The sequence below is a fragment of the Melozone crissalis genome, unplaced genomic scaffold (assembly GCF_028551555.1).
Source record: "Melozone crissalis strain CALT ecotype California unplaced genomic scaffold, PUWL_Pcris_2 ptg000057l_1, whole genome shotgun sequence".
NCBI classification, from domain to species: Eukaryota; Metazoa; Chordata; class Aves; order Passeriformes; family Passerellidae; genus Melozone; species Melozone crissalis.
Window position 1 is genome coordinate 10490894 of NW_026535835.1, and position 138631 is coordinate 10629524.

The 138631-nt window shown below is 49.4% G+C and overlaps 7 protein-coding genes across 9 annotated transcripts; 6 read left to right on the forward strand and 1 right to left on the reverse strand.

The window, feature by feature from the left end:
- Positions 1-1279: 1279 nt before the first annotated feature.
- Positions 1280-2488, forward strand: LOC128943959 (lysophosphatidic acid receptor 1-like). The gene has a single exon (XM_054286968.1). It carries the CDS (start codon positions 1280-1282, stop codon positions 2486-2488), a length of 1209 nt encoding a protein of 402 aa, XP_054142943.1.
- A 2077-nt stretch (positions 2489-4565) lies between these two features.
- Positions 4566-6114, forward strand: ZNHIT3 (zinc finger HIT-type containing 3). Its single transcript, XM_054287348.1, has 4 exons — positions 4566-4645; positions 4801-4832; positions 4909-5058; positions 5841-6114. The coding sequence occupies exons 1-4, from the start codon at positions 4566-4568 to the stop codon at positions 6041-6043; spliced, it is 465 nt and encodes a 154-aa protein (XP_054143323.1). The 3' UTR covers positions 6044-6114.
- Positions 6115-6419: 305 nt separating this feature from the next.
- On the reverse strand, positions 6420-23931 carry MYO19 (myosin XIX). 2 transcript variants are annotated; one of them, XM_054287111.1, is made up of 25 exons: positions 23893-23931; positions 22810-22899; positions 21105-21249; positions 20671-20819; positions 20326-20439; positions 19487-19619; positions 19204-19273; positions 18742-18844; positions 18433-18529; positions 17910-17986; positions 17470-17560; positions 15985-16156; positions 15716-15789; positions 15501-15622; positions 13793-13906; positions 13257-13433; positions 12270-12416; positions 11959-12066; positions 11418-11488; positions 10952-11061; positions 9008-9171; positions 8352-8481; positions 8132-8217; positions 7544-7831; positions 6420-7150 (listed from the first exon to the last, which is right to left on the reverse strand). In XM_054287111.1, exons 2-25 carry the CDS (start codon positions 22819-22821, stop codon positions 7022-7024), a joined length of 2883 nt encoding a protein of 960 aa, XP_054143086.1. In that variant the 5' UTR covers positions 22822-22899; positions 23893-23931; the 3' UTR covers positions 6420-7021. The 2 variants fall into 2 exon arrangements, with proteins under 2 accessions (XP_054143086.1, XP_054143087.1); XM_054287112.1 differs by lacking the exons at positions 6420-7150; positions 7544-7831; positions 8132-8217; positions 8352-8481; positions 9008-9171 and adding an exon at positions 9605-10587.
- A 207-nt stretch (positions 23932-24138) lies between these two features.
- Positions 24139-26205, forward strand: PIGW (phosphatidylinositol glycan anchor biosynthesis class W). Its single transcript, XM_054287320.1, has 2 exons — positions 24139-24191; positions 24671-26205. Exon 2 carries the CDS (start codon positions 24685-24687, stop codon positions 26203-26205), a length of 1521 nt encoding a protein of 506 aa, XP_054143295.1. The 5' UTR covers positions 24139-24191; positions 24671-24684.
- A 4058-nt stretch (positions 26206-30263) lies between these two features.
- GGNBP2 (gametogenetin binding protein 2) lies at positions 30264-47285 on the forward strand. Of its 2 annotated transcripts, none has more exons than XM_054287334.1 (14): positions 30264-30327; positions 31001-31128; positions 34860-34940; positions 36619-36872; positions 37478-37576; positions 40059-40172; positions 41696-41905; positions 42841-43015; positions 43915-44109; positions 44591-44741; positions 44983-45108; positions 45190-45341; positions 45725-45973; positions 46635-47285. In XM_054287334.1, exons 2-14 carry the CDS (start codon positions 31036-31038, stop codon positions 46836-46838), a joined length of 2103 nt encoding a protein of 700 aa, XP_054143309.1. In that variant the 5' UTR covers positions 30264-30327; positions 31001-31035; the 3' UTR covers positions 46839-47285. The 2 variants fall into 2 exon arrangements, with proteins under 2 accessions (XP_054143309.1, XP_054143310.1); XM_054287335.1 differs by having other exon boundaries at positions 41696-41899.
- Positions 47286-48125: 840 nt separating this feature from the next.
- DHRS11 (dehydrogenase/reductase 11) lies at positions 48126-67207 on the forward strand. The gene is made up of 7 exons (XM_054287208.1): positions 48126-48263; positions 57051-57260; positions 63010-63104; positions 63582-63711; positions 64133-64225; positions 64802-64867; positions 65393-67207. Exons 1-7 carry the CDS (start codon positions 48132-48134, stop codon positions 65432-65434), a joined length of 768 nt encoding a protein of 255 aa, XP_054143183.1. The 5' UTR covers positions 48126-48131; the 3' UTR covers positions 65435-67207.
- Positions 67208-68720: 1513 nt separating this feature from the next.
- Positions 68721-75519, forward strand: MRM1 (mitochondrial rRNA methyltransferase 1). Its single transcript, XM_054287174.1, has 5 exons — positions 68721-69376; positions 70035-70128; positions 70621-70741; positions 75007-75126; positions 75332-75519. Exons 1-5 carry the CDS (start codon positions 68721-68723, stop codon positions 75379-75381), a joined length of 1041 nt encoding a protein of 346 aa, XP_054143149.1. The 3' UTR covers positions 75382-75519.
- The last annotated feature ends 63112 nt before the right edge of the window (positions 75520-138631 follow it).

Here is a 138631-nt window from a genome sequence, read left to right on the forward strand (position 1 = left end):
GCTGTGCTGCCACCTCTGCTGGGAGGGAAAGGATTTGCTGGGCTGGCTCAGGGGTGGCAGAAATAGTGGGGCCCTTGTTCAGCAGCAACCTCACACCCGAGGTGTGGCTGCCAGGGCTGAGATTACAAAGGGAGTTTTATCTGGGACACTGGGAGAGGAATATTTTATAGGGTGTTAAAACAGCCCCGGGCTTGACTGGTCAATTCTCAGCCTTTATTCCTATGTTATCATTCCCTTGTGATCATCTGAAATGCTTATTGCTTACTTAGAATTGTATAAAATATAATAATCACAATTAAAAAGTGTATTAATTAATTATAAAGTATTCCTGATACACAAAAATTGTGGATGCTGGCTGCAGGTTAAACTGAATATACTTTCATACACTACAATAGAAAAGAAAAAAACCCTAAAGGTCCCCTTTTTAAACTCAAAATTATAGCCTAAATTTCTTACATTTTAACTTTTGGCAGAGCTATCAGAGTTCACAGATTCCCACCTGTGGGGCTGGAATTGCTGCTGTAAGATCAGTGCTGAATGTGGGAGCCCATCAATTCAACTGAGCTGCTTGGCAAGGCCGTGGTAGAAAATTGTGAACAACGAAGGTGAATCCTTTGTTAAGGCAACAATAAAATACGAGGTGAATCAGAATAAATAATGTGGATAAATGGACAATTTACCTGGTAATTGTCCTGCTCACCTGGACTGCTCAGCTGGTCCAGCCCTGCTGCCTCTGTACACTGTATTTTATTCCAGCAGTGCCCTCTGCTGAGAGCATGGAATGTGTGTTCTGTGAGCTTTTTTCTCTCCCAGCTCTCAGGTATTTTCAGTCTAAGTTCTCAGAAATAATTTGCATTTAAAAAGTTGGAGAAAGAGAAGCTACACTGGTGTTGGTACTGGTTTATTAATGACCAAGCCACATGAAATAAACAGAAAATATCCTGTGGCAAAGGCAGGGGTAGTGGTGTTGGCTGTTTCAGCTGTGTTATCATGAAAGGATTAAGTGGGAAAAGGCATTTTTGGGCTGTTGTGGTCCAGGCTGGAGACACAGCACTGATGTTTTATTTCAGCTCACTCAACTCTCCAAACCCACAGAACTCTGCTCCTCCTTTCCTGCCTCTCTAATCCTTTATGATGTAATTAATTTGTGAGTAACAGCTGGGTTCAATTCACTCCATTTGAGAACATCCCTGAAGAATTTTTGACTGCAGGCGTCACCACCCATCTCCCCAAGCCCTGGGCAGGCTTTGCCCTTGTCAAAGGTTGCTTCCAGCAGCTCATGCGTGTGGGAAATGTGCTCTGCAGTTTGGGCTATCCTAGCAACTCCCAGGGATCGGCACAGCCCCCAGCTGGCAACCCAAATATTAAAAAACACAGCTGGTTAAAGTTTAACCCCCGTGCCGACGATGATGTGGCAGCAGGAGCTGTGTGTCAGGAGAGGATCCGCGCCCGGGGATCGGGGTGGGAGCTCCTGGGAGAATGGGATGAGCAGAGCCGGCCCAAAGGAGCATTCCCCACCATGAATGGGTTCCTGAACTGCTCTGCCAACCACACCAAGATCTGGAGTCACTACTTGGTGCTGGCCCTGGGCATCCCCCAGCTGACCATCAACGTCGTCTCCATCATCTTCAACTGCACCGTCATCTTCACCCGCCTGGCCACCAGGGACCTGCACAAGCCCATCTCCATCCTCTTCTGCAACCTGGCTGTCTCTGACCTCTTCACCAGCTTCTCTGGCTTCTGGATTTCCATGCTGTTCATCACCAACCCTGACATCACCATCTTCGGCTCCCGGGACATGCTGGCTCCCTACTCCCTGTACACCACCTCCATCCTGTCCACCATCTACAACCTGGTGAGCATCGGCATCGAGCGCTACCTGGCCGTGGCCGAGAGCATGAGGACGAGGTTCAGGGTGGCCAGGAACCACTCCGTTGCCGTGGTCTTCATCAACTGGGTCCTGGCCTTCTTCCTGGGCTGCCTGCCCCTGATGGGCTGGAACTGCCTGCACGCGCAGAGCAACATCTCGGTGCTCTACAGCCCCTTCTGCGTCAACTACCTCGTCTTCATCGCCATGCCCAACGTGGCCATGGCCTTCCTCGTGCCCCTCTTCACCTACCTGAGGATCATCATCATCCTGAGGAAGAGGAAGCTGAGGATGCAGGCGTGCGGCCAAGCCACGGGCACCTACAGGTCGGCAGAGACACAGGTGGCCAGGACCAGCATCTCCATCTGGCTGCTGGCCCTGGTGTCCTACGCGCCATTCCTGGCCGGCGTCGTCTTCGACGCGGCCAACCGGCGCTGCCACGGCGAGCTGTACCCGGGGGTGTACATCTTCAGGAACTGCACGGCCATGCTGATCACCCTCACCTGCCTGGGCAACCCCCTGCTCTACACGCTGCGGCTCCGGGCGCTGGGGGCCCGGCTGAAGGCGCTGCGCGGCCTCTGGGCCTCGCGCGTGAGGGCCTGCGCCGTCGGCCATGTCTGAGCAAACCCACCCACCCCATCCCAGGGTGGTGTAGTGGGATAAATGAGTGATGCCATGATTGACTCTCACAATTAACAGACAAATATCATGTGCATAGGTTGAGAAAAGGTGTAGAGATTTATAGTTGTGTTGTGTGCAGCCTCTGGGCCTCACCTGTGAGGGCCTGTGCCACCATTGGCCATGTCTGAGCAAACCCACCCACCCCATCTCTGTGTGGTGTATTGTGATAAATGAGGAATGCCATGGTGGACTCTCACAATTAACAGACAAATAGCATGTGATAAGTTGAGAAAAGTTGTATGGTTTATGGTTGTGTTGTACCCCCTTGCGTGGGTACAATTTAACAAGGGACAGCTGTCGAGGGAGGGCTGGGAGGGCTGGCTTGTCACTGTGGTGACACCTGAGCTCCAGTCAGGATTTGAGGAGGAGATCTCCACCACTGGGCAGTGAAGAAGGGGTTGATGGACAGAACTTTGGGAGGGGTTAAAGGGTTAAAAAGGAAAAACCTCCATTGTGAGGGGGCTGAGCACATGGTGGGGAAAATCTTTTGTTCCCAGCGCCCTAACCTTTTTTCCTTCTTCAGCCTTCTGCTGCATTTTTGGTAAGGTTTAATAGACCTTCTAAGCTATGAAAAGTGAGTAGCTATTTCTCACATTATGATGCTTGTATCCCAGCTGTGTGCTCTGTTAATGCTGGATATTGTATTCTGTGCCTGCAGTGCTGGTTCTGAGAGCACAGGTGGGGAGAAGCAGCAGCATGGAGTTTGTTATCAGAGGCTGCACTCCCTGCTCTAAAAGCAGCACTGCTCCACATTCTGAGCTGCACTGTGCTGTCTGGGCACTGACAGAGCAGAACAGAGCACTCCTTTGCTGTCCAGTTGCTTTAGCTGGCTGAGGCAGAGTTTTCCCTGGACTGTTCATTTTTATTTCCCTTTTCTTGGCACAGTTCAAACCTGCTCTGGTCTGGGACCTGGGGTGCACTGAGAGCTTGCACTTGGTGGCCTCAGGGCTCCTCTGGGCAGCAGCCTTTCCCAGAGCCACAGAGACTGATAACAGAGTGTGAACCGTGCATATGCTGTGGCTCCACGCAGATATTTACTGTATGTATTTTGTTGTAGTGATTAGCAGTGCTGTGTTAACATTTTAGTAGGATGGAAAATGTAGTTTTGTAGGGAAATGGTAACTTTTGTAGTTAAAATAGGAACTATGTAAGTGGGATATTTTTTGAAGAAATGAATGAGGCATTTGCACCAGACAGCAGCCACAGGACACCTCAATCTTTCAGAGAAAAATAATTTATTGCTCCATTATCAGAAGAAGCTGACTTGTTCCCGAAAGACGTACCCAGACCGTCTGTAACTCTTTGTTTCTATTGTCTCATATTTTCCTAATCCCAATTATCCAAATTATTATTACTCTAATTATATTACTATTTTTATAACCATTTTATTGCTATTAAACTTTGGAAATTTTAAAACCAAGTGATTGGTGTTTTTCACATGACATCAGCTCATGCTTCTGGCTCTGCTGCTGCTCTGTGGTATTTCATCAACACACAGCAACAAAATCCCATGGAAACCCACAAGTGAAGATGTTCTCACATTGATCACACACAATCCCAGCCACTTGGGGTTTTCAGGGACTTCTTTCCAGTTTCTTTGCTTTGTTGTTTCCTCATCTTTATATCTATCTATATTCCTCTCTATATTTCTCTATATTTCTCTATATTTCTCTATTATGTATATGTATATGTATATGTATATGTATATATAATTTACTTCAATTAATATGTCATATATATGCCCATATCTATACCTCTACCCCTATCTCGATATATACATCTCTCTCTCCACTCCTCCTTCTTCCCCCATACACAGCGCTCTCTCTGTATATATCCATATCCGTATATCTCTTTATGTTTATCTATTTATAGAAATATCTCTAAATATCTCGATAAAACGGCCGGGCTACGGCTGCGCTCGACGGTGGATTAACCAGGCTTGGCTGGCGGCGCTCGATTGGCAGCCCTGGCCGGTGGAGCGGAAGCGGAAGTGGGAGCGGAAGCGGCGGGAGCGGCCATGAGGGCACCGGTGCCGTGCGCGGAGTGCGGGGCGGGGGCCGCGGCCCGGTACCGCTGTCCGCGCTGCGGCAGCGCCTAGTGAGCGAGGGACGGGCTGAGGGGAGCGGGGGCACGGCCCGGTACCGCTCAGTGAGCGAGGGACGGGCTGGGGGAGCGGGGGGCATGGCCGGTACCGCGGGCTGAGGGCGCGGCCGGCGGTCCCGGGCTCGTTTCTCACGCCGTTCTCCCCGCAGCTGCTCCGTGCCCTGCTGCCGGACCCACCGCGGTGAGTGCGGGCCGGGCTGACCGGGGATAACCGGGGCTCACCGGGGCTGACCGGCGCTAACCGGCTGTGTCCGCAGAGCGCTGCGCGCCCGGTGCCCGGCGGGAGGAGGAGGCGGCCGGGCCCGGATCCCCCCCTGCCCCCGCCGGCAGTCCCGGGGGCCCGGAGGAAATCGTGGGCGAGGAGGAGGAGCAGGACCGCGTCCCGCCGCAGAAACTGCAGCTGCTGGGTAACAAACCCCGTCCTGGCCAGTGCTGAGATAAACACGGGGTGTGGGAGAGTGATGCTGTGCTCACCTCCTGTTGTATTAATCCCCTTTAAGTGGTGTGGTAAATGCAGTGTTTAGGCTGTAGCATAATATTAAAATAGAAGCGATGTGATGTGAGATGCTTTTTGTAACTAGCCCAAAGAATGGAAAAGATAATCAAGAATCTCCACACATTATCCTCTCTGGATGGAGAGAACAACAGACAGACACCATGATCCCAAGAGAAGAATTATTGCCTCCTTATCAGGAAAGCTCATTCTTGGAGGAACCAAGAAAATTGATTTACAAGATCAAGGGGGGAAGCTGAAATTGAGCAGAAACACTCTGGTTGGAAAAGAATGTTTGAATCATGTTTAAGATATATAATTATACAATAAGATATTGCATTTAAGTGGTAATCCTTTGTTAGCAGGGGGTGCTTTGGGGCAGAGTGAGAGTCTGTAATTGTTTATTTTTTATAGTCCATGTTCAGATTGTCTAAATTCTTATTGTCCTTGTTTTCCTGCCTGTTTTCCACACTCTTTTCCAACTTCCAACACTTCCATACCAGTGCCTGGTGTTTTCCAGGGAGCCGAGCTTTCCCTGAGAGCACTGTTACATTTCCCTGGCAGTTGCTGTGTCCCCGGGAGGGTTTGCTGGCCCAGGGCTCGGCTGTAACTCGGCTGTAGCTCTGTTTTTTCCCCTCCCTAGCTTTGCTGGCCCCAGGCTCGGCTGTAACTGTGTTTTTTCCCCTCCCTGCGCAGGGGAATCGGCGGAGCTGCGGGAGCTGCTGCGGAACCCGCACCTGCGGCAGCTGCTGCTGGCCCTGGAGCAGGCTCGGGACAAGAGCTCCCTCCTGAGGCGGCTGATGCAGGAGCCGCTGTTCCTGGAGTTCGCCGACTGCTGCCTGGGCATCGTGGAGCCTCCCGAGGAGAAGGAGAACGTGCTCCCCGTCCTCCCCGAGTGAGCTTTGCTGCTGGGGCAGTGGGGATCGTGTCATTCGGCCCGGGGATTTGTGTTGGGTGAGGTTTGGGTGCGCTCTGCCGTGTGCCTTGGCCGCTGTGCCCGTGGGTGTCACTGAGCTCAGGCTGGAGCTGACAAACAGGGGCAGAGCTGTGCTGGGACTTCATTTTTTACATCCTGGGGCTTGACCTTGGTCCTCTGTGGAATTCTTGGGCAGCCACAGGAAATGTTGCTTCACAGTGACAATATTAAATATATTTACATTCATTTTAATCCATGAGCACTCTGAAATGTTTTGTTTTGTACCCTGAAATGTTTTTGTTCAACCTAAAGGTTGTTGGGACGGGTCAGACACCTTGAGAAGGCATTGAGCAGTTTATTTTAAATGACATACACAGAGCAGCTGAACATTTTCAAGATCCATGAGCAACAAAGGAGGGTTCAGAGCACTCCTGGGCAGGGTGGTGCTGTCTGGGAGCTCTGCACTCACCTGGCAACTGTGAGAGCTCTCTGATTTTGGTCCTGTAGATAAAAGCAAGAGCCCAGCCCTGCTTTTCCCTGAGACATCTGCCCCAGCTGGCTGCTCCTCACCCCCCTGGGACACTGGTGCTCACTCAGGACGGTTGCAGGAATCAGGAATGTTTATTGGCATTATTATTATTTGCTCACTCCGCCTGCTGCAGGCAGCTCAGTTCAAGTATTCATTGCTTCAAGCACCTGATCTGTTGGCATTGATTTGTTCCCATAGTGTTGATATTTCCTGTGACGTGGGGGGGAGCAGGAGCTGCCCCAGCCACAGCAAATGCAATTTAATGTTATTTAAGGTTATTATAATGTGCATTATGAGGTGCGTCCCTGTCCCTCACGTTGGACGTACAAGGCAGCGCTGGGGAAGCTCTGAGGTAGCAGCAGAAGGGGACATTGAGTGATTTGGAAGCAGCAGCTTGCAGGGAGCCCCCCTGGAGGCCAGGCCAGGCCAGGGCTATGTGGGCAGGAGCTCCTGTCTGTCCAGCAGGATCTGGTTCAGTCCCGTGATGGAAAACGCCTCCATGTGGGGGCTGACGGTGGCAAAGTGCAGGGGGGACCTCTTGCAGTGGAACCTGACAGGGCCCTGCAGGGACAAGAGAGGAGAGTTCAGGCAGATGGGCATCTGGTTTTGTTACTCACATTTAGCTCTGGAACCACTGGGGGATGAGGACTGAGGAGCTCCTCCAGAGGAGTGCCCACAAATGGACTGAAGAGGAATGGTCACTACAGAGATGCCAGCACTGAACTGGACTGAGATCAGCTCACACTCTGGAGGTTGGGGTGCTCAGCACTGCCCTTGCAGCAGCTCTGGCAGTTCCTGCACACCGAATTTGATGCCAACACAAAAATGTCCCCCCCCCTAGACCCGAGGGTGATTTGTAAGTGCAGTTTCTGAGGGCAGGCAGTGCCAGGCAGTGGGAGATGCCAGCCCAGCCTGCTCCCAAGCTGCAGACAGGAGGGAGGGGTGGGTGGGTACCTGTGGGAGGGCTCTGATGGAGGCGATGCCACAGCCCAGGTGTCCCCTGGGGCTCTCCTGCAGCGCCCTGAGGCAGCCCAGCAGCGCCAGCGCCCGCCGGGGCCCCGTGGCACTGCCAGGGGCTGCAGCCAGCACCAGCCCCAGGGGCCAGAGCTGCACAGCTGCCTGCAGGGCCCACGCTGTGCCCAGGGGACAGGCAGCCCCAGGGGCCAGGGCAGCTCCAGGGGCTGCCAGCTCCTCTCCTTCCCCCTCGTCCAGCTCCGCTGCTGCCAGCGCGGCCGCTTTTGCCTGAAAGACACAACAACAGCAACAGCAATTCTCAAATGTCCTGGGCACAACTCAGGACTGCAAAGCTGAGTCTGTAAAGAGGGAGTCTGCAAGGACAGCACACCCCAGCTTCCGTGCAGGTAAGGAGTGAGTTTATGCTGCAGGATGAGCCAGAAGCAGCTCTACTGGACTGGCATCTGCTCTTCAGCTGGAGAAGAGTTTTCTGGAGCACTGGGTTTGCAGTTCTCAGAGTTGTGACTCTTTCTCAGACCCCAAGAAGCCTCAGGCTCCTTGCAGTGCTGTCCTGTGCCCCAGCCTCACCTGGCACCTCCTCCAGCCCCGCTGGATGGCGCGGGCAGCCCTGCGCAGCCTCTGGAAGCGACTCTTGGCCAGCCAGGAACGAACAGCTGGGGATGCAATGGGAGAAACAAATGTGAGTGCTCAGAACCTCAGGAGATGGCACTTGGCCATTTGTGCCACTGTGATCCCCCAGAGTGACTGGAAATGTGCCTTGCTCTGTTATCTCAGCCCCACGAGTCACCTGCTTGGATGAGAGTTGCAGAGCGTTTCTCCTTTGCTGTTTTCTTCTCTTTAAATCTTCTCCAGCAGCACTGGATGCAAAATGCCTTCTCATTTAACACCTCTGCTCTCCTGGCTTCCAGGAGCTCCAGCTGCAGTGGGGAACAGGAGCCTGGAGTTAGGGATGGGATTGTGCTCACAGCTCTTCCCTCTCTAACATCCTCTTGGTGTTTGCCAGGGGATCGCAACCTCATTCCTGTGACTGCTGGATTGGGTTTGGGAAGTGACAGCACTTCATTGGTGCTTTTCAGGTAATATGGAAATGAAAATGGAAGTTTTTGGGGAGGAAAGTGGAGCCAGCAGCAGCAGGTTCATACCCAGCTCCACCGAAGGGGCTGCTTCCAGGCAGCAAGCCTGGCAGAAGTGCCTTTGACTCCCTCCTCTCTTTCCCAGCCAAACCTGTCCTGTGGAGCTGAGGAAAGCTGCCATCCTTACTGGAATTCTGACACAAGTGCAGCTCCTTTCCAACACAGAGCCCATTACACAAAGTGCTCTGCAGAGCTGGGTTCTGATGGCTGCTTGATTGAGTTTAATAATTGGATGGAAAATGCCCAGTTCTGGTCACACTGGCTTGGCAGGAGTTTGGCCCTGAGGCAGGAGCCAAGGAACAGCACTTACCAGGGAATTGGCCAGGAACACTTTGGTTTTGCCACAGAAGACTGAGGGGATCCCTGCTCCATCCCCTGCTGCCTGAGCAGGGCTTTGTCCCCTGAGAGCATCCTGGAGGATCTCCAGCACAGCAGCACGTGGTGCTCCGTCATCACCCATCGCTGCAGTCTCGCCTGGAAGGGAAACACTGAGGAGAAGGCACCACAACATTTGGAACTGGGGCCAGGGCATTGTCTTTGCTCTGAGATTTGTCTTGTCTTTGCTCTGAGATTTCTTGGCCACTTAGAGGGGAAACCCCTGCAGCAAGGGGGGATGGCTGAGAGCACTTGATCCTGCTGTGGTTAAGGCTGAAATGTGACAGCACAGATGGCAGCAGGTTTCCAGCAAGCAGCAAACCAGTGTGGGGTGTTTGAACTGGGCTGTGCCTGGGTGCTGCCCTCTCATCTGTCACCACTTCTGTTCTCCACAGGTAAAACTCATCTGGGGCAGATTTAGGCTGAACCAGGGAGGCTCAGGTGTTTTCCCACCCCAAACCTCCCACATGGAAGCAGGAGAAAGCAGCAGCAATGCCATTAAGAATAGACCGAGCAGCTCAGTGCTAAGAAAATCCCATTAAATATTCAAAACTCAAAGCTGTGGAAGCAAAGAACAAAAGGCAGGGAATTGTAGCCTTAATGTACTGAAAAGTGCAGGAAGGGGAAGCAAATTCTACACAATTGTACAGCTGTGACAGGGCACTGGGAGCAGCTCTGGGGTCCTGGACTGAGCAGGAATTTATGGCAGCAATTACAGGTTATTAAAGCCATTTTTGGGACACAGTGCACAATTTTTTACATCACAAACAGCTCAGCCAGATGAATCTCTTTGGAAATGGAGACAGACTTAATTCAGACCTGGAACAAGAGATTGTTGCAGGAGTTCCTGCATGCACAGAGCTGGATGCGTTTTGCATCATTCCATCCTGGATACTGTTTGCTTTTCTGCTATAAATATTTCTAAGGAGATGAGAGCATTTTAAGGTCCTGAAAACAAATAGAAGCAATTCTTGCTTACAGGAAGACATCTGGTGGCTCTGATGGTGTTCATGGGGCTGGGCTGATAAGGGAACCCAAAGCTTATGCCTGTGTTTGGGCAGTTGTTTTGCTTTGTTTGCAGCTTATTACCCCTCAAGATAAAAAGGACTAAAAACCCATCACAAAGAGGCTTTGCAGTTAATGGGTTTGTAATTGAGGGGGAAAGATCCACTGTGTGAGTAATTTTCCAGCCTGCACTTCCTTGCTTCACCCCATTTCCACAGGGTGAACAGATTTCCACCAGTTTTACTCATCTGAACAGGCTGGACCTGCTTCCCACAGCTGCTGCTCATTGAACTGACCCAGTGGGTGAAAAGGGGAATCATTTGGGGCACAGAAAGGGGCTGCAATAACCTTTAATATTAAATGTAACCACCTGATGAGCTCCTCCTTTCAGCAGCTCATAGCAAAAGCATTACCTGTGGGCTGGGTTGTGTTTGTTAAAGTCCATCCTCACTCTTGCTTAGAAAAAGAGAAGAGTGCAAAAGGTGCAAGAAGCAGCAGAGTCCAGGTAAGCTGGAAGGTCAGTGATTCAGCAAGGAAACAAGGAGGGGGGAAAGAAAGGAAGGAAAAGGAAAATAAAGCAAAAGGTAAGTGGTTTTCAAGTCTACTAGAGAATCAACTCTAAATCAAATTATATTGGGTGAGGGGAACCCCAGACACCTCTGAAACTGTGATTGTTCCACCCAGGAGGAGCACAGAAAACCAGCAGTGAGGGGTAAGATTTTAAGGGTTAAGCAAATTAGAAACTCAGGTTGGTGATGGGTTAAAGAAATATTTTAGAATAGTGGTGAATATAGAATTACCTGATCTGTATGATACCAAATGGCTGCAGTGACAATTTTACTTGATGGCAGAGGGATTACCTGAAGAAACTTACCTGTTTTCTCAGCAGGATGAGAGCTGCTTTTATCCCACACTCTTTTTTTGCTGGAGCCCCAGGATTTCCTCAGCAGTTCGTAGCGCTCAGTGAAACTTTGGAAAGGGATCCTGGGAGACAAAATGTGCAGTGAATTCCAGGCAAGAACCGTTACTGTAAATATCTGATCCTTTTTGCTGAATGGTAATAACTCATCCTCTGAGGAGGGAAAATTCCAGAATGGATTTGTGGATCCGGTGCATGGGATGCAAACAGACTGATGCCTGAATGGTCAAACAGGCCAGAAAGTTCAGAACTTGTGAAGAAATTCAGATTTCCCAGTAACAGCAGTAAAGCCAGGGCGGGGATTGTGCTTGGATATGCTGATGGTGCAAAATATTTGGGTTTCCTGCTCATAAGCTCTTCTGAATAACTAAATGCCACTAATTGCTATGGAAATGGATTATGCTGAAGAGGCTGGACTTACCTGACTGGGAAACCTGCTGCACTGATGCTGATGGCTTCCACTATGCCACAGGCCTGGAGCTGGCTGAGAACCTGAGGCACAAATTGAGATGGTTTAGGCAAAGCTGACTTTGGTGGAAGCTGCTCCTTGTGTGCCCAGTCCTGGGCATCCCCAGCCAGTGTTGGCGTTTCCAGGCTCAGTGTTGGCATTCCCAGGCTCAGCAGATTCCAGGGGTGTTTAAAGCCTCACTGCCCACCAGATGAGGCTCTCTAGTTACAGCTTTAGCATCTGCTGCTCTGCTCCCAAAGCTGCTCAGCTTCCTGGAGCGAGCACAGTTTTGTTTTGAAGGTGTTTGTGTGCCCAGGGCTGGGAGGGCAGCACCCAAATCACCCCAGGCACAAGGAAGGTGCAGCTGGAAGAGCTGCTGTGCTTGGGAGCTGTGTTGGACAAGCACCTCAGTGACTCTGGAAGGGATTTATCTGTTCCAAAATGTGCTTTGCAAGTGACTCAAGGTGCTAAGAAACTCAGTGCAGAGCCCTGGGGAAGGCTCTGGAGGAGTTACCTCTTCTCTCCTGAAGGTCATGGCCCTGCAGTCAGCGTTGGGCTTGATGCAGCGGATGTAGTGGGGTGTGGTTCTGCTCAGAATCTCCATCAGGTGCTCCAGGGAGCTCTGCAGGAACAAACAGAGCTCAGCAGGGCTCCTCCTCCTCCTCAGGGATCTGCCACCCACCCCATGGAGCTGCTCTGGGCAAGGATGGCTTTACAGACTCAGTGTTGGAGCACAAAATCCACTCTGTGGATGCATTTAATCAAATTGTTGATGGTAATCCAGGAAGTTCCCAAAATTACAGCAGAGACCTGAATAGGATGTACCTTGAACTTGGACACCACTGTAACAACAGCTGCTCTGTTCTGGGTTTTGCTGTTATTTTGGTTGTTTTCTGTCACAGGGAATAATTTTTGAAGCAAAGGATCCTTTGAGTTCTGCAAAACGTGGATCAGCTCTGGAGGAACAGCATCCTGCAAACAGACATGACCTGTCAGTACCTGGCAGGCAGCTGCACCTCTGAAAATAACTAAGAATTGCACATTTAGAGATAGAACAGAATTGCTGGTGCCAGATTTGATGTGACCACAGCTGCAGTCTCAAATCTGATGATGTGCATTCATTCACAGTCAGATTTAGGAACAGAAAACAATGTTTGGCTGAACATTCAGCAAATCCAGGCAAATGTACAACTGCTCCCATCACTGCTCTTGTTACACAGCCTGAGTGAGCTCCAGCTCTCAGGAGTGGTTTAATCCCTGAAGGACAGACTGCAGCAGGCATTAGAAATATTCCTTTGAATTAAGAGATGGAGTTTTATTGCTAAATAAATAACAGCACTTGCCATAATTGCTGGGGGTGTCAGAGCTGAGAAGGGACCAGACTATTTCACATTTCACTTATTCCCTGATGGCCAAAATTTGAGTACTTTGAGCATTTTCAGCAGTTAAGCCCAGCTCTTGTTTCTCATAAATTTATCTGATTTTTTTTGGGAATTAAGTGCTGTATTTGCAGTTATAAAAATGCCCTGATGCCATTAACAATTCTGCATCCCCCAGGAGTGGAAGAAGCCCTGATTTGGTGATGGTTCACTTCCACCCCAGCTCAAAGCTGTAACAAACCATCTGCTCGTGCCAGTGGTGGTTCAGAGAATCCCACCAAGGACATCACCCAGTTTCACATGGCCTGAAGGATTTATTTGCAGCAAGGTATGTCCAGTACCCACCAATGAATATATTTGTTTGATTTAAATCACTTTAGGCCTGTCAGATAATTTTAAGATTTTTTAAACAGCTCTTTCTGCAAACACTTACCTTATTTTTCTCCACCATTGCTGCCAGCTGATAGCAGACTTTGCCAGCATAATGTGAGATGATAAAGTTGGGCTTCTTACTGAATTTATCTCGACTTAAACACTGATTACTGGACAAGGCTTTCTCAATCCTGGTCTGGAACAGGTGAGTGTTGGAGGCTCTGTTCAGGCGACACTCCTGCAAGGACACACAACTGCAGCATCTCTTGTTTGGCACAAAGACCTGACTCTAAAAGCTACAACATTTAACATTCAAATTGTGGCAATTTTACCTTCAGAGCTGCTTTGAGTATGCAAGGCCTGAAATATTGGGGAGGAAAGAAGTAATTGAGGCTTCATATTTGAGTCAGAACATCCAGGATCAGAGGGAAAAACACAGCTCAGAACAGGAGGAAGCAGATTTTGTGAAACTGAAACCCTGCAGAAATGTTATAGCTGACAGGTTTTCTATTAATTTACTGTTTGTGTTTTCTTTGGTGGTGTGGGACAAAGGCAGGAACCTGGGCCCAAAAAATGAAAGGTTTGGATCACACTTACCTCATTCAGCAAGGAAAAAATACTGAGAGGATTTCCCTCTATCAGGTCAAGGCAGTTCTGGTTATCCTGGTAGTTTATGAATGACCACTGCAGGCCCTCAGCTGCATATTCCTCCTGCAGGGAGAGGGAAGGGGTTAGTCTGCAGCAGAGGGCACCAGAGCTCAGAGCTCTGTGCCTTGGGCAGCTGATCCAGGTCCTGTTTGAGGAGTTAATCCCAGCTCAGCTCCAGGTCAACACCAAGCTTGAGAAAAGAAAACAACCCACATGAGGATATCCTACCCCAGGTAGCTTTTGGGTGTGGATCAGAACCTGCTGGAACAATTTATCTGAGGATTTGGGAACCCCGTGGATTTATCAGAGTGAGCTGCAAGGCTGCTCTAGCGAGCAAACAAAGGCCACAGTCAAACAAAGCCTCTCCTGGCTGTGCTGAGATTTTCCCTGAAGGACAAGGAACAAGCAGAACTCCTTCCCTGGACTGGGACACAGCCCCAGCCCAAGCTTTGTGTGCCAGCCTTTACTGCCTGAGCTCCATTTAGAGCAAAGCATGATCTGAAAGGAAGTGCAGGGAGATACTGGCTGGAATAATTGGTACAATATTTATGCTGAATTACAGGACAAACTGTCAGCAGTGTTTAACAAGCACAAGCTCTGGGCAGTTATTTGAAAAGCCTCCTGCCAAAAGCTTGCTCAGCACAGCCACTAATGGCATTTAAGTGGTTTGGGGGACAGCCAGATCCAGAGGTAAGAGGGCAGGCAGTGAGTGGGAGGGGTGCTATAAACAGAGGTCATGGAGCCATTTCAAGCAAAGCAATTGTGTGCCTGAACTTGCTTTCCATCTTCCCTGACCATTAACCCCTGACATGCTGACCAGGGCAGCCAGGGAAAGCAGTCTGGCAACAGCAAAGCACAAATGGCAGTCAAAGAAATACTTAACTCCTGAATAAATTGACAAAACCCCGCTGTGAGGCAGGAGGTGCCAGCACACTGCTGCCATAAAGAAAATAATTTCCCTGATTCCAGTTAATGGCAAAGAGCATTTTGGTAATGGATCTGCAGTGGGGAGGGGCAGAGCAGCAGCCCTGGCAGGGACTCTGCACCTTGCAGGGCACTCAGATGAGAGCTGGAATGAGCAGCGTGTGACCACTGAGGGACTGCACAGTGCAGAAAAACCTTCTCTGCTGTGAAACAACAGCATTTGTGTCCCTCCTCACCCAAGGATAAAGCCGCAGCACACTGGGGGTTGTTTTAAAGGCACCAGCATGGCTGGGGTCAGGGAGCTGTGGCCCTGGGGCAGGAGGGCTCAGGTGTGGGTGACAGGGCTCTGGTGGGCTCTGCCTTCACACCAAGCTCAGCCCAGAACTCCACTCCTTAGGGGCTTTATGCTTCATGGCTGTGAGCAGAAACTCCCCAGAGAATCTCAGTTCAGGCTGCTCTTAGCCCAAGAATTTAGTCTCAAGTGTTCAGCTCTCTGAGGAGAAGCAAGCAGAGATCCAGTGGGGCTGGGAACAGAATTCCAGTGCTCAGGAGACAAAGCTGGGCCATTCCCACTGCCCCACACTCCCCTCTTTACAAAGGCACTGCTCCCTCCCACTGCTTTCTGTGCCATTACTGACTGAAGGTTCCATCTGACCATGGGCACAGCAATGCAATCAAAGCAATGCTGGTTTAAATCAGATATTGAAGATTTGATCTTCAGTTTGGCTATTACCTGCTGTGCCTTCAGGTAGTGAGCTACAAAGTGCTGCTGCAGTTTCTCATTGGCATAATTAATGCAGAGCTGCTCCAAGTTGTTTTCAGGGAAGGCTTCAAACCCATAAACATCCAACAAACCTGGAAGCAGTGTGGGAGGACAGGGAGCTTTAGTTTAGGAGCAGCCTGGAGGGCTGCTGGCCCCTGAGTTAAAGCAGGGTGGGATATCCATACCTATGAAGCTGGTCCACACTGAGGGATCTGTGTAGATGTTTTCATTTATGACCAACACCAGCCACTCAAACAACCTGCAGACAGCAACAGAGGGATTAGCTGGAAGCTGCTTGCTTGCAATAATCAGAATTGGTTCTTTTACTGCTGTTTCCATCAGTGTCACTTGGAAGGAAGAGCAATTTCTGATGTGCTGCCACGAAACAGCAGCAAGGGAATCCCTGTGGCCTCCCCATTCCCTCCAAAAATCACCTGGATGAGGCCACCCTTACCTGGCATAGATGACTTTGGCCAGGCAGTCCCTCCTGGTCTCACACTCAGCTCTGGAGCATGGCTTCTTGAACACCTGCTGCTGTTTCCCAGCAGTGATTGTTCTGATCCTCAAACATTCCAGGAGTTCCTCAGTGGGAATCTGGAGCAGCTCCCCCGTGGTCCTCACAAACTCTTGTTCAGGAGAACAAACAGTGCGAGGTTACCTGCTGTGCTCACACCTCTGAAGGTAAGGAAGGTCTGGAGACTGTGTGTGAAAATGCCACTTCCATCAGCTCTCCAAATTAAATGTGGATTTTGGATCTTTCTACCCAAACTCGGGATTAAGTTTTGCCAAACCAGACTCTTAATTTGGATGCAGAGTGCCCCTAGAATTCTGGGTCCTCTCTTTAAAATGAATACCAGAAAAAGCTGAAGTGTGCCAGACTGAAGTAGATTTTCTCTCTAGGTGTGTCTTTGTTACTTTATCACCTTTTTGAGCAGGGACCTCAAAATCCAGACAGACAAATCAAACAGGCATGCCCAGGAAAAAACCAGGGATTTGGGGATAGAAAGGAAGTGTAGAAGAATGTGTATTTGCTGACAAAGCATTTAAGATCTTTCTCAGCTGAGCTGCATTCAAAATTATTTGAATATTAAGTGGTTTGATTTCAGAGCATGCCCTGAAATTGTAGCAGGACCCTTCACTGTTCAGTGATTTCCTTTCTGAAGGAAATCCAGATCCACAAGCCTCCTGAAGACAGGCAGAACAACCTCTGTTTCTGCTGCAATTTAACAGATTTGTTGTCACTGCCTTTTGGTCTTTACCATGAAAACTTCCAAGCTTTCCTGTGAAAAGCCCTGCTCTGCCTCTGGGTCAGATTTCTGCCAGCCCTGTGATGGCAGAGTAAGATTACAGACAAGAGGCACAGTTCTGCCAATAATCCTCCTGAAATCACTGGGTAGTGCTGCAGTTGCCTTGACCTGTCAGGGAGGGATATTATCTCTCAGGGCAGGGGAGCATTAGGTTTTTGTTTGTTCACAAAAACACACCCAAATTTTGGGTTGCTCACGGCCTTGATTGTCTCCTATCAGCAGGAGAGTTATTGTTCAAATTCTTTAATTCTTTCTGAATTAAATGAAGAAATTAAATGAATTAAATTAAACAAATCCAATTTAATAATTTAAAATGCAGTCAATTCAATACAGTTTAAACAAATTTATTAATTTTCAAAATTAAGTTATTAATGAAGTAATTAGACTTATTAGTAGTTAAAAGGAATTAATAATTAAAATGAATAATAGTTAAAATTACTCAAGTGAAAATTTGGTAGATTTAATAATTTTTAAGAAATGTTAATAATGAAATAAATGTAATAAGTAAATCTAAATTAACTAACTAAATAAAGGAAAGAATTCTCTCCGTTCTTTCCTTTCTCTAATCCTTTCCCTTGGACATCTGCACTGAACTAACAAGGCTCTGGAGCATGGCATGGTTGTTACCTCACCTTTGGTTTTGTCTTCCAGTTCACAAGGCTGAGATTCATCCAGTGGATTGGAGAACTGAACATTCCCGAGGTGCAGGAGGCCTGATAACACCTGCAATGCAATCAGGGAGTTTTTCAGGACAGCTCCCCCCAAGGCAGGCTCCCCTGAGCTCTCCTTTAGCCTGGAACAGGGCAGCTCCTGCACATTCCTGCACAGAAGGCAGGAGCAGGAATTCTGCAAGAAGCAAACAGACCCCAGACTTCTGTGTGTTCTGCGGTTCCTGAAGGCAGACTGAAATTCAGAGGTGCACACTTTTAGCTCAGATCTAACCTCTGTGCAGCCTGATGTGGGGCTGAGAGCTGTCCAGTGAGGAGCAGCAGCTCTGCCCAGGGACAGGGATTTATCCCAGCAGCAATCCCACCCTGGGAACACATTCCCAACACCCTCCTGGGTGCCTGACCTTGAAAATATTGCTCTGCGTGGCACGGCCGATGCCCAGGTGGAACATTGCCCCTCTGGTCACCTCGAAGCAGTCCTCTGGAAAGCCAAACAGTGCTCTTGAACAAGCCAAGCACACAAACAGGGGCAAGCAGAACATCTCAGCACGTCCCATCCAGCTGGAATGGGCAGTGCAGGGCAGGGGAGCTGTCTGGGTAAATCCCACACACAGGCTGCAGAACCAACCCACTGGGTTTTTCTGTCAGCTGAAGCACAAGCAAAGACAAGAGAGTTTCTAAACAAAGCCACAAAGATGCAAATTTGCCAGGCCAGAACCAGCTGGTTTAAGGCAGGTGACTGATTTTAAGCTTTAAGATTTAATAGTGCCAAGTGAAACTTAGAAAGAATCCCATTAATGCAGGTGGCTTTGCAAAACATCTGCTGTTGGCTGAGCAGGGCATTGAACAGGATCTATTTCTGCCTGCCTCCCTTTAAGGTTCCAGCCATTATTAATGGATTGATTAATTAGTGAAGCTAGTCTTTACCATCTAAGTTTCTTTCAGAATTTGGCAGCCAGCGGTACTCAGCCCCTTCTGGAAGGTTCCACTCCAGCCTCTCCTCTGCTGTAGCACCTTTTGTGATCTGGAGGCAGAAAACAAGGTAAAAATTGAATTCTGCCTTTGGTGTTTACAGCTCCCAGACAGTGAGGAATAACATACTGGGGGGATGATTTAATTTGGAAGCCTGGGAGACAGGGAAACTGGTAATTATTAAAAGTTGCAACTGTGCTAAATCTGGTGATTCCATCCCTGCTGTGTGTTAGAAATACTCAGCAAAATTAACTGCAGGCAAACCTGATAAAAAATATGGAAGTTTCTTTCATTGGGGGCCTGATAGGCAACTCTTGTTTTCTCCAGAAGGAAAGTCTGGATGGAAGCACCAGTCAGATGATGGAATCTGGAGAGGGAAAAAGAGCAAAGATTTCAACAAAACCTCTTCACAGAATCTGAGGGGTTGTGTTATTCTGAGACCAACTGACTGTGAATGCTTTGCAGTTCACCTTCTGTTTTGTTCTTATTTTATTCACAGTTCTTAACTACATCTCTGTTTTTCTATTGCACTCTTTTAGAGACCTTTAGGGTGAAAGCTTGTAGGAAAAAAAAAGGAAAATAGTAACAGTTTAAGCTGCCAGCAAACGAAAATATGCTCTAAAGACATACAATATTCTATGGCAGATTTCAGAGATAAGCTTTAAAGGAACAAGATGATAAAGATTTAAAGGGCCAAGAGGTAAGGTTTTAGCCAGTGATCCTTACCTGTCCAGCTGGAGCTGGATGTATTTCCCAAACCTGCTGCTGTTGCTGTTCCTCAGGGTGCAGGCGTTCCCTGTAAATTGCCAGAGGCAGACACAGAACATCAGAGTGGTCCCACTCTGCCAGGCAGCACACACAGGTATTGGGGTGCTCTGTAAGCAGCTCCAGTATTTGAGGAGTTTGTTTGTAAGGAGAGGACCAAGAGACAGCTGAGACTCGTGTGGGAGCAAAGGAAATTCCCACAGTGAGCATTACTTTAGTTTGCTGCTAAAAAAGCCACATTTACCAAATGCTTCCATGACAGGGTTGGAATCCAGCACTCTCCTCTCTATCCTCTCCACAGTTTCATTGCCCTTTGGGGAGATAACTGCGGCAGCCACAGAGGCATAGAACTTCATAAGGCAGCGAGAGGTCCAGGTCTGCAAGGGAGAGATGTGACAGCAGCTCTTTAACATCTTATCAGTTATGGCAGTGGAGCAGTGTTGCCTTCTGGAAACGCAGGTGGAGGGGAGGCTACAGAGGGGAACTGTGTCAGGTTTGCAGCTCTGGTTCAGTGGGAGCTCTGTGCCACAGACACACATTTCAGTGCTGCTGCAGTGGGAGTGCTCCATGGAGGTGTCACCGTCTGGAGGCTCAGCCAGGATGAACAGCCACTGCCTTGGGATGGAGTGAATGTGAATGGATTTGAGTCATTTACATTCAGCAAAGCATCTTGTTCTTGGGCTTTAAAATACCCTCAGCATGGTCCTAGCAGGGATGGACCTTCACAGGAGGGCCGGGGCAGGAGCTGCACCCACTGCTCCAAGTCTGCACAGAGGGTTTGCTGAGCTCCCTGACAGACCAGGCTGAACTCAGGTGCAATTCCTGCTGAATGATTCAAAGCCAGCCCTCCAGAAATGACAGATGTCACCTGAAGAGCTGCTATATTAAGCAGAGTGTGTTTAACTGCAGCAATCACTTAATGCTCCACACACATTTCAAGAGAGTCGTGCTGGGCAGATTGGCTACGTGCTGTGTCAGAGGGGTTTTAATTCATCTTTGCTCATTCACTGCACTACTCTGCACTACAAATCACTGGCAGAGCTCAAAATTTGAGAGCAATGTCACAGAAAAACATTTCCTTACCTTCCCAGCACCACTTTCTCCACTCACAATGATGGACTGGTTCACAGGGTCCATCTGCTTTTGGACATTCCTGTAGGTTTGCTCAGCCACTGCAAAGATGTGAGGTTTTAAATCCTGGCAGTGAAAGAGAATATTCATATTTAAGAGTACATTAACCACACAGTTCAACAGCAATGGACAGCAAGGGTCATCTCACATTCACCTGAAAACAGCACTGCTCTTTTAACAGAACTGACATTTCACAAGAAATGGGGTTTATCCTGTGGGAGTATTTTCTCAGATAAATTTGGAGCAGTTTGACACCTGGGCTCTGCAGAAGGACAGTGATCTCACACACAGGGTTACCTGAGGACAAAGTGCAACGTGGTACTCCCTCATGAGCTCAGGTGAGTAGAGGCAGGAGAAAGGCTGGAAAGGATTTAAAGCCACCAGGCTGCAGCCAGCATTTGTGTAGAACAGGTTGACTCTGTATCTTGCTTGAAGACATTTCAGAACTGAAAAGCAACAGCTTCTGTCAGCATCTTTTGCAAAGTGTGTTTGACCCTTGCTGTGCCTGTTGGTAACAAGAGTCTCAGGTGTGTTACCTGTCAGGTTTAACAGGGAATGAGGTGACCAAGAGAGTGCTGCAGGTGTAATGTACACAACTGCAGGTGTCATGTACACAACTGCAGGTGTAATGTACACAACTCCTGTGCTGATGGTGTTAATGCAGTGAGAGCAGGAGCTGTCAGAGCCCAGCAGGGAGGGGATCCCTCAGCAGACACTCCCTGGCTGCTCACCTGTCCTGGTTGTCACCGGGTTCACCTTGGTGAGGTCATCAAAAAGATGCAGCTTCTCTTCATCACCGAGGAAGGCTCTGACTTCTTCTTCAAATGATTCACTGAGATCGTTCTGGATGAGAGAATCTTCCCTTTGGCCATTTTCCTGGAGGGGATGGCAGATCAGCACCAGTGAAAGGTGAAGAGCTGGACTTTCACCTCATTCCCTGCTCCAGCTCTTCTGCTGCTTCCATGTCACTGAATTTCAGTCCCAGCAGGAGCCAGACCCCGGGGTGTGAGAGCCGCTCCTCCTCCTGCTCTGATCTTAGAAAAGGGTTCTTCCACGTTCTCTGAGAGCAGAGGCACTCAGAGAACGTGGCCTTGGGCTCACACTGCAGCTCTGCACACACACACACCCCATGCTCTTTAAACTGGCTCATTTCTAAGCTCTGCATGTCATGCATTCACTCCAAGCAGTGCCCTGGGCTCAGGGAGGCAGGAAGGGCTGCAGGTACAGCTGGGAGCCCCTGCAGGCTAAAACAAATGCAGCTTTCCTAGCAGACACTCTTATTTACAGGGTGAAAGCTGCAGAGTGCACACATCACAGCCAGGGCACAGGAATGGTGCTGGGAGAGGAGCTGCCCTGCCTTAGCTGAAGTTTTGTCCCCTCTGAATCACTTAAAATATTCAAATCTCAGCCTCTGGGCTCCCATGTCCTTGACAACATTATTTGGAAGGGCACACTTGTTGTGTGTAATGGAAAACCAGCCAGAAGAGAGATTCCAGGACCTGTTTGCCATTGCTGGGGAAAGGAGAGGCTAGAAGAGAAAATGAAGAGTGGAAAAGGTGCCAGTCCTGATTTCTGCATTCTGTACACTCCTCTTGTTATCTCCTTGACAGAAAGTTCTCCAAACTATCCCTGCTCACCTGTACCACACGGGCAGCATCACCTTGTTTATACAGAAAATGCTAAATTTAGTCAGCAGCATTCCCACTATGTGAGCTGAGCTCATTAATACAGGGGAAATGCACTGCAAACCCCACTTAGCATGTTCCTAAAAAAAAAGAAAAGCTGCTCATTTAGGAGCATTTTTATCTTTTGCAGACAGCACAAATACTTCATTTCCAGTGATACAGAATTTTACACAGTAAGGGGGAAAAAAAGCTTAGCAACGCAGTAAAGCCCTGCCATCCAAGTGATTTCTGTTCTTCTCCTCTGAATGAGCATCAAGCAGCTTGCTGCTGTCAGAGAACAGAGAACAGAGAACAGACACCACAATTAGGAAACCCTGCATGGGCTGAGGAGTTCCTGCCATTCCCCTTTCCCCCCATGCCCCTGTGTCACACCAGGCAAGCCAAACCCACTGTGAGACTGCAAGGCCTGAGGAAGGGCTTGGCTCTGCTGCCCTGCTCAGCCAAAAGCAAAAGAATATTTGACAATAAAATCCCAACTCTTGTGCCCATTCACCTTCCTGCACAAACACCCTTAGGATGTGCGTGCTGCCTGCATGAACCCTGCCCTGTTACAGCCCAGGGCACCACAAAAATCACTGTCTGGTGTCTCTAATTCAGCTCAAACCCACAGTAAATGGGTCCAGTCAATTCGTGAAGCAGGGGTGAATATTCATTAGTAGTTACCTAATCCTGACTGCGTGGAAACAAGCCAAGAATTCTCTCCTGGCAGTTACATTTAATTAGCACACACAATTCCTGCTTTTCTTTTTACCTGCTTTGGCATCTTGTCCAGGCCTGTGGACGGGAACACCGGAGAGGGCCTTTACTTTGGGGTACTTCATTCAAATCACACTGGAGAATGCTTAAATAAAGAAAATAAAAACAAATTTTGATAAAAATAACTCTGAGCATGTCATTCTCCAGTGGGTTCCACAAGCAAATCCCAAAGATTTCAGACAGAGTTACTGATCCCGGTGGAGCACAAGTAACACCGGAGCTGGAAATCCTACCCAGAGTGATGGCCAAGTGCTGCTGCCCTGCAAATACAGATTTTTTGGAGGGAATTGTCCATGTTCCCTTCCATCAGGGATAAAATGCTTTGCTTTTCTTTAATAAATCAAGTTTATTGGCAATAAACTGCAACTACTTGTTAAATTCCTCCTGTTTGGAGCAACAGGGCAGATCTGAGGGTCTGACAGCGCCAGAGAAGCCAGAGCTTTGGGAAGGGGAGTGACTCGGAGAAGTTTGTGTTGTTCCCTTCCTGTTTCCTCTGAAAATCCCTGGGAGCCAACCCAAGGTGAGTCAGGCCCTTTGAATTTCTGTGATAAACGCTGAGGTTCCAGTCACACCAGCCAGCAAGAATTCCGTCCTTCCTGCAGCTCAGCCTGCCATTACTTCCACTCCTTTTCTATTCTAATTCTATTCTATTCCATTCTAATTCTATTCTAATTTTGTTCTATTACACTCCAACTGTTTTAATTCCATTCTAATTCCGCTCTATTCAGTTCCCTTTCCTGTTGCATTGTTATTCCTATTCCATCCCTAATTTCCTTCCTAGCGCGGCATCAGTTCGGAGCGCGGGGCGCGATCGCATCCCCAGAGCCCGGTCAGACCCATCCCTGCAGAGCCTTTTGTGCCGGCAGATCCCGGGGACACAGAGGCACAGAGGACACGCCGGTGACACAGAGGACACACCGGGGACACGAGCGACACACCGGGGACACGCGGGGACCCGGGAGGGCCGCGGCAGCTCCCGGCCGGGCGGGACCCCGGGGTGGCGGGCGCGGTGTCCCCTCAGGGCCGGGCTGAGGCGGCACCGGGCAGGACGGGCGGGCAGGGCCGGCTCGGGACTTACCGCGGGCGGCAGCGGGGCCGGAGCGGGAACGGGAGCGGGGCGGGCGGGCCGGGGAGGCGGAACCGGGGAGGGGCTCGGGCGCTGCGGAAGCGGCGAAAGTGCGGGCGGGGAACGCGGCCCGGCTTTACTGAGCCCGGCTCCACCCCGGCCCCGCTTTACCCGGCCCCGATTTCCCCGGGCCTCGCTTTACCGGGTCCCGCTTTAGCGCGGCCGCCCGTCCCGCCCTCACGGCCCCGGCCCGGTCCGGCCGCGGGCCCCGCCGGCTCCGGCCCCTCAGCGCCATCCGTGCCCCGCTCCCGGTAAGCGGAACCCCGGGTTAATTCACGCTTTTTCCACCCCGCAGGGTTCTCCTGCTGTAAAAAAGGCACCTGGGGGCTGCAGCTGCTGCTGGTACTGACCAGGCAGCACAAAGTTGTGTAGGATCACGTTTTTACATATCTGTGCACCATAGAGGATGTGGCAATGTGTGTTCTACAGAGCAGTAAGATTATTCACCATGTGAATGTTCAGTGGAGGATTTGATGTTTTAGAGATCTCCCTCAGAAATGTACGAAGCATCTTGTTGGAACGCAGCAGGATGAAAAATGCTGGAGCTTCCTCAAGCCTGTGCCTGTCCTTGGCTTCCCAGGCCAGCTCCAGTGCTGCTCTGTGTTCTTTCAATTGAAAAGCAACTCAATAACTGCTGAAATCAATATTGTTTTAATGAAGTGATTCATTTATAACGAGTTCAGAGACCCGTTTTACAAAGCTACCTCAAGTTCACGTTTTGTGTTTTCAGAGGAAGGAAAAAGAATGTCCCAAAAACAGCTGAAAGAAGCTTTTATCAGCAACCTGAACGGAACGAGTTTGCTGGAAATTTCCGCAGGCTTATCCCTTCCTCCGCTGTGCCTGCTGTGCAGAGGGCTCCTCCTGATCCTGTACTACCTGCACCATGGAAAACATGTAAGCTCAAGGACGTACAGCCTGCTGCTGGACTTCCTGGTGCTGGTGTCTCCTCTCGTGTTCTCCTGCACTGTCTTGTCCCCAATCATCTTTTTCATTCCAGTTATCCTTGCTGCCTTCTGTGCCGCAATATTTTCCAAAATATACAGGCAGACAAAACGGGAGGCCAGAGCGCCCTTGGGGCAAATTGTAAAAGAATTCCAGAAGGCACGCTTGGACCCCGAGTGCATTCCAGCAATAACTGTGTTCCGTGTTTATGTCAACGTGCTGACATCCATCAGCATTTTGGCCGTGGATTTCCCGCAGTACCCCCGGCGATACGCCAAGGCCGAGACCTACGGCACCGGGGCCATGGATTTGGGGGTGGGAGCCTTCATCTTTGGAAATGCTCTCGTCTGCCCTGAGGTTCGGCAGAAGCCTCACAGGACTCAGCCCAGGTTCTGCAGCCTGGCCAGGCAGGTGTTCTCCGTGTGGCCGCTGATTGCCCTCGGCGTCGGGCGGCTGCTGAGCGTTAAATCCGTCGAGTACCACGAGCACACCTCGGAGTACGGCGTGCACTGGAACTTCTTCTTCACCCTGGCGCTGGTGAGACTTGCAGCCTCTCTGCTTTTAGCCATATTCCCCAAACACAAGGCTTGGCTCGTGGCTCTGGCTGTGGCTGTGCTCTACCAGCTGCTCCTCAGCACGACCTCTCTGAAGATGTTCATCCTGCACGGCAGCGACGGCCGGGGCTCCCGGCTCGGCTTCCTCGACGCCAACCGGGAAGGGCTCTTCTCCCTCTTTGGCTACCTGGCCATCTACCTGGCCAGCGTGCAGGTGGGGCTGTGGCTGCTGCAGCGCAGGAGCTCGGTCAGGGGCTGGCTGGAGGCCCTCGGGGGGCTGGCCCTGGCCGTGCTGGCGCTGTGGGCGCTGCTGCAGCTGTGCCAGGCGGGCACGGAGCCCGTGTCCCGCCGCATGGCCAACCTGCCCTTCTGCACCTGGGTGCTCGCCCAGTGCCTGCTGCTGCTGGCCTTCTTCGTGCTCACTGACCTCAGCCTGGTGTTCACAAAGCTGCTGGTCAAGGGCTGCAGCGTGCCCTGCTGCTGGAACGTTGTGCAGCCCCCTGATTGCAGGAAAAAGCAAGGAATGGAGGCCGTGTCGGTGGGAAGGCCGGACAAGCTGTCACAGCCATGCCTGATTAGTGCTATTAACAAAAATCAATTACTGTTTTTCTTGCTAGCGAATGTTATGACTGGTGCTGTGAACATCCTGATAGACACAATCCACAGCAAGGCTGCCTTTACGTTATGCATACTGCACGTGTACATGTTTTTTAATTGTTTAATTATGTATATATTGCACGCCAGAAATATAGTATTGAAGTTTTGGTGATTCCACTTTGGCTGAGTGGACTAGCTGGACTTTGTTTGCTGTAGTTGGATGATAGCATTTAATGGAAAAAATAGTATTTTTCCTGGATGCGTTGCAATAATTTATAATTTAGCAGAGCTTTTTATTATTTAGTGTTGATTACTCTTTAATGGTTCATTTCACCAGATTATACAGTTGATGATCTTACTTGTTGGGAGTTGTTGCACATTATCCTGAAAACTTAGATTTGGAGATTGCTGAATATTCCTGCTGCTCCTGAGAGTAAATTGTTTTACAGTTAGTGAACTGTGCTCATACCCAAGGAATTAGATAACAGGGTAGAGCAGAAACCAGATGAAAAGTAAGATGAGGAGTAATTAAATGGAGAGAGAGGCCTAGCTGTGTCAAGATTTACCTAGTTAAGGCCCGTGCATAAATAATAGATAAGAATAATTCTTTATATAAAATGTATTGAATAAGTGGATACTTGAAAATGTTTTGGCCCCAGTCCTGCAGAGATTTATGCATATGCTTGACTTTGATGGTAGTAATTGTGGAATGTTAATCATATACTGAAACCTAAATTAGCCTTTGAATTAAAGCTAAATTTCACTTCCGTCCCCACTGATGAATATAAATGAAGACCTGAGATAAAATGTGATGCTCTGAAGGATAAACTCAACTGCAGATGAATTCATAAAGCAGTTGTTGGAGGTTGTGGTGCAGATAAGAGCAGCATGTTATAAGAAAATACAAAGATACCAAATGAATTCAGCTCCAACCTGCAGACCAGCACATTGAATGCTGTATTTTGCCAGCTGAGATGTCTCAAAGGGAGGACGTTTGGTATCAGTTTTTATTAGCAAACAAACAGGTTGCAGATGGAAAGAAGTGCAGTGCACTGGGTCAGGGTTCTGGCAATGGCTTGAGAAGGGAACTGCTCAGTTTGTCACTCTTCCTTGCCAGGCCAGAGCAGAACACCCTCTGTGTTCCCTTTCCTGACTGTGACAGTTCTTCCTGACCTCATCAGGTCAGTGGGAAGAGAAATACACTTAAAGACTGTGAGGAATTCAATAATGGGATATAAATACTTTAGGAGTAGAATACCAATGGTAGTTGGTGATAGATGCCCAGTGTCAGTGGAGTTACAGCAGTACACATGGGCCATATTCCATATTTCTCCTTGTCTATCACAAGTGATGAATCATCAAACCTTTGGAGAATAAGCCTCTAAATCAGATTCCTTAAGACAGACATGCTGTGGAAGAGTCATAAATTTATGAAGTTCTCCAAGCCCCTGCTCAGCAGAAAGGTGAAGCCTGAGGATTGCAGGCTGTGGCCACGCTCAGTTCATGCTTGTTTGCTTCCAACTTAAAGCCAAGTAGTCTTGAGAATGAAAGCAACGCAGCCTGTATTATCCTGGGGACAGATGCAAGAACTGGCAACAACCTCTTAGAAACAGTTGTCAGTTTATAGCAGAGTTTTCTGGTAACTGGTGGATGTGTTTATTTTAAAACACTTCCTAGACTTGCCTAGGGAAGAAAGGTCTCCCTCGTGAACCAACTGGCACTACTCATTTATGCAGAATTACTCATGGATATTTATTTTTGAAATATTTAAAGCGCGGGACCTGCAGCGGGCTGTGCCTGTGAGCACAAGCCTGTGGTGTGATTCAGAAGGGGCTGGGTGTGACAGGCAGAGCTGTGTCTGGGCAAGCACGGGGCACCCAGGTGCCAGCTGCTCTGGCTGGAGCAGGGAGGACGTGGGAGGCCGGGTGGGTGAGCTCCACACGGGCTGGTGCTGCCAGTTCAGGGTGCAGCTGTGCTTGGCACAACAGCAGCGAGAACAAACCTCTCACCAAGGCCAGCTTCTCATCCTGACACTTCTCCTGCTTCTAATGCCCTGAGGAGTAAGTTGGAGGTTGTAGCCCGGTGGTTTTGGTCCCTTCTCCCAGGCAGCAAGTGACACAAACACGGGACATGGCCTCAAGCTGCACCAGAGGAGGTCCAGGTTGGACATCAGGAGGAATTTCTCCATGGGAAGCGTGGTCAGGCACTGGAAGGTATCCAAGGAATGACTGGATGTGGCACTCAGTGCTCTGGGCTGGCTCACAAAGTGTGGATCAAAGGTTTGGCTTGATGGTCTCAGAGGTCTTTTCCCACCTAAATGATTCTGGGTTTCTGTGGGCTGCTCACCAGTGAGTTAATGAGATACAATTCTCATTGCCTGTTGTGGATAACAAATGCAGGGAGCTCTGCCCTGAAGCCACTGGTGCAGCTCTGAATGCTGAGTGTTCAGCCTGTGAACACAAGAGAATTGCCCAGGGCTCTGAAGGAACCCAGAGATGCAATTGGGCACCCTCGATCACAGGAGGAGCAAACAGCTCTGTCTGGGTTTGAAAAGAAGTGGAAAGTGAACTCCAGGACACTGCTGCTCTCCACACACCTCCACAGCTGAAGGAATGGGAACTCTGCATTTCACTTACTCTGGGCAGTTCTAGACAAAGATCCCTTTGTACACATCAAAGGTATAATTTTTAAAATCGGAAACTTTTATTTAGTTGTTACAGAATGAGTAAAAATTTAAGATGTTTCAAGCAGGAAGACTAATGCTTCAACCATCATGTGTCACCTACTTCAGCAATAGTAAAGCAGAGGAAAACAGAAATTGTTTTGCCTTTGCTGCCATAATTCCACCAAATGACCTTTCTGTAGGGCTGCAGGGTAGAAAAATGCTGGGATATGGTGGGAGAGTGGAGCTGATTACATTTATCCTTAACTTTTTATGAAACATCATTAACTCCTTAACACATCTCGTTATTTTTAAGGATCAGCTCCAGCAAGCCTCCTCTCCCGGCTGCAGTGGTGTCTCTTTTGAAGTCAGAAGTTGCCCCGAAGATTCCAGGCAGTATCGTATTTCAAAGCCCTGTCCCAGAGAACAGGTATTTCTTCCAGGCAAAGAGGCCCATGCAAATGAGCACAGGAAGGGGCTGGCTGCCTTTCCACCGCCTTGGAGATAACAAAACAAGCCACGTGTTCCAGTGACTTAAAAAAACATTAAAAATCCATGGATAAAAAGGGTATTAATGTAATGGTGCTTTTTGTATCAATGTGCACTTCAAGAATATAGAACCTGGGACAATGCTGCTGTTGGGAGTGAGGGGTGACACAGGACAGCATATCCCTGCAAAGACCTAAATTCATCGTGGTTCAGAGTGCTCTGGTGTGAGAAACTCTCTCTAGTAACAAACCCCCAGCTTTCCTGCTGCAGAAAACCATGAACACACCGACTGCTGTTCCCGTTACAGCTCGAGTAAACGAGCTCCTGCACTAAACATCCTTTTTGTGCAGACACAAGAAAGAATCCTGCTCCTTTATTACCTCCCCTGCATTTTCCTGTGAGGGTTTTACTGCCTATATCCATACACAACAAGAATGAACAGGTCAGCTGTATTATTCCGTAGTTCAAGAAAGACTTTGGGTTCGTTGTTCTTTTTGTGATTTAATTTGTTTTTTGGGGGGGCTGGTTAATTTAGGCAGCCACAGGATTTCGGGCAGGCTGCATTGGGGCTGCAGGCGCCAAACAGAGCTGTTCGATCCTGCCCGGCCAGGCTCGGCACCAGCCGCGTTTGATGCCGGGGCAGCGTCTGAGGCGGGGAATTCAGCGAGCCCCAAGGACAGCGAGTCCAGCGCTAATCCCTGCACAGGACACCCCAAAACCCGCCCCTGGCCGTGCCTCAGAGCGTTGATCTCGGCGCGGTTTTATCAGCCCGCGCTGCCGGCGGGGCCGTTCGCACTCGCGGTAACGCCCGGCCCGGCCCCGCTCGTTGTAACCCCCAACGCCCCGGGGCCGGCACCCGCTCCCGGCCCAACCGCCGGCCCGGGGGCCGTTCCTGGCACCGCCGGGAGCCGTTCCCGACGCCCCCGGGCAGAGCCCCGCGTCCCTCAGGGCCGCCCGGAGCGGCCGCAGCGCCCCACGGCCTCGAGGCCAGGCCGGTGCCCGGGGCGGGCCCGGGCGGTGCCCGCGGCTCTCGCGAGAGCGGGGCGGGGCGGCCCCGGGGCGGGCAGGGAGGAGGCGGCTCCGGGACCCGCGGTGCCGCCCGCCTGTCACAGCGCCCGGGCCGCCCAGCGCCGCCAGCAGCCGGTAAGGGCCCGCCGGCCGCGGGCATCGCTCCCGGGGGGGGGCGAGGGTACGGGCGGCACCATGGGGCTCTCCCCGCCGCGCCGGGCGGCTCCCCGCCAGCGCAGCCCCGCGTGGGGAGCCGGGCGAGGCCGCGCAGCAACGGGAGGAAGGGGTGGGTCTGCCGGGGCAGCCGGGCTGCAGCCCGCGGGGAGGCGGCGGGGCGGGCGCTGGGGCCGCTCCGCGGGGCGCCCGGGGCAGCGCCGGGCTGGGCTGGGCTCCCCCCGCGCGGGCCGGGGGCGGCGGAGGAGCCGCAGAGCCGCGCCGGGCTGGGCGGGTCCCGGCGGCCGCGCTGGGCCGGTGGCGGGCGGGGGGTGGCGGCTCCATCTCCCCGTGGCGGCTCCATTTTCTCCCGCGGGCTCCATCTCCATCCCCGCCCGGGGCTCCGTCTCCCCGTTGTGATCTCCACCTCCCCCTCTCCCCGGGGCTCTGCCCGCGCTCCCCCCGCGCCGTGCCCGTGTGCTGCCGCATTCCCGGCCCGTTGCCGGCCCGCGCGGGTCCCCTCCCGGCGGGGTGGGTGGGCCGGGCTCGGCGTGGTGAATCAGGCGATGGGGAGCGCAGGCTGGGCGCCGGCTGCTGGTGAAAGTGTGGCGGGGAAGCGCGGCGGGTGTTTACCTCCGGCCGGGGCCGCCCGCAGGCTGGAGCGGGGAGGAAGCGGCAGCAGCAGCAGCGATGGCGCGGCTGGTGGCGGTGTGCCGGGACGGCGAGGAGGAGTTCCCCTTCGAGAAGAGGCAGATCCCCCTCTACATCGATGACACCCTCACGGTGAGTCCCCGCCGCCCGTCCCGCTGCGCCCGCGCCTCCCGCGTGTTGCAATTCCCCGGGCCGGGCCTTTCCTCCTCGCCGGGCCTCGCTGGCTCCTCCTCGGGCTCCCGCGGCGTTAATCTTTGGGACTTTGCAACACTTGGGGTTAGCAGGGCTCAATGTGGCAACTTTTTTTATCTGATGGCCGGCTCTGAGAGCGGGCGAGCCGCATAATGAGGGAGTTACCGCCGTGCCGGGGCCTGTGCACAAGTTGTGCCGGAGCCACGAGCGTGGCTCGGTGCTCAAGGGTGGAGCAAAGCCATTTTTCTGCTGGGAAGGAAGGGAGCCATGTTAACGTTAAACCCGGCTTAAAACCGCCCGATTGTTCTGCTCTCACACAGGCAAGAAAAAGGCTAAAGGCGTTTTCCAGAGCTTCGGCGTGAAGTCGGGCTTATCGAGCCTGCAGAAATGTAACAAATCTGAGAGTTCCCGTTTCAGGGTGGTGCTGGGAGCTGGAAAACGTGGTTTGGCCGTTTCCAGAAGATTCAGTGGAAAAAATCAGCTAAACGCAGCTCGGAGGTTCTCTGGTCCTTCTCCTCGTGAGTTTAGAGGAAGGTTCAGAAATTGCATTTTAGGAGAACACAAAAATTGCATCGTAGGAGAACACGGAGCAAATGGAAAAAAAAAATCTCTAACTAGCCAGTTGCTCTTTGTTTTAATTCTTAAACCAGGAAAATGTGTTGAAAATAATATTGCACTTAGTAAATTTGGTATCTTAATGATTAGAATTTGATTTCTCATGATAGTGGAAGAGTAACTGTTGTTACTTTAAGTGATTTAAATTCCTAATCTAATGTTTAGGATGGAAGAATCCCTGAGTTTTATCAGCCAAGAAAGGTGTCCTTGCACATGGCAGGACTGTGGAACTGGATGATCTTCAAGGTCCCTTCCAACCCAAACCATTCATCCACCTTCCAGAACAAAAGTGTTGAATGTCCTCAGACAGGCCCCGTCTGGTTTTGCAGCATTTGAAGGAAGTCCTGCTGCTGTATTTTAGTTTTGATCAATGTGAATGGTTGCATATTATTAATTTAACAAATATAATCCCTGGTTTTGGCTTCTCTCTGGTTAGCTGTGTTCAGAGTTTCCTCTCAAGCTGTCCAAAGCAGGATCTGCCTCTCCTGTGGGGCTGATGACCTGGAAAACCCAGACTGTGCAGCAATAGTGAAAGTCTGAGTTTTTTGGTGTCTTGGCCACACCTTGAAAGTTGTTTTGCCCATTCATTTTCCATGTGGTTTTAAGCTCTTGGATTTCTCTCCTTTTTTTTATTTTATTATTTTTTTAATTTATTTTTTTTAATCCTTCCTGGACTCCTTATAAACATTACCCATTCGTTTGTGTCATGTAGACTTGCCATGCTTTTGTTATTTTTGTTGTGTGTAATAGGTTGAGAGTGAAAATTCAGCTCTACCAGGTGGATGACTTCAGCAAACCTAGAATGCCATTTGTGGTTTAGTGCCAGAATTTAATACCAGGCCCAAACTTTGTGTAATTGCACTGTGTTGTTGCTGCCCTGCTGCTTTTTACACCATCCTCACGATTGAAAGGGTCCTCTAGCTGCAAATCAGTTTTATATCCACCTGGAGAGAAGGCATTTATGCAAGTGCAAGTCATCCTCACCATGAAGAAATCTTACCTTATATCCATTTTTTTTTGTCATTCTCTTACTGTTGTTACAGTGTTTGGATTTCTAGGTGGTTTCTGGAGGCTTTTATTAAAAAAATTCTGCAGCAGCAAGTGAATGAACTCTGAGCTTCCTTGTCTGTCATCTATAATTTATTTTTTAAATACCTAATGAGAGCTATTACAAGACATGCAGCTGCCTTTGAAACAGAATTTTACATCTGCAGCACTATCTTTAAAAACTAATGGTGGTTATTGATAGTGACTGGCTTCTGTTACCTCTTTGAAAACTCAAATTTTAAAAATAGTGGGAGCAGTCGGCCGAAAGAGTTAATCTGTGCCTTCAGTGTGGAATCAGTGATTAGTGACTGCAAATGAGGAGTGAATGGCCCATGTGCTCCTCATCTGGAATTTGCTTTGTAGTAGCCGGGAAGCAGCTCAGGTGCAGGGAGATGCTGCTGCCCTGGGTGGATTCTTCACCTCCTCACTTCCCTGTTCCTCCTGGCTCAGCCAGAAATTAAAGGAGGTTTCACTATTGAACCCTTTTCATTTCTTAAGCGGCTTTTATGGTTTCTAGAAGGCATTCCATTTGATGTGGTATTACAGGATTTTTTTTTCCCCTTTCCAGTTCAGGGTGTGATGGTGGTTGATGTTTAACCACTTAATTAAATTAATTCATGTGTCTGATGAGATTTTGTCTTTGATTCTTTTGCTCTGTCGTAAAAAATACCTCAGGGTGTTGTCTGATAGTGGGAGATGAAGGTGAGGGGGGAGAAATGGGCAGGTTTATCTCTTGTCTTTGTTATTAGCAGATAAAACTTTTGCTTTTGCTTGTAGCTCCTGGCCCACAGAAACACCACATTAGTGGTGTGGGGAAACCTGCAAATCTGCAGCAGAAACTGGTGGGGATGGCTCAGGGGTGAGGGAGCTGGGGTCAGGATTGGCTCTGCTCTGCCCACAGATGAGGCAGCTGCGCCAGCCTCACATTGGGGCACACGGGGCAGCAGAACGGTGCCTTGTTCTCTAGAAATGCTGTTTATTTTGGAGAGGTGCTCGGTGCCTGCAGCAGTGAGTGTGGGGTGCTCTGGAGGCAGGCAGCAGGGAATTGTGCCTTCCCCAGACAGCTCAGGGAGGTGCAAGGAGGAGAAGGGCTGAATCAGACAGTTTTATTTGGTGCTCATTTGCATCGGGGTTATTAACCAAAGTTGTTGTTTTGCCTTTCAGATTTTAAAGTGAACTTTCAGTGTTCATATTGACAAATTCCCTTTTTCTCAGTTTGGGCAGGGAAGAGAACTCAGCCAGGCTTCACACATTTTTCTAGTTGCTTTCATTTTATTCCATGGTTGCACAGTTGGATTTTTGACTGAAAGTTACTTTCCTGATTTCTGCCTCCTCTCAAGAAATTGCCCTCTTTGTTTTTCAGTAATTTGATAAGAAATGTTATTAATTACTTACAAGTAATCACATTGTTCTGTAGGCTTAACATTTTGCTTTGAGCCTCTTGAGAGTTGCAGCTGCAATCACACAAAGCAAACTATGCCTTGGAGTACCTTGTTGGGTTAATATGGTTTGAAATTAGCCTTTGGAGGAGTCGACTCTGTCATTAAACTGTTGTGGCTGTTTCCTCAGAGCTTTATAAATTGAGTTAAGCAGTTGGGTCCATTTGGTTCTCAGTGTGTTGAAGTTTTTTTGGGGTTTTTTTTTTGTTTTTTTTTTTTTTTTTAAACTGAAGCAGGGTCTCAAGTCATGCAGATGATGATATAAACAATGATGGTCCATTTAGCAACTTTTGCTTTCTAACAGCTATTTAAGAGTTGTCATTTATAAACTGCCTCTAGAACATTATATTAATGCAGCATTTATTGCTTTGCTGAGACATTCACTATCTGAAATAGTTTTTCAAGCTTTCCCAAGCTCCAGTAATTATGTGAAAAGAATGAGCATTTAACATAATTTCAGTCTTATTTCCCCCAAGAAAGTAAAGCAACTAATCCTCTGTTTGTTTTTTTTTTCATTTGTTTGTTTTGTCTGAAAGTTCCTCTTTAAAATGTTTTTCCTCTCTTGTATAGATGGTGATGGAATTTCCTGATAATGTGCTGAACCTCGATGGACATCAGAATAACAGCACACAGCTGAAGCAGTTCATCCAGGTAAATCGTGTTTCCTGAGAAGTGAGATTTTTGCTTTCCTCAGGTTTGTGTATTTTGCTTCTCCAGGAGGTTGTGACTCCTGGAATGCCTCAGACACGTCAGCACCTGGGAGCAATCACACCTTGGTACCAAAGTGCACTGGGCTCAGTTGTGCTCTGGATTCCTCAGCATTTATTGCACGTTGTCTTGTCAGGAGGCAATTGCTGCAAGTCTGAGAGCTCAGCACTTACAGTGGGAGCTGCAGCTTCTAAATACATCCTGATTTTTGTTTTTCTGAGCAGTTTTGAACCACCCTTTCAAGTGGAAGTGTGGATTGCTTGAGGTTGGGTTCTTATGATTAGTGCCCATACCAGGGTAGAATTTTTGTGCCAATTTGTGGATTTTATAGAGATCAGTAGTGAGAATTGGTTTTGTGGTACCCCAGAAACTTTAATCCTGGAAACTGATGTGCCAAATTCTGGCAAATACTGTAGCACCTTGGCACCTGTAGCAGCTGCAGGGTGGTGCCACTTGATGGGCAGAGGTTGCAGCTCTGCAGTTGCATGGCTGCCTCTGTCAGGGCTGACAGCAGCAGTGCAGACATGTGCTGCATGCCAAGTGCAGCTGGGTTGTGAAAATAGCTCGTTCCTGCTTTGCTGTGGCTCCTGAAATTAATTACAGGAAACAGAGTTATTGCACAGTGATAGTGCTTGGCAGTGATTTAATGGGCCTTTCTCTAGGAGCACAAACCTTCAATGTTACCTGATGGTACCTCTGCTCTCCATATTGCATGGAAGGAGCTGAGAGCACTTGCTCTTTTCAGTGGATGGGAGTTCTGCTGTATTGTGTGGTCTTTTATTCCTTTCCCAGGAGTTGTGACAAGTCCTTTGTGCGTGGGGAGTGTTTAAATGGTGTGATGTGACAATAAACCAGAGAATTCTCTGGTGCTGTGACAATCCCTGTGAAAATACAACTCAAGTGTATGTTTGTGTGTTGGGGTGTGAGGAAGGGACTCTCTGCTCTGCACAGCTCTGCTGGTGGCACTCCAGTGCTGCTGAAAGCCAAGGCAGTAATTCAGCAGTGAGGACTAGAAGGGTATGTGCTTTTTGTGAGGACGTGTGCCTGGATGTGTTTGACACAGGGGCCAGGAGACACATCTCCAATTGTTTATTGACGTCAGCAATATTAGAAGGTGTTCTCATTAATGTTCTATTCATAGCACACATTGGGTGTTCACTACTGAAGGCAAAGGCTTCACCCTGAGTAGTAATGTGTGCTTTCTTTAATTCCAGCTAGTAGGATTGTTATGGGAAATGGCTTTTAGCCTTCCAGGAAAAATACTGCTAAATTGTCATGGTCTGAGCAGAATGAGCTGGTTGTAAATGAGATTTCCATAAAAGCCAATGAGAGTTTATGAATTTCTGTGTGCCAAAGACAAAAGGAGTGTGAGTAGAAGGTGAAAACTTGGAGTTGGTGTGCGTGAGACCTTTTCCTGCAACATCTGTGCTGAGGTGGAGACAAAGAATTTCCCACTTGGGACAGGATGGTTATTGTGGGACCATCCCATTCTTGGGACGGTTATTCTGAAGCAGCGTTTGCGGTGAAAGGAAGCAACAAAGAGGTGAAAAAAACCAGAGAGTAAGCATATGGGAATGAGAATAAGGAATGATTTGATGTTGGTGGTGGTTTTTTTTTGCAGAGACACAGCATGCTGAAGCAGCAGGACCTGAACATTGCCATGATGGTGACGTCGCGGGAGGTGCTGAGCGCGCTGTCGCAGCTGGTGCCGTGCGTGGGCTGCCGGCGCAGCGTGGAGCGCCTCTTCTCGCAGCTGGTGGAGTCAGGGAACCCTGCCCTGGAGCCCCTCACCGTGGGGCCCAAGGGGGTGCTCTCGGTCACCCGCAGCTGCATGACTGATGCCAAGAAGCTCTACACGCTCTTCTACGTGCATGGGTCAGTGTCTGCTCGGGCCATCCCCGCTCTCTGCGTCGCCTTCGTGGTGAAGCTGAGTTGTCACAGCACATTCTCCTCTTCAACATCCATAATTACAGCTGCATGTTGCCTAAACTGGGGGAAAAACAAACCTAATCTTTGGTAGCACCACTTGCAGTGCCATGATTGCAGTTGGAAGATGGCAATGTTTAATGTTTGGTCCTTAATCTGGTGCAGATGCTGCGGGGGTTTTTGTGGTCTCTGGAAGAAGAGTGTGTGCCTCACTAGCTGGCCTGTAAAAAAATAAGTGTGTTAATTTTTTCCACCAAAGTTTGCTGCACTTGGGTGGAAAGGTAACACTGAGAAAGTGAAACCTTCTGGGCTTGGTGAGCACAATAAATGCCCCAGTGCCATTAGTTCCTGAGCTGTCAGCAGAGCAAACAGGGGGTGCTCAGCACAGTGTGTCTTGGCCTTCCAGTTGGCTTCAGTTTGTTCTTCTTGCTCCAGTTAGCAGGAAAAGTAGGGTAGGTTAGTGCAGAGTTGAGATTGAGATGGGGAGAGTGAGGTAGTGTAACCTGATCCAGTGGTTTTCAGAATACCAAGTTCCTCACTTTTTTTTTCCATAGGTCCAAACTGAATGACATGATTGATGCAATTCCCAAAAGTAAGAAGAACAAAAGGTGTCAGCTACACTCCCTGGACACACACAAACCAAAACCTTTGGGGTAAGTCTGTTTATCATCCACAAGTGAAATATTTTAAGGAAGCAAAGTATTGAGACTAATTTATTTTTAAGCATTGAGAACAATTTTTATGCTCTGATCTGCTTGCCAGAGTAGCAGTTGGATTGTAGCAGACCTGAATAGTTGCTGGGGAGAGGAAGAGAAGCACCAGGAGTTTTGGGCATGGATGGCTTCTGCACTGTGATATAAACAATGCTATTAGAAAGACAAACTGGTTTCTGTGCTCTAGACCAAAATGGTTGCTCAGCAGATTTTCTCACATTTAGGTCAAAGGGTACATGCTAAATAAATATACATCATTTTGCTTAGGATTATTAAAAATGCCTTGCACAACTGTTAACCAAGGGCTTTATTGTGGTTGGATGCAGGGTTAAAACTGGAACTCCATAAAATGTATTTTCTCAAAAGTGACAGCATGTTTCGAATACACCACTGAACAATATGCATATATGCCTCTGTCTTGAAGCTGAAATGATTTATTCCAGCTGGTTAAGCAGAAAACACTCCCTGTAAATCTATTGTGGATTTTAGGGAGGTTTCTTGTTTGTGGGGTGGCTCCTTTTATTTTTTTTTTTTTTTTCATATGATGACCAATAAATTAGTCTCTTGGGCTTAATTGGAGTGTCTGGACCATTTTTATTCATCTGTGTTCTGCTGCTGCTTAAGCCTCCAACCTGTGAAAGCTTGTTCATGGTTTCCAGTTACAGGACATGTATTTTTCTATGCAGATTGGAGTCTCCTGGGTTTAGTTAAAGCCCCTGGGATAGCAGGCATGTGGAATTTGACACTTGATTTTTGCTTGTGCTGCTTGAGGAGGATACTGGGAACTAATCATTACCTTCTATTATATTTTGGTTACAGGCCTTTCACAAAATTAGTTTAAAGCTTGTGTTACACAAGATCGTGAGAGTTTAGAGGTGTAGATACATACATTTATTTTTTAAATAAAGCAAATTCATAGCATCATGAAAGTGGGTTTGGGGTTTTTTATATTTAGTAAGCTTAATCTTTTCTGTGTGAGAACAGATGCTGTGGAACCTGCAGTTAGCACTTGGGCAAGGTAGAACAATTCTGAAGCTGAATGAATAGAGAGGGAAATGCTGCTTTCATTTCCCCAATTCATGCTGGAATAAACCCCCTTTGGAGGCTGGCAGGTTAATAGGGGATATGAGGAGGAGCAATATTTTACACTCTGCAGGTAAAACCTGGGGGTTATCAGAGAACATGGCCTGTGGACAAGCAGAGCAGTTTGCTGAAGAGGCAGGACTTGCACTCCCCTCTTCAGCTGAAACCCAGAGTGTATCAGCATTTATATAAATTCAAATAAATCTGCCTGCAGTGGGCACAGGCTGTGGCTGGGCTGTGGAGGCACCCAGTTGTCACAGAACAAATTTCATTTACCAACACGGAGCTCCTGCTCCACATCTTCACAAGAAACTCTTGAGATGAGTTGCATCTGTTGGGCATTTCCTCCACACAAAAAGGCTTTGAGCTGGAGCAGTGTGTTTAATTAAAGGAGTTATGTAAGCAGCTAATGCCACTCCAGGGTTACTTGATGTCCTCACTCTGTGCCTGGCTTTTGGCTCCTCAGCTCCGTTTGGGGCTCAGGAGCATTTGAAACTCTCCTAAATGCAAGCCCTATGACCTGGCAAAGTGGGAAATGGCACACAGAGCTCCTCTAATGAGGAAACAGGGCTGCTGCTTCCCATTTTCCTGCTCTGTTGTGTCCATAAGACAGAAATGACCATTCTGATAAAGTGTCAAGTGTGCACAGGCCTGTAGGTTACCATAACTTGTTATTTAAAGTCCATTTTTTGTCGCTTTTAGCACATCCAAATGTGAATTGTAAAGTTATTTGGTATTCTAACAGATTTTTGAAATTTGAGGTAGGATGTTTTATGGTGAAAGTTGTTTGGTTTTTTTGTTTTGCTTTTTTCTTTCATTATTTTACCAAATCATCTTCACCTGATTCAAACTTGTATCTATTTATATTTAAAGTAATATTCTGAAAATCACAACTGGTTTGCAGCTGTAACATTAGAAAGTCATGCTGAGTCTGGGTTATAAACACGGACAGCGAAATTTGCATCTCAGTTCTGACCCAAACTTTCATAGATATTAAGGCTTAACCTATAAAGAATTCAAATTTAATTAAGGAACAGAGCAGCATTTTCCATAGGACTTGTTTAGGAGGAATAACTAGCTGATAATATATATGTTATAGGTCTGAAAAATGTTTGGTAATACTATGTGACAGTGAAAGGAGCAGTAGCAGACTCAGTTCAAAGAAATTAAGAGCAGTTAAGAAAAGTAGAGAAGACAGGAAGAGGAAAGAGAACAAGTGTAGCATCATTTTCTGCTATGGACCTTCCCAGGGAGCAGTCAGGTAAAGAATGAGGCTCTGCTGGGCTTCCTTGCTGCCTCCCAGCAGGGTGAGGAAGAGTTTGGTGTCATTTCCACGCAGGGGTTGCTGGATGGATGTGTGGGAGCTGATGTCCCAGGAGTGCAGGGATGAAGTGGTTCTGATCGACTCCAGCTGCCTCCTAGAAACCTTGGAAACCTACCTACGGAAACACAGGTGTGTGAGGGGAGCAGGCACCTTCCTGGGGGGAATACGTGGCTTTGTGAGGCCAGAATGCTCAAAATGTGGAGGGATTTTTCTTGTGAAACTGTAGATTTCAGCTTGGTGGTGATGGGGGACTTAATCCAAAGATGGTGGAATGTTCTTTCTGTTTAATGAAAGGGAAGATGTGGAGACCTCTGATGAAATCATAGCTGCTTGTCTTAATCTTTTTTACTAGGATTAAATTATGATTTACAGTTCAATGTTTAGAAATTGTGTGTTCTCATTCACTTTTCACTGCTCTTGGGCTGTGCCTGTTTTCAGGCTTTCAGGGAGTGTGTGCCATTTCAGAATTCTGTAAGCTGCACTAGTGCAAGCAGATTTTAGGCTTGGTGTTGCCTGTAAAGCACTGTTCTAAACCACTTGTTTGTGCCTGGTGCTGTTCAATCTCTCTTGCAGGGCAGAAATAAACCATTAAATTATAGTTGCATGTGCACAGGACCTGCCGTGCTGATTGAAAAGTTTTAATTTCCAGCAGTCTCAAGGTTCTGATATCAACTGTGGGGGCACAGATGGGCGCGGGGGTGGCGGTGCTGTGGAAATAACACTTTGGAAACAAAATAACTTTAATCTCCTGTGACATTAAACACTGCCTTGGCTGCCTTCCTGGTGCTAACCTGCAATAATACTGCTGTTTTCTCTCCTTCCACCACAGAAAGCAGACAGGTATCGTAGGTCCAACAGCAAAATATGTTTGATTTAATGCTGTCAAATGGCTGGAGACACTAGGAAAGGGAAAAACACCATCCAGAGCTGGCATGGGGAGGCAGCTTTGAGCTGAAATGTGAGCAGCTTGTCTGACTTGCATTTTTAGAGTCATCCAGCAAGAGATCTGGTAGCCTCTTGAAGGTTACTCCTCTTATGACACAGAATGAGCTTAATTTGCCTGTATTTTAATTATAAGTATACTCCTGTCACACATGAGCTGTCACATGTTTAAAATGAGTATGTTGTGTTATAAATAACCCTCGTTTGGCCATCAGCACAGCAATCTAATAATTCAAAATATGTTTGTAGTGGAAACAAGGATCATTCTTGTACTGTAAGCACCAGAGGATACTTTGCCTTGTTTGTTATCACTCACTTGAGTGCACTTGAAAGAACTGCTAGAAGGTGATGTGGTATGTGTTACTTGAGAGAGGGATTTTGCCCTGGTTTGCAGTACTTGCTCACTGCTGAGATTTCTGATCTTTGAGTTGAATTCCATATGGGAATTTCTTCAAATCAAGGACTCACTGGGTGGGCTCTGCTCCATGGGTCGGAGGACAGAAGTGTGATATCCAGGTTAGTAATGGGATAATTCATGGTTAATTTAGGTGGATCATAGCCAGAAGATACTATACTAATTACTATAATAAGAATACTATTATAATTACATTTTTGAAGCAGCACAGCCCTCCCACACCCCAGCTCAGACGCATCACCGCTCACCCAGCGCGTTTGGGCGCACCGAGCCTGATCCTGTTCTTTCCCCCCAGATTTTGCACCGACTGCAAGAACAAAGTGCTGCGTGCCTACAACATCCTGATTGGGGAGCTGGACTGCAGCAAGGAGAAGGGTTACTGTGCTGCCCTGTACGAGGGGCTGCGCTGCTGCCCCCACGAGCGCCACATCCACGTGTGCTGCGAGACCGACTTCATCGCGCACCTCTTGGGCCGGGCCGAGCCCGAGTTCGCAGGAGGGTATGAGTATGTAATTGGCTAGAGTGGGCTATCTAGCGCTTTGCTTCTTTATTTGACTCTCCAATGTCTTTGCCCAAAGTGGCTTTTTGCCTCTTTGCTGTGTGATGAACTCGTGGTTGTGGATATCTGTACTGGTGTAGGAGAGAGCGCTTGGAAGGTGCCGGCTGTGCTTTGGAAGGAAGGAGTGACCTTGTTCACTCCCTGAGCTGCCTGCTTGTCCACTGAGGTGTTCAAATATGCGAAATAGAAAGAGAGCCTTCGTTGAGTTTTGTCAAATGCCAAGTATTTGAGTTAGTTTTGTTGCCATTTGTGTAGTTTTGAGCCTTTTTTAAAGCGTCTTAAAACCATCCAGTGAAAAGTTCTGAGCTCAGTATTGGAGAATGATAGAATGAGTTGGAAGTGACATTAAAGATCATCTAGTTCCAACCTCAGTACCTTTAAAGCTCAGTCATAACTGTTTAATGAGGAGGGTAAATCCTTTCATAGTAGTTTTACCTTTACAGATTGGCCAGATTGATAGATAATAGATGAATAATGAACAGATTAATACTGAAATGTTTTTACTCTGCACGGTAAGTAATGTACAAAATGCCCTTTGTGTTTGTTCAGCTTGAGCTAACTGATGGTGAAATAATTGCTGTGAACTCCAGCAAATTTTAGGACACAAAAGAATGCATCTCTGGCATTTAAACAAAAGGGAAGAGCAGGTTATGGCACCTGAAGCCAGAGGTGGCATAGTGAGAAGGCACAGTGCTACTTCACTTTGGTGGCTTTGACCCGTTCCTTTCTATTTTGCATCTGCATGCAGCACAGCAGAGCCCTGCCAGGCTGCTCCTGCAAACACAGCTGCAGCTGTGCCTCAGAGAACACATGAGCCCTGCTTTGATCCCTTGGTTGGCTCCTAGCTGCTCTAACAGAGCTTTGGTTCCCCTTTCCCCCAGACGGAGAGAGAGGCACGCCAAGACAATAGACATAGCCCAGGAGGAGGTTCTCACCTGCCTGGGCATCCACCTCTACGAGAGGCTGCACCGCATCTGGCAGAAGCTGCGCGCTGAGGAGCAGACGTGGCAGATGCTCTTTTACCTGGGGGTGGATGCTTTACGCAAGAGCTTTGAGGTAAAAACATCCAGATTTGTCCAACCTGTGTCTGAGCTGCTGGGCCTGTTGTCATTTTCTAGTTCATTTTCTGCTTTTCAGCACTGGGCTGGAAGGAGTGTCAAGGGTGTTGCAGTCAATCCCTTGTTGAGTTGTGTGGCATCCATGCACAGCACTACTGGACTGTGTTTCCATGTGGAATAAACAGGAATAGAAAAGATTGAGGCTTGCTTTTACTTTCAAGCTGCCCATTCCACTACACTGAACCTTCTGTGTTATTAATTCTGTTTTTCTACCTGATTGCATTTAAAGCAGCTCAGGCTGCAACAGTTTTTGGTTGGTTTATGAGTAAAAATGGAGGATGTGGTTTTGAATTACAAAAGTGATTGCAAACTCTTGTGTTCAGCTTGTTCTGAATGCACTCTGATCCTGTGGGATCCTGAGCTTCATACAGAACTCCTTTAACATATACCAATATTAATCACCAGTTTATATGACATGGATATCTTTTTTTGTTATGTTCATCTTCCATTGATAATAACTGTTCTCTCTAAAATCTCTAAAACACTAGAGAAGGAGGAGAAAAATAATTTTGGGAAAGATCATAGTGTAACCTTGAGCTGGTTAGTTCTTGTTTACTCTCACAGGCTCAGAGATCACAGATCTAACAATGCATTAAAATCTGCAACTCTTCACTGAAAAATGTGAATCTGGACCATAGGTGCAAGCTAGAGCTCCCCCACCCAAGAGTTTTCAGCCATCTAAACCAAGTGGCTGCATCTTGGTGGGCATTTTTCTCCTGTAGTCAATAGTGGTGCTACTGGGATTTCATTCCTGGCTGTTTTCCTTCTCTTGTTTTATAAATGAAAAAGCTTGAACAGTGATGACTTCTGTAACTGGATCTAACCTCTTGTAAACAGATGGCTGTGGAAAAAGTGCAGGGCATTAGTCGATTGGAGCAGCTCTGTGAAGAGTTTTCAGAAGAAGAGAGAGTGAGAGAGCTTAAACAAGAGAAGAAGCGCCAAAAGCGGAAGAACAGAAGGAAAAATAAATGTGTGTGTGAGATCCCTGCTCCTCTGCAGGCAGCAGAAGAGAAGGAAATCAATCAGGCAAAGGTAAACATGGCTAGCTGGGGCTTTTTGGGGCTTCATCCATCAGCTCACTGTTCCATGGTAGAATTTGTGAGGGATTTTCTTGTATTTTGGTCCTTGGTGGAATTTAATGCTCTTTCAGATGAGCAGGGTCTTTGTAAAGTCAGCTTCTGGGTTTTTTTAAATCATAAATCTGAGGTTCAGGTTGTGCCAGGACCTGGGGATTCAAATGCTGCTTGTAGGCAATTGCCATTGGATTTTGGAGAGGAGGGGGAACCTTTAAGTGCATTTTTATTCAGGATCTCTTGGCTGGTCTTAATGGGCTGTGACTGGGTCGAGGTAAATTGGTTGGGGTTTTGTTTAGTTGTGTTGTACTCGTGAAGAATTCTAAGCAATGCTGTTATCAGTCAGTGTCAGCTGGTGTTTCTCATGGAAAGAGTATCCTTTACAAAGTGCTGGCTGAGCTGCTTCCAGTGCCTGCAATGTTTTTTGTTTCTGTTTGAAGGAGAACTCAAACTTCACGGAAAGCAGCTGCAAAGCCTGTGGTAGCACCGAAGAAGCCAACAACTGTGTAGAAGTAATTGTTACTAATGAAAGCACTTCTTGCACTTGTCCTAGTAGTGGTACCCTATTAGGCTCACCTAAAATCAAGAAAGGTATGTTTAATGTCAGTATTTTTCACTTTTAAAAAGCATTTCCCATTTATGGGGTGAACAGTGGTCACCTGTTTTTATAAAGGAGTCTCTGCCCGTGGCAGGGAGGTGGAACGAGATGATTTTTAGGGACCCTCCCTACCCAAACCTGTCTGGGGTTCTCTGGATTCTCTCTTGTTAGAGGCATAACTAAAGAATGTGCAGCAGTTCCTACAGATGGCAGTAATTTTGGCCTCTGTCTCAGGTTTATCTCCACACTGTACTGGCAGCGACTGTGGCTATTCCTCGAGCATGGAGGGCAGCGAAACGGGGTCCCGGGAGGGCTCGGACGTGGCCTGCACTGAGGGCATCTGCAACCATGATGAAAATGGTAGGTTTGGGAAGAAGATAATGATGCTTTGATGCCCCCAGAGCTGCAGCATCTCAAAGGGAACTTGGCTGTGTTTTGCAGGGGACGATGCCTGCGTCCATCGCTGCGACGACAAGGAGGAGGATGGAGACAGCTGTGTGGAGTGCTGGGCTAATGCAGAGGAGAGCAACACAAAAGGCAAAAACAAAAAGAAGAAAAAGAAAAGTAAAGCTTTGAAGTGTGAGAATGACCACGTAAGGAACATGGCTCTGCCAGATGCTTCTCTTAAGTGCTTACATTTGAAAGTAGTTACAGCAGGATTTTAAATTACCATTTGAGACTATGCTGAAAATGGGACAGCAGGGATCTCCTGTTCCCTTGTCATCCCAAGTTTTGGAACTGAGGTCCTTCCTGTAGGTTAGGTTGTGGTGGAGTTTCTTCTGTGTTCCTAAGCACGTGCACTTTTACTCACTCTCAGTGAATGTGCCACCCCCAGCTCCCCAGGCACGTGTTTAAGTGTAAATACCTACCCTTGCTCACCTTTGAACCTTCCCTTTTCCCTCTGCTTCCGTCTCAAACTCGAATATTCCACACGAAGCACTGCTGGCAGTTGATTGCAGGCTCTTTTCCATTCCAGATTCAGAAGCTTGGGAGCTGTCTGGCAGATGCAGGTAGCAGAGAGAGCTCAGGAAATCTCACGCACACAGAGTTTCACCGCGACAAGACCAAAGACACACACGCTGAGAGCTGCTGTAGCGCAGACAAAAGCGGCCAGCAGTTGCCTTGGTTTGAGCATATGAAAAATGTGTCACAGTTTGCAGAACCTACAGAAATGTCACTTGTCCCTGATACTGGAAAAGGTGCCAAAAGCTTAGTGGAACTCCTTGTAAGTAACCGCTGCATTTGAGTTTTGAGTTTTAGCATCCTGCTTTAATCTTTGGGGCTGAGAACTCAACTCCCAGTGAGGAGCTGTCCCAGTGTTGAGTTCGGTTCCTTGTGCACGTTCCCTGAGAAGTTTATAATTGAATGCTTTGCAGAGGAGGAGAAATGGTCGCTGGAATGCGGTGACAGAACTTGTGTTGCAAGTGCTCATTGTCAAGGGCTGCATTATTCCGTAACATCAAGTGGGCATTATTGCTGCCTTCAGGCCTCAAATGTGGCTTCCCACTGCAGGCTCCTTGGGCAGCTTTCATCTCTCTCCTCTCCTTCCACTTACTTAGATCCTTTGCTCTTTCCCTGCTTTTTTCTTTTCTTTCTTTTTTCACCTTTCCTCCCCTCAATTTTCTTTCTCCTATTTTTTCCCTTTTTCTTTCCCTGCCTTTTCCTCAAAACCCACTAATAAAATCAATCCTCTTCCCATGGGAATGTGCTAAGACTGAAGCAGATTTGGATTTGTTTAATGACTGAATTGGCTATTTCTCACCCCAGAGCAGCAGAGCCCTGTGTGAGTGCGGTGTCTGGATCAGCCAGCTGGGCTTTGGGCTGGGGTCAGATGTGCTGCACAGGAGGGCAGTGCTGGAGCTCTGAAATCCCCCCTCTCATTGCAGGATGAGTCAGAGTGCACTTCTGACGAGGAACTATTCATCTCCCAGGATGAAATCCAATCATTCATGGCAAACAACAAGTCTTTCTACAGCAACCGGGAGCAGTACCGGCAGCACCTGAAGGAGAAGTTCAACAAGTACTGTCGCCTCAACGACCACAAGGGGCCCGTCTGCAACAGCTGGCTGGCCACAGCTGGAGCCAACTGAACCCAATCCAACTCTGTCTGTCACTGAAACTCGAGATGACTACTGCGCCTTCTCCTTCCAAACTTAATTTAGTGACTTACGGCAAAATTTTATCTTAAATTAATGTGATTATTTTTTTTTCTTGTTTTTTTTTTTTCCAGGGGGAGGCTGGTGGAGGTGATTTCCTTAATTTTGTTCTTTCTCCAGGCTTGTATCTTTAGTTGAGTAGCTGTGCAAGCCTCTCTTCTAATTTAAGCCATCTCTTTTCATTCAATGTTTCTCTTCCTGTGAGACTTACAAAAAGCAAACTAGTGGCAAAGTAATGTTGTACCTATAATTCTGTACAGAATGACAAGGAGCTGAATATAAGATTTTACAAAGTAGACATCCATTTGCAAAATGTTTTGGATGTAATATGTTAAAGCGCAATGTGCAAAAATTTAAATAAAGAATATTTATTAATATGCATAGTAAAAGTGAGTGTCTATGTTTGTACTCTGAGTGCTCAATTCCTGCGGTTCCAGGTGCGTGGAGGTGGGGGTAAGGTGGGGAAAGCTGGGCTGGGAAAGGACAGAGCCTTGAAAACCAGGCTGTGCTCCTCCACGGATGGTTTGGGGATGTGGAGTTGCTGCCAGCACAGCAGGGACTGTGAGGGCCCAGCTCTGTCCATGGCACGGTCCCAGCCTGGCACTGCTCAGCATCAGGTGCCTGTTCTGCTTCCAGGAGCTGGGATAAGGGATGGCCAGGAGCTGGAAATCCTGCCCTGAGGGCTGTGCCCAAGGGCACCATGCTTTGGGAAGGGGGTTGGATTTGGAGGGTGCAGCTTGGGCCATTTGGGGGGCATTGTTAAATCCCACCCTTTTCTTACATCAATTCAACATCTGTCCTCCTTCTTCTGTTCCAATTAATCAATTTCCTCACACATTTCTGAGGATTATTTGAGCATCCTTGGCCCTGGGGAGGAGGATAACACCCCCTTCCCTGTGCTGCTCACCCTCTCCTCTCCATTTCATCCCTCTCTAAAACCTGCTTGGCTGCTGGATCCTGCTCTACTCATCCCTCCCGTGGCTGCTGGATCCTTCTCCGCTTATCCCTCCCGTGCCTTTCCACGCTGGGGAACGAAACCCTCAAACCCCGCTCCCATCCAGAGCTGCGCCCCTCAAACTTGGCTCACGGAGGGTGTGTCCCTTATGGGCGTGTCCCCATGGGCGTGTCCCTGTGGGCGGGGCGTGTCCCAGGGGCGTGTCCCGGGGCGGGGCCGGCGGGCGGGCGGCGCTTTGTGCGCGGCGGCTGCGGCGGGGCCGGGCCGGGGCCATGGAGCGCTGGTCCGGCCGCGTCGCGCTGGTCACCGGCGCCTCCGTGGGCATCGGCGCGGCCGTGGCGAGGGCGCTGGTGCAGCACGGCATGAAGGTGGTGGGATGTGCCCGCAGCGTCGACAAGATCGAGGTACTGGCGGTACCGGCGGGGCGGGGGCCGCCTCTCCCCTCACGGGGCCGCCTCTCCCCTCATGAGGCCGCTCCTGGCCGGGCCACCGCTCGGGGGATGCCCGGCCCCGGCTGCTCCTGCCCACTGAGCCGCTGGAGCGGGGGGAAGGTGCCCGAGCGAGGAGCGGGATCGGTTTTCGGTTTTGTTGTTTTTTTTGTTTTTTTTTTTTTTTTTGAGCCGCTTCTTATCGAGGTTAAAAATAGCATCTCTGTCCCCGGGAGCGGGATGGGGCTGCTCGGGAGGCTGGGCGCTCCTGGTATTCAAACGGGGTTCGGTCCTGCCAGGAGCATCCCCACAGCCCCCTCAGAAACCTGATGGCGCTGGCTCGGCGATAAAGATGCTCACAAGAAGTGTTTTCTCGGGATCCCTGTTGTGCGTGGGTCAGCTGTGCCTCGCAGCGGCTTATTTGCCATTTACGAAGTTTCCTCTGAGGGAGGAATTAAGTTTTAGTCATCTTAAATATCGCCATCGTGGGTGTTTGGAGCTAAAGGGGACCTGTGCGATATCCAGGGTTGTGTTTCCATAGCCGAGGTGGTAAGGGCTGTGTACAGCTGACTGTGCTAGGAATAAATGGTCCAAAATTCATGGAAACCAAGGCTTGGCATCGGTGGCGTTGCTAAGCGGGGTTGATAAAGAAATGCTCGGGAAAAGCCAAACTTTTCCCCTTTTTCATTGCGTATCTCGGAGGCTCTGCTCGCAGAGAGGAGAGAGCACCAATGTGACTGAGTGCACGGTCCTTTGGGGCTGCTGCGAGTTTTGACTTGCCAGGGTTTTGGTGCTGTGGTTTGCAGGGAGGGCTGAGCTCTCCAAAGCCTTTCCCACCTGCAGCTGGTTGGATGTGCTCGGGGTGCCTGGCAAAGGATGCTGCAGAGGATGTTGTCGCTTCCCATTCCTCTCCAGAAAGTTATTTCCAATATTGCCGTTTCCAGCAGCTCCCTTATCTTGGATGTTGTTCTGGACTCCTTTCATTTGGGAAAGAAATCAATGCAGCTTGTGTTTTCCTTCGTTGTTCACGTGAGTTTCCTTCCTTTCCCAACCTTTCCTGGCAAAAACGCAGCGTGGGTTTAAAAACCAGCAGTGCTGTGAGGCTTTGTGTTTGGATTTGAGTGTGCCCCAGGGCGATGACTCCTGTATTGATCATTGATTGATTTGGTTTGCAGATTGGGGCTGCTCCCCGGTGTCCTGAGCTGTGTCACACACGTGTTCCCACAGCAGCTGATGTTTGTCCCCTCGCTGGGACCCCAGTGTGTCTGCAGGGCTGTCATTTGTTTTGCTGGGTGTCTGGACTGTGTTTTGCTCCGCTGCTATTCTGGGTTTATTTATTGTCGAGCTTGTTTCCCTAACGAGGAAGAAAATCCCAGGGGGGGAAGGTGCTGGAGCGTGGGGGGATCCAGGGTCACTGTGGGAACAGCTCTGTCACCTCCTGGCTGCCAGGGATGCTGTGGGAGCTTTGTACCCAGCCCTGCTTCAGAGCAGGGCTGTTCATGGAGCTGTCCTCCAGAGATTCACCTTGAGGATTTTCCTTTAAAAAAAATTAAAATAAAATAGCAAAATGTCCAGACTTGGAAGTGTTGAGCTGGGGATTTGATTGGGGGGGATTTGAGGGATGCTCAAAAAAAAATTGAAATAAAATAGGAAAATATCCAGACTTAGAAGTGTTTGGGGATTTGATTGGGGGGGATTGAGGGATGCTGGAACACAGTGATGGAGGGAGGAGAGAAGGGAAATGTGAAGCAGCTGAGGGTTTGGTGATGCCAGAGCATCCCTACCATGGCTAACAGAATTATGGAATCCCAGTGGTTTGGGTTCAAGGGAACCTTATAAACCATCCCATTGCAACCCCCATGGGCAGGGACACCTTCCACTATCCCAGGGGGCTCCAGGGAAGCTTGGAAAGAAGGCGAGCAGCAGGGTGTGAAACCTGGAATGTAGAGCTCACTCTAACACAAAACCATCACATTTCATCGAAGTTCGGGAAGGTCGCCGGTTTTAAGATGAAATGCTGGAACCCTTGTATAAGGTGGTTTTGTAACCTCCAGCTAACTGAAAGAGCAGGTTGTCTGGTGGGGATTTAGCTGGGGCAATAAATGCTATGTCAAGATTTCTTAATCTCTTGGAAAATCAGATAAGGGCTCGAGGCAAGATAACGAAGGATTTGCAAAGTTGCGTGTTTGGCGTTAAACCCCTGTCACAACTCCAGTGGTCTTTATTTGCCTTTTGAAATAAAAAATGGTAATGGCTCACAAAAAAGCCCCAAAAACCCCCAAACTGCAGAAGGATATTTTTTATTTTTTCCCTTCCAGTGGCTCCACTGTCCACGTTTCCCTCCCTGCTCCCTGCCGCAGCCTCTTCGTGTGGGTCATCCAACAGGAGCTCAAACAGTCAGACATCGAGGAATAAAATATAATTAAACTGGCTGCGTTTTCCTTGTGCACGCCAGGAGGTAATTCAGGTTGAAGGCTTGTTTTAAATGCAGAGCCCGGAGGTACCAACAGCTGTCAAGGACTTCTTGGCGTGTGCTCAGGGAGCGTTTGCTGCTCTCCAGACACCGCCACGCGTTCCAAGGCAGCAGCTCTCACCAAGCAGCCAAGTGTTTTTATTTTTTAGCAGCTTGGAAGAGCAGGTTTTGGGGGGAAAATGCTCCTTGGGTGCAGAGATTCGCTGAGATTTACAGCCACAGCCACTCTGCTGCTCCTCACTTTCCCCTGCTCGTGTTTTCCAGGAGTTTGTGTTTGGTGTCTGGCTCCTTGCAGCAGCACAAAAAAAGGGGAGAATTTGCACATGCATGGGACAAAATGTTCCTGCCCTCCCGGCTGGCAAAGCCCTCTCTGGTCTTTTATTCAGTGAGATGTGTGAGTTGTGTTTTGCAGGGTTTTCCCCAGGTTGGGAGGGTTTTCCTGGCTCAGAGGGACTCTGCAGCTTTTCCCTTGCAGCACAGCAAGGCAGAGACAGGGAGCTGTTTCCAAGGGGTTTGCAGTGGTGCTGGTACTGTGCTTTTTTATAACGAAAATTGATTTATTTTCCATTTCCAGAGAATGGCAGAAGTGCTGGCAGGTGCTCCCCCTCCATGCATGGTGTCAGAGCCCTGATCTGCGGCATGGCTGGGGCTGTCACTGGGGGCAGATGCTCCAGGTGGGACACTGCCCCCTGCTCCAGCTCGCTGGAAATCCTCCAGCAGCTTGGTTGCCTTGCTGTGCTGTGCCCAGGGATGCTGTGCTCCAAAAGAAATCCATTTTTCCCTGTCTTTGTTGGCGTGCCGAGAGCAGAGCCGTGCAGGAAGCAATAAATGTGACTTAAGATACAAGGTTTAACCAATTAATTCCAATGCATTTGTGACAGGTATTGATCAAAGGTAGCATTTATAACCAGGGCCTGCTTTGTCAAGGTTAGATCTTGCTCAGAAGCAGCCTTTGATAAGCTCAGCAATTGATTGCAGCTTGGAGCAGCCCAGGCTCTGGGGAGGCTGTTGGGAGGAGGAGGAGGAGGAGGAAGGAGCTGAGAATTCCTCGTGGGACCTGAGCATCCATTTTTGGGCTCTCTGGTCACTTCAGGGAACCCTCAGGTGCTCCTAGGAGGGTAATTAACAGTGTAATTAACAGCTGGTTGCTGAGTGTGGTGTTTAATTCCCTGCAGGCAGATCAGATGATGGTTTAGAGCTCATCTGGTTCCATTTTGGCGTTTTGTCTGTCCCTGCTGGGTCTGTCCCTCTGCCCAGCAGCTGGGATGGGTTTCCTGGGCTGTTCCCACAGGTTCCCCCCATCCTGAGCAGGATAATCCCGAGGCAGGGTGCCTGTGGAGTGTGAGTGACCTTCAGAGTCCCCTTGGCCCCTGGCAGGGGCTGTTCTGTGTCTGGGGATGGTGGGCTCAAGGCCTCTGAAGGGCTTTTATTGCCACTTGTCCCTGACCAGATCCTGTCTGATAAACAGCAGAGATCCCATCATTGCTGGGAACAAATACCTCTCTGTCCTCGTGCATTCCCCCAGCCTTGAAACTCAGGGGGTTCAAACCAGGCTGGATTCCTCCTGTTTCTCCCCCAAAATGTGCTTTGAGAATGTGACTTTGCAGCACCCCCCTCCTCTGCTGCTCTGCTGTGCCTGGGGTTTGCAATAGAGCAGCAATACCGTGCTCAGAGCCCCAAAAAGAAATAATAACCGAGCTTTTCCTGTGTTTTGGAGCTGGGATGGGGGTGTGTGCTGTGTCAGGTGGCAGTGCCGTGCCTCAGTTTCCCCGTGTAAAACCTGGCAGCTGTCCTGGGAGGGTGGGAGGAAAAGGACACAGGAGGCAGGTGCCAGGACCTGGGGGTGTCAGGCAGGGGCTGGGGCTCAGCTCTGCCCCCTGAGCTGGGTGCCTGTGGGTTCCTTGGGGATCCCAGTCCTGACAGTGATCCCAGTGATCCCAGTCCTGGCAGGCTCTGTGGGGCCGGGTTTAGGGCAGGCTGAGCTCTCTGGGGCTGGGTTTAGGATAGGCTGAGCTCTGTGGGGCTGGGTTTAGGATAGGCTGAGCTCTGTGGGGCTGGGTTTAGGGCAGGCTGGGTTTAGGGCAGGCTGGGTTTAGGGCAGACTGAGCTCTATGGGGCTGGTTTTTGGACAGGCTGAGCTCTATGGGGCTGGGTTTAGGACAGGCTGGGTTTAGGACAGGCTGGGTTTAGGACAAGCAGGGCTCAGAGGAATGCAGGGATATTGCTCTAATGAGCTGTCACGGTGACAGCAGTGTCACCTCCTCCACGCCAGCCTGGAGCAAGGAGTGACAAACTCCAAGTGCCTTGACGTGAGTGAGGAGGGGCTGGGTGAGTGCCTGAAGGTGGCAGGGACCTCTGGGGCCTTTGGCTGTGTGTGACAATGGAAATTGAACATCAAGTGAGCTGAGGAAACATCTCCTGGGATGCTGAACTGCTGGGGAAGTGCAGGGAGCAGAGGAGGCTTGGGAAGGAGCAGCCTGGCTCTGGCTTAGCCAGACCCAGCTTAGCAGGAGCCTGGGAGGAAATGTGGAATGATATTTATCCTTGGATCTTATGGGCCAAAAGGTACCCAGAGCTCAGAGTGTGATTCTCTCCACGTGACACAGCTCTGAATGCCACTCATGGGCACAGAGCGCTGTGGAAATAAATAAATAAACAAACAAACCTCACCCTGCTGCTTTATTCACTGTAGCTCTCTATTATGCTGTTGTGCGGTTATTAAATCTTAATTAAAAGCAGCTTCAGACTTGCCAGTCAGTGGAATGAGAGGGTTTGTAAGCCCCCAGTTTTCTCTCACAGCTCTGGTGCTGTTTGTTACAGTTTTTGTCCTTCATTTCCTTCAGGTAGCAAAAGTGATTGGGGTGATTTTGGTGCTTTTCCAGTTGGTTTCTTGGTGCAGGAGCTCAGTCAGTAGGACACAGGTTCCTGTGGTGAATGGCAGGTGAGATTAAAAATCAGCCAATGGCACCTTCTGGCTTCCATTCACTGATCTAAATGTGTCTGAAGTTAATGGGAGGCTTTGCCAAATAAAGCCCTGCTTGACTCCTTCCTTCTTTTCCCCCTCTTTAGAGCCCCTTAACATTTTATATCAATTAGTTCTGTAAAACCATTTCATCAGGATGAATGTGGGTGCAGGGCACCATGGATATGCACAAAGATTATTAACTCTTTCAGGGGAGAACTGGAGGTTTCTGACCACAGCAAACCCATCCCATAAATGTGGGGCAGCCTTTCAGACTGGCTGTCCATTTCCAGGCATCCAGGGATAATGCTGTGCTGCAGAGATGCTGGGAGTGTCCCAGGCTTTGGAGCAACCTGGGACAGTGGAAGGGGTGGAATTGAATGATCTTTAAGGTCCCTTCCAACCCAAACCATTCTTATTTCAGATTTCCATCTCCAGCTGCTGGACTTGCACTGCCCTCACCTGTATTGCAGTTGCATTACCTGGTCACTCTCAAATTGTTCATGAAATCTGGAAAATCAGCTTTTTTCCTCTTTTTTTCTCTCCTCCTCATGCATGGGATGAGCTCAAAGTGGATTGAGCATCACTTGAGTGACTTAATGGATGCTCTGAAAAAAAAACCTCTGTGAGCTCGGTAGCTTAGAGCTGCTTTTCAAAAGTCTCTTGCAAACTTGCCTGCAGTTGATGTTTCTTTGAAGAGCCTGTGATGATTCTTTATCTGTAGATGGCTGGAGCACAATCCAGCCCTGCCTGGGTGTCAGCAGTGTTCAGCACTTGCTTTTCAAAGAGAATTTGTTAGCACAAGTGCAGCCTGAGAGATGAAAGGATCCGTGTTGGAGGCAGCCAGACACCAGGCAGGGAGGGAAAGGTTTTGAGGGAGATTTGATTTCCCAGGTCAGTTGTGGCAGAGACGCTGAAAAGAGAAGTGAAAGGGCATTCTCCTGGTGCAGCTGGAGCAGAGGAGGGGCAGCCCCAGCCAGAATGCTCAGCTTGGAGGGGCCACAGTGGGGCTTGTGGTACAGCCTCCCTGCTGCAGCAGGCTCATCCCAGAGCAAATCACAGCCCTTGCTCCCTCTGCTCCTTCACCTGGGTCTGCACTGAGCAGGCGAGGGTGGAAGTGGCAGCTGGACATGGACACAGAGCAGTGACACAGAGCCCTGTGTCCCCCTGGGCTGTCAGTGAGCTTGTCTGTCCTTCCCTGTCCATGTTGATGTGTCCCTGTTCCCTCCAGCTCTCCTGGCACGGCTCCTGCTCTGGGAGATTCCTCCCATCCCCCTGTGCTTGTGTTTCTCATTTTTGGACATCTTTGGCATTGCTTGATTCTCACTCTCTCGCCAGCTCGTGGTCCTTTTGCCCTTTTCCCCTCCTGTATCTTTGCAGCAACAAGGCCCCATCCCTGGAGCAGTTCAGAACCTTCCAGCAGCCCTTCCTGCTGCTGTGAATTTCCTAAATGCTGCTCTTGCAGGGATGCAGGCATTTCCCCTCCCCTCACTGTTTTTTTCAAGCGTGTGCTCCAAAGGTGAAAAGGAAAATATTCTCCCACTCCTATTAGCACATCACCAACAAGGTTCCCTGCATGGCGAGGTGCTGGCAGCCCCAGGAGGGCACAGAGGGGTGGGATTCAGTGCCAGGGGCAGGTTTGTTCAGGCAGGGCACAGAGGGTTGGGATTCAGTGCCAGGCCAGCTTTGCTCAGGCAGGGATGCTGTCAGGGGCTCTCTGGGGATGCTGCTGGCAGGGATCGATTCCAGCTCAGCTCAGCACATCCCTGCCCTCCCTGCCTGTGCTGTGAGAGCAATAATGATCATTCTTGTGTTCTGCAGGGCCTCCCCTGAGCTGGGAGCCAGGCAGGAGAGCAGCTCCTGCACCACAGCTCAGCCCTGGGCTGGTTCTGCCTTGTGGTCCATGGAAGCTGCTGGGGTCTGGGGAAGGTAAAGCAGCAAAGCTGCAGCTGCCTGCTCAGGGCTTTGGTCCAGCTCTGTGGTTGGCTCAGCTACTGGGAAAGGCTGAAAATCATTTACCAGACAGCCCCAGAGTGCTTCATTTACCAGAATGCCTCAAGTGAACCTGTTTGGGGTGCAGGGAGGGCTGGGGAGGAGCTGCCTCCATGTGCCATCACTTCCAGGAGATTCCTGCACTGGCCCTCGCTGCTCCCTTTATGAAAAGCTGGGAATTGCAGTGCCTGGAGTGCAGGAGGAGCTGGCAGCAGGGGGAAGCTGTCTGTGGTGGCAGGGGCAGGGCTGTGCTGCACACACTGAGATGTCACCGTCGGTGACACCGCCACGGCCCCGTGTCCCGGGGATTTGGTGGGCATTTGTAGCCAGAATCCATCTCCCCTCAGGAGCCAGACATCATGTGGCTCCTGCCTGGCGCTGGGAGCTGTCACTGTCACTGTCACTGCTGTGACACATCGGGGAGGAGATGCTGCTTCTCATTAGTGTCAGGGGTAAAGGGCACCCTCGGAGCTGTGCTGGCAGCTGGCAGCAGCTCCTGGCCCTGCCTTGGCTGCGTGTCACCCAGCCTGACAAAAGCTCGGGGTATTTGGAGTCATCCTTGGCCGTGGCTAACGAGGAATTGTCCTTTGCCAGTGTGGCAGACTCCCAGCCTGGTGCCAGGGCAGCACTGATTTGTGGTTTTGATTTGTATTTTGTGTGTGCTGCTCACCTTGAGCAGGAGCAGCACAGCACTGAGCGTGTCCTCAGCTCCAGAACTGAGAGGCTGGAGCTCTCAGCTTCTCCTGGATATCGAGATCTCCTTTTTCTTAATTAGCATCACACTGATCCTTCCCCAGTGCCTGCTTTGCAGGCTGTGTTAGCCCTGAGGTGTGGTCTTCAGGAAGTGGCTGGAAAAGCTGCTCTGTGGGGAGAGGGGGCTGATGGCTCTTTCCATCCTTCTTTCTGGCTGTATTTCCATCCTTCTTTCTGGCTGTATTTCCATCCTTCCTTCTGGCTGTTTTTTCCCCTTCCTTCTGGCTGTTTTTTCCCCTTCCTGCTGGCTGTTTTCCCTCTTCCTTCTGGGTATTTTTCCCCCTTCCTGCTGGCTGTTTTCCCCTTTCCTGCTGCTCGTTTTTTCCCCTTCCTGCTGACTATTTTCCCCCCTCTCTGCTGGCTGTATTTTCCCCTCTCTGCTGGCTGTTTCCATGCTTCCTGCTGGCTGTATTTTCCCCTTCCTGCTGGCTGTTTTTCCTGATGACTGTTTTCCCCTCTCTGCTGGCTGTTTTTTCCCCTTCCTCCTGGCTGTTTCCCCCTTCCCGCTGTCTATTTTCCCCCTCTCTGCTGGCTGTTTCCCCCCTCCTGATGGCTGTTTTCCCCCCGCCTCTGTCTCCCCCAGAAGCTGGCAGCTGAGTGCCAGAGCGCTGGCTACCCGGGCACGCTGATCCCCTACAAGTGTGACCTGTCCAACGAGGAGGAGATCCTGTCCATGTTCTCTGCCATCAGGACCCTGCACCAGGGGGTGGACGTGTGCATCAACAACGCGGGCCTGGCGCGGCCCGAGCCGCTGCTCTCGGGGAGGACGGAGGGCTGGAGGACCATGATCGATGTGAGTATTCCTGGGCCATTTGCTGCCTCTGCTGGCCACCCTGTCCTCATTGCAGAGCTGAGGATCTGCCCCCCAGCCCGCTCTGACACAGCCCAGCTGTGCTGCCTGGGGGGTGGAAGGACATCCTGCCCTGCTGAGCCCTCACTTCGGAGGATGGAAACACAGCAGCATTTTTCCTTCAGCTCGCTGGCTTTCTGAAGGAGGAAGAGCCTCCCTTTTTCCTCTTTTTTTCCTCTTTTTTTTCTCTTTTTTCCTCTTTTTTTTCCTCTTTTTTTCCCTCTTTATTTCCTCTCTTTCCTCTTTATTTCCTCTCTTTTTTGCTCTTTTTTCCCTCTTTTTTCCCTCTTTTTTCTCTTTTTTCCTCTTTTTTCCTCTTTTTTCTTTTTTCCCTTTTTTCCCTCCTTTTTCCTCTTTATTTCCTCTCTTTTTCCTCTTTTTTCCTCTCTTTTCCCTCTTTTGTCCCTCTTTTTTTCTCTTTATTTCCTCTTTTTTCTTTTTTTCCTCTTTTTTCCTCTTTTTTTCCTCTTTATTCCCTCTCTTTTTTTCCTCTTTTTTCCTCTTTTCCCCTCTCTTTTTTTCCTCTTTTTTTCCTCTTTTCTCCCTCTTTTTTCCTCTTTTTTTCCCTCCATTTTTCCTCCTTCTTTTTTTCTCCTTTTTTTCTTTTTTTCTTTTTTTTTCTTTTTTATTTTTTTTTCTTTTATTCCTCCAATAAAGCAGGAAATGGAATGCCAGGCGCTGGGGTTTGCAGCTAATCCTGTTACTTGTGGCAGTGGTTTGTAGAAATGGGCAGATTCTTTATGGCTTAAAAAGCTGTAATGCTTTTTGTCTTTACAGCTTCATTTTCTGCCCATAATCTGGTTAGGGCTGGATGTGAATGGGAGTGTTTCATGTGCTGAAATGGGAGCTGTGCACATGGCCTGTCCCATTTACAATTTCTCCTGGGCATCTTCTGTGACTTCACCATTTTTGTCATTTTGTGGGGGCCCTTTCTCTGCACAGAGCAGTGGGAACCACAGCTGTGGGACCTCGGGATGGTTTGGATGTCCCTGCAGTGTCTCTGGCCAGGGAGGTGCTGGATTAAGGTGTGATTTCCCCTCCTCTGGCCAGGGAGGTGCTGGATTTTGGTGTGATTTCCCCTCCTCTAGCCATGAAGTGCTGGATTTTGGTGTGATTTCCCCTCCTCTAGCCATGAAGTGCTGGATTTAGGTGTGATTTCCCCTCCTCTGGCCAGGGAGGTGCTGGATTTTGGTGTGATTTCCCCTCCTCTAGCCATGAAGTGCTGGATTTTGGTGTGATTTCCCTCCTCTGGCCAGGGAGGTGCTGGATTTTGGTGTGATTTCCCCTCCTGTGCCACCTTCCCTTGTGCACAGAAACGTTTTCCTCGCAGGAACAGGAGTGGAACCCATGGCTGGCAGCACCTGCAGCAGCTCTGGGAGCTTGTCCTGCTGAAGGGGAGGAGATGTCTGAGGAGCTCTTTGAAGGCTCAGCAGTGGAGTCAGCTGGGAGCTGTCAGCTCCCCTGGCTGCTCTGTGTAAAAGAGAAGCACTCTGAGACTTCAGGCTCCTGCTGCCAGGCCAAGAGCTGCCATATCCTGCCTAATTAAGTTCTTGTTAGGATTTTGGCCAGCCTGCTGGCTGCTGTGGCTGCAGCCAAGGCCAGCTGAGCCCAGCTTTGTGTGCCCAGAGAGGCTTTTGTGGGCTCCCAGCCCGGGTCACTGCACAGCCACATTTCCCGGCCCCGTTGCCATGGAGGCTTCAAAGAAAATGAAGTGAAGTGGAGCTGAGCTGAGCTGCTGTCCAGCAGGGCACTGCCAGGCCCTGGGGGTCACCTGGGCCTTGGAAATTCCCTGTCCTGGTCCCTGGGGCTGGGTGGGGTGTGGGTCCCTCAGAGATGCTGCGTGTCCTTTGTTTTTATCAGCTGGGCAGGCTTGGGGGGACCTGTGGCTTTCCCAGCTCCCCCAGTCCATATTCCCTTCCCTTGCTCAGCTGGAAGTGCTCCCATTATCTCCCTTCCACTGTTTTTAGAGAGAAAGATTTTGGAGTGGGATTGTCCTGTCTGGGACACTGCAGTGTTGGTGTTCACAGTGGCTCAAAGTTTAGGGTCCCCCTGCTTGTGGGGGCTGCTTTGGGGTGGGATGGGGGGAAGGAGAGGTGACCCCACAAGGGCAGTGTCAGGAAAGCACTGGGGGATGTTTTATCCCCAGGGATGGCTGTGTGGCTGTCCCTGCTCTCTCTGCCTGGCAGAGATGCCGCAGCAGCAGCCTGGGCCAGCCCGGCAGACATTTCCCTCTCCCCACCCTCCAGCAGCTGCTGCCTTGGCTCCTCGTTTCTGTGCTCATGGAACAGCCCTGCAGCATAAAGGCAGAGCCCTGGGGTGCTCCAGAGCCCAGAGCCTCACCCAGCCTGGCCTGGGCAGCCTGACAAGGCTGGGCTTTGCTTTCCGTGCTGCTGCTCAGGCTGGGGACAGCTCAGTGCAGTTCTCCCTTTTGTTCTGTGCCCCTGCTTTGTGGCTGCATGGCAGTGGCAGTGTCCCCCCTGGCAGTGTCCCCTGGCACTGTCCCTCTGTCCAGGCGCCATGGCAGGGCTGGGGGGCTCTGCAGGGCCAGCCCCCCCTGCCAGGGCACCCCAGGGCCAGGCCAGGCTCCTGTCCCTCACAGGGAGGGCTGCCAGCCCCTTCCACTGGGCTTTGCAGGCAGCAGGGAGCTTCTTCCCCAGCTTCCCTGGAGAGCTGGGAGATGCTGTGGGAGAGTTCCAGGGCACCTCTGGGCTGCAGGATGGGAAAAGTTTCCCAGCAGCCATCAACCATCGATGTAGGAGGCATTAGGGCCTTAAATTAAAGGCCTTTTTTTTCTTTCTTTTTTTTTTCCTTTTTTTTTTTTTTTTTTCCTTTTTGGTAAATTGATTTTTGCTTCCATGCATTTTTTATGAGCTTTGAGGCTCCATGTCCTTCCAGATTCCACTCTCAGTATCCTCCTCCTTGCTATCCATCTAACAGTGAAAACCACATTATAATTTACTTATTTCTCTCCTTTTCTAATGTTCTGGTCCTTCATTGTCCGGTGTTTATTCCCAGGGTGGGAGCTGCTCCTCCCCAGACAGTTTGGAATGAGGGATGTGCTGGTTTACAGAGCCCTGCCAAGATGTGCTGTGGGTGCAGGAGGGAAGGTGTCACCTCAGGCAGGTTCTGAGCCCATCCTCCCCCGTGTTCTGCCTGGTTTCTGAGGCTGGAGCAAAGTCCTGGTGTGCAGGAGGAGCTGCTGTGCACACTCTGAGCCTCTGGGGCTGCAGCAGCTCCTTCACTTCTCACCCACTGACCTTTCCAGCCAGGAATTCAAGCCGAACTTCCCATTTTCCCTGCTCAGGGCACATCCCCTGGCTCCTGTAGACACAGCATGGGTTTGATTCTTGGCGCTGTTCACTGACAAGCCAGGCTCTGTTCTTCTTGCTTTTCCCAGCCATCCATGCAGGGATATGTCTGCTGTGTGCTGTGCTTCCATGTGTGCTCTGGGGCTGGGGCACCCCTTTGGAAGCCTTGGGAGAGGCTGATTCTGGGAAAGGGAAACGCTGAGCCCTTCTAGGAACAGGATCCTTTGTGTTCTCTGACCTGGCAGCTGGGACTGGTTAATGTGGCACCGTGGTGGCTGTCACAGAGCTGCTGCTGACACTCAGGTGTGCTGGGCACCCTTGCCTGGCACCTCTGAGCCTGTTCTCCCTAAAATAGGAATGAGGCAGAAAAATGTGTCTGTGGGTATTTGTAACAACAGCCTTGGGGTCACACACACTTGCTCATTTCCCTCTTCAGTGCCTGTTGCACGTTCTGAAATGGGATTTCACCCCAAACCCAGTCTGTGCTGGTGGGAAAAGGCCATCCCAGCTCAGCTGCCTTCCAGCCAGTTGTTTTGTTGCGCTGTGGGTTTTATCACAGCACTCTGGACTTTCCCATGTGCTGTTGATTGGGATCTGGCTCTGCCAGGAGCTGTCAGAATGCTGTAACCTTGCCCAGGCCGCTCTGTGAGTCACTTTGGGGTGATGTTACCCTCTAGTGGCCTTTGGAGAGGGATCTGGGAGTGGCTGCTCCAAGGAGGAGCTGCCTGGTGGGCTGGGGGAGGCAGGATTTGTTTGTCATGGGGGGTTTTACACCAGCAGGTGCCCAGATCCATATCCCAAAGCCCAGGGTCAGGCTGCAGGGTGACTCCTGCTTTTCCTGAGCCACCTGTGTGAAATCCCTGCTGTGAAATCCCCAATCCTGCCCGTGCCCTGCCTGCTCCGGGCTCCACCCCAGTGCTGAGGGTCCCTTGTGTCTCCTCTCTGCTCCTTTTCCTCCTGGCACAGCCCAGGTGGATTCCCGGGTTAAAGATTTATCTCTGCAGCCCAGGTGTGATGGTGAGGAGCCAGCAGTGCCTCTGCCTGGCCAAAGTGCACTGGGCTGGGGGTGGTGGCTCCTGGTGCCGCCTGGGCACTCCCAGGGGCACATCAAAGGCCTGCTTATCTCTGCTTATCTCGAAGACAAACCCCTCAGGGATGGCCGGGCAGTGAGTGGGGAATAAGAATCAGACAAAAGCAGTGACAAAGATCTGACCCTGCTGCTCTTTGTGCTGCTCAGTAATTGCATCTCCCAGCTCCATCCCTCTCCTGCCTGTCCTTTTGTGCCAGCAAGTCCGAGCTATTCTGCCCCATTCTTGTTTTTTATTTTTCCCAGGGATGATCCCCAGCCCTCTCCCATCTCCATCCCTCACTGTTCCTGCTGCTCCACCTGCCTTCTGATTCATCAGAAAATCACTTCTTCCTGGAGATTGCAGTGTGTTCAGACCCTTCTGGGCTGCTCGTTTAGCTGGCCAAGTGACACGCTGTTACACAGGACCTGCCAGGGGATGGTCACATCCTTTCTGGAGGCCTTCAGCACAACCCCTTCCAAATCTGAGCCCCCTGAGCAATGAGCACTGCTGCTGGGATTGCTGCTCATCAGTGCTGCAGCCCCTCTGGGCCCTTTGGATTCCAGCTGGGAGAATTTCCTCATCTTTATCTCCCAGCAGCTTTGGCTCAGTGTTTATGGTCAGGACAGGCTGGAATGCTGTGCATTAATGCTTGGGGAGTGACAGGACCGAGTTTAACCAAGCCAGGGCAGTGCTGGTGCAAAGAGCAGAGCCTGGAGTGCTCTGGGTCCTGCGGGGCTGGGGAATCGCCAGTTTGGGCTGGGGCAGTGTCACCAGGCAGTGACAGGGACAGGTCGGTGGCTCCCACAGCCCCAGGCTGAGTTGCCCACTCAGGGGTTCCCTGTGGCACAAGGTGAGCTTTGCTTCCCGTGCCTGGGAGCTCTTCTGGTGCCTCCTGTGAGCTGCTGGCGCTGTGACAGGCAGGAGCTGGGGATTTCCTCGTTAACGAGCTGGCCTAATTACCTGCTGTGAGTGCCCTGCCAGCTGCCCAGAGTGCTCAGTCAATCACCTCGGGCTCCTGCCTGCAGTGCTGCTCTGGGGAGGGCTGTGCTCTCCTTCCTTGGGCTTCACCCTCACTCCTGCCCCTAAAACACCCAATTAAATTTATTTCTGCTCCCTCTGGGTGTCTGTGCACCCCCTGCCCCCGTGGCTGCAGCCCCCAGCTCAGCTGTGGGGTGTGAGGATGAGCCATTCCCTCTTTGGGTTTTCCTGGGAATTGCCTGGGGACAGGGACTGGAGCTGATATCCCGGATTTTGGGCACACAGGGGGTGCCAGGCAGGACTGCTGGCCTTCATTTCTTATTTTCTTCCCCTCAGGTCAATGTGATGGCCGTGAGCATCTGCACCCGGGAGGCCTATCAGTCCATGAAGGAGAGAAACATCGACGATGGGCACATCATTAACATTAACAGGTGAGCAAAGGGGGCTGTGGGGGCAGCCTGGGGCCCTTCCTGCTCCTCCCTGCAGCACAGAGAGGATTTAAGCACCGGCTGGGGTCAGCCTTGGGGGCTTTCTCCTCCTTACACTAAGGGTTTCAGCACTGGAGCTTCAGGCTTGCTGTGGTGCTGATGGGGATTCCTGAGGATTGTGGGGGTTGATGCTTCAAACTTGATCTTTGCTGGTTTAAAGGGAGTAAGACCAAACCAGGGAGATAAGGATACTCTAAATGAGGGAGGAAAGGATACCCCAAACCAGGGAGAAAAGGGTGATGCCACCCCCTGCTGATGGGGCAGGGCTGGCATTTGGTTTCTGGAGCTGCTCAGGGAGGTTTGGCTGTGCCTGTCCCCCGCTGCAGCCCCGTGCCAGCCCCCAGTGGGTTCATTGTGGTGCCCTGAGTGCCCTGGGGTCCCTGCCAGCTGCCAGCAGCGTGCCCTGTGCTCTGTCCCCAGCATGAACGGGCACAGCGTGGTGCCCCAGTCCGTGGTGCATTTCTACAGTGCCACCAAGTACGCGGTGACAGCGCTGACCGAGGGGCTGCGGCAGGAGCTGCGCGAGGCCAGGACCCACATCCGAGCCACGGTGAGAGCCAGGGCCCTGGGCTGTGAAAATGGGCTCAGCACCCTGGGGATGGTCAGGAAATCCTGTGGTGCTCTGTCCCAGGCAGGTGGGGGCACAGAAGGTCTGGGAAGGGATTTTTGGGCTGCACAGAGTGGGAAGTTGCTTTTTGGAGGGGTCACATCAACAGAAGGAGGCTCTCAGCTGGGCTGTGGGTGCTCAGTCAGAGCTTTTCCATGTTTTTCTTTGCTTCTCTGTCCCTCTGGGCTGTGAGGAGGGAGGTGCCCACCAGAGGTACCTGCCACAACAATCAGTAAGGTTTGCTCACTTCAACTGGTCCCTTAAAAATGGGTGGGAAAGGAGAGTAACAAAAAATGATTTTTTTTTTTTTTATTCTTTTAGGGGAATTACAAATCCTATTAGGATGTGCTCTGCTTTTTTCCAGTGTATATCTCCAGGACTGGTGGAAACAGGATTTGCTTTTAAACTGCATGATAATGACCCCGAGAGAGCTGCTGCCACCTACGAGAGCATTCGGGTAGGACCTGGGGCAGTGGGAGCAGAGGGAAGTGGCTCTGATTATAATTGAGCATTTCTCCTGGCTGATGGTTCCAGGGAGTGCCCAGTGCTCTCCAATCTCAGCCCTCAAACCTCACATTTTCCAGTGGTATTTACACACTGTGTAGGTTTTTATTTGGGTTCAGTTTCCAGCTCCTTCTATTTTTCCTTTTATTTTGATGTTTCTGTGAATCAGTGTCAGTCAGCTTTGCCATTCTGCAGGCTGTGACTTCTTCATTGTAGAGGAGATGGGACAAGCAGAGGTGCCAGCACAAGGAGAAGTGTTCTGCAGGTGGCAGGGAATTTCCTGTGGGAATTCCTGACAAGGATGGCAGAATCCCTGTGCCAGCAGTGAGATTATCCACAGCAGATTATCAGCACCAGGCACATCCTCTGTTACATTTCCAATGCACTGGGTATTTCCTGCTTGCTTGTCCCTCCTGGCCGTGCCCCAGTGACGCTGTCAGACCTCATCAGGGATGGGCAGGAGAGGAGGGATCTCCTGGGGAGCTCTGGGGGTGCCCTCTGACCCAGAGCCCCTCTGCTGTCGTTGCAGTGTCTCAAGGCTGAAGACATGGCCAACGCTGTCATCTATGTCCTCAGTGCCCCTCCTCATGTCCAGGTAGGCTGGGGCTGGGGCTGGGGAGGGGCTCAGGGCTGCCCTGGCCTGGCTGATCTGCTGCTGGATCAGCTGGGAGCTTAGGGAGCCTGTGCTGGGGATTAGCAGGGATCACGTTTGTTTACACTTCCAGCTCTGGGATGGCACTGCTGAGGATCTGGGATTGCTCAGGGTGTGGGATGGCTCTGGGATGGCACTGCTGAGGATCTGGGATTGCTCAGGGTGTGGGATGGCTCTGGGATGGCACTGCTGAGGATCTGGGATTGCTCAGGGTGTGGGATGGCTCTGGGATGGCACTGCTGAGGATCTGGGATTGCTCAGGGTGTGGGATGGCTCTGGGATGGCACTGCTGAGGATCTGGGATTGCTCAGGGTGTGGGGTTGCTCAGCTCATCAGGCTCAGCCCTGGTCACAGCGTAGAAGTGCCCAGTGCAGAGCTCCAGTGCAGGATTCCAGTGCAGGATTCCAGTGCAGGATCCCAGGATTCCAGTGCAGAATTCCTGTTCCATGCCACACTGCTCTCTTGCAGATTGGGGATATACAGATGAGGCCCACGGAGCAGATCTCGTAGCAGGGCAGGAGGATGAGGAGGATGAGGAGCACCATGAGCAGCACATGCCCACTCCACCTGGAGCCCTCTGGCAGCCCAAGCTTCCCTCAGCTGGCTGGCAGCGTTTTAATCAAGTACCAAGGATCATGTCTGAAGAATTGTTTTTCTCTCCCTCTCTCTGAGCTGGTGCTGGTGCTGAGCCAGTTGGAAAAAAAAAAAAGAACCACAAACTTGTAGTGGGTCTCTTTCTCCCCCACTCCTTTCTGGAACTGCTTGAGAGTAAAAATGTGTTTGAGAATAATGCAGGGAAGTGGTTTGTGGAAGATGGTTTGTCTCCAGGCTGGTTTATTCTTCATTTTGCTTTCTTATCAAGGTTTGTTTGATCTTAGTTGCTGATGCTGTGTGTGGACCTAGGTGAAGTGGCACAAGATGTTTGCCAGCTTCAGTGTGCTTGGGGTTTGAGATTTTCAGTGGACATGATACATGAATCCATCTAATACTCTGAGTTTGTTTTCATCAGGTTGATTACTGATGGTGGTGATGCATGTGATATTTTCCATTTCTTTTGTACTCCACTGCCCCAACCCCAGTGTACAACCTCCCCCAGCCCTCCTTTCCCCTTCACATGGCTCATTCCTGCCAAGTTTGAGGAAGTATAAATGTGTGTGCTTGATATTTCTCTTTTTTTCTAGGTAGGTAAATAGTTGAAGGAAAAGCACCTGTCCCTGTGCAGGTTAGGATGATAATCTAAGTGGCATAGTTGCAGTAAGAGTGAGTTGTTTGGTATTTTTAATAAAAACTAAACGTGTGCTGTCTTGTGACCACCTCTATCCTTGGTGTCATCTCCCAGCACTCTCGATGTTCTGTGTGTGATATTTGCATGCATTGACACTTTTCTGCAAACGTGGATTGCTCTGGTGCTGTTGAAATGCTGGTGCTGAGGAGCTGGAAATGGTGGAGGTTTATTTTTATGTAGAGACACAAACTCTGAGAGAGAGAGAGAGAGAGAGAGATAGAATGGAACAAGCCCTGCTGAAGGTGTCTGGAACGAGGAGGGATTTGCAGATTTGCAGGGGCCTTTTGGCCACAGAAAGCAGCAGGGGAAGGGTCTGGCTGAGATCCTGTGCTGGTGCAGCCCCAGTGTCTGGCTCTGGGTTTACTCTGAGTTGAGGGAGAGGAGATCTGGCCCCAAAGCAGAGCTGGATTTGTCTGGAGGCTCTCTGCAGGGAGGTCTGTGTGTGCCCAGCTCTCCAGGGAGCTCCTGGGCACGTTGCCTTAAGATTGCAGACCCTGTCCAGCTCCTGCTGGGCTCCAGGAGGTCAGGGATGGTCAGAGCAGAGGACAGAGAGCTGGGAAGTTGGGGTTGGATTGTTTGGCTTACACCAGAAGAGCCCTGGGAGTTCATCTGTGCCAGCCCTGCACAGGGCAGGGCAGAGCTGGGCCAGCAGGACACGAGTTCAGCTCCCTGTACAGCCTTGGGCAAGTCACTTTACCTCTCTGCCTCAGTTTCCCCATCTGGAAGTGGGGATAATGACACTCACCTACCTCACAGGGGTGTTGTGAGGACTCACAAGCTTTTGTAAAGCACTTTGACAGGCGCTGTGTAAGTGCTGAGTGTTGCTATTGAAGTATTGTTATGAATTAAACCTTGTCATACCTAGAATTCCTTGTGCCAAAGGTGAGCAGCTGTAGGAGGATACAAGGAGAAAACTGGCAAAATGTTCCTTTCATGATGGCAAAAACAAAAGGCAATTTACCCTTTTTTCCCCCTTTCTTAACACATGGTTTGTTCTGTCCATTGTGTCCATTCACCAGTTTTTACTGGCAAGTGCACCTGGATTTGGCTTTTTAATTTATGGTGAGTGAAATCCCTGCACTGCCCTGCTCCAGGATGCCAAGGTGGTGCCTTTGTGTGCATTCCCAGCAGGTGCCCTGTGTGCCATCTTTAGGGAAGGTGGTTGAACTACTAAAGAGGCCAAAAGAAAAAGAAAAAATAGAGAAATTAGGAACTTCTGAGCAGGGATGTGGGCAGCGGTGGTGAAACATGGAATTGTGGCAGCAATTCTGTGCGAAGTTCACAGATGTTGCAATGTGTGGCTGAGGAGGGCCTTCACATCTCCCTGTGCTGTAAAAGGAGGATTTGGAGAGAATTGCTGAAGATGCAGAACCCTGACAAAGGGTTTGTCCAGGTAGTTGCTCCCTGCAAATACAACCTGGCAGCCCTGCAAGTTGTTTTTTCTTTTTCCCCCAAGAACATTTGTAATCTCTGAAGTCACCTCGAGGTGACGTGCAGTATATTTTTCCATTTGAAGTGTGGGTTTAGGGGATCATCCCTGCTGCCTGTTAACCTCCCCCACAGGAGGGCTCCTCGGGTGGCCTTGGTGGCACCTCCTGCCACCTCCCTGGGATGAGATGGGACCCCACCCCGCGGCAGTGACACCCCTCAAACGCCAGGATCGGTGCCCTGTGTAATTTATCAGTAGGTTTCTATTGTGAACTGTAAAATAAAGAATAAAAAGAGAGGCACACTGTGGCTCGTCTGTGGCGTGTTTTGTTATTTTTGTGTTAAACCTGAACAGCCTTTTTGCTGTTCACACCCAAAGTTTTGTTTGGGGAACGACCCAAACAGAATCCTTCCCTTTGGGGTCTTTATGGGGAAAAGCAGAGTTTGTTTCCAGAGCTGGACAGCATCCAGTTGTGTTGGGGTGACCTGTGGGGTCTGGCTGGGGACAGCTCTGGGATGCTCCGTTCCTGGGCTGTTCCCGGTGCCCGGGGGTCTGTCCGGGGTCACTGGGGCTCTCTATTCCCGGTACCTGGGGTCTGTCTGGGGTCTCTGGGATTCCCTATTCCTTGTACCCGGGATGTGTCCAGGGGCTCTGGGATTCCCCGTTCCCGGAGTCTCTCCGAGAGTTCTGGGATGCTCCGTTACCGGTAACCGGGGTCACTGGGGTTCTCCGTTCCCGTTCCCGGGGCTCTGGGATGCTCCGTTCCCGGGCTATTCCCGGTACCCGGCGTCACTGGGGTTCCCCGTTCCCGGGGCTCTGGGATGCTCCGTTCCCGGGCTGTTCCCGGTACGCGGGGTCACTGGGGTTCCCCGTTCCCGTTCCCGGGGCTCTGGGATGCTCCGCTCCCGTTCCCGGTATTCCCGCCGGCCGCCAGGGGGCGCTGCCGGCCGGGGCGTGCCGGCGCCGCCGGAACCGGAGCGGGGCCCGCGCGCGTGTCCGCGGCTCCGGTGCTCCACCGGGGTCCCCGCCTGGTCCCGTCCGTGCCCCGGCTGCGGAGCGGGGCTGGCTGTTTCCCCCACGCCATGGAGCGGGCGCTGCTGCCCCTGCTGTGCCCGCGGGCCCTGCGGCTGTGCCGGGCCCCGCTCCGGTTCCGCTCCAGCCGCGGGGCTGAGCAAGGAGCGCCCCGAGGCCGCGATCCCCCGGAGGCTTCGGGGGCCGGGCGGGGGTCGCGCACCGGGCGGGAGCTGTGGCGGGCACAACAAGACTCGCCCCGGGCCGGCACGGGGAAGGGGCTGGGGCGAAAGGCGGCGCCGGCCCTGGAGAGAACCAAAGGCTCGGAGATCGTGTTCGGGGTGGCCCCGTGCTGGCTGGCGCTGGCCCGGGCGCGCAGGGCGCTGTTCCGGCTGTTCCTCAAGGAGCAGCGCGGCGGCCCCGGGCGACCCCTGAGGGCCGAGCTCGCCCTGCAGGCCGCGGCCCGCGGGGTGCCCGTGCTGCACGTCCCGGGCCGGGCGCTGGACACGCTGTGCCGGGGCCGGCCCCACCAGGGAGTGTGCCTGGAGGCCGCCCCGCTGCCCTTCAGGAGCCTGCGGGACGCGGAGGAGAGAGATGGAGAGAGCGGGGAGCGGCAGCTGCTGTGGCTGGTGCTGGAGCACATCCAGGACCCCATGAACCTGGGGGCTCTGCTGCGCTCCGCGTACTTCCTGGGGGTGGACAGAGTGGTGGCGACACGCAGCAACAGGTACGGGACACAGAAACAAACAGGGATGGGCCACAGAAACAGGTAACGAGACACAGAAACAGGTAACGAGACACAGAAACAGATAATGAGACACATAAACAGATAATGAGACACAGAAACAGGTAATGAGACACAGAAACAGGTAACGAGACACAGAAACAGATAATGAGACACAGCAACAGGTACAGGCCACAGAAACAAACAGGTACGGGCCACAGAAACAGATAACAGGACACAGCAACAGGTATGGGCCACAGAAACAGATAATGAGACACAGAAACAGGTAACGAGACACACAAACAGGTACAAGACACAGAAAGTACAGGCTCCTCCAGCCCCCTTTTCCCCCCAGACAAGTTTGCAGCCTGCATCACTCAGCTGTTGTTTAGGGAGATTTTTGGGGCTGATCTCTAGAGTAGGATTTGGGATGCTGCTGCTCGGCAGGCAGGCTGTGGGATGTGGGATTCCAGGCTCTCCCTGGACTCTCCTTGTTTAACCCATTCTGTGTTTCTGTTGTCCCTCCTGTGACCCGTTTCCTGGGTTAGTTCCTGAGCCCTCCTATTCTCTGTAGGAATACACATCCATGTAGTGAGTGGGATCTAAAAATTCGCCTGCATTTCCCCTCGTGTGACACTTGTCCATCCTTTTCCCCTTGCAGCTGTCCCTTGACTCCCATAGTGAGCAAAGCCAGTGCTGGAACCATGGAGGTCTTTGATGTGTACAGCACAGATGATCTGCCGGGCTTTCTGAAGGTACAGTGAGCCACTTTAATTTTATTTTTCCTTTTTTTCAAGGAAACGGAAACACTGAGGGTATGACATGCGGTGTCTGTGCTGGCACACCCCCAACCCCACTCCATCGGGTAGGGGGAGAGGGTGGCTGTTTGTTCTGGGAGCTGGAGGTACCAGGATAACCCTGGAGCTCTGGGGATGCCGGGGTTTGTCTCCCTTCTCCTCGGGATTGTGGCACAGCAGCATCCCGGGGCCCAGCACACGATGGCAGCATTGGGCAGCCTTTGGAGCAGGGAACAGAGGAGGAACCAGGGCTGGGGGGAGCTGATGGGAATGTTTTTTCCCTATGCAGTGAGGTGTGACAGGGAGCCCTTTGCAGGTAAAAATTGAAGGCATGCCAAAAAAAAAAACCCTAGACAGCTTAACTGAAAATGTGAAAAACAGAGTGCTTGCATACATGAGTTCTTTTTAAGCTTGAGTAATTGGCAATTCTTGATTTGTTTCCTTTTCTAGGCCAAAAGTGCAGAAGGCTGGGCAGTGGTGGGAACAGCCAGCAGGCCTGAGGATGTGGAAGGTGTTCCTGTCATCAGCTGCTCGGAATTCCGGTGGGACAAACCCCTCATTGTGGTGATAGGTACAGCCATTTCCAGAGCTGGGGGCTGGGGGGAGGATGGGAACCACTCCAGGTGTTCTTACAGGTCTGGAAAGGAAAAGCTGAGAGGGAATCCTGGAATGGTGTGGCTGTGAATGAAGCAGGGGCTGGGAGGAACGGGGGGAGCTGAGGGAGCTCCCAGCAGGAGCAGTTTGTGGATGCACTCAGAATTCAGCAGCTGAGGAGGATCTGGGGGGCAGTTTTGGTGCCAGGGCAGTCACAGGGTGGTGTTTGCTTTGTGTTCTGTGTTTTGATGTGTGCTGGAGCCCCAGGTGTGGATTTTCTGTGGTGGTGAGCCCCAAGAGGTGTTTGCTGTTCATGGACAGAGCTGCTTGGGGAGAGCTGTGCCACATTTCCCCTTAAAAACCAGGAATGTCTGGGCTGGGAAGAGCCACCAGGGGCTGGGCATGGTGTGGGTGCAAAGCTGGGCATGGTGTGGGTACAGAGCTGGCCATGGTGTGGGTGCAGAGCTGGCCATGGTGTGGGTGCAGAGCTGGGCTTTGCAGCCACCCCTGAGAGCAGTCAGGGCACACCTGGGAGAGGTGCTGGCTGTGGGGCAGGAGCAGAGGATTCTGCAGTGGCTGCCACTCCCCTGAGCACTGAGCTGGGCAATCCCTGCAGGGAGTTCTGCCCACTGTCTCACCTTCTGTAGGCACAGTCTGGGCTTGTGCAGCCTCCCAGAAGGTGAAGGGAAGGGGAGCAGCAGCTTTGTGGCAGCTGGAGAAGGAAATTCCCCCAGGAATGCAGCTCCAGGCACCTGTGTGTGGCCGTGCCATGTCCCCCACTCCTGTCACCTGGCACAGGAGCTGGCTGGAGCTTTCACACAGAGTCCTGCTGGCCAGGAGCCAGGGAGGGGCTGCAGTCCTGCCCCGTGCTGGGGCCGCCTTGGCTCGGAGGATATTCCTTTAATTAAAATGTTTATTGAGCTCCTGGAAACACTGACAAGACAACGCTGCAAATCTGGCATCTCTACAAGATGTGTGGAGCTGTATTCCAGGGGGAGCAGGGGGGCTGGCAGCTCTGCTGATTGCCCACAAAGAAATGCATCCCACAAACGGCGCCAGCACCCGCACACAGGCAGGGCTGGGAGCGGCAGCGGCGTCGTTACCGTGAGTTATGAGAGATTTCTCCAGGAAAAAGCCCAAATATCCTTTTGTCAGGGGAGATTGGAGGCTGATTGGTAGATGCATGAGGAGAGCTCCCGGACCTTGCAGCAGTAATGATTTCAACTCTCTGCTGAGCACTAACTCTTGGCTGGAAAGAAAATTGAACATTACGGTCGCCCGGTGCTGGGCTGGTTGGGAGGAACGTCCTGGATGTGAATATGGAGCATTGCTGCAGCTGCAGGGAGCAGCAGAGATAATTCAGCCTGGGACTGAGCTCCCTGGCACCACACAGATTGTCTTGTAAGTTAAGCATTTGCAGGCTGCAGTTCCCCCTCCTGGCATCCTCGCTGCCTTGGCAGAGAGTGATTTGGACAGTCCAGCTTAATGCTGTCTGCACTGGAGTCATTGCTGGAGGCGACAGACAGCTCAGACTGGGAGCCTGGTGTACAAGGAACAGATTGGGAGCACTTAGATGGCTGAGTAAGAAGAGTTTCTGGGTAATTTGTTCTTCTTAGACCTTCAGTCTTTAGCTCGGGGTTTAAGGCTCTTCACAGAGCTGCTGGTTTTATGGAGATGTTAATTTTGTATATTTTTCTGCTGCTGGCTCTGAATTTCCTGCACTGGGAGCTGCAATTGTGAGTGGTGTTAATTGTAAATGGGGCAGGAAATGTGTTTTGTCATTTCTCCAAGCTCTGGTCTTTGAGCTCTGTCAGTGAGGGACGAAGCTGAGAGGTGCAAGTTAAAGATCTGAAGTGGGAAGTGTTTTGTTCACCAGTCTAAAGGAGGATTTCATCTGATTCAGTCAATACTCCCTCCCTTGTGTCACACTGTGCAAGTCTTTTTGCCCTGAATTTATCTCTCCTAATTATTTTAAGCAGCCAGGGCCATAAAAAGCTTTGTAAAAGCTGGAGGCAAAATTGGTGTCTTTATTGGGAATTGCAAGACCCTTCCTTATGAGGGGCAGGAGAGGATTTCTGCAGGAGCCGTTGCTGCTGTCCCAGTTGGAGAGTCCTGAGGGAGTGTGGTTGGAGAGGCTCAGGAGGTAAGGTGTAAAACCTTTCCAGGACAGTATTTCTGGTTTTCTGAGCATCCCTGGAGTGGTGAGGAGACAGGCAGGGCCATGGGAGGCCTGGCTTTGATTGCTGGTGTCACCCTGGGACCTTGGGTGAGTCCTCCAGGCCTTGTGTGCTCTGCTGGCTGTTACAGCAGGAGGAAAGATGGGTCAGGATGGGGTCTGGGGCTTCTGAGGGCTCACTGAGCCCAGCCACAGGGCTTTGGCCATGACTGGTTCCATCTGGGAAGGTGATGCAGGATGCATCACCCAGAGCATCTTCTTCTTACCCAAAGTGCAGCCCAGTAAAACATGAGGGGAAAAACCACCTGGGAACGATGGCAGTTCCATCCCTGTGTGCTCAGGGGAATGATGGCAGTTCCATCCCTGTGTGCTCAGGGGGATCAGGGGGCCCTGGCAGTGCCATCCCACCCTGGTGTGGGGCTCAGCCAGGCAGGGCAGGGCTGCTGGAGGGGTGCCACGTGCTGGCCCTGTTTGCCAGAGGTGTTTGGGATGAGCTGGCCATCCCTGCAGCCCTGCAGCTGCCTGTGCTGCTCTAAATAACAATGTGGGAGAATTCTTTGGGGAGCCAGGCAGGCTGGGAGGTCCAGGGCCCTCTGCATTTTCACCTGTCTGCACACAGCATTGTTTAAAGCCTCTCCCTTTCCATTTCCCTTTGTGACAGTGTGAGTCAAACAACTACTAATGACCTGGGATAGATTTCAACTCTGTTTCACCAGTGTATCAGCCCAAACACATCAGGGCTGCTGCCTGCTTTAACAACTAATCAATTGAAGCCTCTGGTTAAACTGTCTGCATGCACAAGCTGCACCCAGCCCATGGAGTGTGTGTGTGTGTGTGTGTGTGTGTGTGCTGGGAAGGCTGGAGCTGTCCCTGGCAGTAGGGATGTGGGGTTTGGTGTCCCTGGCAGTAGGGATGTGGGGTTTGGTGTCACTGGCAATAGGGATGTGGGGTTTGGTGTCCCTGCAATAGGGATGTGGGGTTTGGTGTCACTGGCAATAGGGATGTGGGGTTTGGTGTCCCTGCAATAGGGATGTGGGGTTTGCTGTGTCTGGCAATAGGGATGTGGGGTTTGGTGTCACTGGCAGTAGGGATGTGGGGTTTGGTGTCCCTGGCAGTAGGGATGTGGGGTTTGGTGTCCCTGCAATAGGGATGTGGGGTTTGGTGTCCCTGGCAGTAGGGATGTGGGGTTGGTGTCACTGGCAATAGGGATGTGGGGTTTGCTGTGTCTGGCAATAGGGATGTGGGGTTTGGTGTCACTGGCAGTAGGGATGTGGGGTTTGGTGTCCCTGGCAGTAGGGATGTGGGGTTTGCTGTGTCTGGCAATAGGAATGTGGGGTTTGGTGTCACTGGCAGTAGGGATGTGGGGTTTGCTGGGGCAGAGCTGGCCTGTGCCCCCTTGGCTGCCCTGTCCCTGTGCCCACGGGGAGCTCTCTGCTGGCACCCTGCTCCCTGTGGGGTTTCTGTGGTGCATGGATATTCCTCAAAACCACTTCAGGTGCTGGGGAACAGATCCAGGGATGTGGCTGCACTGAGAAGGAATGATGAGGAGGACTCCACTGATATCAGAAGGCTAAATAATTACTTTATTATACTGTATTATTCTATACATCTAAACAGAATCTGCCAAGCACTCAACCCTGCACACATTGCACTGGTCAGTGACAGTCCTCACACACACACACACACACACCTGGTCCTGACAGGCCAAGGAACCAAAGCCCCATCACTGTGGGTAAACAATCTCCACATTGTATTCTCCTGTGGCACAAACATAGGCACAGCAGATGAGATAAGAATTGTGTTTTCTTTCTCTGATGTTCAGAGATTGTGAAACCCAGCAATGCTCTTGGGAAGAATTGTGCCTTGCTTTTCTTTGTGAAATGTGGGGCTTGGTTTTCTCTGTGAAATGAGGGTGCCAGGCTCCCTCTGGGGCCCAGCTGCTGTGTGGAGCTGCTGAGGTGGCTGAGCTTGGGGAGGGTGTCACACACAGAGAACTGTGACAGGAGCTGCACTGGGGAGGGGAAGGGAGGTGCTGGGCTGAGCTGAGCAGTGTGTGTGTCCTGCAGGCAGTGAAGGGGAGGGCATTTCCCTGCAGACCCAGCTGCAGTGCCAGCAGATGTTGGCCATCCCCCCTGGCAGGGCGCTGCACCCCGGCATCGACTCCCTCAACGTCTCCGTGGCTGCAGGTGAGAGCAGTTCTGGGCACCAGGTACCAACCCCTCAGCTTCTGCACTTAACATCCAGGCCCACTGAATGGTTTTCTTGTGGTGTGGAAAAAAAATAAAATCCCTTAATATTTATTTTATAATATTTATTTTATAATATTTATTTTATAATATTTACTTTATAATATTTATTTTATAATATTTATTTATATTTGCTTTCCTACAGGTATCCTCCTGCACTCCATCTGCAGCCAGAAACGGAGGCATGGAGATTGAAATCCTCTTTCTGTGGTGGGGGAAGCTGCTCAGTGTGGGTATGGAAATGCTCTTCCCAGGGTCTCCACCATCACTGTGACTTCCAGGGAGAGCCCAGAGACCTGAGCTGCATTTTGGCTGCTGCAGAAGCCACCAGATCCCTGACTCAACACCCAAGGCAGACCCCTGATGTTGTGGGTAACAGCTGGGAGGAGCAGCTGAGGGAAGGCAGGCAGGTCTGGGAGCAGGAGAACACCAGGGGTGGCTCCAGCACCTGTGCCCTGGGGACTTTGTGCATCCCTTGGACTGTGGGGACGGTTTGGGCTGTGGGTGAAAGAGCCCTGTGCCCTCCCCAGCTGTGCCTGGGAGCCTCTGGAGCTGGATTTTCTGGATTTGGTTGTAAACCAGGTGTGCAGCCCTGCCAAGGGCTGGCAAACATCTGGAGTGGGGGGGAAATGGAGCCCGTGGAAATAAAGCTTTTGTAAAGATTGGTTGTAGACTCAAATTAATCCATTTTGTGTTGTGTAAATGCAGAGTGTGATTGGTCCTTCAGGTGGGAAGAGGGATGTGGAGCTCGGTTCCTTCTGGGGAAGTTTCCTTTCCAAGCTGGGCTGATCCTCTTGGGGCTGAGATGCCCCAGGACCAGTGTCCTGCTGGTGGCTTCATTTGCAGCTCTCCTGCTTGAAAATCCAGGCTGGCTAAATTATTGAGAGCCAAAAGAACGTTATCACTTAGCACCTTAATTATTTTATTTAGCTACCGTGGCCCTGTGCATAGGATTCCTCATTAACACTTAATTTACAGTGCCCTTTAGGGATAATTTCAAACAATTCCGTTCAGCCTGCCCCCTCCCCACTTCCAAATGAATAAGTAAATCACTCTCAGTGACTAATTAGGACTTTTATTTGAACTAAATGAAGTCTGTAAGCCCCGGTCTGGGGGTGTGGGGGTGTTTTCTGTGTCCCTGGTGGCACTGGCGACACTGCAGGTGCCTGGGATGGGGGACAGGAGCTCCTGGAAGGTGTCCAGGGCTCCCTTCTGTGGCTGTGAGGGAGAGGAGGGTGCCTGGGGTGTGTCCTGAGGAGAAGGACAAATCCCAAACCCCTCTGAAGTGACCCCATCATCCAAACAGGGCTGTGTGACCCAAACCCACAGGGAGAGCCCTGAGCTGGTGTCTTGTGGCTGAGCGCTGGTGCATTTTGGGGGCTGAATCTGCCCTTTTTTTGGTTTAAAGCTGAGAGGGAAAGGCTGCAGGCCCAGAGGAGCTGCTCAGCAGCCCAGGGTGCCCCAGCAGAGGGGGCCCGTGGCTCAGATTTGCTCATTTCCAGAGCAAAGATTCCAGGATCCAGCACTGGGCTGGGTGAATCCTTCCTCTGGAGCAGCAGGGATCAGGGTGAAGCCATTTCTCCCTCCCTCACCCACAGCTAAGTGCATTCATTTCCCATCTCACAGGAGCTGCTGTTTCTCCCTTTTTGTTTCTGCGTTTCAGGTTTGTCCCAGCAGTGGGGAGGCACTCCTGGCTCGGTGTGCCTGGGGAAGCTGGGCTCTGTCAGGCTGTGCCATCTGCTCAGCCCCTCCATCCAGGAGGCAGCTGGGGAGCCCTGCAGCCGCTCCTTTGCTCCTGGAAGGCTCCCAAACCCCTTTGGGACCTCTGTGTGCCCTGCAGTGGAGGAGAAGCTCCTGCTTGGCCACCTCCATCTCCACTGCCCAGTGAATTCCCACTCCTGTACCCATGGAACACCTTGCTTTGGCACTGGGGTGTCAGACAAGGCTTTTGGGGGTTGCTTGAGCTTGAATTTCAGGATTTGAGAGCATAACTTGGACTTTGCTGCTTGTGAGGGCACTGAGTCCCCCTCTGGGTGGCTCTGCTGGTCCCTCTGATCCCATTTCCCTCTCTGGTAAGTTTTAGCCCCATTTTCCCCACCTTGCAGTGCCTTTTGGATGGAGCTGATGCTTTGTCCTCCTGTCCCAGCCCCATCCTGAGGCTCTGAGGAGCTCAGGGACCTCTGCTGTCTCCCACCTTTGGTGCTGGAGCTCTGTGCTGTGCCATTTGCCCCTGATCTAACAAATGCAATCCATTAATTGGATCATTGCCTGCTCCTCCAGTTAATTTCCTGGATATTTTTAAATGTTAAAATGTCGTTTTTATAGTCTTTCATTATTTTTAGCCCTAAGCTTGAGTATAATCGTCCCTGTAATGTAACTGTAAAAAACTCCCAGCTTTATATCATAAAGGGGGACATTAATTGCCATTTCTTGTGTACATCAGCAAGATCAAAACACGTTTCCTGATTACTTCTGTTTGTACATAGAGTCTCTTTGATATTTAGATATGAATAAAGTGTGTGTGTGTAATTTGAAAGTCAATTCTTCCCTCCCTGCTGCTTGTCATGGATTCATTTCAGAGGCTTATTTACCAAATTGATTTTAAAATTTACTAATTGCCCTTCCAGAATGATTTCTCAATAATCAAAGTGTCTCTAAGCACAGTGGCAAAATATTTGTCCTCCTGGATTCACAGGATGAGTTCAGCACCAGCACTGCCTTATCTCAGCCAGGGGGAACACCAATCTCCCATCTCCCAAAATCCACCCTGGGGAGCCTGGCTGGGAGAGCAGCTCAGCTCCTGCCCCACGTTTGCCTTTTGTGCTCAGCACCCCACTACTGGAGAAATCCCATTCCCCCCAGTCCAACACCTGGAGAGATCCCATTCCACCCAATGCAACTGGAGAAATCCCATTCCCCCCAATTCAGCTGCAGAAATCCCATTCCACCCAATCCAGCAACTGGAGAAATCCCATTCCACCCAATCCAACAGGAGAAATCCCATTCCCCCTAATCCAACTGGAGAAATCCCATTCCTCCCAATCCAACTGGAGAGATCCCATTCCTCCCAATCCAACTGGAGAAATCCCATTCCCCCAGTTCAGTGCTGGGTCCCAGGGATGCTTTGGAGGCTGGAATGGCTCTGGGACAGGGAACAAACACCTTTCCCTCTGCAAAGGCCAGGCTGGTGGCAGGGGAAGGGAATGCTGCTGGGAATGCTGCTGAGGATGGGATTGGGAATCCTGATGGAGCTGGGAATGATGCTGGGGCTGGGAATGATGCCGGGGCTGGGAATGATGCTGGGGCTGGGAATGATGCTGGGGATGGGAATGATGCTGGGGATGGAATTGCTGCTCAGACTGGGATTGGGATTGCTGCAGGAGCTGGAGCTGGGATTGCTGCCCACGGGGCGCCCCCAGAACGCACAGCCCCGATCCCGTTTGTGAATGTAATCAACCTTGAGGTCTTGTTCCTTCCACAGGTGCAATTAACATCACCATCTGCTAATCCGTGATTAACGATGTTTACAAATAGGCTGCAGCACGGGAAAGTGGGCTGGCACTCTTTGGGGCTTTTTTCCCCTTTATTTTTTAACATGGATTGCCCCATGGAATGCTCCCCCCACCCCTCCATTAATTCCCAGACATTTTGCATTTCCCTTATTTAAAAGTGCTGTTAAAACTCCAAACCAGCTGCAGGAATGAAGGGTTCACATCATAAGGTCAGTGCTGCTAAATGGGATTTAATTGCACGGGGGTTGAGGTACAAACTGATGAATCTGAATGATAAAACTTTGTGGGGAGCAACATATGGTGCAGCTTAAAGTAAATTTTTATCGATCATCCCAGAACTGATGTGTTAAAGGGATGGCAGCCTTTGCTTTGGGTTTGATATCGACGTGGAGTTTTAATAATGGCACACAGGAATATTGTGGAGGGGTTTATAGTTTAAAATAATAATAAAAATAGAGAGTGTTTTCTATTAACTGCCTTCTTGTCTAGCAGAGAGGAATACATTACAAGGCTGCTGTGTCCTCCAGATCTAGGTGACATGTAATTGCTCAGTAATTGGTAGAACCATGTCAAAGCCATGGTATTTGCCAGCAAACCCTCCTAAGTTACCATGAAATTGGAGTGTGATATTTATTCTGTACAAAACTGTCTGCCCAAATGCTGTGTGGGATCTGGTGGTCAGTGCAGGGGAGTTCCTGCAGGATCCTTTAACCTCCCTGGGCCTCAGGGGTATCCACCCTGGATAATCCTGGACTGGTTTGGGTTGGGAAGGGAGCTCAGAGCTCATCTCATCCCACCTCCCAATAATAATAATAATAATAATAATAATAATAATAATAATAATAATAATAATAATAATAAACATAATAATATTATTATATATAATATTATAAATATATAATAATATATAATATATCATATATCATATAATACTATATATTATTATATTATAATATATAATATAATATAATATTATTATATATAATAATATATTATATATTATAATATATATATTTTATAATAAATAATATAATACTATAAATAATAATAATAATAATAATAATAATAATAATAATAATAATTATTATTATTATTATTATTATTATTATTATTATTATTATTATTATTATTATTATTATTATTATTATTATTATTATCCTCTAATTGTTACAGCTGTGTCAAGGCTCAGGTCAACACGATGGGAGCTTGAAGTTCTCATGTTTTCAGTGGGCAGGGAGCAGTAATTACACGTGAGGTTGGTCATAGGTAAGAAGCTCAGTTTGATTACACCAAGGAGTCACATTGCTATCAGCTGTGTGATATGAGGCAACGTTTAAATGAGGGCCATCTTCTGCTAGAAAATGACAGAAGTAACAGGTATCCATAGTTAATGAGCCTAGGAGTTCTAGCTCTTGGAGGTCAGATTGATCAGCTTTAGAATTATCAATATAACCAATAATATATAATATAAAAACTTATATAATCAATATAATTTTGGTGTTTCTGGCTGGGAGTTGGACACGTGTGATAATCATATGGCCAATATTTATCAGGAGTAACATTATCAAACCCTTTTGGGAAAGGAACTCCAACTGGACAGGTTGGAAAAGGTTTGTCAGGGCTTGTGTCAGACGGACAGATGGTATGGGAGCCTGCAGACCTGGCTAAAGCAACCCAGGCATTCATCTTTGGTTGATTTACAGGTAAAGCTTCTGTTTGTGCTGTTGGAGCTGTGAGAGCCCTTTCCATTTTTTCTCCTAGAGTTTTTCCAAGTTCATTTGCCTGGATAGTTGCCACTTGCTGTGGACTCCCAATTTTGTTAGAGGCATCAATCATTTCGGGCACTGTGGGTTTTTCTTTCCCGAGGGCTTTGATAACTCTTTTACATTCTGCATTGGCATTATTTTCAATAATTATTGGGTGAGCTATATCACCGCCACATTGTCCTTCTGCTGCTTGGATTACCTGGGCCTCACCTGAGTCTGTGAGAATTATACCAGCAAGATTTTTACTTGGTGGGAGTGTATGTCCTTCCAGGGTGCTTTTCAGCAGTTGCTTCAAATATGGGGAGCAGATACCGCTGTCCCTTATTGCTTTTCACAGTTTTATCTCATGAGGTGGGATAGCCACCCGCGTTGTAGGACCACCGGCTTGCTGGCTGAATAGCACAGGCACAGCTAGAGGATTTATTCTTCTTTGCAAATCTGGCCTCTGACTTCATGCCAGTCTCTCAGTTGAAAATTATCAAAATATTTTTGTGAGCTTTCTAATTTGGGATTAATGCTGGCGAATTTTCAGGGTTTAGTGTCTCTTTTTGGGTCGAGAAATCTCTCCCAAACCCTGGGGGGACTCTGGAGCTGTTTGGGAACAGTTCTTTTTCGAAACGCTTTTGTGTTGGGATCAAAGGGTTGGCATTTGCAGGGGCAAAATAATTCTCTGTCTGTGCTGTATTTACGAAAGCAGCTGTCACATTCCAGCCTCCCCCTCCTCGTCGCACGGTTTGCGTGCGTGGATGTGGCTGTGCGGACGAATCGTGACACAAAGTAGTCCCGCTCGGCGCTGGGAGTGCGGAGGGCGAAAACGCGGAGGGCGAAAACGCGGAGGGCGAAAACGCGGAGGGATCTCGGGTATCGGTTGTGCAGCGCACGCTGCGGAGGGATCTCTCCGTGATGTGCCCAGCTCCTCAAGTTCCGGCAGAGGGAGAGACGCGGAAGGATACATGCAAGGCGCTGCAGTTTTCGCCTGCTGTGGTGCCGTGTACGGACCCGGTGGCGGCGGGAGCGGCGTGCCAGGGCACGGGGATTCCGGCTGTGGCCGGGCAGCGGCATGCAGCGGCTCGGAACCGGGACCGGGCTGTGCCAAAGCTGCGGCCAAAGCAGTGGGGGGCTGGCGGCGGCGGGGCCGTGGAGATAGAACTGCGCATGCGTGCGGCTGATCCCGGCAGCAGCGCCGTGGTTGGATGAGGCGGCGCTGAGTGATAATGGTGCGGCGGTTGTAGCAACTGCGCATGCGTCGGTTGCGTCACTGTGTCCGCGTGGGGCGGGCCCGTGGCGGGCGGGAAGCGGCGGAGCTGCGGGAACGGGGCTGCGGCCGCGGCCGTGGGAGGGAGCTACGGGACGGCCAAGGCTGCGGGAGGCGGCGGAGCCGCGCCATGCAGCAGCTCTGAAGCGGGGGCCGCGCTGGGGAAGGCGCGGCTCGGCCCGCCATGCAGCGGCGACGGCAGGAGCGGGAAAGCGACCACTGGGCGGGCTGGGGCGCCCCGGTCCCAGGGCAAGCGGTGCCGTGCCGGGAGCGGGGGATTGCGCCGAAACGGGCAGGGACAGGGTTAACCATGGGCGTCTGCCCTGCCGCGGGGCCCGTGGGCTGCTCGGGGTGCGCTGCGGGCGCTTGAACGCCGGCGTGGGGGGGCGGCAGTGCGCACAGGGGGCGCTGGGGGCGCAGCGCGGCTCGCGGAGCCAGAGCCGCCCGGGACTGCAGAGAAGCGGCAGCGACGGGACTCGGGCCAGCACCGGCTCCGCTGTGCCGGCAAAGGGGGCGAGGGCGACTTTAGGGGGACGGCAGGAGCGGCCGCATTCGCGGGGAGCGGGAGGGGGGGGGGTGGGCGGGTGCGCGGTGATGCCGGTGGGCGGGGTTGTGAGGCGGGGCCCGCGGTAGCCAGGACAGCGGGGACCAACGGGATGGTAAAGGCAAGGAGGGCGGAGCGGTGGGAGGGGCCAGGGGGAGGCGGGTTAAGACCGCGAGGGCGGGGTTCGGTGCGGCCGAGGTGAGCGGGACCGCGGGTACTGGAGCCCTGGGGTCCCACGGGGAGCTGAGGGCGTGGCCCATTGTGGACTCGCGGCACCGAGGGGCGGGGCCGGAGCAGGGGCGGAGCTGGGCGGGGCGGCTGCTGCGGGCACCCCCAGTGCAGCAAACGGCTCCGGCAGTGCCCTGTAGGCTGGGACCGGCTCCACGGCAGCCACGGCCCGGCGGGAGATACAATAAAGTGCTTAACAAAAACTGTCCAAAAGTCTAGAAAAGATGGCAGAATAGTCAGACTTTACAGCCCCTTTTGTGACAGTCGCAGTTTGTGGCAGTCGTGGTTCACGGCAGCTTTTACGACAGTCGCGCTTTACAGGCCCTTTTACGACAGTGCTGCGTTACGACCCCTTTTACGACAGTGCTGTGTTACGACACTTTTAACGACAGCGACACTTTACGACCCCTTTTACGACAGTGCTGCTTTACGGCCCTTTTACGACAGTGCTGCTTTACGGCCCTTTTGCGACAGCGACGCTTTACGACCCCTTTTACGACAGTGCTGCTTTACGGCCCCTTTGCGACAGTGCCGCTTTACGGCAGCATTTACGACAGTGTTGTTTTACGGCCCTTTTACGACAGCGACGCTTTACGGTAGCATTTACGACAGTGCTGCTTTACGGCTCTTTTACGACAGCGCTGCTTTACGGCCCTTTTACGACAGCGACGCTTTACGGCAGCTTTTACGACAGTCGCGCTTTACGACCCCTTTTACGTCAGTGCTGCTTTACGGCTCTTTTACGACAGTGCTGCTTTACGGCCATTTTACGACAGTGCTGCTTTATGGCAGCATTTACGACAGTGTTGCTTTACGGCCCTTTTACGACAGCGACGCTTTACGGCAGCATTTACGACAGTGCTGCTTTACGGCTCTTTTACGACAGTGCTGCTTTACGGCTCTTTTACGACAGTGACGCTTTACGGCAGCATTTACGACAGTGCTGCTTTATGGCAGCTTTTACGACAGTCGCGCTTTACGACCCCTTTTACGTCAGTGCTGCTTTACGGCTCTTTTACGACAGTGCTGCTTTACGGCCATTTTACGACAGTGACGCTTTACGGCAGCATTTACGACAGTGCTGCTTTATGGCAGCATTTACGACAGTGTTGCTTTACGGCCCTTTTACGACAGCGACGCTTTACGGCAGCATTTACGACAGTGCTGCTTTACGGCTCTTTTACGACAGTGCTGCTTTACTGCTCTTTTACGACAGTGACGCTTTACGGCAGCATTTACGACAGTGACGCTTTACGGCAGCATTTACGACAGTGCTGCTTTATGGCAGCATTTACGACAGTGTTGCTTTACGGCCCTTTTACGACAGCGACGCTTTACGGCAGCATTTACGACAGTGCTGCTTTACGGCTCTTTTACGACAGTGCTGCTTTACGGCCCTTTTACGACAGCGACGCTTTACGGCAGCATTTACGACAGTGCTGCTTTATGGCAGTATTTACGACAGTGTTGCTTTACGGCCCTTTTACGACAGCGACGCTTTACGGCAGCATTTACGACAGTGCTGCTTTACGGCTCTTTTACGACAGTGCTGCTTTACGTCCCTTTTACGACAGCGACGCTTTACGGCAGCATTTACGACAGTCGCGCTTTACGAACCTTTTACGACGGTCGTGCTTTAAGGCAGCATTTACGACAGTGCTGGTTCACGTCCCCTTTTACGACTGCGTTGCTTTACGGCCCCTTTTACGACCGTGCTGATTTACGACAGTGTTAACGACAGTTGTGCTACGGACCCTTTTACGACAGGTGTGCTTTGCAGCACCTTTTGTGTCAATTGCACTTTATGGCACTTTGCTTTATGGAAATTCTATGGCACTTTATGGCACTTCACTTTACTGCACTTCATGGTTTTCATTTTGTTTTTCAATTTTTTAAAAATTTAGTGTATTTTTTAAATTTTAAGTTTTTTAAATTTAATTTTTATTTTTAATTTTTCTTTATTCAAAGCTTTTTATTTTCTTTTATCTTGTGCTGCCCAGACCAGCTCAAGCTGGTGCTCGTGGTGGTGTTTGAGGGTCGCCAGGGCAATGGAATAGATGAGAATCTTGACTTCACCTGTCAGAAGATTGATTTATTATGTTATGATCTCTATTATATTAAAAGAAAATGAGATATTAGAACTATACTAAAAGAGCAAGGAGACATCAGAAAGCTGGAAAGGAATGAACAATAAAAACCTGGGGCTGCTCACAGCCCCGACACAGCTGGACCATGATTGGTCATCAAGTAGAAACAATGCACAGGAGACCAATCCAAGCTGCCCCTGTTGCTGAACCATCTCCAGCCCACACTCCATAGCCAGCAGATTGTTATTGGTTCCATTTCTGTTCTGAGGCTTCTCAGGAGAAAAATCCCAGCGAAAGGATTTTCATCCAATGCGTCAGTGCCAGGGGATGGCACAGGCTGGCCGACGTCGCTGTGTCATCCCTGCCAGCCCAGGGGTCACAGCAAGGAGGAGAGAGCTCACCCTGTGCTCACCCTGCATTACAGAGCAATACAACACAAAACACATATTAACACAAGATGATAACCTTTTCTGTTTTCATTACATGAAGGTTTTTGGAGCCTTTGGAGATTAAATATTTCTCAGTACACTGGGGATACCTCCGTGGGCCACCTGTATTTTACCTTCTTGTTAAGCAGGACATCCAAAACTGTTCCCAGCTGGGCAATTTCCATGATTTAACCTTGACTCTGATCTGGAGAGCCCTGGGGCCTCACTTGGAGGAGCCTCTTCAGGAATTTTTGCCTGCCAGGTCAGGGATGGCTCCTTGGCACTTCTTTCAGCAGAACAGCAGTGATTGCTTCACCCCTGATCAGGAGTTTTACCCTTTGAAACTGTAACAAAGTGCTGGGAATTGATGGGGAGATAACCTGGCTGGTTTAGGAGCTGAGCAGTGATGTGCCTATCCCCTGGGTGCACCCTGTCCCCCAGGCAGAGCACGCTTACGGCAAGATTTGGGACTGACAGTCACCCTTTTCCCCAGGGATCCTTCCTGACAGCCCAGCTCCATCCCAGGGCAGCATTTTGGGGTGAATTGAGCAGTTTTCATCCCTGCTCCAAGCTCTGGCAGAGCCTCATCGCTGCCTGCTGAGCATGGAGCAGGTTGGTGCCACAAACCCACCTCGGGGTGGGCAGCCCAGGGAGGCTAGGAGATGGGAACAGGTAAAGAAAAGGGGGATGCAGGAGTGGCTGAATTCCCTAGCAGGATAAGGAGGTGCTGGTGCTGCCTCCCAGCTTTGCCAGCCGTCATTAGTACCTCCCAGCCAGGCACAGCTCATTCCAGCTGCATCCCAACCTTCTGCTGGAGATTGCATCCGTGCCTAATATGCATTTTTATATAAACAAGGGTGCTAAATGGCCTTTCACTTCCCTCTGTAATGTCTTTTTTAATGGAAGGTCCTGAATTAAGAACATATATATATGACTCGAAGAATTTTCTAAGTGATATTGAAAAGCTATTGTAGGGTAGGATTTCTCCTTGCAAAATTATTTTAATGAGGTTCCAGTTTATTTTCTGGCTGTATTTTACTTATTTAATCCTCCAGAGGGGCTTTTCAGAGGCAGCATCTCATTTTCAATGCAACTATTCTTAACATTAGGGAAAACTACCTTTCTGAAATGCATGAAGGGGAAAAAAAAACCCCAACCAGAGGAAGATGTACGAGATAAGAATAAACTTGAAAAGCTTTGAGGTGGTTTATGGCTTCTCTGGAAAGAATAACAGTTCATGTATTTTTGTTATGGTGTGGTTTAATGATGCTTGCAGAAAAAAGATAAGGTAGGAATGGAAATATAAAATTAAACCAGCAAAGTGGATGTGATTATTTTAGTTACCAGTATTACCTGGGGAAAACGCTCGGGGGGGTTTTATCTAGACTAAATATTTGTTTTTCTAAGAAGAAAGGGATTGGGCCCTCTGCATCTCCTGGCACGAGGCTGGGGAGGGGAATTCTCCTGTGGTCCAGAGGGAGGATGAGGATGGAGGGAGCCCTGGCTGTGCCAGCGCTGGTGTCCTGGCAATGGGATTGGCACGGGGCTGTGCCAGGGGTGGGGAGGAGATGGCCCCAAAAGGGAATTCCCAGCCTCGCCCTGGGCCTTGTGGCACTGAGCAGGGTGGGGAGTGGGGTGTGTGCACCCAGCATGGGGGATCCTGGATCCTTCACTCGGTTCTGGGAATGGCTGATTTCCATGGGAGCCATCATCCCTATGTCCCCATATCCCCATGTCCCCATATCCCTGCATCCTTATCCTCATATCCCCATGTCCCCATCCCCATATCCCCATCCCTATATCCCTATATCCCCATATCCCCATATTCACATCCCCACATCCCCACATCCCTACATCCCCATCCCCATCCCATTCCCATATCCCCATCCCCATATCCCCATCCATCCCAGGCTGTGGGGGCACACCCAGAGCCCCCAGCCCAGGAGTTTTTGACTTCCCAGGGCAGCTCCAAGGTTCCTAGTCTGGGCTGGTACAGTTTGAGGAGGGATTAGCAGAATCAGCCAAATGTGAGTCCCTTCTGGCACACCAGGCTCCCAAACACCCTCCTCCAGCCCCTGGGTCATGAAAGGCAAACCTGAGCTGAACCTGATGTGTGGCCTTCAGCCTCCCTGGGTAGTTAATTTTTCAATTTCTTCCAAGGATGCGGAAGACCAAGAAGTTTGTTTATAATTAAAATACTTGGAGATTTATACTTTAATTCAAATAGCTGAAAAGAAGCAGTTTCTATGTAGGTTTCTTCACTATCAGAATCTAAACCAGATTATTATGTAAATTTTCTCAATCCTAAATTCATTACAATATTCAATTTCAGGAAATGCTCTTGACCATCTGCTGCTGCTCCAAGAAATGAGTCTTGGAGATTGTTTGCTACCAGAAATGCTGTAGGTATTTAGGGTAGATGGGAGGGTAAGGGCAGTGCTCTGATTTCTGAGCCTGGTTATTTAACCTGGAGTGCCGAGGCCATAGCTGGGCTGGGAAGGAGCAGCAGCTTCTGCTGTGGCCCTGTCCTGGTGTCACCCCTCCCCAGCCATCCTCAGCAGAGGCTTCCAGTCCTCCTCTGGCTCCTGGGGAGGCAGCCTGGATTAATTCCAGGAGGGGACACAGTCCCAAGCTAGGGAAGGTACAGGTTGGATATTAGGAAGAAATTTTTCACTGAAAGAATAATGAAGGTTTCACCACAGGGCTGGTGTGTTCCCCCAGCAGCACACAGGAAGGGAATGTGGGTGTGGATGGACAGGACAGGGACCTTCAGCAGTGCTTGGATGGATGTTGGAACATGGAGTGGGATGGAGAGGGGTTTTCTTCCTGTTCTTCATTCATGGACAAGCTGGAACTGGTGCTTGCTCATCTGGAGCTGTCCCAGGCTCCATCCAGCATTCCAACCCCAGCCCCCAGTAATCCACTGATTCCCCTCCTTCAGGGGAATTTTAACTCCTGTCCTCTGCTGCTGGGTAGATCCTTGAGCTGGGAATGACATGAGACAGAGGGAAAGGAACAGAGGGAAAGGAACGGCCCTGTCCTGCCCCTTCCCCAGCTGAAAACCACTGCAGAATTCCAGCAAAGCATTAAAAAGGTACCAATTTGCATTCAAATAATGCTCCTGCTGAGGGGCTGGGTTTGATGGGGTGCAGGGCACTGTGTGGGCACCTTGTGCCCTCTCCCTTCCCTTTCCCCCCTCTCTGAGCCCCAGCAGCTCCTGTGCCCGAGGGTTTGGGGACAGGGACCCCATGGACTTCCCTTGGAGTGCGCAGCATGGCATCCCTGCAGCCAGCAGGGCCTGGCTGCCCTGGAATGTCCCAGAGGAGGGTGGGGGACACTCAGGGACAGGGCCAGGCTGGCCTTTGTGTGCCTGTGCCAAGCAGATGTGAACAAACCCGAGTTCGATTTCCGAGAGCGCCTGGGGAGCGTCGCTGACTAATTATGGCAAACAGAGGATGAGCTCCCCTCCTCTTGCATTTTTTGATAAACATTGTCTCCTCTCCACAGCTGAGTATTTAATTAGTGTTGATTGTTGTTCCCGTGTTCAATAAGCACTCATCAGGAGGGGGGTGTCCGCTGGGGCAGCGTGGCCTGGAGCACAGCGCAGCCCAGGGTGTTCATAATTAAGGATGCAATTTATTTCAGCAAGTCATGTGTACAGCACCCTGTGTTTTAGGTTAATTTTCAAGGTTAAAGGGGAAAAAAAAAAAGCCAAAACAACTTCAGAAGGCGAGGAGAGACGGCTGGAAAGTCAACAGTGAAAACTGCAGGGAGGGATGTACATAGAAATAAATCTGTTTATAAATAAATCTGTTTATAAATAAATCTTTTAAAATCTGAGGCACCCAAAGCTCTGTGTGTGCTTGTGAATGCCCCCACGGGGCCCTGCAGATCCCTGGGTGCTTCCCAGCCTCTTCCCTTTCAGACTGGGCCTGTTCCCAAGCTTTGGCTGGAAAATGGGACGTGGAGCTGGATTCTCCCGCTGTGGGAAGGTTCCTCAGGAAACAGGTGCAGTAACAACATAAAACAACATAAAAGCTGCTTTTGCTCCTGCTGCTGGCTGTGGGAAGGGCTGAGGTTCACCACCAGCGTGGCTTTATTCCTTTATTCTATCCCTGCCTCAGCTTTGGCTGTGTTTTCCCAAGGAATAAAAAGGAGTGTCCCTGGAGCATCCCAGTGGGCTTTTCCCCTTTCCCTCCTCTGGGTGTTTTCAGTGCCAGCCCTGCTGTGGGCAGAGCTGTTGGCCACATCAGCTGGCTGGGTGAACACCACTGCAGAATTCCTGTAGGAAACCACTGCAGGAGGCAGCAGAGTGTGGGCAGGGGGCTGGGGTGGGCACTGGGGGCTGGGAGCAGCCTCAGATTGAGTCTGGTCCTGGCTGGGCTGGGGGCTCAGGGGGCACAGCAGGCCCTGGCCGGGCTGGGCAGCATCAGCTGTGTCAGGAGAGGAGCTCCAGGCTCCCTGGTGCCAGCAGGGAATGGCTCAGGATTGACCATTCCCCAGGGTTTGCTGCCCCTGAGCTTCCCTGGCATGGGTCCTGGGTGTCCCCAGCCCTGGGGCCAGCTCTGCCGGGTGGCACGGGGTCCTGTGTGAGCTGTGGGCAGCAGCTGAAGGGTTAAAGCGATGCAGAGGCACAGGTCACTCCCTGCAGCTCTCTCTGTCCATCGATATATTGAATATCTGCTAATCTGGATCAGTGGCACTGGGGAGGACCTGGGGACAGCCACAGCCCCCCGTGCTGGCCTTGCTCAGGGAGGGGACACGGGGACAGCCACAGCCCCCCGTGCTGGCCCTGCTGGGGCAGGGGAGGGCTCAGGGGCTGCCCTGGCAGGGCTGTCCTTGGGGAGGGGGACATGGGGACAATCTCCTCACCCTCGTCCTTCCGCAGGCACAATCTGACCCATTGCCTGCACCCCACGCTCCCAATCATCATCAGCTGTGACAGCCAGGAAAAGAAACCCCAAAAGGGAGAGAATCCCAAAGATTGCTCCATCCCTTCCTTCTGAGGGGGACCTCGAGGCCGTGTCCTGGGCATGAGGTGCCACCCACACCTGTCCCCAGTGCCACCAGTGCCAGGGGAACATCCCACACCCACAGCCCTTTGGAGCACCCACCCAAGAGAGGGCAGATTTATTGCAGAGGAGATGTATTTGGGCTCATGGCAGTTCAGTTGTGTTAATTATGAAAATCTAAAGATAATCTATATTTAATGTCAAATTTTTCTCAAATTTGCTAAAGAAGGAGGAGAATATATGCACATGATGACATTTAAATGAAGAACAAGGTGCAATTAAACTCTGAAACGTACAGTAGACTAATTGGGGAGAGGATGACAAATATAGTTATCATCAGCAACTAATTAGGGCCCTGCTTTAGCTCTCCCTGCTTGATTAATCTTGACTAGGTGTTAATAAGTTCCCTGGGCCTGGCCAGCAGTTGGGGCCAGGCTGTTTGTGGCTGCAGCCCTGGCCTGGAGGGATGTTGGACCATGAGGGGTGTTGGTTAAAAGGGTTGGATTTATTTTTGGAGGAGGATCAGAGCACATTTGGGCAGTGGAATTGTCCCCACGGAGCCTGGGAGTGCAGAGAGAGGAGGAGGAAGAGGAGGAAGAGGAGGAGGAGCATCCACAGCACGTCCCCTGTCTCCCAGATTTCCACTCTTATCTTTCTGCATGGAAAGGTAGGAATAGCAGTGAAATGTAAGAATAACAGTGAAATGTTCCTGCTGTACTCCACATCCAGGGCAGCCTCTAAGGGGTGACCTGGCATGGGAGGCAGATAAATAAATAAATCCCTGCTGGGCTCAGAGCATCCTCCTGCCAGCCACAGTAACACACCTTGTGTGCTATTCCCCCGGGACAAAGGGGGCTCCAGCCCAGACCCCTGAATGAGGTTTGTCTTTGTTTTCACCAGTGCTGGAGTTTGGTTTGATGACATTGTGGAGATATTTTAATTTGCTGCTGGTTCCCCCTGGAAGTGCTGGCAGTGAGTGGCTCTGGGGTTTCACTGCTATGAGGATGCTCAGTGTGGGCATGGAGCTGAAACCAGGAGGCAAAAAGGGAAAAACTGGGCGCAAAACTCCATTTTTGGGGTGGGTTTGCAGCTTGCGCAGCTCTCCTGGAGAGGTGAAGCCACACAGAGCCCTGGGGGAAGGTGATGGGGGAAAATCCCCCCAGCGTGACCATGTGGGGATGGCATTCACAGCCACCCTACAACCACCTCACCACTGTCCTACAGATGTCCTAAACCCACCAGAACCCAACCCCAGGTGCTGCTCCTGCTCCAGGAGCTCCATTCCCACCCGGAGCACCCCCAGATGGTGCAGTGCCATGGGAGGGGGCAGTGCCATGGCAGGGGACAGTGCCATTGATGGGGACAGTGCCATTGGTGAGGACAGTGCTATGGGGAGGGGACAGTGCCATGGGAGGGGACAATGCAGTGCCATGGGAGGGGACAGTGCCATTGATGGGGACAGTGCAGTGCCATGGGAGGGGACAGTGCCATCGCCCTCCCGCCGTGTCCCCACACCCCCAGCAGGGTCCGGGGGCTCTCCCCGTGGCTCGCAGCCCCTGCGGGGGCCCGGGCCGCGTTCCTGCCCTCCCGGCGGAGCGGGGAGAGCGGAGCCATCACCGGGAGGATGAACTTGGCTCGGTCTCCATGGAAACGCTGCCCGGGCCCGGCTCCGCCGCCGTGAGCGCGGGGCCCGCTGACCCCACTCAGAATTATTACCTTTAGCCAAATAAAATAATTTGTGTTAATAAAGAGACCATTTTCTCTCGGCTTCCAAGCGAGCCTTCCCCAGAAGGCAGAGTGACTCCTTAATTACACTTTTACTGCAAGGTGATTAATGTTCAATATGTGATACTCCGTTTAAATAAGTCGCTTATTAACACCTTTAATATATTTAATTTTTTTTTTTTCTTTCCCTTTTCCCCCCTCCTTCCCCCTGGCCCTGGAGGGGCTGAGCAGCGCTAGATGGAGCTCTGATATTGGGCATGGGGGGTGAATCCATGGAAGGACAAAATGATGGGAGGAGCAGGAGGGGAAACCCTGAGTGCCAGGGTGGCAGAGTTGGAGTGGGGAGCAGGGGGGGAAAATCGCTTTGCTTTGGGGGTTTGTGGCTGTGGGCACTGGGAAAGGACTGGGAGAGGTCTCAGGCCTTGGGCTGGGGTGGGAGCAGCTCTGGATGCTGGGCTGGGGGAGCCACAGTAGTCTGGAGAGTCCAAAACGGCCCAGCTGTGCCCATCTCTGCAGGCAGGGATGGGAAATGGGAGCAGGGATGGACACGGGGAGCAGGAACTGCCCTGGCACACATCCCGTGCCCATCTCTGCTGGCACACCCCTCCTGTCCTGGCACACATCCCTGGCCCAGCTGTGCCCATCTCTGCAGGCAGGGATGGGACACAGGGACCAGGGCTCTCCTGGCACATCCCGGTGCTGAGGAAATGGGGAAATGCCCCCTCGGGTTATTTTCTGGGGATGGGTGGCAGTGACGCTGCTGGCTGGTGTTTAAAGGCAGGAAACTGTTCCTGCCTGAAATGGATTGTTCCTCCTGATTGCAGCTCAAGTGCTAAATGAAAAAAGTAATTTTGTTTTATACTGGGTTTCTTCCTTTTGGAACTGTTTTTATTCGTGCAGCCACAGCTGTTTGTAAATACATGTTATTGTTTGCCCCATAAAAAAAAATTATTATTATTCCCAAAATGGGAACTCGCAGAATAAACTCCTGGCACTGGTGCAGGCAGAGTTTGGAAATGGTGCTGGAAGTTTCTCCTTTTGGAGCCCTGTGAGCTGACAGGGAAGGGGCAGAGAAGCCCTGGGGGACAGGGGGTGGCACAGCCCTGGTGTCACTGTCCCTGCAAGGAGCCCTGGTCCCTGCCACCAGCCCCACCCCAGCTTTCCCTCACTCATTTATGGGGAGCAGCATCCCAAAAGGACAAACACAGCAGATTTGGCATTTCCATGGCACAGGGGAGCTGCTTTCCTGGGCTCCTTCACTTTTCACCATCCATTCTGGATCTCTGAATTTCTGCTTGGAGCCTGCCCAGAGCTGGGTGGGAGGAAATGTTCCAGCAGCCCCAGACACCCCAATTCCAGCCCAAACTGCCCCAAAATGCAGTTCACTCCATTTGCCTCCCTTTCCCTGCTTTCTGCTGGAAGTGGGGTTAGTGATATTCACCATCACATATGGAGAAATATTCTGTGTATTATACAGAGAAACATTCCATGGAGCTTGTAAAGATCTGCCCTGGCTGCTGCTGGGGGTGTGTGTGCTGGAACCTCTGCAAAGTGAAATAAAACTGCAGAGAAACCAAAGATTTCTGAAGGAATTGGTGCCTGAATCCATCCCTGAGAGCCCCTGAGGAAGCTCAGCTGCTCCCCGTTACCAGAGTGGGGAGTTTCCTTTGGGAGCCTCCTCATTCCCAGCCGGGTTCCAGGTGGGGATTGTGGGGGTTATAAATACCTGAAATGCAGATTCACTGCTGAAATTCAGGTTTGCTCCTGCATTTGGTGTCCTGCCCTCAGCTCGGAGCCTCCTGAAGGGAATTCCAGGTTTGGTGCAGGCAGGGCTGGGCTCTGCCCCCCTGGTTTTGGTCCCCTGCCTTCCCCTCTTCTTTCTCCCTCCTCTTTTCCTGCAAAAAGCCATTTTACTGGAGGGATACCTCTGAGACCCCGGCTCCAGCTGCTCTCCTTGCCCTGAATTCCTGCACTTTATTAAAATTCTATTAATAGGAGATGCCTCGTAGAGCCCTGTAAGGGAGGTGACGCCTCTGCTTTTCTCCTGCTCTGTGCTTTTTGCTGGGGTGGGGGATGTGGGTTTGGTTTGGGTTTAGTTTCTCATTTCCTTGGAGTGGTTTGAAAAAGGCAAAGAACTTGGCCTGTGTGAAAACCTGAAAAAGGAGAGGATTAACCAGGAATAGTGGAGGAAACGCTGCTTAGCTGGTTTAAATACTGAGCCCCCCGTTAATTTCAGGGCTAAATTAGACATTTTGTTAATTGCTTATCCAGCAAGCCCCACTCTGGCAGAGAGGCATCAGCCCCCTGGAGCTGTGCAGGTGTTTGGGAGCTCCCTGGTCCAGGGGGCTGAGCTGTGCATCACCTGGCATTTCCTAATGGCCATCTCTTCCAGGGCTAATTCCCATCGAAAACGGGCCTTTATTGCATTAAATAAAGCTTCAGGTAGCTCTGAGAATAATATTTCTGCAGTGTTCAAGGGAGAGACTCCAGCCAGGCTGGTGCTGCTCAGCCCTGGGCAGGGCTCTCCCCTCTCTTTTATTTCGCACCTTGGCTCCTTTTGTATCACTTTTGCTTGCAGCTGGAGATTTTGCTCTGTAATTTCTGTCTGGTCTAACAGTGCCTGCTTGTCCTGGCTGTTTGAGCATAAATAAATGAATAAAATGAGGTTTGTCAGGGCTGTGGGGTGGCCACAAGCCAGGGGTCCTGGAAATGGTGCAGACCCTCAGGGAGCAGTGGCAGCTCTGGGGTGGAAGGAGAGGATTCACCAGGCCAGCTCACCTTTCCTAAAAATATAAAAAAAATTTCTGGGGTGTGGAGGAGGCTGTGAGCAGTGCCAGGGCTGTGCTGGCCATGTCCTTGTGCCCACGCTGGCCCCAGCCCTGGTCCCCTCCTGCACCCTGAAAATCTCCTCTAAAACCGAGCAGTGCCCGGTAATGAAGCAGCAAAGGTTTATTGCCTATAAAGGATGAAATTAATGTGAGCAATCCTCGTAAACCCCCCTGATTTGTGCTGCTCTGGCTGCAGGGCCCTGGCTCCTGCTCCGCACAGCTAATGGGGCTGATTAAGGGTTAATTAGGGAGTGCCAGCCCTGCCTTGGGAGGCTCCTGTGGGTGAACCTGCCCTCTGCACCCACGGGTTCCACTCCTCCCCACCAGGATCTTTGATAAATGCATTTTCCCAATGGCTGCTGCATCCCAAAGGTGTTTTTGCTTTCCACTGACCAGCTGCACTAAAACCACTGTGATGTGAACAATTCTGACAAAAATAAAAAACCCCACACCTCAGTTTTTCTCCAATGCTGGAGCTAAAATGAGAAATTCAGCAGACAAAACCACAGGAGTTTGTACCTCTGAGCCTGCAATGGCTTTTTATGGTGGTTGCTTATTTTCCCTAAATTGATGAGGCTTAAAGGGGAAGTTAAACTTTTCACAGATACAGAGGTGAAATAATATTAAATTCCCAAATTAAAGATCATCATTAACCTGTTTGGGTTTTATTGCACTAACAGTAAACACAACAAGCTGTGAACAGGGTGCTTAATTATTTCAATGAATATTCATAATGTACAGGACCCTTAGAGGAAATAAAGAGAGGAAATTGTTCTACAGCAGTTGGGAGGGTGATAAGCAGAGATTTAAATTGAGGGAGGAAAATGAAATACACCTGCACTGTAAATCCTTGGTGCATATATTTACATTTTTATTTATTTTTATATATGATGTATTTTTAAGAAATGACTACAACTCTTACTTATTAGAGGATAATTTGTTTTCAATGGATGCAGGTGTGTTTAGAATAACTTAAAAGAAGAAATATTTATTTGGAGCCTGATGCTGCAGCTCGAAATTCAAATATCACTGATTTCAGTAAAAACACAGGATTTTGGCTGCAGGAGTCCCTCTATTTCCCTCTTTCTGCTGTATCCTGCAATAACTCCAGAGGTGTTTTCTGCCCTGTGCCAGGTATTTTGGGAGTTGGTTAAATAAGAGAAATCACCAGGTGATCTGAACAACTTCTCCCTGAGAACCTGGAAGAGGCCCCAAATCCTCTGTCCTGCATTTCCTATAAGGGCAGGAGCATTTTCAGCTGTACAGGGAGGTGGAAGCTGTAAAGCTTTGTACAGACAATGGGACTGGGTGCCATAAAGGGACGTGTGGCTGCTGAATTAAGACACTTGGTAACTTGTGGAATAATGGCTTAAAATGACTTTATTTTACGGCCAGTTTCTGCCATCGGAGTGACGCTGCATGTATCGGTTGTATTTATAACTTAATAGCTTTTCTCAATTTTATTATACTTTTTATGAGACCTGTGGCTTTATGGCACTTGATAATTTTCCTCGGATTGATTAAATCCCGTGGAGGGTGGGGCTGGTGGCAGTGCCAGGGCCATGGGAGCTGGTGCAGCTCTGGGTCACCTGTGCAAGGTGCTCCTGCCCAGGAGTTTTAAGGTCCCTCCAAACCCAGACCAGTCTGGGATTCTCAAACCTCCCCTGGAAAATGAGGAATCAGCTCCAGGCTGAGCTCAGACAGTGTGGGGTGAATTTGGGGTAGAGGGAAAGGATGGAGAAGGGACTGAGAGCAGAATTCCCTGGGCATTGGCAGAGTCTGTGGGGTTTCCCCCATTTCTGCACTAACCTTGTGCTTTATTTGCTGTAACCTTTCTGTTCCTGCACCAGAGCCCCATTTCAATGTTCTGGGGGCTCTCAGGGGTTTTGGTGTCACATCCTCCCCATGTCCCCTCACTGTGGGCACATGGAAAATCCCCTCTGCACCTTCCTGCCCTTGGTGCTTCCTTGTGTGCCTGGAACTCACCCAAAATGACGCTGAATTTACCAAAATTGGGAGTGATGAGGAGCCTGGGCTGGCCCTGGTGTCACAGCAGGGGAAGGGGAAAGTTTGGGGCGCTCGTGGGAAGGGCTCAGGGGCTCTTTGGGATGGTGGCAGCTCTGCTGCCATAGGGCCCTGAAATTGGAATATCTGAGAGAGACAAAACCAGCTGCATCTTCTGTGCAGGGTTTCACTGAGTTAAAAAAAAAAAAAAACAAACAAAAAACAAAGGAAAGCAAGCTCAGGGACCCCCAAACGTGCCTGGTTTTAAACAAAAATGTTGTTTTGGTTGGCACTGAAATAGAGGGCAAGGGGTAGAAAAGCTGTGTGCCCTCGAGGGCAGATGGCACAGGAATTCCCAAAATCCTCAATTCCTGAAATGCTAAATTCCCCAACTCCTGAAATCCTGAATTCCTCAATTCCTGAGCTCATGAAATCCTGAATTCCTGAAATCCTGAATCCCCCAATTCCCAAATGTTGTATTGCACTAAATCTTACACCCGAATTCCTGAGTTCCTGAGCTGTCCTTGTGTCAGGAACAGCCCCTGAGGAGAGGAGGAGATGCTCTCTCTCCCCAGAGGCAAATCTGCTTTTAGAGCATCCCCAGGGGAGTGGGAGACACCGGGATTGTCCCTCTTGCACAGCTGGGACCAATTTCATCCCGAGTTCCACTTTCAGGAGAACAGCAAAGGATGGATTTGACTTTTCCCCGTGTCCTGCAGTTTGGGAGGGGGATTTTGGCCCCTCACCCTGCTGCCTCTCCCTGTTTATGATCCCCAGAGATAAGGAGCTTCCCCCCTCGCAGCAGCAGCAGCTTCATTACAGGCTCTTGGTCTGCGGGCCCGCAATGCATTTATAATTTTTATTGTTATATCTTTTAATTTTATTTTGCTTTCCTTGCTGTCTGCGAGGAGGGGAGATAGGAGTCCATATTTATTACAGAGCAAACGATCTACCTCTGCGAATGTATGTATCAGTTAATTTAATCTCACCAGTTTTATTTAAACTGTTTTTCCTTCCTTTCTTTACCTCCCGCCTCCCCCCTTTTCCTCCTCCTCCTCTGGGCGCAAGGTGATCAGTTTGTTTAAAAAAAAAAAAAATAGAAGAGAGAGAGAGAAGGGAGGGGAAGAAAAAAAAAAAGCTGGAAAGTAAAACTATCCCGTGCCTTTTATAATGTGGATTGAAAAGGCTTTTTCTGGTTGCTACGGCGTCGCTGTGCCTTTCAGTGCTTACGCCTGTGTGCCTCCCGTGGCCCCCGTCTGATTGACATTTACAAATTACCAAGCTGAGAGTGTTCAATCTTTGACCCGTGTGTTTCTATTCAGCAATGAGTGAGATTTGCAAGCATTTTGTCATATAATTACTGCAAATCCCTTGAAAATTTCCACAACAACGCCTAGATGAATGGTAATTTGTGCAGACAGCCGCTGGTGCCTTTACAATACACTCAGATGCAAAACAGTCTAATTTTTTTTTTTTTTTCACCCTAAGATTTCTGGGGAGGGGGGGGGAAAAATGTTCTGCATGTGAGCGTGTTGTAAAATATTTGGATTGTTAGATTTATTTGCTTACACAACCTATATTTGTGCTGATTTTATTGTATTGACTGTATGCATTTTTTTCCTCCCATTCTACAGTTTTATTGTGCCTTGGTCATATGCATACATCACCCTCATTGTTCTCCAGGAAATTTATTCCACCTTTCAGCCTGCTCTTGATAGGACTTATTGCATTACTAGTTAAGTGCTGAGATTTGCTACTACAAAGATTTGAAACAGCCCCTTGTAATGTTTATTTGCCAGACATGGCTGAGATCGTGTGTTTGCATCACACTTGGAGTGCATCTGCATTTTGGGGCTGGCAGGGCCGGCTGGGTTTGGGGTTTGGTCCTGAGGGATGCATTGGGCACCTCCCCAAACTGGGTGGCCAAGGGGCAGAGCAGCAAAGAGCCACAAGGACGTGGGTGTGCAACACCTGTTGAAATATTCATATTTATCCAGGGAATACCCACAGAATCATGGAATTGTTGAGGTTGGGAAAGATCTTTGAGATCACCACATCCAAAAATCAACCCAGCGCCACCCCTATGTTCACCACTACACCTGTATGGAAAATTCCAGAATCATTTAGGCTGGAAAATGTTTAAAACCATCAAATCCAACCGTTCTCCCCACACTGAACCACATGCCAGGTGCCACATCTACCCTTTAAATCCCCCTGGGAATGGGGACTCCAGCAGTGCTCTGGGCAGTGCTCCTGCAGCTCCTCACCTGATTTGCAATATAGGGAATGCAGGGTGGAGATGCTGCCTGCAATTCTGGGTTTGTGAGCTGTGGTTTGAAATTAACTATTATGGCAAATAATGTTTTGGTGGAATTTAGTAAGAATTTGCCTTTAGCAAACACTTTCAACTCATCTTTCCAGAATTTCTCTGCACTGGTGCATGTATATATTTATATTTATGTTTTTATATATGTGCTGTGGCATCAGGATCTTCCACTGGCTTTGACATTCACAGGCTCGCTGCCTGGCATGAGAATTGTCACGTAGATTTTGTTTGTTAAAACAGCCCTGAGAGGATTTAACAACTGAACTCAGTTTTGGTATTGCTTTCGTTTTGTGCCTCCTGATGCTGGCTGAGCTCCTGGCCCAGGTGCAGGGGCAGAAACTCTGCTTTTTGTGCTTTATTTGAGGTGAGGCCGCTGTGCCTGATGCTGGTGCTGTCGCAGGGAGGGCGCAGACCTGGGGGGATGAATCCTGCAGGTGATCCCACCAAAGGACAGGGATGGGGGATGAATCCTGCAGGGTGATCCCACCAAAGGACATGGATAGGGGATGAATCCTGCAGGGTGATCCCATCATGGGAGCAGCCCCAAAGGACATGGATGGGGGATGAATCCTGCAGGGTGATCCCACCAAAGGACAGGGATGGGGGATGAATCCTGCAGGTGATCCCACCAAAGGACAGGGATGGGGGATGAATCCTGCAGGGTGATCCCACCAAAGGACATGGATAGGGGATGAATCCTGCAGGGTGATCCCACCATGGGAGCAGCCCCAGAGCTCAGGGATGGGGGATGAATTCTGCAGGGTGATCCTCAGCAAACCCCAAGGAGCTGCTGGGTTTGGAGGGGCTTGCTCTGAAACCACTTCCAAACCAGTCTAACCTTGGCCTGGGTGAGCAGGAGTGGGATGGGAGGGATCTGGGCTGGTTCTGGCCAGGCTGGGCTGTGTGAGGGATGGAGCAGAGCAATGGAACAAACCAGGGCTGGCATCAGGCTGGAAATGCAATCTCTGCCAGGGAGCAGCCCTGGGAGGCTCAGCAGGACCTGCTCCCCTTCCTCGTGGGGATTTAATGCACCTGATGGAATCTAACTGCAGGTCATCAGGTTTTATTGGCACGCTGCAGACGTGCAGGGTGATGGACTGGCCTGGCAAAACATTAACAAAGATAAAAAATAATCCCAGATCAGGTTTTGTAGTGGGTGTCACTGGAATCAGAGCAAATGCTGCTCTTCAGGTGCTCGTGTGCTCATCCCAGGTGATTTCTGCTGCTGCTGTAGATAGTCTTTTATATGGAGTTTGCAGATAAATTTTTGTCTGACACATATCTAGAACTTATATAGTCACCTACTAATTTAAACCAATTTGCCCTAGGTGATGGGTGAATACACTTGAAAATTAAATGGGTCTGATTTAAGCATCCCTTCTCTGAAGCCAAAGAATATATAATTAAATTAAAAGAAAATGTGTTTTATAATAAACTGTATTTCCTCTTGGCAAAATCCAATTTTGAAACAAGATTGTAATATCATATCTAAAAATGTTTTCCCATGGGTATTACCAGTCTATTTCATTTAATTGTTTTCACCCATCATATTATGTGCTTTCAAAGTAGTGAAATGAGTGTGGTTTTTATGAAGAACAAGGGAGGAAATGGCAGGGAGAGGGAAGGTTGGCTCCTTTCCCAGGAGGAGCTGCTGGAAAACCAGGGATGGGCACCTGGTTGGCTGCCCCAGGCTCTCAGCTCCTGGCCTGGGTGCTGGAAATGATGCCATGGCAGTGCCAGGCCCTTGGCATCTCGGGTTCCCCTTCTCTGGTGAGGATCTGGCACAGGGAGAAGCTCCAGGAGCTGCACTGTGAGGATTTTGCACATTTTCCCTTTCTCTGGTGAGGGTCTGGCACAGGAAGGAGCTCCAGGAGCTGCACTGTGAGGATTTTGCACTCGGGCAGGAAATGTTTAACACTTGGAGCAACTGGGAGCTCCTTGCCCAGCGTGGCTGTTGGTGTCAGTGCAGAGGGGTTTGGTGATGCCAGGGCTTTTCCAGGTGTTCCCCAGCAGGATCAGACCCTGAGGGTGAGAGGGAGCTGCTGTAGGACCAGCAGCATTTTGGGGTGGGGTCCCTGTGGGTACCACAGCCACCCTGCTGCTCACACCTAGGGTCAGGGGAAATGCCATAGAAATGCAGGATATATTTCATAAATTTCCAATGGAATATGAGCCAATTCACCCCTAATTAACATGCTCATTTTCTTCTACCTCCATTCATCTGTGTGTTGTCCCTGTGTGCCACCAGCACTGCACAGGGAAATTGGTCACTGCCATCCTCCCACTTCCGATGGACATGGCTGATGAGAATTGGAAACCAATGCTTCTGATTCTGCATGGATTTGGCAAAACATCAAGAAAAGCTGGAGGTGTGTGCCCATCCTCTGCTCCTGGAGGATCCCAGTGGATCTGCTCATCCCCAGGGCTGGAGGTGCTGGGAGATGGGGGCAGAGCAGCACCTCGCTGTCTCTGCTCCTGCTGTCCCCATTTATCTCCTGGCTGGGACTGGGTCTGTGTATCATAACCTGCAATTCCTTAGTCGGGGCAGGGGAGTGGAAGCAGCACAAATGTCTGTGCACCAGAGCTCAGCACAAACCCTGCTGGGGAGGAGAACACCCTCCCACTCTGAGAAAGGACACCTCTCACATCCCACACAGCTCCTTTTGTATTTGGTTTAGAAAGCCCTGATTCTGTTTTTATAGTTATTTTAGTTATTTAGTTAGTTTTTATATTTATTTTTCCTCCAGGGCTGCCTGACAGCTTTGGGCATCCCCCAGAGCAGGCAGGCACCAGGTGGGTACCACCATCCTTCCCCTCTGTGTCTTTCCCCACCAAACAAATGGGGAAAAACTTTTTAGAATTCACTGATTTAATGCCAGCAGGGTTACAGGGCTCCCCATAAACCCGAATCAGTGTCGGCCTCTCCGTGACATCCCGGGTGTCCCCAAAATCCGAGGGGATGCGGGAGGGAGCAGCCTCGCACATCCCCGCACGCCGATCGCTGCTCGGTGGGAAGCGCTGATGGAGCAGCAGCGGGCAGGAGCTGGAAGGCGATGCTGGAAGCAGCAGCGAGGAGTTTCGGGGTTGTTTCGGGAGTTTCGAGGCTGGTTTCGGGAGTTTCATGGCGTTTGCCCGAGGTGGAACGGGATGGGAGCGCTGCTGCCCCAGCCCTGCCCGAGGGCACCGGCGGCGAGCAGGACCAGGGGATTCGGGTGATGGGGAAGCGTTTTCCACCGGCGTTCCACTGCTGTCAGCCATTTTAGCTTCTGAATCCTATTTCCCTGGTGCTTCCGAGAGAAGCTTTTGGGGGAGTCCCCAGCTAAAACTCAAATTTGCATTTAAATGGAGATTTTTTTTTTTTTTTTTTTTTTTTTTTAATGAGCAGGATGCATGAGAGACTAAGACTATTAGGTTTCCTTGTGGGAGAGTGCAGAATTCTCTCACCTTTTACATCCCACCCCCTCCCCAGCCCCTTTAATGCACACTTTAAATTAGACATAGAAAAAAAAAAAGGGAATGGCGCGTCTTTAAGGAGAATATAATCATAAACAAATAAGTCTGGTTGCCCTTGCAGCAGAACTAATCTTCCCTCAGCTGAGCTGTGATATAGATCAGTAACAAGAGCCACGCGCAGGGGGTTCCTTTGAAATGCATAATACCTCCTCGTATAAATTGGAGTTGGTGTGATGGAGCTGTGAGATGACATATTGTGGCATGACCCCTCTCTACTGATTGTGGGTGAACCCTGCAAAGGTAAATCTAACACGGCGCACACATCAGACAATTTCATTTTCATCACCCAGGGACAAAAACATGGCAACAGAATCTTTTCAAATGATAATCTGCATGCTAGGCGGAATATTTTCCCTTCCTCCTTCCCTTTTTTTTCCCCTTCTTTTTTTTTTTTTTTTTTTTGCATGCTCAATTCGTGATGTAAGTGAAAGGAATTATAAATTGCTTCCAAAGTTCATTCATTCTCTTCTTCTCATTCTTCCTGTCCTTTTCCTCCTTCTCCTTTGGCTTTTGTTCTCTCTTCCTTTTCCCCCCTTTTCCTTTTCCCCCCTTTTTTCCTGCCTTTGTCTCCTTCTCTTTCACTTTTTTCTCTTCTTTATCTCTCTTATTTCTATTTTCCTCTTCTGTTTTTCCTATCTCCTCTTTTTTCTCTCCTTTCCCCCCCCATCTTTTATATTTTATTTTCTTTTTTATGTCCCCCCTTTTTTCCTCTCTTCTCTCTCCTTTTCTCCTTTTCCCTCCCTCTGTTCTTTCTCTTTTTTCTTCCTCCATCTAAAAGTTTGGCATTGTGTGTGTGTGTAACTGATTCATTCTTCTCATCCCCTCAGGGACATCCAGTAATAATGATTTATAGGAGTGCAAAAATCTCCGCTCTTGCTGTTACCAACTAATATCCCTCCTACCCTCCAAAAAGGGAGTTTTCTGTACCAACCCTTCTCCCTCACTTCTCTCCCCTCTCCCCCTTTGCCTTCCTGCACTTTTCCAGTCAAGCATTAAGGAATTCAGCTGGTTTGCCTCATGCCAAGCAGGAATATTCACTCCGGCATCTCTCACCTGGAACTCCAGCGATGCCATGGCTGCTCATAGCTGGTTTGTGTGGGATTTGATGCTTTGGGACTGAGGAAATGCAAAAATCCCCTGTAACGTGATGTCTGGGTCTCCATACCCCATCCCCTCCCAAACCCAGGTGTGTTTGCCAGCTGGAGGAGCTGCCTGGAGGGATGGGAATTGCAGTGCCCATCCAAGGGCAGGGCAGAGGCTTTGGGCAGGCCTGGGGGGTTGTGGTGCCAGGGCTGAGCTGTGCCAGGGCAGCTCCAGAGCTTTGCCTGCAGCCCCCTGGGCTCCTGTGGCCAAAATCTGTGCTCAGCATCGAACACACCAAGGACACTGAGGGGCATCCCAGGACCTGAAGGCACAGAAGAGTTTGGAAGCTCGGGATTGACCTGGTAAGAGATGCTGCTGTCTGAATGCTCCTGTCTGGCCATGTTTACTGCTGGAATTTGTGCTAATTAACTGCTCTGCTGATCACCACAGTGCAGTGCCTTGGGCTGGCTCCTTGTGGAACTGGCTGGGTGCTCTGGGCCCTGCTGCCCTCATGGCAGGGACCAGGGACAGCTCTGTGGGGTCACTGGCACCTCTCCTCTTCCCTCTGTGGGGTGGGCACACCTGGAGCAGCTCTGGGGGTGGCATAGGGTGGGCATTGCAGGGCAGGGGTTGTCCCTGGGTGTCCATCTGTCCATCCCCTGGCTGCAGGGCAGGCAGGCACAGGGCAGGGGTTGTCCCTGCGTGTCCATCTGTCCATCCCCTGGCTGCAGGACAGCCTTGGAGGGAGCAGGGCATGGCATTGGGAAATCTCTAGCTGCCTGTGCCTCAGTTTCCCCATCTCAGATGCTCATTTTGATTTACAAAGTGGTGCATGGATCTCAGTTTTACCCCTCCAGGAGGAGTTCTGCCAGCAGACACCGATCCCCCTCCAAAAGGAACAACGCACAGAGCAGCAAGACTTCAGATGAACGTGCTGACAATGAAATAACCCTGCCCTGGCCAGCAGTGGGGTGCAGAGGGGAGGCTCAGAGCTGCTCCCAGCACAGCCCTGCTCCCACCAGAGTGTCACGGTGTCCCCGTGCAGGGTGACACTGCCACTGCCGCCGTCAGCCCGAGACACCCAGATGAGCCTGTCGGTTCCACGTACTGTGATTGCCATCCCCTCCTCGCCCAGCACGGCAGCCAAATTGGAGGAGAAAAGGTCAGAGAGCCCTGGTCATCCTCTCCCTTTCCCCCACATCACTGCCTGGCCGGGATGGGAATGAGCAGTGACAGGTTTGTGTGGCACCTGGGAGCAGGGGATGGCGGCCAGCGCTCCTATCGAGCTGCACGGGCAGCCTGGGCGCTGCTCCTGGCACCTGCTGGCACCAAAGTGACAATGACAAGTTCTGTGATTACAAGAGGGCCCCAGCACCGGCTCCCCCTGCAGAAAGGTCTGTGGGAAGCACCACCCTCTGCTTAAAATGCTGGATGCAGAGGGAGGTCAGCTGGGGAATGGATTCTTTTCTTGTCTTCTCTTTCCGTTTCGGTGCAGCAATGTGTCAGCTCAGGTCCAGGAGAATCTCAGCCTGAAAGTGCTTTTTGTTTGTTTATTTTTGTTTTTCCCCTTCTTTTCCCCATTCTTCACATGTTTTTTTAAGAGAAGGAGCAGTATGGATAGCACCCATCCAATTGCTGCCCCCCTGCAGTTATCCCTTGTGAGAAGAGCACCTCAGTGCTTTCCAAGAGATGTGGAATCACTTCAGGCAGTTCTGCACTGCTAATTATTTTTCTGTTTTTATGCAAATGTGAAAATCCTCATTTGATCCTCCTAAAAAATACTATTTTTACAACCAAGTGCTTTTGTTTGGGTTTCAGGGAGGACGTGCTGCTCTGAGAAGGCTGCAGGACATCACAAAAGAAAAAGGGGAGATCCAGTATTTGCCACAGATCTGCAGCGACAAAATGGGATGGGGAAGGAGATGATGGCAGGTAGGGAAGGTGAGAAGTGGCTGCAGGATTGTTTCTGTCGAGGCAGGTGAGATAACCCAGCTCTGTAATACCTCACTGCAGATCTGCCCAGAAAATTCATCTTTTAATAATATTTTTATATGTACAGCTCTTCCCCAAGTCCCCCTGGGATGTCTTTAATGGGGTGCATGGGATTTTTTTTTTTTCTTTCTTGTTTGTAGAAGAAAAACTTTTCCACAGGAGACATGGGGAAACAACCCTCCCTTTTTCTGGTGGGAAAATAAGTGCCAGTTTTGTTCACCTCTATTTCTGTGTAAATGGGGTTGTTAGAGAGAGAGCCTGTGCCTGGGGTATGCAGAGCCTCACCTGTCTCACAGACAAAACCCATCACGCCTGACAGCACAAATTCAATGATTTCCCTGCGATTCCAGCCGGGGAGGAAGGCACAGAAATGAAAGAAAGAGAAATGCACGCTGTCCAGGTGGAAACTGCTTTCCCAGCACTGTGATTTTTCCTGGGAACTGGAGCCAGCAGCCTCCATGGCAGGAACTTTTCCAGCCGCTCGCCCTCCCCTCCCTGGGTGCTGCTGCTTCTGTGCAGTTATAGATTTTAAGATAAGGTGCTTTTGTTTCCCAGCTGTGCCTGGGTCACCGTTTGGAACTGATATGACAGGCCTTAGGCTAGCAGAGAAATTTGTTACAAGTTCCCATTTCGGGGACGTGTCTCCAGTCCAATAGCCTATTTACTCTCTCGGGGATCTATTTTTAAAAGTTATTAGCAGATTACTGGTTTTCTATCAACCTCAGGCACCAATCTCCCAAAGATACTATTGTACTTTAATAAGGTGCATTTGATAATCCTCAGATAAAGGCATTTGAAGTGAGGGGGAGGAGAGGGAGAAACTCTTGCACTGATTCCAGTAAGGGACACACAGGCCAGAAAAGGGTTAAATACACTCATGTTTCTAAATGGCTGAACTACTGTATGTTGTAGTTTTCAACTGCAAATCATCTTTAATAGCAGACATCACGGGATGGCTCATTACATTAAGCTATTTTTCATGCTATCTCCTGTAATATCCTTTAATCCAATGCGTTTCAAATCACCTCAGGCTAAAATAAGAGACATAGCGATGTAATAGCCTAGTGTATTAGTGGGTTAATTGCCCTGTTGTACTCTCTAGTAGATATCTCTGGAATGAGTTCTATATTAATTGTAAATTGCTTAATACATTTAACTCCTTGAGCAGCTTGGTCCTCCGCTCTGTCTTTAATGAGGAAGAAAACTTTGGAGTTGGGAATAGTTGGGGTATTTGGTGCCCGGCCCTTCCCCACCGGCTCTGAGCACTCACGTCATCCTCTGGCACTTGGGGAGAGGCAGCCTGAGGCACTAAAAGGAAATTATTGCTCTTTTTCCTGGCAGGTGCCAAGTTCCGCAGCCTGCAAAGCCACAGCATCTTGCTCAGAGCCAAGTCCCTGACCCCAGGCCCTGCACAGAGCTGCAGGACATTGTCCCTGAACTGGACAATCAGAGGAAGGGGGAGAAAAAAAGGGAAGGTTTAAATAATACATAAGATTTTGTCTTGGCAGAAAGGCAAGATGGATGGAGTGCTCTGCAGCTCTGCCAGAGGATGCAGCAGTGGGTCACTGACACACACAGCTCACAAAGTATTGCCCATAATGTGCAGCAGCTAGTTTTCTAAAATGACTTCTGCAGCACCAGGCAGATTTGCAGTCACTTTTCTGAAGATTGGAACATAAGTGTCACCAGGCTACCAGAGGGTAATGTCACTAATTTCTTTGGATTGCTCCCAGTGTACATCAGGGGGGTGCAGGAGGAACAGGCACGGTGGAGGTTGGAGAGGGTTGTATAATTTTCAGGTGAGACACTCTTTATTAATTTCTTTTGGGACATTCTGGATTCTGAAACTCCTGGCAAAAATGTTAGTGTCAATTTAAAGGCAAGGCATGGGGGAAGAATGCTGAAAAGTTTATTGCTTTGAAACTTTAGAAGAAATTCTTCTCTGAAGTGGCCCCTTAAACCCAGCAGGAGGGCAGCTCTCGGAGAAGGGGGCTGGAGTCAGTGGTGTAAATTTAACCTGTGTGACCCAAAATCCTGCCCACCTGCTCTGGCCTGTGCAGCTCAGCCTGGTCCCAGCACAATGTGGGCGTGGAACAGCATCCTGGGTGTATTGTGGATCCCTTTCTTTACACCTGACAGCAGTTATATTTTATATATTAAATATAATACATTTATATATTAAATATAATATCATAAAGGTGCTATTCAGGACACCTTTTGTAAAACTTTAATCTCAGATTCCAGTGGTTCTAATGGAGCAGCCCCTTCCAGCTGGAGGGTTTCACAGAAGAGCTGCTTTGCTCCAGGTTTGTAATGGGGGCTCAGGTCCTCCCCACTCCTGAATTCCCTGTGCTTTACATGGATAGTCTGGGCTAAAAGAAATATCATCCCTCTGTTTTAAAACTAAGGTATTGGGAGAGAATGCGCATGAGGATTTCATAGTTTGTGAAGGAAAATGCCTGTGGAACTAGGGAGATAGCTGGGCTTGGAAGAGAAGACACAAAGTGCTTAGACTGCTGGAAAAAAAATCCATCAAGTAATTCCCTACCTATAAAATAGGTGGTAATGCAATCTGAGCTTAATTTTGATGGCACACTGTACTTCATAACAGTGACAACACCTTAAAAATGTAATGAAAGGGCCTGATTTATTGCTGAAATAATCCATTTAGCACTCCAATAAATAAAAGGAGAAAATACAACCAATGTTTCGTTCAGAAAGGGGAAAAAAGAGAGAAAAATTGCAGTGTGTAGCAGTTTTCTGGAAATGCATCCAGAGTTTTGGGGCTGATTATTTTCCTGAAGACAAATATAAATTCCCAGTTAGATTTTAAGATTTAGAGCTGATGTCCACTCTGCATTCTCATGTACTTTAAAAGCAGCAGCCCTGTGACACAGCAATGCAGAGACCGTGTTTGACTGACAAAGGGGAGGAGAAAACACTGAAAAACCACTGACTTACTGCCTTACAAATATTTGATTTTGAATATGCTCTTGTAGCCATTAGGAAGTGCGAAGCAAACATATTTTCCCCTCATGCCAAATTTGTTTTAATAACATGAGGTTACTCCTGGAAATGTCAGCTCCACCTCCTTTCCCCGTTTCCCTTGGCCCACAGCGGAGCCTGGTGGGTTTTACACTCCCTCTACATCACTTCTATTAATCTGTTTAATCTGCTCCAGGGCCTGGCAGTGGCAATGACAGGAAAAGCAATAAAATGCTCCCGTGGCAGATGTCTGTGTTCAGGTGTCCTGAGAGCAGAGCTGCTGCTTCTCCAGAGAAGAGGAAACTTCCCGGTGCAGGAACAGCCACTCTGCAGGAGCGGACTGAGGGGTCTGGACGCTGACACCAAAGGTTGTAAGGCCATAAATGCTTCAGGGTGACCTAACTGTGCCTTTTCAGCACCTGAAGGAGCCGACAAAAAAGATGGAGAGAGAGTTTACAAGAGCCTGGAGGGAGAGGACAGGAGGGAATGGCTTCACACTGACAGAGGTTTAGGCTGGGTATCAGGGAGAGGTTCTGTCCCCATCTCCCATTCCAGGAGTCAGTGCTTGCATCAGCCAGGGCTGCCCAGCGTTTCAAACTGAGTGGGAAGGAGCACGGATGTAAAAACAAGGGGAGAAAGATCAGCAAAATGCAGCCAGGCTGCCCGTTTTGGGGGATATTTTGATTTAAAGCCTCGGAGCAGCTTTCCCTGGTGCATCCATCCCTTGTGGGCCCTCTCAGGGCTGCAGGAATGGCCCCAGTGCTGGCGTCCCACCGTGCCCTGCCCAGCCCTAATTGGCCTGTTTGTTTTGCAATAAGTGATTCCTGCCTGTCTTGGGGTGGATTGTTTTTCACACCATTAAATGAAGTTCTGCTGTATTGATCCCTGTTTTTCCAATTTGAAGCCTGAAAAGTGATGAAGACATTTTCTTGTTTTCTCATGTACTTTTCCCTCAGTTCATTTAGGTGACCTGTCTTTAGTTCCTTGCTCTGCTTGCTGTAATTGCTTCTTCAGAGTAATGTTACACCGTGAGCGCGGCTCTGCAGCCGGGGATGGCTCCCTGGGAGTGATAAGGACAGAGCAGAGCAGCGTCTGGCTCTGATAAGGGCAGCAGAACAGCACAGGCTTGCAGAAACAGATAAAGGACGGGAGTCAGGCAAACAGAAGCCACGCAACACGCAAGCAGGAGGCCAGCCCAGCTCTGCAAGGCTGGCAAAGCAGGAGCTGTGCACAGTAATGATGATATTGTGCTCGCTGAAAAGCAGGGGGCGAGGAACAAGGACACCAGGTGTGAAAACCCACCCTAAAGAACCATATCAGGGCTTCTGCTAAGGGGTGTGGCTATGTAAAATAGATTGATACATATGCATGATGTGAGTGGGGATGGCTCATGAATATGTAATGATTAAAACTCTTGTTACCTGGCGCTCGGGGCACTCAGCACAAGGGGCTTTCTGATACCCAGAACTGTCAGAAAGTTTGTCTGGCTGACTCTGGTATTGGTTTGAAGTCACCCTGCAATATTTTCTGGGGAAGGTTTGTCTCAAATGACACCCCAATAGCAGCACCTCTTCTGAAGGCTCAGTAGAGCAGTGCAGAGGGTGAGAGCAGGACCACTGGACAGCTTTGTCTCTTCAGGGTGCTTAGTATTTTGCTTAAGAGATGGAACATTATGTCTGGACAGATGTTGTCATTGATGTGCTCCTTGCCTTTGTGAAGAATCTCAGTGCTCCAATGCTTGCATTAGATTTTGCCAGATTTTTGTTTGGCATTAACAGGAGGGGTGGGTTTTTCTAGAAGAGCTCAATAGGGTGAGTGCTGAACTCAGGTTTAACTAAGGAGGGAGCAATGGTTGCTCCAACTCAGCCTCACCTGCTATTATTTAATGTGTGAGGTCTAAACAGAGCCCATGCACACAGAGGAGTTTTCCAGTGGCTTTGGTAGGCTGCGCACTTGCAGAATTTACTGCTGAAAACCAGAAGTGCAGCAAGCCTGGGAGGCTGGGATTGTTTCCTGTATCCCTGAGCTGTTCCCCCCGAGCCTGGCACATCTGGGATGCTCCAGGTGGAGGGAGGGAAGGCAGGACCACTTTGCTGGCTCACCTCAGTGTGTGGGCAGGGACTGAATTTACAGTTTGAGCTGTGAAATGTCTCACAGCAGCATCCTTGGTCCCTCTGCACGCCCCAGGCTGCCTCCCCATGTGCTTGTATCAAGAGGGTAATGCAGTAGACATAGTAAACAGTAGAAAATACATAAACAAGGAGGGTTCAATAATTTCCTTTTTCCCCCTCTCCAAATCCTTGGAAAAAAAGCTAAAAATTTAGGTGGTAATTTGCAGAAATGTTCAAATCTGCTCATTCCCTAAGAGATTGGAAGGATTTAGGGCTTTTAAATTTTTTTTTTATTGTAAACTACCTTATGACAATTGGTGATAAAAGAGCTGAGCCTTTCAAAATCCATTTTAATAAAACACCGTATGACCTCATAGATATGCATAGGATTTAGAAATAACATGGATTTTAATGAAGGTACTTGAAAGGTATGGTGCCATATTGCAATTTTATGGAAGATCTTAGATTAATGAAATTAAACGTGAACTGCATTGTTTAGATGATGAACTTAAGGTCATATCTGCAGCATTTGAAAGAGAAACCTTGAGTGGAGGGTGTAGAATCATTGATTTAGACCCTGGTAGACAGCTGAATAGCAAGCACTGAAGCATGAAGGTAAATTCCCATATTTCATTGTTAGAAGGTTAGCTGGTGGCTGCCAGCTTTTCAGTGATAATCACCAACCAATTCCACCCTGTTTCAAAAAAGATTTTGCCTTTGTGTGCTAAGACACTTTTAAAAACCATTACTGCTCAAAGCAGGGGCACACTGTTTAAAGGGAAGCTATTTCTGCAAAATGCAGGATGGCAATGAGTTGATGCTGTCCTTGGATAGTGATGCTATTAAGTTCATTAGGCTCATCATCCATTTTAAATGCTTATAAGCAGAATTGCCACTGTTTTGCTGGAGACACCAGAGGTACCTCCTCCTGCAACCCCCAGTGATGTGCCATCAGTGATTAGATCTCTTGCTTCCTTTAATTTTTGGTAAGACAAAGGCCCTTTTGGGTTTCAGTGCTGTCTGCATCCTCGGGCACGCAGGGAATAAATGCACGAACATGCACACGTCCTGGGCTAATAGACAGGAATTTGTACAACAGGAAAATTGCAAGGAACGAAATCCTCAGGCCTTAAGAATAAGTGATAATAGAATGATACTGCCAATTACTGCTGGGGACCAGTGTTGTCACAGGGAACAGCCCTGGAGGTGGAAGGACGAGGGGCGGGGAGAAGATTCCCTTTCGACAGTTTGCCGTTAAAGGGAATTTGTCAAGGATGTTAAAATTAGATCTAACTGGGCCAGATCCTCAGATGACATCAATCAGCCTGTAGACTTCAAACCCTGATCTGGCCACATGCCCCTCTTTGTTCTTTTCCCAATCTTTATTACCTGCATCCTGACCCTGCCTGGGTGCTGCTCAAGCCCCAGCCCTGCTGATGAGGAATATTGTAATATTTACAGGGAGCATTTAACTGCTGGGGCACAGGGCTCTAGCTGGGGACCAGAGAGAGCAAACCTGAAAAAGATGCTCTCAGGTGGGAACTGAGGCTTCTGTGTCTAATGTACTTCCTTGTATGTTCTCTTCCAGGCTGAATTTTTGGCAAGCTAAGCTAAATTCTGCTGCGTCGTGAAACCGTGTGAAAGCTGCCAGAAAGGAGATTGAGTAAGAAATAGTGTTAGATAATGGCTGTAAATGCATTATGATCACTCTTTTCATTAGAAACTTCTTTGTTTTCTCCCTGGTGTATACCACAAACAGCTTGCACATGATTTATCTGTGAGTGCTTGGGAAGAGAGACAAAGGGAAATAAAGTCTTTGCCATGAGATGTTTTAAAAGACAGTTGGGACACTTAGAGATGTGATGCTTATTAAAATAAATGGAAGCTGAGTGTCTAAATCCCCTGCTCACCCTTGGAAGCCTTGTCCCTCATGTTTATCTTGCAGTGGTTTTCCAAAAGGGAGATTGCACATCCCATTTCCAAGGTGTGTCAGTGCAACTGGACAGTAAAGCTGGGATCACACGGGGGCCAGGCCCAGCTCATGCCGTGGTATAAAGCTTTGAAATGGGGCACAGCACTTTCAGTATAAACTCTCTGTATAAAAAAAGTCCAGGTTCCACAGAAGTTAAGGGAATGTGCCTTCCCTCTCCCATTTCCAGAGATTTCTGCCCTGTGCAGCTCTCAGGGTTGGACAGACTCACCCTGCTGTGTCCAGTTCTGCAGAGCTGACTTGCTGAGCTTTCAGTACATTCATAATTTCCCACCCTGCTGCAAAGCTTCTGAAAAATATGTCTTAATTTTTAAAAGAAAAAACTCTTGGCATTGTCCACTTTGGAAATGCTGGCCCATTAAGTCTAAACAGGGCATGTTAAATATCAATTGATTATAAAACCCATATTAATTGATGTTCAGCAGCCCTGCTAATGGAGAGGAGCTCATTACATAGCAGTTAACCCTCAATGCATATATATTAAATAATCAATTAGTATTTATTTAACATACAATAACCTCCCTATTAGTGCTAAATTAAGAGCCTCTTTATGGAGGCCTTGCAGAAAGCCCTGCACTGCGCTAACCTGGAGCCAGGAATTTGCATTAAGAGCTTCAATCTTTGTTACCTCTGGTGCCCCCAGGATGATTTTTAGGTGTTAAGTGAAGGAGTAAAGGGGCTGTGTTTGTGTTTGCCAAAAAGATAAAGAGTTGCTGCCCATGTGGTGACAAGAAGATGTAGAGACCTAGCAGGCGATGGGTGAGAGGAAAACAGAGGGATTTGTACTCCAGTAAAAGAAGTAGAGGAAAAATGTTTTCAAATGGAAAAAGAAAGGAGAATGAGCAGAGAGACAGGCAGACAGCAAGTCAAGATAAAAGCAGAGAAGTGGCACGGCTGGGTAATAGAAACAGGGCAAACTGGGGAACTGGGAAAAGGAGTAGTTGAACTAAATTGCCCAAAATGAGTCTCTCCTGTGCCACGTCCTGAGCTGCCATTTATATCTGTGTGCTGTGTGGAATATTAGCAGGTGGATTCACTCCCTTCTCTGCCTGGCCTGAGTGTGACAAGGAGGGGAACAGAAGGGAGCTCTGCTGTTTTCCTTGGAGTCTGGGTGAGTTTTATATTGGGGTCTAATAGGCCCAGACCCTATTTGGAGCTGAATTACATCACATGCCTATGCAATAATCTCTTTTCTAGTGGGGGGAAGCTGGGAAATCAAGCAGCTTCTCCAAAAGTCAATTCTGGCACTCAAAATGGAGCCAGCTCAAGAAATTGTCATTGATCCACTTCTGAACTTGGAGCAAATTTCCATAAAAATAATCAGATCCTCTCAGCTGCAGAAGTTTTAATGCCATGTGTTTCACTGGGTGGGATGGGCAGGCTGGGAGAACAGGAGCTGAGCAGTGATTTGGGTTCATTTTCCTCCTCATCCCTGAACCGCTTCTGAACAGGGAGCTACAGGGTGAGGGGGATGGGAGCCAAGGCTGGTCTCCTTGCAACTTCTTGGCAAAAGGGAGTAAAAACCAGCAAATTGTTTGGTCTGATCCTTAGTGGATGAAAACTGGAGCAGTCCTTAGTAGGGCTTTAAAAAGCTCGATTAATTTAGGCTCCAGGGAATGTGGCAGGCTGAAAACCCCTTGGAAACTCAGAGAAGCTCTGACAGGGGGGCAGCCAGGTCCAGGCTGGAGCAGGTAATGACAGCTCCATCTCAGAGGTGTGAACAAGAGCAGGGACCCTGTGGAGCAGCCCTGGTGGGATGGAGGGTTTCAGATATGTGTGAAGGGGGTGGGTACCCTCCTTCCCTCATTGCCCCTCTCCTGAGGGTGAATCCTGTGGCAAAGGGAGACAAGGAGATCTTGGGCTGACAGAGGTGGGCCAGAACAGGTAAATAACCATGGATTTGAAACATCAGCAGGCAGAGTTTAATGAAGGGATAAGCAAAATAAACTGGAGGTGAGTGCCAATGCTGTCTGAAGGGTAACAACGAAGCTGATGGAAAAATTGCTTTAACCATTTTGGATCTCGGGGAAGACCCAGATGTGATTTTACTGAGGAAATGCAATCACATTTCAGGCTTTTTAGGCGTAAGGCACGCACACATCAATGCCTGCTCTTCCTGGAGCTCAGGAGGACTTTGCTGTTGGCTGCTCACTGTGGTAGAGAGACCTTGGAGGTGTTTCCCTCCAAGGACAGCGCCAGCTGTTTGAGCAAGTGATGGTCACCTGTACTCACAGGTATATGATGTATTTGTAGCACTTGCAATAAATTACTTCTTTCTCTCCTTACAGCTTCTGGAAGCATTCCCAGTGGCTGGCCTATTCATCAGGCTGTTACACTGCTGCTGCAGAGAGGGAAGTACCTTTTTCTCTTCCTCTTCATTAGCATGTGCCATGGTGTGAGGCACTGTGCTGGGGAGGGAACCCCGCTGCGAGCAGCACTGGGTAAACACAGCCGAGGTGACAGTGACAGTCCTCATCACCGAGTGTTAGCAATTCAAACAGCCACGTCAGTCAAGGAGTTGGAGAGGAGGGAAAGCAGAAGGGGGAATGTGACAGTTTGCAAACACTCCGCTGCGTGATTTTGTCGTAGGTGTGTTCATCCTGGAAGTGCCTTGGAGGAAATGCAAATGAATTCTGTGCTGGACAAGTCTGTGTGCAAGTGAGGACTGATGGGGCTTTGTTGGGTGTGGTGAGACTTCTTCCTCTTGTAGACTGAGATAATAAAAGGGCTTTTGGAAAATTTCAGGAAATCACCCAAGGCCAAGTTTTGCCAACGGGGCATGACATTTACTAATCCATTAAAAATAAGCAGGAGAAAGTAGTAAAACAGAAGCAGTGAAGCAAAACCAAACCCCAAAACTCCATCAAGCAAAACCTGATTGTTTTCCATAGTAAAATTTTGGGGTGTTTGAAATGTACTGATGTTTTTGAAAATCACCAATTTAATACCTCCACACTGCACTGGAAATATTAAACCTAAGAAATTTAGGAAATTAGGCTGAAAGGTTTCTATTACCCTGAAATTTTGCTTTTGAGAATTGGTAACGCAGATGGAACTTCCTTGGGAAAGAATTGAGTAAAGGATGCTGAGGAATTATTTTAGTTAAACTGACTGCAATGCTAAAAATGAATCCTGGAGTGGGACAGTAAAGGAACTCATACTAGAATATTAATTCTGCTTCCAATCATCCAAGGAATTCAGTCACTGAAGTCAGGAGTGAATTCAGTCAGTCTGCTTTCCAGAGGCTTTAGGGAGGCCTTGCCAATACTATTCTTTCCTGCTGGATTTGTCTGCAACTCTTCAAAGTTATTAGTGGAAATAATTTCCTCTCTGAAGAAGCAGCCGTCTCTGTCCTGCTGGTGTGTCTCTGCTGTGGATTACTCCCTCTCACATCACATCTCCCCTCAGTCCTTCGAGGCAGCTGTGCCTGCAGGCTGTTGTTCAGCCCTTTACCCAATTATCCAGGCCCAGAACACCCATCCCAAGCTAATCAGGAAGGACAATCTTCTCTGGGTGAAAACGCTCTCTGAGGACTCACCTCTGCCTGGCGCCTTCAGGGAATGAAACCACTAATTATAGCAGAGGAGTGTTTGCATTATCTGCATGATGGTAAGAGCAGAAAGGGAGACCCCAGGGCTGAGAACCCTCTGCATCATGGGTTTGCTGTGCTTTTTCTGGGTGGGACTCCCCTCTTGGAAAATCCCAATCTAAGCACGAGTGTGCAGAACTTTGAATGTAAGAACAAGGAATTTCTATCTGTAAGGAATGATTCCTATCTGTAAGGAATAGGTAATTCCTCTCTGTACCCCATTACAAATCCTCAGTTTGCAGGCACCTGGGCAGTGTAAAATGATGATTTAAGCTATATCATCTCTGTGATTTCTTGTCCTCCATCACAGCCCTGCTGATTTCAGCCTCCAGAAGTTCCAGAGCTGCCTCTCAGCCCTGGCCCACAAGCTGTGCAGTTTGAGGAAGATGTTGCCTGTCTTCTGAAGGACAGGATGAAATCACCCCACATATGTCCTCTGTCTATTGCTTCTCTGAGCAGGGAAAACCAAAACGCCTTTCCCACCATTTCATTTATTGTCTTTCATCTGTTTCCTGGGAAAATCCCTTTTTTTAGTTCTTTTGTGCGTGCGTGTGAGCCTGTGTGGGGTAGGCGTGCGTGTGTGTGTGTTTAGGAGGTGAAAAAAAATTTCTTGCTGTCAGCAAGTGATGTTACAAACCTGCTCTGACAAGGCTGGTTGTATATTTACAGTTGGTGAGAGCGAAGGCTTCATCAATCTTCACGCTTTGAAAGGGACAGGCCCGCTCCCATGAGCACCTGCTCCGGGAGAACAGCTGAACTGTGACTTTCCAGGGAGCTGGCTGTAAATTTTAGCCATTCCCCCCGCAGCCCACGCATGCTTGAGCTCTTTAACCTTCCCAGGCTGGCAGGAGTCCCAGCAATCAGTTTAGTGCAAAGACTGGGGTTCTTTTTAATTAACCTTTTGTTTCCCACTGCAGGTGTTTCAAAGTTTTAAAAGGAAAAGGGGGAGGGAAATATTGTTTGCAGAGGTGCATCCAGTTTTTCCACGCTTGGTGATCAAAGGGGAGATCAGCCTTTCTCGTGTTTCCCCTCCACGTTCACCTCCTGGATGTGTGTCTGTGCCAGCATCCGCTGGGAATTGGCAGCAAGGCTTCCCTTGGGGCACCTGCAGAAAGTATTCCTGGGAGTGCAGAAAAGGGAAGTACTGCCCTGTTTGATCAATAGAATTATTAGCAGGACAAGGACCTGGTATAGCTAAGAAAATTCATGTGTGGGAATTTATCACAAGGAAAAAAAAAAGGCGTTCAAGCCCCACTTAAAACAATAAAACATATCTTTGAGGGAAAGTTTCAGACTTTCTTCTATAAAGGAATAATGGTTTCTATAATTTAATAGGTGGTAAATTTGGTGAGGACTGCCAGCAAATCCATTTCACATAATGATATTTTATCTCCCTGGGTATGGTCATTTTCATGAATGTCTTTTTATTGGTTTCCTTGTCCCACGAAGTGTCCAAGGTAGTGCTGCTCATCCTCAAACGCCGAGCACATACAGAGGCAGGGATGGCTGGAGAAAACTATTAATAATGGTGACACAAAAAATGGGCAGGAACTGTGTGACAGTTAAATGTGCTCCCTATAAATAAAGAACATTTCTATTTGACCCTCAGGGCTGTGGCTTTTCAGCACTTACTTTTGTAGGAGTTAAGGTGGTCACAGCTATTAAAAACTAGAGATAAGCTGCAAGGAAATTCAGTTGAGGATAGCAGGGGGAGAAAAAAAAAAGAGGGTTTCCAAAGAAGATTTCACTGAAAGTTGCAGGTAGAAAAAAAAAAATCTGAAACAGCCTTTGGTGAGGGATTTTGTTTACATAGGCCAGGGCAATTTGCTTCTTGGGAAAAGGAGTGATTTATTCTCTTGGTATCTAATTGCAAATTCACAGAGGCAAACCTTTCCTCATGTGCCTTTGCTGAGAGGGATGGGAGCATTAGTTACGGAGGTTCACAGATTTTTAGAACCCTCACAGTGTACATGGAATATAAACTGAAACTCACAGCTATGATTTCATTCTGGCTGGTGCTTTATGCTGACTAGAGGTAGCAACCACAGTCTGTGACTGCTATCACACAAAACAAGCTGAGTTTCAGGAAAGGGAACTGAGAAATTTTTCTTGGGGGAAAAAGAAGTGGCAAGTTGAAAGAAAATCAGAATAAAATGGAAGGAAGGGGGAAATATACAAAAGTAGGTTTCCAAGAGGCAATGTATGGTATTATCTGTGTGATATATGCACTTGGTATAAAATGGCCCAGAGCAGCTGTGGCTGTCCCTGGATCTCTGGAAGTGCCCAAGGCCAGGCTGGACAGGGCTTGGAGCAGCCTGGGATAGTGGAAGGTGTCCCTGCCGTGGCAGGGGTGGGATGAGATGGGCTTTAAGGTCCCTTCCAACCCAAACCATTCTGTGATTCTCTGTTTCACAATCAGCAAAAGGTATTTGCTGCCTTCCCTCTCATGTGTGGAACCAAAACTGTCTGAATTTTGCCTTTGAATTCTCCCACCTTGCGTGGCTGGTTGCCTGCCAGAGAGATCTGCAGACCTGCCTGCCAGGAGGAACAAGGATGTGCCAACATGTGGTCCTGGAACTGCAAATTCAGAACGAAGCAAGGAGCAAAAGAAGTGACAAGATGAGCCGTCATGGGAAATGAAGGGAAAACGGTGAAAATGGTTATAATAAATAATAAGAAATGTAGCATGGGCCAAAGGAATAATAGATCAGCAGTGGGAAGACTCTAAAAGCTGCTGAGAGTTATTGATAGACATTGTGTAAGGAAAAGAACATAAAAAAAGAAACCCCTGACAGTTTTGCCTTCATGTTCGCAAAGGCGGGTGGCAGGGCAGATGCCAAAGTGAAAGATAAATATCCTTTTGCATAAAGAAGAAATATTGAAGGAAACTGGGCAGAGGTGATGGAGAAATTAAGAGTGTTAAAAGACCCTGAAAGCATGTGGTCCATGTCAAACCCCCTTCAGGATTTTGAGCCAAGTCAGCAAAACATGAAAAATCTGTTGAGGGAAATGAGAACCTCTTTGAAGACCAGTAATGGAGAAATCCTACAAGTGTCAAGTCCAAGGAAGCTCTCCAGAAAGGAAAGGTGGTGGTTCAGAAGAAGGTGCCTTGCACTGCCAGGAGGCCAAAGTGTGTTTTAATCTGGGGTTGCACTGGAGAAACAGTTAAGAGAAATTATGAGTTTAATTAAGGAAAACCATCAAGGATTTTAAAAAATTGGGATCCGTGCCAATAAAGGGAGAACAAAACTGACAGCAGCTTTCTGAGGAATTAATGCAAATGACAGGCCAGGGATAAGCCAAAAGATATAACTTCTGCTGTGGCAGGAAAGGTTGGATCAAACACAGTGGGGAAGTGTAATCTGGAGTAAAAGTGATGGGTGAGGGACATGGAAGTGGCTGATGGGTTCTTGCCACTGAGTAAGGATGCACTTGCTTGTGCTTGGAGATAGTGTGATGCCAGAGAACTTCAGGATAAGGTGATTATTGAGGTGAATTTAACTGAGGGAGGCACAGAGACAAGAGGAAGGGAACAAACCCAGCCAGAGTCTGAGGGCACCTGGCTTGGGTGGGGAAGCAGCGAGCAAGAGCTCAACGCAAACACCAACGGGCAAGTTTCTGTGTTTCTGCAACAAGTTTCCATGAGAGATTTCTGACACACACACACATCCTTAAGGAAATAAAACTCCAAGCATTGCAGAAGTAGGTAAGTGCACATTGAAGGGCCATCAGCGGATGTGGTGAGTTGGATTTTCCAATGAGGGAGAGGACGGGAAGATGGCAGAGAAGGCGGGAAAGTGCAGAGTCTGTGGGGAAGGTGGAAACGTGGAAGGTCTGTGGTGAGGGTGGAAAGACGACAGATCTATGGAGAAGGTGGGAAAATGAGAAAGGTGTGAAAGTGAAGCGTCTGTGGGAAAGGCGGGAAGGGAACAGGCCTGTGGGAAAGCGAAGCATCTGTGGGGAAGGCGGAAAGATGGAGGGTCTGTGGGGAAAGCAGGGACGTGGAGAAGGAGGGAAAGTGGAGAGTCTGTGAGGGAAGTGATGGGTGTTTGGGGAAGGTGGAGGGTCCGTGAGGGAGGTAGAGGGTCTGTGGGGAAGGTGATGGGTCTATGAGGAAGGTGAAGGTGGGAAGGCGATGGGTCTGTGGGAAAGGTGATGGCTCTGTGGGGGTGGCAGGAAGGCGGGAGAGTGGCGGCTCTGTGGGCAGCAGGGGAAGCTGAAGGTCCCCAGCAGAGCGGCCGCTATCCCCTCAGCCGAGCGCCCGCCATGCCGGCCGAGCCGAAGTGGCCGCCGGCCGCCACTAGAGGCTGCTCCACACCTCATTAAACAAACACAAATAGCAATTAACGCACGAGGTCCCGGACGGCGAGGCTTTGACCTCCCGCTTCCCGCACACCAGAGAGATGCGGGACATCTCCAGGGTGTGATCCTCGAAAGGAGTTTGTGATGTACAGCGGGTGTTCTCCTCAGCAATCCCCGGTGGCTTTGCCAAGCAGGGTCCTGCACTAAACGCGTCTCCACAGGTGCCCCTTGCCCACTCACGGGAGGTTTGCAGAGGTTTTATTGGGGAGGAGAGTTCCTTTGTCTGGCAGGAACAGCCATCTGTGGTGTGGGTCAGGCAGAACCCCAGAAATTCATTCCCTTTTGGGAAAAAATCAACAAACAGCCCAGGGGTGACAGGTAGCAGCAGCACAAGTGGCACACTCACCATCGGCCTTGGATGTTCCCAAAACTTGCACCAAAAATGCAGTGGTTGTTATCAATCTCAGTGCTGCTGCTCTCACAAAACAATGCACAACTTCATCCAAGCGTGCTGCTGTCGCTGTCTGCCTGGCACCTCGGGCTGCTGCCGCCGGGAAGGTTTTATAGGCACTGCATCTGCAGTAAGTAAATACCAGTATTTTCCTTCCTCCTCTCCCCAAAGCTCAGGCTCTATTTCTGTTCTCCCCACCACCTTCTTTCACCACCAACTTCATCTTATTAGTTTGCAAAATTATAGCCTTGCTGTAAACTGGAATTCTGAACTGAGGAGAATCCCTAGCAGCAACACTCATATTTTCATTTTGTATTTTTTACCAGTGATGTTGGTGCAGGGTTGGTTTTATTATTACTATTATTTTTTAAAAAAACACTGCTCTGGAAGGATAAAGCTGGAAAGCTCCATCTGTGTCCTGGAAAAGCCAGTCTCTGTCAGTATCTGCCATGCCGTGTACACTATGATTTAAAAACAGCTACAGCAATGCACAGACCAGGCTAGAGAAGGGATTTCTCTCACTCTAATTCCCATATTCAGTGGCCTACAGTATTTCTTGTTTAGTCCCAGTGCGTGGGAAGGCAAGAAATAAACAAGAAATAAACAAGAAATAAACGAGAAATTAATAAGAAATAAACAAGAAATAAACATCCAGGAAGTGATGGTGTCCTATTTTGCACCCTGCTTTTTTTTTGGACTGGTCCTCAGCAGGGGCAGGAGTTGGACTTGGCAATGCTTGTGGGTCCCTTCTAAGTCAGGATATTGTGGAATATTCCCCTTGTCTTCCTTTGCTCTTGCCTGGAAAACTCTCCTGTAGCATTTACTGGTTTTATAGCTTTTTATGGAACATGCAACTCTGGCATTTCATTGCTGCTCCGTAATCAATGTTAATTCTCCTTTTATGATTTTTAAAATCTACAAGCTCTACTCTTCCAAACTCTGTAAAATGCCACCAGTGTATCTTGGGATGATTCTGTTTTGTTTACAGATCCCTTGCTATTGTAAGTCTGTGTTTCACTGGTACAGTTACCAGAAAATGGATTAAAAATTAAACTAACGTGTTGCTTTGTTTATTTGTTTTTAATGAAGGCTGTTTTGCATTTAGCTCTTTATTTGATCAAAGATTGCCTCTGAGTTAATTGTGGGTTTTTGCCCAGTCTATGATTCTTTCTCTGAGACAAATGGGTCAAGTTTTGTTTGTGTTGTGACCCACATAAACTTCATGGTAAACTACACTTGGTTCTCTTTCCTAAAACCAGAGCAGCACATGGACATGTGCCTGTAAATTAAATTAAAAGCACAACTGTTGTGTGGAGTTATTTGATCCCAGCATGTCTCACTTTTTCAGGAGAATTTTTATCCCCTGCTCTAGCTGCCATTCCTCTTTGGGATACGTGCTGGGTGAACATTGGCAGGCTTTGGTAGAGGTAAGGTGCTGCTCACAAACTGTGTGTGCTGCTTGTTGAAATCCCTAATGATGTGTGAGTGCTGGAGAATCTCTGCTTTGGGCTCTCTCAGTTTGGAAACTCTCACAGCCATTTTTTAAACACTGTTCCACCTTGTTTTGCAGTGCTGTGCCAGGCTTCAGACCGTTCCTCTTCTGGCCTCCTCCATGCTCATTTCCACCGTGGGCTCCTTCCTCCCCACACAGCTTGGAAGAGGTGAGAACAACTCCTGAGGCATGGCTGATCCCAGTTTTACCCCAAACACTTGTCACTACCAGAGGTCACTATGAGTTTGTGACCAGTGCTCTGCTTTAATGTCCTCCCTGTGGCCCTGGTGTGGCCACTGTTACCAGGGTCACTGTCCAGTGCTGTCTTGGGGACATCGTTTGGAATTAGCCTTTCCCAGCAGCTCTGCAGGTAGGACTCACAGCCTGGTGATCCCTACCAGGAGAGCCCAGACAAATCTCTGCAGAGGTTTGAAGAGCTGTGCTGGGCAGAGATGAATCTGGCCCAGAGTGTCTCTGGGATGTTCCTTTGCAATTCCTAGCAGGTTGTGTCCCAGTCCTTCATGCAGTGCCTTTGCTGTGTCCCTCTATGCGGTGACGCAGCGAGGGCGTTTTGCAGAGACAATGTCTGCCTTTGAGGAGACCGTCCCTAGAACTCCTCTTTGGCCCATATTTCGTACTGCTCCGTGTGAATCACAGGATTGATGATGGGATCTGCTGCTGCGATCTGCAGTGAATTGTTTGCTTTCTCAGGCAGCCTCACGCTCGGCCGTCGCCTTCCCCTTTGCACGCACGCGGCTCACGCAGGCACGCGGGGCCGCGCCGTGCGGCAAATTGCTTATACACATGTAAGCAAATATCTTCTCAAATCATCTCTTATCGCCAAGTGGGGTGTGGTGCTTGTTGTTCAAGGGGTTGAGGTTGCCTTTCAATCTGCCAGGGCCAGCCTGACACCAAAAATAAACAGCATAAGCCTGGAACGGTTGTCACAAGGGGCAGAGAGAACTTGTCAGGCAGGAGTGTGTGAGCCGGCAAGATGATAATGTGGCATGACACTTCTGAAATGAGACACCGGTTGCCATGGTGAGGAGTCAGGAGGGACTATCTCTCTAGAGGCTGAAATAAAACATGCTTTAAATGATGTTTGATTAGAATTTAGATCATGTAACTGAGTGGCTGGACCCTTTTTTTTTCTCCCCTTCCTTTTTTTTCCCCCTCCCTTTACTTGTTGTCGTCGTCTGTGGCTGCTGGCAGAGTTCACTTTGGGAAGAAAGGGCTCCAGGGTTCCGAGCAGCCCCAGCTGTAACCCCCCTCGCTCCACCACTTCCAGCGTGCTGAGAGGTTACTTAGTTCCATGCCCAGTCAATTATACTCCTTGCTAACTCTGCTTGCATTTTCCACTTGAGTCCATCATAGTTTAAACCAGTTAAAAATGATTCCCTCTGTTCTGAAAAACAGTTAATCAATAACACCCTGAGAATATTTCTTGCCTTCGTTTTCTTTCCCTGACCAGTCTGCTCAGGGTATCTGTCACCTTGTTAATATATATTAAAAACGCAGCCCAGGAAGGATTATACACAATATCCTTCTTGGACTTTTCATATTAAAGGTGGATATGAATGTGTGAATATGTGACAGTCTGAGTGGTGAAAGGAACCTGAAGCACAAGGGACTGAGAGAATAATGCAAAACAATCGTCCTTGTGGTCTTGTAAATGGAATAGGATGTTTAAAAGTAATTTTGGCTCTGTTTGCAGTTTGAATGCAGTGCAAAACCAAATGTATTTTTCATGTCTCTCCCAGCAGAAATGGACAATGAAAGAGCTGGTTCTTGGGAAAGAGCTTTCTTCCTCTGTGGTTCCTTTTGGTTTATCATAATCTTGGAGTGGCTATCCAGTGTCTGGATAAATCTGCTGGAAAACAATAGACAGCCAATTCCAGTGCCTGGATGAGGACAAAAATTCTCATCAAAGAAGGACAAATGCATGGAGTTCTGCTAATTCTGAGATCACCTGAGGGCAAGTTTAGCTGGTGCTGATGCACACACAGCACCAGGGCTTTGCCAGGTGTCATCTGCCATTGGTTGTGAGTGGAAGGTGTCAAAATGCAAGGGATATTTTTTGTGTGGGTGCTGGAGTGAGCTGAGTTTGATGAATCACTGTTGAGTGCACGTTGGTGAAGTCAATGCAGAGCAGGTGTTATTGGCAATTTTTGACTGAAAGGCAGAAAGTCGATTGTGGAGACTCCACTGCGGCCTACATGGCATGGAGACACTTTGTGGAGACAATCTGTACAGTAGCAAAATTGCTCATGCCAATGAGGACACTGATACACACACATTCCAAATGAGCTTCCCCTTCAGCAGCACGTTCCAGTTGTGCCCATTTGCTTTGGTATTGAAACAGTTACACCAGGCCACTGAACATGTGATTAGGTTTTTCTCGCCTATTAAAATCCCTATACGAGCCCATGCTGATTAGAGATCCTATTGTGTGTGTTTAGGGGGAAAAAAGGCTCTGTAGTGGCTGTGCATGAGACAGAGAGTGTTCTAGGAGCCAGAGGATGCCCTGTAATTTATGAGAGACAAAGAGGTACATTAGATATTGTTAGAATACATAATAATCCCCTGGCAATAATTTATTTGGCTTGCAAGGTTAGGATCTCCATAATTCTTGGTTGCACTCTAATGAAGACTGCTGATGCTGATTATATATTTTTGTGTACATTAGAGATACCTGTGAATATATGGATACTGCTCTTGCCTCCTGCTACCTCACTACTCACAGGGCTGCCAGTGGGACTACATTGTGTGGTCCATTTGTCTAAATAGTCCAGGCAAGTGCATCAGCTGTATTGGCTTCTTGTCAGTGGTTCTCTGTGACTTTGGGCCATAAAATGATCCTCTGCAGATTTCACCTGCTTTCCTCACACTGTCAGGTCACCCCTGGCTCCAGGGTGACACAAACATCATCAGGAATCAGGGGTTTCAACAGGACATGCTGTCCCTCTGCAAATACAGACAAACCAGACTGATGTTCCCCTGGAAATTTTAAACTGGGAACTCAAACCTGATTAATTTGTTGGTGGGATGGGGTGGAGTGCTCTTGACTGAGAGAAAAAAGTGGAGGAAATGGAAAATTCAAAACTTTCCTCCCCCCACAAGAACTCAGTGACTTTTCATAAAAATTTTGCTCTGAAATCAGTTTATGATTCACCAGTATGGTCATTTCCAAGTGATTTATTACCATCTGACAGTCCACTCCAGGATTTTTGGTGACACTACATGGGTCTTTTGAGCTTTATGTTCAAATTTAATGGTGGTCACTGCAGCCAGATGGATGAAAAATACCCATTTCTCCACCACGGTTTCTTGTACTGGCCTCAGGGATTAGAAAAGTAGGTCTTTTATTTAGTTACACTGTCAGCAGCAATTTGTATGTGAGTTCAATTGCTTGGTTTGGAGTTCAAATATTCCAGTCTGAATACAGCTGTGTGGGCTCATAAAGCATCCTGAAATCTGCTCTGCCCCTGCTCCACATCAGCACAGGGGGTTGTGGTGGTCACTGCTGGGTGTAAACACAGAGGATGAGAGGGAAGGAAAGCCAGGGAAGAAAATAAATCTGTTTTGGTGGAACAACATGGAGAACTGGGAATGCATGGGTGAGAACCTTGCTGAGGGCAGCACAGACCTTCCATGGTGTGTTCTGTTCACATCCTCCTTGAGAATCATGGTGAGGAAGGGGTTAAAACTGCTTAACTATAGGGCTTTTTTGTGCATGTTAATTAGGCATTGCTCTATTTTATCACTGTGGTGCACTTTGTGCAGCAGTTTTAAAAATGCTGTGAGTAATGTTTGCTATGCTTCCTGCAGCCTAATCTGCTAAATAATTTGGGTTATCCATGCCACGGAATTGACTTAACACTGGCGTAGAAATGAGCCCTGAGGTGCTGAAAGATCCCAGAGCTGCTGATTAGGGGTGTCTGATAAGAACACAGGCCTATAATGATTTTATACAATGCTTTCCTGTAATGGTTCTTCTGGTTTTGAAGGCAGTCAGCATTTTGATCATGGAGATGCGCGTTTGATCCTCACCAGCCATTGGAAAAGCCACCCTGGGCAGGCTGTGCTTTGCAGGGCTCCAATATTAACAGCAGATCCTTGTGTCTGTGGCCTGGAGTCAGGCAAGATCACTCACCATGGCAGTGGCAGTAAAAGAGCTAAAAGTTGGTTTTTCCCCCTTCCTGATTTCCCAGGGGGTGCAAGGCACTGTGGCTTCTCTGCAGCTGGGTGAGGTTGGTCTGTTCAATCCCCCTCTAGATTTCCATCCCCTGTGTCAGGGCATTTTAGTGAATCTGCAGCAAATGTTGGTAGTGTGTCTCTTTGAGAGTCCTGATTTTTGCATCCAGCTGGCTGGAATTTACCCTTCCTGCTGAAGCTCAATGCATCCAGCCAGCTTCTGTGGTACAGGGCTCCACAGGATAATTAGGAATCAGCAGAGAGGAAGTGATCTGGAAATTATTACATACCTTCTTGAAGGACTTTCTATGCAAGGAGATTTTTTTTTTTCCTTGAACAGAGCATTAAAATCTACGAGATTCTTCCACAGGGAATTTTCCAAGTTTTCTTTTTCCATATTCTTGTCTTCCTTTCCTTTGGCCAAAGCACATACCATAACAGTATGTGCTGTTGGAGCACACAGCTCTTCTGATCCCACATCAGGTGTCAAATCTTTAATATGATTTCCTACATGTTTGACTAATCAATGCAGAACATCATCATGAAAGATAATTTTACCCTCTGGCACTTCAGGGACAGGATAATGAGGCCTGGTGTTTTCCATTTTTTATTCTTCCACAAGAATCTACATTTTTTTAGCCCCAGCTAATTGATTTAAGTTCATGGAGAAAGGTTTTTTTCCCTTTTGCTCCCAGTATCTTGGATATTAATGGATTCTAGTGAGCTAGCAGAGCTGTGTGATCAGTGTGTTTAGAGATTCAATATACTGCCATCCTGACCTTTCAGAAGCCAAGGGAAAAACATCAGACCCAGCATGTTGATCCCACATGAACACTGAAATCTCAGGCAGCTTGGAGCTGCTTGAGCTGCCTGGAGAGAGGGGTTTTCCCCAGGAAGGGAGGTTTGCTCTCAAATCTGTGCCAAACAGGAGGGAAGTTTCTGTCACAGTGCAGGGAGAAGTGGGAGATTTCAGGCAGAGCTGGAAGGCAGAGGGGTGGAAAGAGAAACTTTCAGAAGGGCTGGGGCAGCTGGCATTGCCCTGGAGTGTGGGCAGGGAGCATGGCATGGCAGGGTGAGGGATAGCCATGGAGCTCCTGCTCCCCTGGCTCCAGCAGTGGGGCATTATCCCCTCCTTTCAGCAGGCTGTGGAGTCTTTTTGACAAAGAGCTGGTCAGGCTCTGCAGTGATCATCTGTGGAGCTGAAGGAATGGGACACAGCCCTCTCCAGCAGGAGCTGGAGTCCATTCATCTCAGCAAAAATATTTCTTAGTCTAAATATCCTTTCCAGAGACAATGGGAGCTGTTTTGTTTACTGATATGAATGATCAAACATTTCCCAGCCACTGATATTGTCCCTGTTGGCCATGGATCCACTAAATCTACTGGATGAGACCCAAAAAGGAGTATATGCCTGCTGCACCATGTACCTGAGGCTCTAAAAAGTGTGAGCTACATGTGTTTTTATGAATAATCCATATATTTCTTCAGTATTTGACTACCATTAACTGGAGTTATTCTTGTATTATTTTTTTTTTTTTAGGGATGGCAGCAGTTTATGACAGATTTGTTTAGGGTTAGCCCTATACATAAATTAAGTGGCAGATAAAATTTAATTTTTCTTATAAGAAAAGCCTATAGCTCCTTAAATTGCTCATTTAACATCACTGAAAAGTAATACTCCACTTTAGAATGGACATGGTATTAACTTTAAAAGGCCTATTTAAAGTGACGGTTGTCAGTGAGTGAAAGCCAGATATGGTAATTTCCAGTTACAAATCAGAGTGAGGAAACTGGAGAATGGACAACCTTGTTAACACAAGCGCGACGGAGGAAGCACCGGGGTCAGAGTGCCAGCACGGAGAGGAATAAAGACACAGCACCAAAAATATGTCCTATAATTAGGGCAGCTGTAAGAGTCAAGGTTGAAGATTCTTCACCATGACATGTCTGATATAGAAAAAGTGATAGCCAAGAGTAATCACTTACAGGCACTGAGCCTTAAAGGAGCAGCTCTGCGCTACCCTGGCTGGGGCAGGCCAGCCTGCAAGACAAAGAACGGGGGGCACGGGGTGACTCTGAGCCTGGGAGTGGGGAAGGGGTGGGGAGGAGCTGGAAATTTCAAGGGTCAGCACTCAAAGAAACCAAAAATAGAAAAAATTGCTCACTGGGCGGAGAGGTTTCTGATCATGGTGTGGAACAGTGGTGACTCAGAGCAGGGTGGGCTGTGTTGTGCTGGGGAGGGTATCCTGGGTTCAGATCCGAGTGGATGGGCACAAAATTACTTCTGGGGGCACTGGGGGAGGAAGGTGACAGGAGGAGCCTGGAACAGTGTGTTTGTAAATGGAGGGACTCTGCTGGGCAGTGGGAGGGCAGAGCTGGGGAAGGGATGGTTTGGTGGGCACACATCCCCTTGGAGGGGCAGCAGAACATGGGGTGCAGGGATGCTTCCTTCAGCTCAGCTTCCCCAGGGCTGGGTGCTGATGGAGAGAGGGGCACAGCTCATGGGGGATTGCTCCAGACTCCCAGGTCAGGCTGCACAGATCTGCCCCTTCCTTTGGGCAGGCAGTGAATCAGGAGCTGGAGCCAGCCTGCAGCACACTCCACACTTCCTCTGGGAATCTTCATGGACACGGGGTGCGGACACTGGAAAGGAGCAGGGAGCTTCCTCAGCATCCTGGCTGAGGGAAGCTGGTGTGACCTGACCTGTGGGGATCTGGGGAATGCTCTCTTGTCCTGGCTGCCATGCTCAGAGGAACATCCCTGACAGCCGGGTCAGAGCAGAGCAGGGGACAAGGGGACATTTCCATTAGTGAAGAATAGCTCTGTATTCTGGTTTTCAGGGGATCCCTTGGGATCTCTGGAAACCTTTCAGGCTTTCTGCCTCATCCATGACCCCCTTTGGCAACGGGTGTGTAAAAGCCCCAGGAGGGTGTCACAGGAGAAGCCTTCTCCTCTTTGCTGCCTTCTGCTGCATTTCCCTGGGGAACAATCCAGCCCAGGCAGTTAATGTGGAGTGACATGGGCACATGCTTTTCCTCCTCAGTCCCCACCCCCTCCATGGGATCCACTTGAAAGGATGAAGGAGATTCCAGCTGAACTAAGTCCCTTATCCAAACACTCCACATTAAGGGGTGTTCCACAAGAACAGCTGTAATGTAACATAACCCCCCTCCAGTCGAGCTCCCTGTCCTTCACTGGGGAGCTGGGGCAGACCCCGGGGGTCTCTGGGAGCCAGGCAGGGCTCAGGCTCCAGCCCCACATTTCTGAATAACCGACACCAGCTCCTGAGACCAGCCTGCTCCTCACCCAGCCTGGATCCCTCCTCTCGGTATTTAAAGGCTGGTAAGTAACAACGATGAGCCCTGAAGAGAGGGACTCTGACCTTGCTTTAGGCTACTGCCTCCCACTGCTAGCCCAGACCTGGTTACCTGATATCCACTTTCCCTGGCAGCTCCTAGAGCCAAACCCTTCTTCAAGGGCGGGAGGATCAGCCTGCCCCTGTGGACGTCTCCAGCCTCCATCCTCTGATCTGCAGCGTGCCCAGCATGGGCTTCAGAGGCTGACGGGAACAAGAGCATTTCCTCCACACAGAAAATCCTGGGAACAGAGTCACTGTGGCACTGGACACAGTTTCCTGGCAGACCAAAGGCCAGGAGTCCTTCAGCCCCTTTGTCAGCCAGTTTATTTTGCCTTTGTCTTTGTCAACCTGTACTTGGGGATGCTAATTCGATTTTCCATTGAGAGGTGCGGATATCTATATTATTTTCCTAAAACTCCAGAGAATATTATAAATTTCTTTTTATTGCTTCCAGCCATGTTATTTAAAGTAATTAACCTTAATTTATAAATTTTTATATCAAACTGCCTTTTAACTTTTAGAACTGGCAGGAGAAGTCCATTTCCCAGGGCTCCTAATAGTTCTCCATTTAATCAAAATTCATCCATCAGATTCCAGTGTTAAATCATCTTTTAATTGGGAGTTACATTCTGGTTAATAGTTTTATAATTCGCCGCCTCTAATAGTTTTTACCACAGGGATCTACTCCATTTTTTCTCACTCTATTATTCCTGGTGTTCAGCAGGGACATTTTAAAAACGTTCACTTCCCCTGCCTGTTCTTTGTGATCTCATTAATTCTTGATAGCAAGTTCCCTTTCTCCTCATTACTGGAGGATAACTACCTTTATCACTAGGTGAAACCTTGCTTGTTTCTACAAGTGCTGTCCAATTTTATTTTTTCTCCTCTTAAATAAAATAAAAATCTGCAATTTATTTCAGAAAACAATATCCTGTGTACTGCTTATGGTCATGGTGCTTGACACGGCAGAGATTTCAGAGTGGAGATTTTTGGGGCAAGAACTTGCTCTAACTTTGTGTTTGCAGCGTTCCTCCCAGCAAGGCCCTGACTGGGGGTTTCATGGAGATAATTCCAATTAAAAATATAAACTGCTGGTACTAGTGGCATGAAAAAATCAAGGGATTGATTGACAGGAATGGCAGATCTTTTTGGAGGGGAGTATTCCATGTGACCCACGCTTCTGCCTGCTTTCAGGTTCTCCTACAGGTGAGGAGCAGGATTGGGCCTCAGCACCTCCACATCAGAGGCTGCTTTTGCTCCAGGTGAGCTCCATGGTGAAATTGTCAGCCAGGGCCTCGCTGCTGCAGCTCTGAGCAGTCAGGGCACTGTTACATTAGCTTGGGATCCTCCCCAAACCATAAAAACTGCCCAAGGAGAAGTAAATAACCTTGTATATGAGGCAGTAAAGCCAAGCTTGTTGTTTTTTTAAAAAATGTCTAGAATTAGCGTAAAATTAAATTTGAAACCTTAATCCTCCAAGGGCTGATTCTCAATTTGCAGATCCACAAAACCTCTGCAAATTACCCCACCAATCCTAGTGACAGTCTTATAGGAATATGTTATATTGACTACCCAAAGTCAGGCTCTGCAAAGGAGAGCACATTGTAAAGTGCCATTGGAGAGAGTGAGGAAAAACAATCTCCAAAGGTTTATATCTTAGTCCCTTGAACAGTCCCATAGAATCATTTCATATATAACTTTCTACAAGAAAAATAGGATGGACAAGTGTAAACAGAATTATTATACAATTACAGTGGTCCTTGCAATAACTATAACACTGTCCACTGTAATTTTTATGTCTCCATAAACTACCAGCACTGCAGGATTCCTGTAGCCCTTCTCTCACCCCACGTGGCAATGTAATAACTTTTCCTAGTTAACGTATGCATCAGTGCAGTAATTTGATATGACAATGATTACAAAATACTCCAGCAGTTTTAATTGACTAGTGTTGAGATCATATCAGCAGCAACAGACAAGATCTTATCTTGTGTATGACTTCCATCCCGCCTGACTGGGACAATATTTATGTTAATAAGGATCGCAGGCATTAGCCAAGTATTAAGTCCTCAGCTGTGCTAACTACATTTAGATGCAAACAATAATTTCACAGACTGCTGGCCACCCTTTCCTATGTGTGTAGTGGTCGTAAATAAATAAATATTTGGGGTTTTTGCATTACCAAAGGAGCTTTTCTGCCTGGAACCCAGATTTCAGGATTCCTTGGCAGAAATAGCACTGTAATTCAGCAGTTAAGAAGTCGCCAAAGCTTGATACTGTATCTGAAGAAATTACCATAAAAATCCGAGGCAGTATTGTGCCTCCTGTATGCAGAGCAGGCAGACTATTACCTCCTCCTTTGTTGCTGCCGCAAACATTTACTTGGAGAGACCTTATTGTCAATGAGTTTTTGACAGAGGTCAAAGTATTTCTGAGTGAAACTGAAAGAGGTCTGGGACTTATATCAGACAGCTGACAGCATCAACAATGGTGTGTTTACTCATCCTGCATGCTGGAAAAATTAATTAAAAGTGTTTGTGAGATGTTGTGAGCTGGCAGAAGCCTCGCATGCTTTTGGTAATGAGGATGCTGCTCTTGTCTGTGCGTGGAGGGAGCCTTGTGGAGGGGCTGGAGCACAAGGAGGAGGCCTGAAGGAGCTGGGGCTGTTCAGCCTGGAGAGAAGGAGGTTTTAGGAGGCCCTTTGAGCTCTTTGCAGCTTCCTGAAAGGAGGTTGTGGTGAGAGGGCTCGGTCTCTCCTCCCAGAGAGGAGAGGAGGACAGGAAATGGCTGAACTTGGACCAGGGAGGCTTACATTGGATATCAGGAGAAGATTGTCATGGAAGGGATTGTAGAGCTTTGGAACAGAGTGCCCAGGGGAGTGTTCAAGAAACCTGTGGATGTGTCTGGGTTTTCTGTCAGTCAGTGCCAGCTAACTGAAGCACCTCACAGACTCATCCCCTAAATTCAGACAAATTCAGATAAATCCCAGCAGTGATGCAAATAATGATTGGTTGGACATTAAAACCAGTGCCTTTGGTTTTGTGAATATGTAATTAATATTTGGCCACTTAAAATATTCATCAAGTATTTTCATTCTGTTGCTCTTCAGGAATGCAATTTTAAATGCATTTCTCTGGAATCAGCCCAGTCTCCCCTTTATGAATCCTTATCTCTGTCCTATGGGCATCTCTATCCCTGCCCTAATGTTCCACTGTACAAGAACCAAGCTGCTCATAGCCCTAACCGTACAAAACCAGATGATTCATTACTGACGTGGGTGAAAGAGGGCATTAAATACTGGCATAAAGGAGAAAAGATAAACTGGTACCAGAAAGTTCATCTCTATTAGCTAAAGTGTTTGGGGACAGCACAGAAATAAACCCAGGGTTATAAACATTGCCCTGGATTGGGAACCTGGAAGGAAACCCAGGAGAATGAAGCTCTGTGTTCTGATTTGGACAGGGGTCTGCCTGTGTGTGTCCCTCTGAGGGACAGGGCTGATGCCTGCAGGAACATCCTGGGTGCAGCAGTGAAGGATTCGGGCTCAGTGTTGCACTGCTGGTAACTGTGGGCATTCCCAGCCATGGAATGACTCAGGAATTACTGAGAGCTAAAGAAAATCAACTTGTGGGCTCTTTTGGACTGCAGTGTGGATGTCAGACATCTTCATCTCTTGGCATTGCCCATCAAGTAGAAAGAGTAAGGACTTCTTTTTGTTTTTTAAGGCAAAAGGCAGTTGAATTCAGTGGACTTCTGGAGCTTGGACTTGAGGAGAGGATCAGGTCTTGTAAAACTCCTGACTAAACAAGAAAAAGAGAGAAGCAACCTGCAGAGAAGAACTGCACTGCTGTAAAAGGACATCAGTGATTTGGAAGGTGACAAATACAGCCCTGTTCACCACACTGATCCCAGATATGAGCTAGGACACAACATCAGACCATACAACTTGTTATTTCATGCACCAGCCCAAACTCTGGGGATGGGCCTTTGAGCAGAGGGCAGGCGCTGGGTGGGCAGCAGGGAGGGGCCAGGCAAACCTGTTCCCACTCACTGCCATGGGGTCCCAGTTGTGGGTGATTACCCAGGAAATAAAAGAGGAGCTAGGAGGGCCCAGCCCTTCCTCTCCAGCAGAACGAGGGGTGCTTGTGCCAGGCTGCTGCAGTGTGACCTGCTTTGGAGAGCTGCTGCCTTGGCTCCCACGTGTGGTTCATCTCCCAGCAAAGGTAGGACATTCCTGCTTTCTTCTCTGGGCTGTGGAGGAGGTGGGCGAGGTCGTGGCTGTACCAATGTGATGTTCCTGCATCCAGAGCAGGCTGCGCTTGGCTTCTTGTGTTTCTGCCTGGTAAAAAGGGAAGGGTTTTTATGGCTGTGGTGATTTGTTCCTCCTCCTCTGGCCTCTGGATGTGTGCCCTCTGCAGCAGAGTGCTCTCTGTGTCTGGGCCAGCTCTAGGGTAGGAGGCAGAGTCTCCTCTGGAGAAGAGGAACAAGGTGGAGTTTCCAGATAGAAATCCTCTGAGCTCAAAATAAATCCGTAGAGCCAGATTTGATTCCCTTTTATCACTCAGGTGGTTTCTGTGGAAGCAGTGCTTCCCTGGAGCCCATGTCCCAGAGCCCGTGCAATAACAGTCCCTGAGGCACAAATGAGCTGTCCCTGGAGAGGCAGGGAAGCGGGCACTTGGGAAAACAGCATCCTCCGAGCGTCCTCTCTCCCTGCCGATGGCGTGTTCAGCGACGTGCTGTGATGTAAGGCAGCCCTAAATTACAAGCAAACAAACACAACCCCCTGTCGTTCCTCATCTCTCTGCTGTGTGGGCAGAAACTCATCTGGTAGCCTGGAACAAAGTGCCTGGGTGGATGGGAGCCAGGGAGGCGGCTCGAGCCGCTCCTCCCGCAGAGATGCCGCAATTTAGTGAGTCATTAAGAAATAATACGGGGTGTATCGCTCTCTCTTGTTCTCTCCACACACAGTCGAACGGAAAATATGCAACATAATCTCGCGCATTTATTTGGGGTGAGGGATAATGGCCCTCGGAATTAAACACCAGCTGTCTTTGGAGGAAGCAAAACGCTCTGGCCGCCCTCTGTCCCCCGGCTGACTGCTGTACTTTATTCCAAAGAGTGAAGGGGAGAACCCTTACTGAAGTAATTTAGTTAAAATTTACACTCCTTGATTTTGTGCCTCTTCTTTTTCCCTCTTCTAGTTTTGTAGCTATGATGCAGTATTGATCCAAAGATCTATAGGATCATACCATGGCTCCAGGTGGGTGGCAGAATTGAGGCTAGGCTTCATTTCCATCTGAATGGTGCAGAAAATAATTCCACTTTCCAGCTTTTATTGCTCAGAACATTGCATTTCTCTCATTGCAGTGCATGGGAATTAGCTCTGGAGGAAAGAAATGATGTTTTTTTTTTTTGCTCCCCCCTTGATGTAGAGTGGAGCAGAAGGATTCAGGAAGGAGTAATGTAAGAAAGCAGACAGCAAGCTCATTGCTGTTTGAATTAGGTGCAGCTGGATTGCTCTAACGAAATGGGACTGCTCATCCGGGGTTCAAGTGGTGTTTCTGCACAGGGATGGTCTCCAGACTGCAGATGCCTTGTCTGGCTGGGACAGCCCCTGCAGCCCTGAGAAATGCAGGAATGGCAGAGCAGGCAGCAGCTCAGCTTTGTTCCAGGTGTGGGTGTGAGGGGATGCATGGGGAAATCTGGTGCTTTTCTACCCCAGCCTGCTGCAAAGGCTGAAATGGCGACCCAGCCTGCACTGGCAGTGTTGCCACACTTCACTGAGTTTGCTGTGTGAGTTTAGTAAATCAGAGGGAACTTCCCTGCCAGAGAAGCAGGCTGCCACCTGTTCATCACTGTGGCCACCTTAGACTGATGCCTCTGGTGTTGCATCCTGCTGGAAGAGTTTCCCACAGTTATTTCCTGCTAGAGGGGGAGGAAGGAGGAGTTCAGTAATGTGCCAAGGAAATACTGCTGTCTGTGCATCCAGGAAAGGAAAGCCTTTCAGAATGCAGTGCATACTCCGATAAACACAGCTCAGAAAGTGTCATCAGCATGCTATGACTGCTTTCAGAGGCACAGGTCCTGGGAACTCCTTGTCAGTGCCAGTGTTTCAGGCAGGAGTCAAGGGGAAGGAAAAAACAATCTACAAGGGTTTAGGATCATTTATGAAGGTTCCTGTAAGGCTGTAACCAGCAAGATGCTAAATGTTTCTCATACCACAGAGGTGCTCTCAGGAGAATACCTGTCCTCATGAAGCATTTACCTCTAACACAGAATAGATGCTGCTGCTGCTGGTGTCACTTTAGTCACGGCATTTCCCATGACAGCAGTGGGATTTTGCTGCCCTGCTCACCCAGCTGGGGCTGTCCTGGGCAGGTCTCTGAGGGTGCTGATCTCATTAGCACCCTGAGCAGTGCCTGCTTGGCTCGGGGCTTGGAAATGTGCTCAGGCCACAGGATTTGTGCTTTCTGTCAATGACAAGTGGAGCAAATATTGACAGTGCTCTCTGAGACTCCAGTTACTCTTGCTCTTGTTAATTCAGGGCAAAATTTATCCTCGTGCCACAGGCCTGTGTTAGTCTGTGCTATTGAAACAACTGGACTGCCTGCTCCCATTTTTTGCTGTGTGGATAATTTGGGGAATAAGGGAAAGAAAACTAAGGGTGTGTTTGGTCATCTGTGGAGCTTTTTAAACTTTGTTTGTAACCCCATGCTCTTCTTTCTTATTTCTAACCTCTTGTTGGACCACTCGTGTGCAAACATAGAGAAATTCTGTTAAAGTTACTTCAAGTTGGGAGTGGGGGGAGATGGAAATACTGAGAACAAAACAGTAATTTTCCTCCTGAAGCTGGTGAACTTCTGGGTAATGCCCTGGACATCTATCGCTTTTAAAGACTCCTAGATTTAAAGAAGGAAAAAAACCTGTAAAAAACAGACATGGAAAAAACCTGGATTAAACTGTCACTCATTCACAATCTATCCAGGAAACTCATCCATGCCCCTACAGGTAGCTAGTTATCCCATCAGGAATTTCATATTCTTGTCTGAATCCTGGAACACAAATTGCTCCAGCGCTATGGGTCTGCCTTGATTAGGGTCTGCTGACACAGATGTCCCCAGCATGTGTTCCTAAAAAGCCTGCTCAAATAACTGCTTCTTTCCCCAAAGGGATCAAAGGTTGAGATGGTCTTTCCAGAGCTTTAGCCAGGCTGTGCAAAGCATCTGCAAAGTTTAATCCCTTAACCTTTCCTTCCCTCCCTCCCTTGTCTATTTTTTTTTTTAAGGATGGTATAAATGGAGTTTAAGGGTTTATATTTTTTTCTTTATAAAAACAGCTATTACTTGTGAAGAACCCCTGGAAAAGAAAGTGTAGCCTTGCTTTTTAGCCAAGAGACAGGTTTTGGCTATTCTGTCAAGGATAAAGCCCAGAATGCCTCTGTACACTTGTGCAAATATCTAATGTTGACATCTTTTGCCAGCTGCTGTTGTGGCTTCTTTTTCCTTGATGAACCAAATCCTCTCGTGATGTGGCCTCTGAGCGCCATTATAATTAAAAGAATTAAAATTCAATTTGAGCTATTGTCGTTACACAATGCAAAGTTCAACACCACTGAAGGTTGATTTTATTGATTCTGTATTGGGCACTCCATGGAAATCAGTTACCTTGACACAAACATGCTATTGGCAGTAGAGGCACAAATGGTCCAGCTCCTGCCCTTGCTCACTCTAATTTTACTGTTAGCAGCACCTTTCACAGTTGAGGCAGCACTTCTATCTTAAAACATGTTATTTCAAGATCACTTTGGTACTGGAATTATCTCCAGCTTAAATAGCAATATAAGATTTGGCCAGAAAACATCTGTATGAGAGGTAAATGCTACAAAGCTCGTTAAAATTGCAGCTGTCAGTGGCAGCAAGGAACCCTGTTCTTCCTGAAAGAAGAACACATGGTTGCATTTTCCCTCCCTTGCACTCCTACTGTCCTGGCCTGCGTCTATCTATTTTCTTTATTTATTTTAAACCCCAGACACAAAGTTTATCTGAATTTTCCCAAATCTGTTTCGCTCAGAAACAACCAACTGTCGCCATCAGCTGTCTCTCTATTCACCACAATTATTTCCAAGAGACTGGATATTGACTCGGGCTGAGCTCCTGTGAGTGTGAGATGCTTTGAGGCGCTGATGAGAATTGTTGCTGCTCTCTGGAGCCGCTCCTCTGAGCGGAGCAGCTGCAGCTCCTGCTCGCTGCAGTAACGGCTCCCCCTGACACACAGGGGCTGGCCACTGGGAAGCTTCAAGCTGTTGTGCTGGGGTGCGAGGGAGCCTTTCTGGGAGGCAGGGAGGCACTTGGACAGCAAGAGCAATCTTGGGAGGCATCTTTTGTGGTCTTTATATTGGTGTTTTCAGTTTGGATCAGACAATAAACATTGCTTTTCCCTGGAGTGCACCAGAGCTGTTGTGGTATAGTTAAATGATAATAATGATTGAACAGAGCTGGGAGAGGATTCCTGGACAGCTCCCTTGCTTCCATCCCCTGTCTATGCACTGGATCAAGAGTCAAGGAGCAGCTTGTAAGGCTGAACCCCAGCATGAGTGTTGCCTTCTGATACAAGGCAAGGTGACCTTGTTCTGAGGAAACGGCACGGCGACCCGCTCTCCAGGGTCGCTCT

Coding starts and splice junctions, on each gene's coding strand:
- LOC128943959 (XM_054286968.1), top strand. CDS start 1,280: ATGCGTGTGGGAAATGTGCTCTGCAGTTTGGGCTATCCTAGCAACTCC.
- ZNHIT3 (XM_054287348.1), top strand. CDS start 4,566: ATGAGGGCACCGGTGCCGTGCGCGGAGTGCGGGGCGGGGGCCGCGGCC. Junction 4,646..4,800: donor CCGCGCTGCGGCAGCGCCTA/GTGAGCGAGGGA, acceptor TTCTCCCCGCAG/CTGCTCCGTGCCCTGCTGCC. Junction 4,833..4,908: donor CTGCTGCCGGACCCACCGCG/GTGAGTGCGGGC, acceptor CTGTGTCCGCAG/AGCGCTGCGCGCCCGGTGCC.
- MYO19 (XM_054287111.1), bottom strand. Junction 19,620..20,325: donor GAGAAAGTGGTGCTGGGAAG/GTAAGGAAATGT, acceptor TCTCCCTTGCAG/ACCTGGACCTCTCGCTGCCT. Junction 13,434..13,792: donor TTTTTTCCTTGCTGAATGAG/GTAAGTGTGATC, acceptor GTGTCCTTGCAG/GAGTGTCGCCTGAACAGAGC.
- PIGW (XM_054287320.1), top strand. CDS start 24,685: ATGTCCCAAAAACAGCTGAAAGAAGCTTTTATCAGCAACCTGAACGGA.
- GGNBP2 (XM_054287334.1), top strand. CDS start 31,036: ATGGCGCGGCTGGTGGCGGTGTGCCGGGACGGCGAGGAGGAGTTCCCC. Junction 41,906..42,840: donor GAGTTCGCAGGAGGGTATGA/GTATGTAATTGG, acceptor CCTTTCCCCCAG/ACGGAGAGAGAGGCACGCCA. Junction 44,742..44,982: donor CTCACCTAAAATCAAGAAAG/GTATGTTTAATG, acceptor CCTCTGTCTCAG/GTTTATCTCCACACTGTACT.
- DHRS11 (XM_054287208.1), top strand. CDS start 48,132: ATGGAGCGCTGGTCCGGCCGCGTCGCGCTGGTCACCGGCGCCTCCGTG. Junction 57,261..63,009: donor GCTGGAGGACCATGATCGAT/GTGAGTATTCCT, acceptor TCTTCCCCTCAG/GTCAATGTGATGGCCGTGAG. Junction 63,712..64,132: donor GGACCCACATCCGAGCCACG/GTGAGAGCCAGG, acceptor GCTTTTTTCCAG/TGTATATCTCCAGGACTGGT.
- MRM1 (XM_054287174.1), top strand. CDS start 68,721: ATGGAGCGGGCGCTGCTGCCCCTGCTGTGCCCGCGGGCCCTGCGGCTG. Junction 69,377..70,034: donor GTGGCGACACGCAGCAACAG/GTACGGGACACA, acceptor TTCCCCTTGCAG/CTGTCCCTTGACTCCCATAG. Junction 70,742..75,006: donor ACCCCTCATTGTGGTGATAG/GTACAGCCATTT, acceptor TGTGTCCTGCAG/GCAGTGAAGGGGAGGGCATT.